General features: G+C 41.6%; 1 protein-coding gene across 7 annotated transcripts; it reads right to left on the bottom strand.

Annotated features, from left to right (window-relative positions):
* Positions 1-6,306: 6,306 nt before the first annotated feature.
* SPATS2L (spermatogenesis associated serine rich 2 like) lies at positions 6,307-90,130 on the bottom strand. 7 transcript variants are annotated; one of them, XM_075429746.1, is made up of 13 exons: positions 90,029-90,130; positions 68,729-68,797; positions 49,639-49,700; positions 36,431-36,539; positions 32,780-32,829; positions 31,579-31,819; positions 26,233-26,433; positions 25,670-25,805; positions 16,471-16,529; positions 12,970-13,079; positions 12,319-12,421; positions 8,950-9,170; positions 6,307-7,745 (listed from the first exon to the last, which is right to left on the bottom strand). In XM_075429746.1, exons 3-13 carry the CDS (start codon positions 49,675-49,677, stop codon positions 7,347-7,349), a joined length of 1,668 nt encoding a protein of 555 aa, XP_075285861.1. In that variant the 5' UTR covers positions 49,678-49,700; positions 68,729-68,797; positions 90,029-90,130; the 3' UTR covers positions 6,307-7,346. The 7 variants fall into 7 exon arrangements, with proteins under 7 accessions (XP_075285861.1, XP_075285864.1, XP_075285865.1 ...); XM_075429749.1 differs by lacking the exon at positions 90,029-90,130 and adding an exon at positions 89,815-89,864; XM_075429750.1 differs by lacking the exon at positions 90,029-90,130 and adding an exon at positions 88,703-88,722.
* Between the last annotated feature and the right edge of the window lie 23,494 nt (positions 90,131-113,624).

Below are 113,624 nucleotides of genomic sequence, written 5' to 3'. Positions count from 1 at the left end.
GCCACATCTACACATTTTTTTGAACACCTCCAGGGATGGGGACTGCACCACTTCCCTGGGCAGCCTGGTCCAAGGCTTCAGAACTCTTTCAGTAAAGAAATTTTTCCTAATATCTAATCTAAACCTCCCCTGGCACAACTTGAGGCGATTTCCTCTCTTGGGAGAGGAGACCAACACCCGCCTCACTACAACCTCCTTTCAGGTAGCTGCAGAGAGCAGTAAGTCTCCCGTCAGCCTCCTCCAGACTAAGCAACCCCAGCTCCCTCAGCCGCTCCTCGTAAGACCTGTTCTCCAGACCCCTCACCAGCCTCGTTGCCCTTCTCTGGACACGCTCCAGCACCTCAATGTCCTTCTTGTAGTGAGGGGCCCAAAACTGAACACAGTACTCCAGGTGCAGCCTCACCAGTGCCGAGTACAGGGGCACAATCACTGCCCTGCTCCTGCTGGCCACACCATTCCTGATACAAGCCAGGATGCCGTTGACCTTCTTGGCCACCTGGGCACACTGCTGGCTCATGTTCAGCTGGCTGTCAACCAACACCCCAAGGTCCTTTTCCTCCATGCAGCTTTCCAGCCACTCTTCCCCAAGCCTGTAGTGCAGCGTGGGGTTGTTGCGACCCAAGGGCAGGACCTGGCACTTGGCCCTGTTGTTGAACCTCACACAGTTCACCTTGTCCAATCGATCCAGCCTGTCCAGATGCCTCTGCAGAGCCTTCCTACCCTCGAGCAGATCGACACTCCTGCCCAGCTTGGTGCCATCTGCAAACTTACTGAGGGAGCACTCAATCCCCTCAGACAGATCACTGATAAAGATACTAAACAAGACTGGCCCCAAAACTTGAGCCCTTGGAAACACCACTCGCGACTGGCCACCGACTGGATTTAACTCCACTCTTCACCACTCTCTGGGCTCAGCCATCCAATTTGGCTCACTGATTTTGAAGAGCCCTTTTAGTTGTTCAACTCAGCGAACAAAACCTGGGTTTGTTTTGTGTCCTTGCTTGCTTACAGTTGGGTGCTGGGTTTTTTGTTGGTTTTGCTACTGCTTTGGCTTTTCCAGCACAGTAAATACAGGTGTCCCTAAATGTTGAGAAGTGACATGTTCTTAAAATTCCTGAGACTATTAGAATTACAGAAGGGTTCTTCAAATGTTTTATTTTCATTCAGAAGTGATCACAGTTTCAGGCTTTTTGTCTAACCACAAGGACTTGAAACCTCATTTTCAGAAGTAAAAGCCCCAAATTTTTATGTACTAACATATTATTAAGCGGTACATTGCCATGAAGAGTAGTTACTCTAAAGGTGTGCAGTACTGTAATTTTCTGCTATTGGTGTGTATATTGAAGACTAGCTTACCTTCAGAATCTTTAAGCTAGTGGTTTTTCTTAAAGAATAAACCCAAAGAACAACAATCCCAAGGTTCTTCCAACAAAAAAAATTCACTGAAGGACAAGGCAAAAATTATGGACAGATACTAACATAATGTAATCTCCTATTCTTTGAGCATGCAATTCATCATTGACACTAAGTTTGTGAAATTTGTTTTCCATAATAATGTGCTTGAAAAGCAGTTTTTAATACTTATCTTCTGTGTGACTTCTACTTCACTATAGCTGTTAACTGAGTGCTTTACCATGCACCTTTAAATCTTTTTACAATGCTTCCTAAAGCAGATTTCCTTCCTCTTCAACTTTTGATCAGTTTAGAAGCCTTCTATGAACACAGAATCATGGCATCATTTAGGTTGGAAAAGACCCTTAAGGTCATCGAGTCCAGCCTGCACTAAAGCTCAGAAAGATCATCGAGTCCAACATCACACTAAAGCTCACAAAAAGTAAGGAATTTTGCACGTGTACAAGAAAAAAGCTTTGAGAATAATCCTATGGGACTTTCTGAGGTTGCACTAGTTCAGTGTTTATTTATTCTGGTAGCACAGTATTTTTCAAGTAACATTCCTGTCAGTTGCATTGCAGTGGCTTTAATGAGTCTTGTCTTTGTCCTAGACATCCTGGCTTGTGGTTAAAAGGAAAAAAACCCAAAAAAACAAAACAATAAAGAACTCCCTTGAATTTCAGTGGATGAAACGGGAAAGTGGCTGTGGCGGGGAGGCAGAGCAAGATTATTTTCTGAGGGATTTTTGACTTGATTTTACTTATTTATTTTTAGTTGGATCAGGTGTAAACATGGCCTTTTAACTTACCCGAGTTGCCACTTTTGGTGTGTTTTTTTTTATACCTGTGAATCTTGCTAAGTTTCTCATAACTGATGGACTGATATTAAACAGTTTCATGATAGCTGAATAACCATTAACCTTCATGGCGACTTTCACTATGAAAATAGCTTTGCCCTTACCTACCCAAAGCCTTTTAAAATGTGGAAGTAAAATAGAGTTTCATCTTCTCTCTGGGAGGCCAATAGCTGAAAACAAATGAAACTTGCCAGTCTGAGGAGGAATCATTCTTTAACCTGGCTAACAAGACTGTGTTTTTTGAAGCCTGGAACAAGGAGCAGAAATTCTCTGAGTTTCCTGCAGGCTGAACTTCCTCAAAACTGTATGTTCCCATGTTTCTCGAAAGTCTACAGTTTTCTTAACATTTATCTTGTCTAACTCAGCTAACGAAGTACCAGCTGGTACTGCATTTGCACTGATGAACTGTGATACACCATACGTATACGTACATACTGAATAATTTGACTGGGGAAACTACTGAAGGTGAGCTACAGTTTTATAGCTGAGATTAGATGCCTTGTCAGGTGCTATGACAATGGTTTGCTTTGAGCCTCTGTAAAATTATCATTCATTGTAAAAGAGATCGTGTTCAGAAAGTACCTCCAATTTAGTAATCTAATGATTACTAATATCTAATAGCTGCACTCTAAAGGCTGACACATGTATCACCAGTGTAGTTTGATGCATTACATTTTTTCTCACAAATGCTGTCAATTTTCCAGTTGTTTAGTTCTCACTTTCACACTACTGTCTCCCAAACCATCAACGATACGGCATCGTATGGGTTAGGGAGACAAGAAAAATACGCTTCCAAATTAAATTTCTAGAAGATTACTCCTCTCTGATTACACATGGGCTTGTGATGCAGAGGGCCTGTTATCACCAAGATGTGATTCCAATAGATGTAATTCCATCTGTATGCTTCAGAGTACGGATAACTCGTTTGTACTTGAATTAAGCACGCAGACATTATTTCATGTGATAGGCACATGTTACACTGATCCTCAGGGAGAGCTTTCATCAGCCTTGTTTTTAGCTGAAGAGCCGTGGAAATACCAAAGCTACCTCTTTTTTTCTTTCAAACTGTTCGTTATTTCCCTATCAGCTCTTCCAGAGCAGAAGAGAACTCTTTTAAACCAGCTTACATTAAATTGCTTAGGTCATAAACATTGTGTAGTTCAAATCTTACGATGGCTAGAAAAGAAATACTAACATTACCCAGCAGTAAGCAGATTTCATCTACTTAGTTCTTCCCAATCCATTCTCACCTGATGAAAACAGGAGGCCAGTTGTGCCATCAAAAACTTGGGAGTGAAGCTGTCTGTCCCTTAGCTGCAGTGACGGAGTCTAAGTGTGGATAGAATTAAAACTCTGTAAATACTCTGTGGTAGTACAGCCTCACAAAAATCTAGATTAATTTTGGGCAACGGCTTTTAATAAAATATGTTCAGCACCAGAAACAGGTAAGGTTGATGTTACAGACTTTTGCTGCTTTTTGAGTATCTCTTCTTATGGAATTTTCTTCTTGCTAAGAAAATCTGGCTGTATATACCAGAACTGATCACTCTTGGCTGAAAATTACTCTGCAAATTCATGGGGTCATGTGAGCAGCTGTGTAGCATGCCCAGCATTTGCACCAAGGGCTTAGCCCTTTGCAAAGTTGCCCCTTTCCTATGTATGTATCTTTTCACTCATTCTAGTCTCTGGTGCAACATACATTAACATTCTAGTACAGTTTGTTGTGGTAGTTTGCTATAATAAAATAGCTGTATTGTCTCAAATTTCTGGCAAATTTCTGTTACATCCTCACGTGGGTAACTGGCAGTGGTACTGGCACTCGAGACCTCTGGATCCCATGGTGCCTCTGCTGTTGTCACAAGTATATGACCAGGAAGGACACAGCGGATTTATAAAATCTTGATGCAGCCCAGTCACTACGTGGCAAACGGACTCACAATAACAACTGCCATCCATACAAGCTCAGACCAGGCGTTCCCCTACAACAAGGGCCCAGGGAAGTGCTACAGAAGCAATGCTTCCCTTCCAGAATTACCAGTTTCTCTTTCAGGGTGACATTTTCAAACACATTTACCGATACATTTTTTTTTAACCTTTTTTCCCAAACATGCCAAAATAATGTAGTCTTCCAAATACCTTGGCTGCGTTAAATTACCTTACTGTTTTAGTCTCCCAACTACATATTTGGTCCTTTATTTTGCCGAGTTCTGCCTTTACTCTGAGTTAATGTTACACAGAAGATAAACAAATCCAACCTGCTTTAAAATACTGCCCTTTAAGGTTTGTTTCCACTTTTGAAAGTGCATACAAAGTGTAGAGGGAATTCCATGTTTGTGTCTAACTGACACTAAACAGCTGTATTTGCTTTGCAAATTGAGGGCACTTTTTTTAAAGAGGTGGCTGGCCTGAAGGTCAAGCCCTGTCCTGCCCTTAATTCCCTCACTGACCCCTGTACAAATCCCTTACATTAAAAGGGGTATCATACATCACTAGCTCTGTAATTAGAAGATAAAAAAAGAGTTCTGTTGAAGATGGGCCCAAGAGCATCTGATTACTTACAAGTATTGTGAACAGTAGAACACTCCTACAAACCGGCAGATACATTCCCAAGCATACGAAGACACAAGATACAACAGGGGAAGAGATACCGTCCTGACACGGTGACACTTCCGAGTGCAGCCACATAATGTAGTTAAAACGTGTCTGGCAATACTAAACCATGGGTGATGTGCCAAGGCCACAGCGTTCCCAGAACCAGCCCAGCCCCTCCAAATCCACGCTTGCATCGCTCGTCAAAGCAAATTTGTTTACATCACAGTCTGAAGAGAAATGCTGTCTCTCACCTGTTAGTCCCGGTGCTGTCACGTACTGAGCCTCCAGCACATCAGAGGGCAGCAGGTACTGAAGAGCACAAGGTGGTCCTGTTGTGCCGAGTTATGACTTATGTTACAGATTTTATTTATTTGCAGAAGCCTGCTTGTGAGAAGCTGACATGGAATAAAATAACTTTCAGTAATCCTATCAAGTGGAGAAGCTACAAGGAAGGAGTAAAGGTCATTATAGTTGTTAGGTTTTCTTTTTTTTAGGAAGGCTTACGTGAAGAGACAGAAATAAATTTCACAAATTATGTAAGGACAATATAATAAGATTCCTGTGTAATATCTGCATGGAAATTATAGTTGCATCTCACAGTGAGGTTATAATTAGAATTAAAACTCTAACCTCACAGTGAGGTTACAGGTCAAACTGTAAGGCAGCAGATAAATTTTGAAAAGCTATCTGATGGGTGTGCACAACACAGATTCTGGAATTTCAGTTCCATTTGCTCAAAGCATTCAGCTTGAAAGTGTGATAGGTAATTAACTAGGATAGAAGCAGTGCTTGCAATGCTAAGAAAGTCGGTGTTTACCTATGCGTGTTTATTTTTCTGTCACCACTCTTCCAGATAGAGATGAGTTATTTGCCTTTTAGAATCAGGTTTTACCAATATTCACATGTGGAAAACTGTATACAGATATCAAGAGAAATAAATATAATCAAAATCACCCACAAGGAATGCACCGCACTCCACACTTTGAAATTATTTTTCAAGGGCCACAGAGGAAACCAGTCAGTACTAAGGAAGCGTGCAGTCAGCTAACAGAAATTAGGCAGAGGAAACTGGTAAAAAGCAACAGCAAACAATAACCTAGGAACAGACTTTTAAAGATATTTAGGTGTCCTGCTCATACTGACCTCAGTGGGAGGGCAGTTGTACTGACCTTTTACACCTTTCTGATTCTGACACTTAGGCCAGTAGTTCACTTGATGCCAGGTCTGGATTCTGACACCTTACGATGTTAAATAATAACTTACATTATAAGTATCTCCAGAATGGAAGCGGCTCTCATGGGAAGGTCCTGTTCCATCCACTTCTGGCATTAGGATCTAGCTAAAAGCAAAAGCCTAGTCCAGTCTAAACTCAGCTGAAAGGCTCCCACTTGTACCAGGTGAATTAAACACATACAATTTCAATAAGATCACAAAGGTTAGGCACTGCAAAGCAGAAAACAACAAAATATTTTAGAAAGAAGATTTTAATTTTTTGGAAGAAACAGGTTTTCCCAAATACAGAATCAGAACATTAAGACTAAGTAAGATTTTTATTTTAATAGAAAACTCTGAAGGATGTAGTATTTGCTCAAATATGTACCTCCACATTCTGCTGCATGTTGCTGTAACAAATTTATTAGTCACAGCTCTCGTTATGGACAGATGGTTCCTACAACAAAAATATAGAAAAATAATTTGGATTCAAGTCTAGCACACCTGCTACTTTTCATATGCAAAAAAATAAATCCAACTAGTCATAGAAAAGTGGCTGATAAGGATGGAGAATAGGACTGTGCATCTGAATAGCCATGACTATATACATTCCAAACTTAAGAAACTAACATTTTTCCTCAGCCTCATAAAAATAGTTTGTCAATGAAAAATACCAATATGTAACACATTTAATGCAATTTATACTTGAATTTAAAGATCTCAGATTATGAAATAATAAGCTAAAATAAAATGTACTGCTTTTTCAAATCTTCTATATAACAATACTCTCCCTGTATACAGTGCGCATGCATGTACATGTATACATGCACAGAAAGACAGAGGTGTATAGAGAAATGCTGAAAACTTCTACAAGATTATCTGATTTCACTGCAGACCACAGCATACAGACTTCCTGGGATCCTTCTAACACAGGCTGCTCTAAAAAACCAATAATGTTGATGGGTATGACCACACATCTACAACAGGTTTTTTCTATTATGGATTTAATTATCAGTTTCTTTTTCCAATCTAGATTTCATTTTTCTAAGAAGTAAATGCTGCTTTGGTAAGATTCTGTACTGTCATGACAAAATAACTGTGAACATATTGGGCCAAGCCTTGAAAGTATGAATTAATTTTAATAATTAGTAAGTAATAAAGATACCAACAAGTTTTAAGTTGCAACAGATTTAAAATGACTATGTTCTGACTTATTTTCTTCACCAACAAGCATCTCGAGCAAGAAACTAAAATGAAGAGATTAAATTTCTGTGCCTGCCATCACTGTGACATTTTAAGCCACCAAAGTCACAGCTGGCACTGAAAGAACAGTGGCATCAGCAGAGACCTCCATCCTTGCAGGACATAAATTGCATTGCACCACCCTGCCAGCGCTGCCATGGAAGGGCCTGTGATCTGCAGTGTCTGGCGTGGGATGCTTTCGTCGGGTCTTTTCTGAATGTGTCGGATTCTCTGTGGTCCTTGTAGTTGTAGACTGCTCTTGGTTTTTCATAGCTCCTTTATTTTTAGATCTGAAGCTGTTATGCTGCTGTCTTCTGTGTTCAGACCTGGAACCGCTCTTTATATTATTTTGATCTATCTCATTACTGGCACCTTGTGACTTAAGAGACCCATTGAGCCGGATGTTTTGGTGCTGTGGGTTGAATCGTCGTCTCTGGCTAGGAGGCCCATTCTACCCAGAAAGAAATTGGGTAATTGTTAGATTATCTGAATCCTTCACAACTGATGAGAAATGTAGCAATAAGAACTATTGAAAATTGCAGAATAAAATTTTCGCTGTAACTAGGAGACAGAAAACGCTATACAGTTTTGATTGTTGCCGGAGCTCTCTATTTGTAACACTTAAAGACTGAACAATGAGTAGTAACATGCTACATCCGAGTAGCCTGGAAATATAGACGGCAAGTTCACCACTGATGCCAAATTAAAGTCTGCCATGATTCAAGAGAATACAGAAAAGGAGGTGAAGTATGGACATCTGAACAGCAGCAGTTAAGAAACATTGAAGAACTTGATACTATTTTCTCCCAAAATCACAAAAATACCTTTCCTAGTAATATTGTGTAAAAACTACAGTAAGACTGCAGGAGGAGCAGAAATTCACATGTAGATTAAAGTCAAGCTAAGAATCCACATGGCGGGAGAGATGTCCACTGTGGTATCTTGCTCGGAGGAAGCTTTGATCCTCAAAGCTTGGGCAGCCTTCCTTTCAGCGTGGGAAGTGGCTGAATTGCTTTGTTTGCATGACTGCCAGGGCAGTGATTCCATACATGCACTGACATTATGTAATGCTCCTACATTTCCCTTCAGGCACCTAGTTGAGCCTAAAATCCCTGCTGGGACAAAATTCAGACTGACTTCAATGGCAGCTTTACCTAAGCACAACAGTGCAAGGACATTCTAAGGTGCTTTTATAATGAAATAGCTACCAATATAGCACAATGCTATAAGCTGTGTTGTACGTCTTCTGAAATAATATGCTTTTAAACCTAGCAGATTCCACTTCCAATGTCTGTCTAATAATCATGCTTCAACAGCACATCAACCGACCATTTGTCAAGGATCAGGAATAAATGTTTCACCATCGTAGGGCAATTAGCTATTATGAAGGGTTTTTCTCTTTTAGTCTATTAACTGCCACTAGTCACTTCTGAACATCAGACAGCAGTCTTTGCTGGTATGGCATTTCTGGTATTTCCACCTTGTATGTTCCCACTGCCTTGAAAATGAAGCTGGAAAACATACACTTGCATAGTTTCAAAAAATATTAATTAAACGTATGGACAGCAAACCACTATTTGATTTACAACTGTCAACGCTGCATATTTTTCTGAAATTTCTGAAATAATTTGGTTAGTTCATAACTGGTTTCTTACCTGCTTGTTTGTCAGTATTCCTTGGGAAGAAGATTCTGAAGGATTGGAAGAAAGATGACTTTGTACTTTAGTGCTGGCTGGTTTATTATCAGAGTTCTTGGCATTGCTGGAGGACTTTCGGGCGTGCATATTTTGCTTGCCAGTTGTTGCATGCGAGGTCATTGAAGACAGCACTGAACTACATGGTGTTCTCAAGGAATAGCTGTTCTTTGGATGAGAAACTATAAAAAAAGTATTCTGTGTTATCAGTTAAATGATCAACATCTAAACATAAGGCTATAATCTTACTCTGCTTACAGTTAATTTTGGTAGCATCATTCCAGGCTTACTTTAAATAATGAAGTAAGCTAGATAACTAGGGTCGGAATTAGGCCATAGTGTTTTACTTCTGCTAAACTGCCTCATCGTGAAGCATTTCTGGAGACAGAAGAGCCAATATGGTGGAACTGTGCTAAAACTGGAAGGAGCCTGGCAGAAGGCTAGGCTTTGGTCATCCAAAAGAACTTTTCAAAATTCATGGCACCTATTGGTTTGCTTGTTGAGCTGAATGCACATGCTGTCAGGACTGCCCCATGCACTGCTGTCCTAGTAACGCTCCGAACAAGAGTCTTCAGGCAGCAAAGGAAGAAACTCGGGAAGGGAGTGGTATGCCAGTGACAATCTCAGCTGCTTGAGGTTAAAGGAAGTTGTGCCTGCGGACACCACAGACTAAATCCGATTCCAAATTATTCTTTGATCGTGGAAGGCTGAAGAGGCTGATGCTTGCTGTCTGTACATGTACTAGCTACAACACAGGTAACAGCCATGAAAGCTTCCTTAGTATAGATAAATATTTCTTAAGAAAAAAAAAGTCTAGTGCCTGTTGCTTGTTCCTTTCTAAGGAGATGGTTAACGAGGGTTCTTCTGTACCACGGATATCTATAAAAACTGGAACTGAATGAAAGCACTAATCCACTTCATGTAGATCATGGCAGTCAGCACTATCGGGAACCACTATTGCTCACCTCAGTGTATTCCTACTCCCTACTTCTTTGTATTTTGAAGCTGCCTGATTTCTTAACCACTTCCATCTCTGGATGTGAAGTGCACCAAACAAATGCTTGACTCCTACCTCTCTGCATTTCCACAAGCTCTTCAAGCTGCCTGCTTCTGTGCAATGCCCCCTAAGCAGTCTCAAAGAGGACTCTGAGGCTATTGAAGTTCTTGATCTTAATTTGCTGTTCTGATTTTTGCGATTATGGAATTTTCCTGTTTCCTTCTGGTACAGATTGCAAACCAGAGGCTCACTTCAGTGAGACATCTGTTGTTTTATCTATGAGGTACTTCTATTTTTCCACTTTCAGTATAGAGAAAGAAGATGCGGAATAATTTCAGCAACTGAGCATCATCTGTTAGTTTTTTTGAGGCTCTTATTCACTTACGCTAACATCAGCTATTTTTCCCACTACGTGTCCTCTTCAGAAAAACAATGCAACGATCTGCACAATGAATTGAATTTTCTGTCCTACGCTCAGCGAGGCTGGCTGTCACTGAGTTCTATGGCTCTCTCTTGTATTAAACAGACTGCTGCACATGGAAGCCTGTATAAAAATCCAGGTGCTTTGTCATAAAAACATATTTTTGACAATTATGATTACAAGGAAGGTACAAGATGTACAACGCACCATCGGGCATTCTGGATATCTATCAGTCCAATAATTTTTATTTCTTCCTGTCCATTGCGAGTGTATGTTGCCTACCCTCTTCTCATGCTAGAACATGCCTCCCTTCATACAAGCTCTGTGGTTTTGGTTGTTGCTTTCACTAAAGCCCTCAACAGTGTCTGTTCTTAGCTATAGGCCTGCTATAATCTCCATCTGAGGGGTGTCTGCAGCTCCTAGCAGGGTGTGGGCCTCACTGTAAGATGCTCCAAACAGAAACATCTTTTGCACTGAAGAGCTCTCACCAGAGACATGCCAACAGCATGAATTGCTCATCTGAGGTCACCGAGGGCAGACGAGTGCCAAGTTCTTCAGACGGCCAGTGCACTATCAGCCATTTGTAAGATGGCACTGCTTCCCTGCTAATAGCAGGGATGTGCTTGGGACTTCAGTGACCTGACTGCAACAAGTCAGCATCAAACTACGCTTAAGTAATGTTTTACTGAAATGAGGTATAAATAATTAACTTGCAGAATTAACTGCAGCTGGAAGTTATTTAGGAAAGCAGTTCAATGAGTTCAAAAAAATAGGCTATGGTTGTATCAGTAGCAGCTGTGGTTATATATAGTCAGGATAATCTTCACAGGATTTTCAATCTAACTTCAGGGTATGACATAGAGTCTATGAGGTGACTGTGAACAATTAGATGCGTTACTGGAAGCTTATGCCTTCCCTTGAAACATCCTGGGTTGGCTTCAGTGAGAGACAGGATATGGGGTTAGATGGATCTTCAAAGTATTCTGCAAAAGCCATTCTTATGGTCTAATGAATTAAACTGGTTATGCCTCGGAGGAGTCAGTTCTTTAGCTGTGCAGTCAGAAGATCGTATTGGCAGACTGTGTGGTATTTTTTCTTTTTTCTATTTCTAGTAACTCCCTGAAAACATTCATTATTTTTCTTCTCAAAATTGTTTTCCTTCTGCCAAAATGCACTAGTTCAGCATTGCGTTAACAGTTTTTCTCCTGAGTGATGGTACTGATAAGGGTATCATGGGATAGGGTAACATCTGGGGCAAAGCATTATAGCATTTACTTTTTTTGGGGGAAAAAAAAAAGGCATGACAAAGATGAAAAACAGGCTGTCTCATATTTTGCAACGGGGACATGACACTTGGAGCAGAAAAGGAACCTGACTTGCCAAGAAGAAGGGCATATGATTTGGAAACAGAAACGTCCAGGACTACCTTTAGCTCCCGAAAAACCCAGTGAATACTGTTATAAAACTGGGGAGTTACTTCCTAGCAGGAGAGATCTGAACTGGTCTCATAAGATGCTCACACAGAGAAGCCTCCGATTTACTAGTTATTTATAAATTACTGAATTTGAGTGTTCCCCAGCGCTGATTTTTTACTTCCACTTGGAAATCCTGTTTAGATGGAAGACTCCAACTGATCTGAGTAACACCTGGAACTCTCTGACAAAGAGGGCACTGTGCACGTGCAGATGGACTGTGCCGCACATGCACAGTGAGTCTAACGTGTTGCAGACTGTGACGTTGACTTGTGTGCACAAAACAAGCCTGCTGCATCCAGATATACTGTTCATGTCAGGCTTGCTGCATGCGCACTCACTGGCAGTACGCATGCCATTATTTCTGCCGGCATTTCCTGAACAGTTACATGGAATACTATGCTCTCAGAACTTCGGTGTGAGAAATCACCAGCACCTACTTTCTCCACAGAGCTGAATTTGGGTCTTCAGCTGTTCTGTATCACAGGAAAATCGGGCAGACCTGCCCAGCTCTTCATCATATTTCCGTTCACTCACAAAGTGCTGCAAAAATATAGACAAGTTAACAGTAATTTGTGTTCTGAGCAAAAGACTATACGGATGGTACAGAAACTAATCAATACTCATCTTAAGTTCACTTTAAGGCTCAGCAAACTCTTGACTTTGCCCTGTACAACAGGATCTCTGTGCAGAACCCAGTTTTTTCCCATCCTTACCAAATGACATGTCTCGCAGCCCAGCAATAGGTGGATCACTCCCGCACTTGGGAAGTGGGTCATTTCATCAGAGCATACGCGTTTGATCACTGAACCTGAAGCTATCGGGTTTACCTGTTAACAGGGTCTGATAAATGATATACAGCAAAACTCCCCCTGGCTCCACTTAGGAGGGGATATCTTACACTGCTCTGATAGCGTCTGTACACTGCTCAGAGGTGCTATAATGCTTCAAGAAGGTATGCTTTCCCCACGGAAAGCTAGTTACACTTTGACCCATAGCAGAAACGAACAGCATGGGCGCATTAACATGACAACTTTTTCTTGGCGTTTATGCAAACAGCTAAAATACCCAAGCAGAAGTGAATGCCTGACCTTAATTTCAGCCCTGAGTTCAGACAGTTGTGCTTCGGCCATCTGACTGGCTAGGTCCGTCAGTCTCTTCAGCTCCTCAGCTTTCTTCTGCCGAGCAGTCAGGATTTCCACTGCCAAATACCAACAGTTAATGCTAGGAAGGTAAATTGCTCTGTAATTCATTACTCTTTGGGCACTAACACATCATGTGTGAGACAAACACACACATCTCAGACCCCTGACTTCAACTGGACTTCCAATAGGCTGCTTGCACAGATTAAGTCAATCAGCGTATTTAACTGAACTGCCTGATGTTGAAAAAGATCTGGAAATGGGATAGCTGTCAGAAAATCAAAGTTAAACCAGTCCTTCAATATTTAGGTAAAAGGGGGCAGAGACACGTTGTTTTGAGTATGCCAGTGCTTTATTTTTACGCACAAAACCAGGCAGCCTTCCATGGAGACATGGAAAGAAGCATTACATTGAGTCAACAGCCTTTTTCTGAAGACAGACATTTTTTTTTTTTCTTCACATAGAGACATTTCAGTTCCTCAGAAAAAAATCTGTTCATATATCATTTACGTTAAAATCACTGGCATTGCAATTTTTCTTTCAAGTACAGAGTATACACAGTTGCCATTTCTACAGCAAAGCAGTATCACAAAGGCCAACAGTCTTTATGAAAGAAATACTAAGTATTCACTACTGCCCATCTTGTATATTGTATGTAAGGATGGGGTTAATAGTTAGGTTCTTATAGGAGAAGATTCACCATGAACCACAAAGCAATGGTCCACTTACATGCAGGATAATATGACATTACAATTCTGGTGGAAAATTAAATATATGCAAACTATTACCTGTATGGTGACTCAGTGTAAAAGCAACAACTGATTAATTGGCTGGTGAGATCAGCACTTACAGCAGAGAGGAAAGATAGTATCTAAACATAAACTAATAACAATCATAATCTTTTGTCTAGAGCTTATGTCTACAGGCAGGGTGAGTGGTAGTTGTTGTAAACTATCCTGAGGCCACAGACTCCATGACAGCTGTGCAGACTCTGGCTTCTTTGCCCTCTTTTGCCACAAATTTCCACAGCAGACTTGGTGAGTCACCTAACCAGCTCATACTTTCTAATGCCATTTTTTAGGTGAGAATTAATGATATTTCACAGAGAGTTTGTTTCTCAACCCATTATCATTTATTTAATCAGATAGTCTCAAAAGAAGGTGCTATCATAGAATCATGGAACACTCTGGGTTGGAAGGGTCCTTTAAAGGCCATCCAGTCCAACCCTGTGCCATGAGCAGGGACATCTTCAGCTAGATCAGGTTGCCGAGAGCCCTGTCCAACCTGGCCTTGAATGCTTCCAGGGATGGGGCATCTCCCAACTCTCTGAGCGACATGTTCCAATGCCTCACCAGGCAGAGCATGGGCCGGCAGGCGCGGGGAGGCAGAGCTGCGGCTGCACGGCTGCGTGGGAGCAGCCAAACCATGCGATGGAGGAGGGCATCACACCGGGCAGGGGAGGCAGAGGGTGGCTGCACTTCCTTTGGCCCTGCTGGTAATCTGCACGGACGTTGTTACTCTATCTATCTCTCTAGCTGATCTTTTAATTTCATTTTTGTGGAATACCATCTACAAGTCTGAGAAACTTCAGTTCTGCTTGATTGCTTATTCTAGGTAATGCCAATATTGTTTCTCCCCAAGGTGAGCATCCCCTTTGCTGAAGTGACTGCCCAAAACATATGATCTCATCTCATACTGGCACTTGTCTCTGCCATGAGATGCTAGCCAAATACCCATTTAAAAAAAAAACCCGAAATTATCATATCTGGAAATTTCCCCAGGATTGACAGTAAGAGTAAAATTACCCACTGTAAAATAGTCCTCCAGTGCAGCAGAGAGATGTGAAAATAAATCATAATGTAAATCTTGGTTAGCATGTTACAGTCCTATCACAACTTCCTGCCTAAAGCTCTGAAGGCACTTTACAAACCTACAACAGCCTTGAGAGATAGCAGAAACAATGCTGTTCAGGACAGACATAGGGGCCATCCAGTGTCACACGTGGAGTCGGCACAAAAGCAGGGCAACAGAACCTGCCACATGCATACACAGCACATTGCATGCCTGCAGGTAAGAACTGGGTTTACGTTCCACAAAAATTACTACTGTACCCAGCCAAGATCAGTGAAGGGGCTCCATGATACCATCAGCCCTGGATGGTAGATTTGCAAAATACGTTTTTGTTTATGCAGTTAGGGCTTAGATACACGTCTGCTGATACCAATGGGAATTTTACCATCGGGTTTCCTGGGAGTGAGTTCATACACTGTAGCTAACTTTGGCTACCTGGTCTCCACAGGTAACCAAAAAGCTGCTGATAAGTTTCCATCCACAACTCTTCCCCAGAGTAACACAGAACTCCAAATCCACATCTATTTTATATTAGTACTAGGAAAGTTAGCATACAAAATTCTAAACACAAACTAATGCCAATCTTTGCTGTAACAACTCATGTGTTTCAGTTTCCACACATATACAACTGCAAGAGACTTAGCTAGCAACAAAGGATTTAGATTATTTTTTTAAATGAAAATTGAACTAGTATACATTTGTGAACTAAGTGACAATTCTAAAGGCAAATGAAGCATTCAAGAATGTTACATATATTTGTGAGCCTCCTTGGAAGGACCTTAAATTCACAAAAGGACTGTATGTATACATAGCAGTGATATTTTCATCTGCCAGGCAAAGTATCATTCTAACAATACTTTGGTTATTCTTTACTTTCTTGCTTAGTGCCCTCTATTGAAACACATCCCCTTGGTTACTGGGCAATGAACACCATATCTCAGATGGGGTATAAGACAGATATTGTGGTATCCTAATACATGGCTCATCTTGCCTATTTTTTTTGCCCTAAACCAGAATATATATAAGCCATGCAAAAAACAGAGATAACATGAAAGCCTGGAATCAGATCAACTCCCACAGTTTGTTCAGAAAATGGATTCCTGTAAACAGCTTGGTTTTGATTTTTTTGTTGTTCTAATTCATAAGCTTGATCACTATCCCTTAAAGCTATGCAAGGCCTCACAATAACCTATTCCCCTAGTAATTTCCAGTATTCTAACTCATATACATATAATATAAACAAGCAAACAGTGATGAAGAAATGGAAATGAAGTAATCAACAAAACATAGAAATAAGAAAAAACAAAAGAGTGGTCAAACAGCTCTGATAGGTAAGGAACAAATCATTTAAATCTAACTTCATATGAACTTTTAGTTTACCTTAATTTTGTAATATTGAAATTTTGACGCACAATCTTTACAGATAGAAAACATACAGAAACTATCCCGGGAAGTCAAAGACTTTTTCGATTGTATAAATATACAGTGAAAGATGCTGGAATGCTGCTAAACAAATTAATGTAGTGTGTAATTTTCTGCCAAATAAAACAAATGTTTCCATGACTATTCCAGCAGTTCCCTGTGTATGTTTTTACTTACTGGCTTCTTCTTTAACTTTATCAATTTCTGCCATTAATGACACTTCTTTGTCTACGATGCTAAAAAAGGAAAAAAAGAAAGAAAAAAATCACAATTCAACCCATGCTATAAAAACTATAATTACACAAAGACTTCAGACCTTAGTTATGGGCTGTTTTGAAATTAATAAGACTTGGAAAATGGAAGCTGAAGAAACAGCTAGGCAAATTGAGTACAACAAATTAGCGATAATCAGTGTATGCTGATTTACACAAATATCTCACTGGCCTGTGCACGTGTCTGCACAGATGTGCAAGTCACTCTGATTTACCTCTTCAGCACTGCCTGGGCGCAGCAATCCTCAAATGACTACATAGTCTTTTTCCTAATTAAGCCAAATACACCACTGCTGCTACCCAGGAGGTCTCAGGGCAATATTAAGAATACAGCTTAGCTCTCAGTGCAATATTAAGAATAAAAACAGAGTTAAAGCCATGTGGAAAGAGGTCCTCCTCTTCCTTAAATAGAGATATTCTTGCAAAATATGTCAGGGTAAACAAGAAAATTGTTTCTGATGTAAATAAGCATTAATGTATCTCCATAACAGAGGTTAGCTTCCTTGCCCCCTGCTCTCTCCAGGACTGGAAAGATGTGGTTCCACTTTTACCTGGCCTTCCTAAAGGCTCGTGTGCCTCTCCTTTCACAGGTCTCTGGTGCGCAATCCCTGACAGGACTTCTAAGCTGTCAAAGTGCTAACTGAACAGGTGGGTCTACTGAGAGCAGACAGTGGGTCTGGCAAAGTGTTCACATCACCAACCCAGTGATGTTTTTCAGTGAAATAACACCACTGCAGAATGCTCTCCAGTGGATAGTGCTCTGGCGTGCCACTCCATTTTCCCCCTCACTAGATTACTTTTAGTCATGTCCATGTTTAATAAACACCACCAATGTAAATGTTTGCATAGGTGAGTAAATGCAAGCCACTGGGGGGAAATTGCAAAAAGTAGGTCAAACACCAGGAATAAATCCAGGCACACACTCAAAAGAAGAGTGGAGTTCTCAATCCTTTCAGTAAAATCATCCTTAAATGTAAGCTTTTGCACTCAGTGAAGACACTGAGTTATATCTGAACTAGCTTCCATCAGAAGGAAGACAGTATAGAACACTCGAGAACAAAACATTTGTCTACAATGCCCTTAGCAAGGAAGGAAAGATCCTAGGGAGTGCAGTGGGCAGCAAAGACGGCAGACTTACAAAGAAGAGAAGGACCGATGGGTCATTAACTAAACCAGGGAAAGATGAGGGAGCAGGCAGGGCGGGGAATGCACAGCAGATACACAACTGACTCACCCAGAAATATACCAGCTAGAATGTGTTCAAGGGACATGCAGCCTTCCTTGAAATCTTTCCATAAATTAACCAAGCTCATACAGGAGGCTTGCAACAGAGGTTCTGCAGAGTCCTACCCTCGGGTTTTACCAGTCAACCATGCCACCTTTAGAGGAGGAGATGCTCCTACCTTCACACTGCTTCCCAACAGCCAATGAGAGGGACAGAGTCAAGCATGCAGCAAGGCAATAAAATTGCAGCCTAACACATTTTTCTGCTTCGTACATATAAACAAGGCTAATAATATTGTTCTGGCCTGCCAGATCAATTTAGTGTGACCTACACACCAGAGGAAATAAAACAGCAGGTTTTTTTACGGTAGAGCAGATCAGTTAAGAGGCACAACCTTACAGTGAAAGGACACACTTGTTCCATTTGGCCCTCAGTATTCTCCAGGCATAAGCATTAAGCTTGGACTCCAGATAGGCAGGTGATGATTCCAGCTTGCTGATCGAAATAGCGATAGCTTTTCAGAATTAATCCTTTTTCAATCAGCTTTTGTAACTACAGAATACAATAAGCTTTCTTGGCTTTCACAGCAGGTGGCTGAAAAGAGTCTTGTAAGTTCTCACCTGTTTCTACTCTCCACAAAAAAAGAGATTTTCATCCTCTTTAGTATTTTGCCCTAAATTTAAAAAGTCTGCCTGTTTTCACTTTTGCTGTCTCTGTTACAGAAGTGCCTCCCTAGTGTTCTACATAGGTTATATAAACATAAACTTCTGGCTGGAAAAAAATATTTGAGCAACAAGCTCACAACTCCAGAGCTCATCAGAACTGCTTTTTGGCCCAGTTCATTCCACAACTGTCCTCTCCCCACTCCAACAACAGATCCTTGATAAACTGCTTAGCTCCTAACATTTTATTTTGATGCCAAATAAAAACACTTTTATTACCATAATGAGCCAAGGCCATAACAGTCCTCTATTTATCATATTCTATCATCAGATCTCATCTGTTACTAGACAGTTTTCCACTCCCAATGTTTTAGTGTGGTCCCTGATGCACGTTTCAGGAAAGCATTTGGATCTTTTCGTAGTACCAGCCAGGACTCTGATGAATTTGAAGCAGAACAAGCACCTGAGTACTTCCCTTGTAGCTACAAACTAGCATTGATAAAACTAAAGAATAAAACAAGAGGAAAAGTGCTTGGTGTCTTTGTCAATAAGAGACTAGTTAATGTGATAAGCTAAGTTTCTCTAATGGACAGACCTTCATGGGGTTGCCTTTCCCTGAAGATAATGCAGCTGTGCTAAATTACACCAGCTGTGGACATGGACTCTCTCATGTGCAACAAAAGGAAAGGAACATGCTGATTCTCATCTGGAAGCATACAGACAGATTTCTCAGCTCGGAAATCATGAAATACCGTATGTCATGGAATAACGGGGTAAGTTAATGTTTCTTTAGGAATGTCATAGGCCAGCCAGTGCTAGGAAATGCTACATTTCTTCTTAGTTCACATAAGAGTCAATTATTAAGGAAAGAGAGTAGGAATCAATTTGATTACTTTCTAGTCACACAGAGCACTTCAGTGCAAAACTGACAAACTCCCCCTCAATCGAGAACTTGGCAAAGTTATAAACAAACAAAAATGACAGAGAGAAAGCTGGAAATCTGGATTGGAAAAAAAAAAAGACAAAACAAATACAAAAAGAAAACTAAATGCTAACAGATACAGAAAGAGAAAGGACAAGAACACCATGGAAAAATCGATGGATGAAATCTTGTCTCTCGTTCCTGCTAAGATCCCACTGTTCTCACATGAAGCTCAGAGAGCCACTTTAGCTGAACAGTTTCTTAACTCATGAGAAATTTAACTGGTTTTAATGTATTTTCTGGAATAAAGCCCTGCTTAGCCTCAATAGGATGATCATGATCAGACCACAGTGCTAGCATTATTGAGAACTGCTCAAAGCTCAGCTCAACAATGTCTCCTGGGAATGTATTTTCTTTCAATGCTTCTTAGTGTGTACTTGATACCAAAGTGTTGTCTCAAGCTGGTGCACTCCAGTGCACAGCCTGCAGCCATCAGTGTGCTGCAGAAAACTGGAGACTGGGTGCTAGAGGAACTTTCTGCACACTCACGTATCACCAGATTTGGGCTCTAGCAGGGCAAGGAACAGAATGCATTTCAGATCTAAAGACACCTCAGGAAAAATGTTATGCTAATTCCTTCTGCTCTAGTTACGCTGTTTCTCTTGGGTCTTCTATAGATGTTAGGAACCAGGGTTAAAATCATAAACATGCTTCTTTAGCTGAGGTTCCGGAGAGGTCAAACCCTTATCAAGTTTTTTCTGACTACTCCCAGCATTAACATTTTATCAGGCTCCCGCCATCCCTTCTCCCTCTCTCCAACACCAGCATTTAAGTATATTCCATATACCATTTGAGACTCCTGTGACAAACATACAACTTGGCACCGTCACTTCCCTCTCTGAATGTACCTGAATCTAAGCCCTAATTATCAGTCTGTAGGATCGCCTGCTGTAGTAGTATTTGCCAGTTCTACTGTTTCTTGTGATACATTTATAATACTCACTGGAGCAAATACTGGGACTCAGACCCCCTCTCCCATCGACCAGGCTCAAGGACAGATCTGAATCAAGAGAGTCTTCTACTCCATGAATGATGCTGGAGCCAAAACACAGTAACACTACTACATCTTTCTTTTCTGTCTCCCTTTGCAACACCTCTCTTCCAAAAGGACCGATTCTGTTCTACTCTTACCCCTCACTTGGTTCAAGATCAGGGTCCAGGAACCAAACTCCAGCTATCAGCACGGTATTATTGTTCACCGCAGGTGAATACCTGTAGTTTGGAGCACAGGATTCACCACTGTTTGATTTTAATATCCAGATGAAATTTTGAGGTGGGGTTCAGAAACGAGGCAATTTTCTTGAAGGAACACAGCAAGGCAGAGGCTTAACATAGAGGACATGCAAATACAGCCAGGACACAGCCAGTGCTTGTGCTGTAGAGATAGGAGATGCAGCAGAAGAGATAGCAGCTCTCTAGGATTCATTTTGCTGAAGCAATTCTGAAAGCAAGAGCGTAAGTGTTCTGTTCCCCATCAAATGGACAGTACTTGTGCCTTGGACTTATGCAGGCTGGCAGAATTCACACTAGTATATAATGAGAATAGAGCTGCAAAGGCCAAACTGCAATGAGTTGTCGGTACAGCAATGATAGGGATAAATGATGGTGCCAGCTGCCTCATTTCACAGTTTCATACCCAGAACAGATTCAGAATTTGTTCTGACATTAGTGGAAACAAATTAATCTTCCTCTAGTTTACTGCACAAAATTTAATGCTTGCACAGTGAAAAAGAAAAGATATTTTCAATCAGCTGCAATATCTCAAAATCCCACTAAAATTATTAAAGTTATTAGTGTCTCTTTAGCAAAGCTGCTTCAGATTGCCAGGCTGGTTGATTTATAGCTTTACTGACGAGAATCAGAAGGGTTCCAGATGACCAGCATCTTCCCTTTCCTTCTGCCTCTTCTAGACATTATGATAAACCTATTGTGCCTGAAGAGACGGGGAAATAAAAAGACCCAGCTGGCATGGAGGCAAACATGCTGACACAACTCACAAAGTTAAGCCACAGCTGCATGGCACAGAGGTTACTGTTAAGAATGTAATTCAAACAAGTCCTTTCAAAACCCTGTTAAACCCCCCAAAACGCCAGTTTTCTCCTAGAGGTGTTTAATAAGCTGCGCTCTCTCCTGAATTAGCTCCATGCACAGCTCGAGAATGAATATTGTTTTGGAGACTGAGGAAGCACAGTCAGCTGTGGCATTCTGAATGCCTGCAGCAGGACTCTTCACCTGGAAATGGGAAAGAGCTAGTTTTTCAGGGGCACCCTCAGAGGTCTGGTTCAGTGGATGAGACACTGGAACACTAAGGCAGCATTCGAGTCCTTTTTTCATGAGGACAGGAGTTAGTTGTGGGACACTGCTGGAGTTTGGCAGCTTAAGCTTCAAAAAAATAAAACGCACCATTCTCCAGTGACTTTGCTCTGTCAGTGGGCTTTGGAACAGACCCCAGCAGCTCCTTAAAGATGCACTGGTTAACAGTCTGCCGATAACCTCAAGCCAGTTGGAGGGACACTAGTACTGTCATTATGTCTGCTGTATCTGAGCTGAGATTACATGCAAATTCATGGGATAGTCCTGACAAGCTCACCATTGGTCTTTAAGTATTATGCCTTATTTCACGTACACATTTCCCTTCTAGCATGAACATACTCGACTCAGAGGTGGGGTGAAAAAACAACTGATAAGAACCTCTAAAGTCAATTGTGTATTTCACAAAAGAATCCCCATCTCCATGCAAAAACCAGAACTGTCCCAGTCAAACTTTCAGCATAAGGAATTAGAATGATGTGATGAGAATGTAAATATAAAGCCCAATCACCTGTAATGGAGGTGATTTGCAATACAAACTTTATAGGATTACCGAATAGCCATGCTATTTTGTAAATGGAGACATTACTTTATATTTCTTTATAATTATTTAATTTATAATTACTTTATATTAATAAACCTGCAGGGAAAGCTGTTGTTACATTACATTTTTTGCAATGTCTCTGTAAACAATACTTTTCCAGTGTTAGCTCAATAGTATTTAAATGTTCATGAAGCTTGAACGCTGTTACTTGATCACTGTATTAGCATATGCACAAGGTTTACACAGCAAACCAGATTACATGAATTTTCATTCTGACCACTAATACAGTCTGACAATAAGAAGATAAACAAAAGAGAATAAATCAATTTCACTGACATCCTTCCCTCTGCAGTATACTGTCTTGTAAAAGTAAAAAGGCCTGAAGGCTTGTAGTTATTCAAGTTTATTTTGCATTATTCTTTATCTACCTTCACTAATATTGTTCTCTCTGGCTAGCACAGTGAGGCCTGGTAAAGCCATCATAATTAAGGTCTATTTGCATTTTGCTTTTAAGATCTCTTTACAAGCAATTAGAAATTTATTGCCTGATCAGAAAAACTTGTTTAAGCCAAAAACTAACATGGAAAACCTTTACCTGAAAGAACGCTTCCAAATTTTATTTATTTAGAAATGAATGCATTACCTCAGGATTTGGCAGTTTTAACATTTGTGAGTATGAGTTGTACCATGGCTTGTTAGCATCCTGCACATTTTTACATAAATTTGTAAATTATTTCTTTCCTATCTGAGTCTCATTTCTCATCTGACTGCTAAGGTATCTGAGTATCTCACTGGTTTCAGATATTTTAGCCTAAACACACTCTGGCAAGGCAGAAGACTCTGGTCCCTGTTGCCAGGCTCCTGCTACAGAGAAGAGGTAACTTTCCGAAAAGTGTCCTGGAAAGTGGCCATAAAGAAAGGAGAAGAGTCTGGCTCTTTGGTCTAGCACCGGCTTACTCCCTATATGTGTTTAAGAAGTTAGATTTCTCCTTAGTCTAACAACAATGGGATCAGAAAGGATATATTCACTTTTTATCAGCAATGACATGCCCAAAAGCAACAATCTACCTGCGCGGTCCCAAAAAGCACACGTGCTTGTGTGTTACTGAAGCTGACAAATGCATCCGTGAATGACCAGGAGGGAAGATGGGAGACGCAAGGCCATGCAGTGTGAACAACATGCTGAGAGACAGCGTAATCCACCTTTGGATATCACCTCTGTAATCTGTCTTCATGAGCTTAGTAAAAACCACGGGGATGAAGCACGTACGCACGGAAGACAAAGGAGCCGGAAGGGGGACGTTGTGTATCTCCCCAAAACCTAACCCCCCCAGTTCCATGGGCTCTGTCTGTTCTCCCCACTGACCCACAGCAAGGGCAACCCCCAGCTGCTGGAGGGCACGGGAGGAGAGCGAGTGCTGCTGGGGTCCTGCAGGCAAGCGGCCAGCCCCAAGCCGAAGCCGTGGGGTCAGACTGTCCCAGACTCCGGGCAGCAGGGGCAGGGCCCTGAGGCCCTGGTCAAAGCACCGGCCTTTGAAGGCATCCGAAAAACCCGGCTGGGCGCGAGGAAACCCAAATGCCAGGGAGAATTTTCCCCTTCTCTGCACTGCCAAGGCTACGGACTGGATCACGTCGCTGATGGGCAAACAAACACCAGAACAAACCGCAAGAGGGTTTGACAACCTGCACTTTAGAGGCCTAGGGAGGAGCAGAGGTCAGCTGGCAGACAGAGAGAAGGCCAGTGAGGACTGCCTGGAAATGCAGGGAGAAACAGCGCAGGAACTCTGCTCAGTGTAAAGCAGTACCAGTCCTGGCCCTTCCAGTCACCTGCCCATGCTCTAAAATACCACGGAGCTAACACAGACCGGCAGCTCTTCATCTGGTGCCACTGGTTCTGGACTATGGGAAACAGAAAACCATCATCTTTGCAGTCTGCCAAGTCGGGGTCCCAGAAAGGGGACGACTGCGTTCACTCACTGCTCTTCAACTGTGAGCATTGGCAGCATTGCTCATCACCTGGCACTGAGTTAGTACAGACACAAGTATGTTCTTTTAAATGGCTGCTTCTCCCATTCAACCACCTCTCTACTTTGACTTTAACTTAGAAAACAATAGAAAAACTGCTTTATCTTCCCCAAATATACAGTACATGCTTCCTGGTTGTTCCGTGAATGTATTTTAACATATTTTAAAATTGTTAGTATTGCCAAACTCGATTTTTCCAGCATTATGTCAGACTTATTTTTTTATCCAGTGTATGGTGGAGCTTCCAGGTGCTTTTTGTTCACTCAGAAAAGAAAAAAATCATCAGTTGTGGTGGTTTTCATGCTCTTTTTCAAGCACTGGACATACCAATGTGTCTGAGATGCAAAGAAGAGAGGAGACTTCTCTTTCTTTGGTCCTGTTCTGCATTCAGTGTTATTAAACCTGGCCCTTATTATTTTCTACAGACTAGTTTCCATTTGTGGTTGGAAGCAGACCTTACGGACAAGTAGCAGATGTTTCCTTTTAGTTCTCCATATGACTGTGCGGATGCCCAATATGTGAAAATGATTTTCTGGCAAGAGGTGCTATGAGGAACTGTGGCTCCTTTTGCGCTTTACACATTTCACTCAGATTTCCTGGGGCTCTCTTTTTATTCCCAAGATATTTGATGTTCTTCTCCTTGCCCTACGCTACTGTGAGACATGGCTATATTCCGACATGTTTTACATCCAAGCAGAAAGTGGAGCAGCTTATGTTCTCACTCACACAAAGGTATTCCTGAAAACCATACACCAAAGCTGGATGCACTGAGGAGAAATACGGGCTCAGGGAGTACTGTTAGAAGGATCTTCATCTTAGCTTTCAGGTGCACCTAGGAGTCTGAGAAACACTGCCCTTCAGCTTGCTCTGCCCAGCACTGTCATAGCCTTGGGGAAAGCAATGGCACAGAAAGCCCTGCAAGAACAGGGCAACGAGCGTGCTAGGTCACAGCAGCAGCACAAGCTCCAGGAGACTAAAAAAGACTTCTTACAGAGCCAGGCAGAGTGCCCTGGCTGGTCCGGTCCATGGCCTGTAAAACGCTCTGGTGTCTTCTGGCACAAAAAATACTGTATACAAGCAAGTCATTATCACTTGTTCTGAGCATGCAGAGAATTACTCCCATTGGTAGGAACTTATGTGAGGCTCTTTAAGAAAATGAGCCCAATGCAGTGTTTTTAAATAAACATCTTTCTGGGATTGTTTTTTGGCCCCATTTCAATAAAAAGTCAAATCCAGAAGAAAGCACTGCTGCAGACACCCAGGGTGTAAGTGATCCCTCCCCACCAATGCCAGTGGCCTGATGAGCCCCTCTTTTCTCAGGTGGTGCTGATGAACCTCTCAAGCTGATTTACCTACCAGCTGTGTAATTCTGCAAAAGCAGCTTTGATCTTCTTCACTGAATTATCCACTTCCTCTTTGATCATCATACGATACCTGGTTAGAGAAACAGTGCAACGCTGCAAGTCCTTTACTGATTTTTCAATGTTCGGCCCTAAAACAGAAAACAAGAATTGCACAGAAGTCAGAAGCTGGTTTTGGCTTTTCTGAATAAGGGAGCAGGAATTGTTCAACATGTTATTTGCCCAGATAGATTACGATGAAATGGTTATCCCACTGAAGTACACAAATCCAACCTTTCCACAGTCCTTCCATGGTGCTCTTCAGTTTCAAAACACGTTTGCTCAAATTCATTCCCAAAATCAAGTAAGTGCTAAACCAGCACTATTAAAATGATTTTAAATTTCATTTAATATAATGTTAAATAGACCATAAATTGTTCTGCTCATTTTTGTTATGCTGAACATGGTTCTGCTCTCACTTTCCAATACATCTCTTCTTCACGTATGTTCTTTTTTTTTTTCCTAGAGGCCTCAGCTGTCTGACCACCTCAGCACACAGCAACCAGGGATCTAGTTTACCTCTTTTTTTGACCGAATCATCTGTCTTTGTTTCAAGTTGTGTGGCAGCATTGGATGATTTAACTGAGGAAGATTTTGACTTTGGCCTGCCTAGGTTACACTGGAGTTGAACTGATGACTGAAGAGACTTATGCTGTTCTATTCCATCCGTAGTCTTTGAGTTTAATTCCACAGATACGCTCTGGTGCTCTCGTTCTTTGTCTGCAAGAAAACAGAGTTATAAGATGAAGGAAGACATGAGCCTTACTGTTAAGTCTGAATGACTTTATGTTTATACACTGGAAAAACCAACGTTTTTTTCCACTGGCATACATTCTACAGAACCTTGGAAAGCAATGACAAAACAGAAACAAAATGGTTTTTGTTATTAAACACTAATATGAATACCTCCATGTTTCAACACTCTAAAAAGAAAAACCCATTAAAAAAAAAAAAATCAACTCTTCTATGTTGACATGAAAAAAATACCTCATAACACAGAAAGCATACTACCGATTGTAATCTTTTCCCAAATTCTAGAGAACAGAATTAGAGATGAAGTCTGCTATGGAAAGCACGAGACTTTAATGTTGAAATATAGATAGAGATCTATATATACACACACACACGTATCACACACGCAAAGCATCATCTAATCAGCATTTTAAATGCCCTGATTAAACATTCCTACCTGAAATACTTACCTTGCCTGACTAAAAATTTCTATCAAAAGCAGCTGCTAGGAGGGACCAAGCAGGAAATCAAACAATGTCAAAGATCAGGCTCCTGGGTTCACCAGCTTCAGAGGGCTAAAATAACAATGCCTGAGCCTGTCTGGCTGCCACAAGACGACCTGGTTTACTCTTTTTACTTCCCCTTTTTACTCCAAAGGGATTCAAGATATCAGCATCATCATAGAGGGTCAAGCAGCCAAAGAAGGGCTATGAAAACTGACAGCTAAGGTCAGCTATTACTGTCACTCTGAATTTTAGTTAATAAAACATACACAGAAAATGCTTTGCTGTGTTAACTCGTTTTTCTAATCTTTATATTCGCTTTGATGAATGAATGAATGAATGAATGATAGTTTGTTCTGAAGATGCTCTTTATGCATCACTATTCAGCTGATGCTGTGTGGTGTCTGGAGAAAAGGGGCTTGTCAGATTAACCACTGGATTATAGCCCACAGAGCAGGATTAACACTGCTGGGACTGAGGATACTGCCTACAGAGCTTCAAGATACCAACTAATGACTTCTTTGTGCCCTGGCTGGGCACTAGGATGGGAGTAGTACATTTTGGGTTGTTTCCATGGCAATCACACAACACCAGAGGAACAAAGAGGAAAATTAGTGCCCACATTTCTAAAACAGCTTTTGTTTATGGGCTTTAAAAGGTGAGTCCGCAAACAGGAAAAAAGTATCTTACATAAAATAGTATGTGAGAAAATAGCTGAAGAAGCTAAAGAAATCTGTGTATCTGCGAGAGCAAGAAACAACATGTATGCAGCACTGAACATATCAAAGGTTCAGTGCAGATACCAGTCTCACACATAGCCAGGAACTCTGTCCTGAGTTCACTGCCATTAACCCCGTGCAACCCTGACTGCATCTCACACTAATGCAGATAGCTTTCACTTATAAAGACTGTTATTTCTACTGTCAGTTGAGGCTTGCCTTGTTAAAGAACTCCAGCAGACAGTTAGAAACAAGCAGTCTATCAGCTAAACTATAGAGAAAGGCCAGGGCTATTGGGGTCTGTCCCAAAGATTAGATCTTCTGAAATTTGTTGTTAAAGAACAAAATTGTTATTTACTACATATAATTAGCAGCTTTGGTATACTTTTCAAGACAAATGACAAACTGAAAGCTTTTTGCCTAAAGTCATCCAGAACATCTAACAACTTTTTAACAAACTTTTGTCTGCAATATGCTTTGACACTTTCTTCCAAAATCACACACAAGCTGCTTTGAAAACCCACAGCAAGATGACCAACATAGCCTAGCAAACAATACCTTGGTATGGTACAGCTGAAATTTCAAATTTGTTTGAGAACAATCAACATAATAAAAAATAGATTGAGAAGATCTGCATCAAATCTCTGAAGACTTGGGCCATCTAAGAAACATATGTAACAGAATCTAGGGTCAAAGTCTCTCTCAAATACTTGAAAGAGAAGCCAAAGGTATGGGTGATAGTGTCTACAAGTAAATCGTACAGGATTCGGTACATGGTGGCTTGGAACTTCAGCACTGGTCTAATGCGTGACGTCTGCTAGATTAACTGTCAAATATTACCAGATCTGCCAGTAATGACAGCAGCCCAAATAAACTTGCTCTGAAATCTGCTGAGCTGCCATCTTCAAAATGAGTGGTTTATCTTTTTATAACAGCTTACCATTCAAAATCTTTTAAATAAAGTGAACCTAAATGGATTCCTCGGCTGAAAGAAGAAAACAAACCTGCCTTGAGATATAAACAGGAAGTTTGAAGGATTCACTAGAAATCATCCACATGAACAACGATTTTAAGAAGTGGGAAGGAGATCAGTATCTGATTTGTATATGGTTTTACCCAAGTCCCTGCAAAACAAATAGCATGGCAAGGCAGCATTAAATATCATTTCAGTGCATTCACGCCCCTTCTTTACAAATGCATGCACAGAAGGGGTAACTGCAAGTCCTTCAGATCCTGTGCTGGTAATGACTAAGAAGCAGAGTTAGAAGGTTTGTTCCGGTCATCATTTTGAAGTAATCTGGTTTATTTGGGGCCTTTTCCCCTTCAATACAATGACAGGGAGAATGTCCCTGAATGGACCCATAATTAAGTGAACCACTCCCTAAGGCCCTCCATGACGAGGCAATTCGGCTTTCCAGAGCCTTGAATTCTGTGCTTCATTTTCTCTAGCAGGTCTTGATTCCCTGTGGGAAACCATCACACAAAAAAAGCAAAAACTAAAGACTTCTCAGAAAAAGAAAAATGGAATAATGGCAAGAAATAAGCAGACCTAAACTAAAGGCAATAGCCACATGTTCTCCCCTATCATTTTCTAGCATGGGATGCATTATGGAGAAACACCAGTTACACTGCATCCTCCATTCTGGTCCCTGAAGTCCCTTCCAGGCAGCCAGGACTTGATGGCTCTGAAAGACCTAACCTCGAAGGCTGTGAGTTGGTATAAGCCAAGCTTCAACTTCATGTTCCTTATGGGGAGGAAAGCATAAGGGATTGTCAGCAGACACCTGACTGATCCTTCTGAGCTGTGACCTCTCTGAAGGTGGTGGTGAAATGTCTACAGTAGCATTAATTTGACAGGGAAGGAACCAAAGCAAACAAGCCAGACAAGGAAAAACAAAGGCGATTACAACACAAGAGGGAGCAATGTGAAATGGGTGCACTTTGGACCCACTTCAGCATTTCAAACTGCTTTAGAGCAGTGTGTGTGACTTGCTCAGAAACCTCAAGGGCACAGCTGCTGGTCCCCGAGGGATCCGGATTGCCTTACTCTTCTGTTTAGTTCCACGTGCTTAGCACAAATTTAACAATGTGTACCTAGGTGGCTTTTGACCTTAAGAACGTAGCTATGATACTGGCTGCAAAGACAAGGATTCTAGTGCACCTAAAAGTGAAAAAGCAGCTCTTCCCTTCTCTGTATTAAACAAATTGCCAGAAACTTATTTTACTATGCAAGAGAAACTTGAATATTAAAGTCTCAGGTTTTCCTTTCTCTCCATTTCCTTTCCTTTCCTTTCTTTTCTGCCTTTTTTCTTTTATTTTCCTCCCCTTCCCCCCTTGTTTTTTAAACAGGGGATATATGTAAAATTTTATTAAAAATGTAAAGCTATGGTAATGTCTTATTTGTCACTTGTAAAAGCAAAGAACAATTCTGACATACTTTTTGCCCTTGGTATGTACAACTCTACACTGTATCATGTCAAAGTGAAAAAAGGACTCAATCCCAATGCCACAGAAAAAGATCACTAAGAGCATGGGTCCTCTTCTTGCATTCATGTCTGCTACCCCCTAGAAAATGCTCCCCATGCATAGTAAATTCAGTCTATGTATCTTTATTCATGCATCTATCGCTTCAAAAAAAGCAACTCTTCAGAAGTTTGATGTCAGAGCTTGACATATATTTATATCATGGATGTTTACAACTTGCAGAATAAGTGGCAAGCATGCTTTTAGTATTATGAAAATGCAGAATTCTCTGGCATATGGCGTATTCTATCCAAAGTAAGTGGGAGTCTTTAGCAAGAATGGGAAGGAAGGATCTCTGATCCTTTGCGAGGCACCAAATTCTTAGGACAAAATTTCTTGATAAGTAGTTTGTCTGGCTGCTATAGGTTGCAGAGTTTTCATTTCATTGACCAGAGGTTGGCACCAAAGTCATCTGGAAGCAGCACAGAATTCATTTCAGGACAATTATCCATTTGGCTCATTCCTTTAAAATGAGGTTTGAGAGCAGTATTTGCAACCATGGAAAAAGGGGTTTCAAGGAAAGTTCTTTTAATGCAGTATTACACACTGCTTAAGACACAGGAAGAAAATACTAACAGCAGCAATAATCTAGGGCTGTCAGAAGTTTGAAACGCAAAGAGCTGAAAAACCATTACCAGTACTGACAGCAATTAAATATGAGCTTTACGAAAGGATACTCGAAGGCAAAAGCTTTCACGGAGCTTCTCCCCCCAAAGAGAAGGTTTGTTTACATTGATGGTGTTGTAATCATAACTCCATACCTCCTACAACACATTGGGGAAGAACTTCCTGTGCTACCGTGCCCCAGAGTTTCAGAACCAGTGTCCAAACCCCAGCAGGAACACACATATACTAAGAGGCTACCAGGCTGCCTTCCCTCCACACAAAGGGCCTCGCTTCCCTATTAGAAGCAGCCAGTGGAGATCTGCTGTGACTGGCCTATTCAGGGAATAAGAGAAAAAGGAAAAATGGGCTAGTCTGGACTAGGCAATAAAGAAATCCTGTAATATGCCACAAGCTCATACTGCTCAGATAACTTTACTCCAGATAAGGGACTTTATCACTTCTGTCACCACTTTACACTCAAGCCATTTTCTAACCCTGCATTCTGAATATTCTGTATCATCTGGGCCTCTAATTATAGTTTGATCCTTTTGTCTCTAGAAAAAAAATACCTTTTGCAAGGAAACATATTACAAGGCAAACTGTGCTCAGACATAGATCTACTTGCGTGACTAATGGCTACGTGCTTTATTTTGCACAAAACCCTCTCTCCAACTCCTTTTTATTATATTCTACTTCATGGCAATAAAAATACCATGATCTTTATGTAAATTAGGGTTTGGCTATTGCCACTTAAAAAGATGTTTTGTGCCAGATGAACTGACCTGTGATTTCTGGACAGACCAGCGCTGACTCTACAAATCCTGGGCTTTTGTTGTCAAGAGAAGCAGCTTCCAGTTTCTGACTGGCAGAACCAGTGCAAGTGTTGTCCTTAGAGCATCCATGCAGATGGCAGTTATATATTCCCTGGGGCTCTTGAGATGCCTTCTCAGGTCCACCATTCTTGTTTTTAGGATCTTTATTGCCTTGGTGCTGTTTAGATTTGCTTCTTTTTCTCCTATTGTTCTAAAAAGAGAAATATTGCAAGAACAGAGACATCACTCAATGCAACTCAAACTCAAAATGTAATCAGTAAATTGTCCATGATCTTAAGACGCCATACAAGTGACATAAGCATAACACAACTTGCAGGCCATGCTGTGCTATACAACACAATGCATCTGTTCAGCTGAATATATAAACCATTTCAAATAAAAACTGAAGCCCCAAACTAGTTTTCCTCTTCCTTCCACACAAAATACTTGCATTGCAAAACAGTAACAGAGCCTTTACTAAGATACTGCTCAAAACGTTTGCAGTCACTTAGGACAAGCAGTTCCTAACCACCCGGGGGACATCCACGCGGTAACCTGGACAAACCCTTATGGCATCGCTCTGATCAGGCAGAAAGTGATCAAGAGATCAGAGAGGACGCACGCTGGCCACTGCTGCTGTAGCTCTCCCAGCCATAAAGAGGGGCCTTCATGACAGTGACTCCCAGAGCAGCTTTCCGCTATAGCTCCGGCTTGGAGATACATATGCACGAAGATCATATCCCAAATACACACTTGAAGTATCTGACTTGATAGTGTCATTAACGTGTGACTTCTAAGGGATGCATAGGTTATTTTTACACCTAGCAGCAAAAACTCTAGCACTGTAAGCAGCTGTGACTATCCCGGATACCATTGCTTATTAAAAGTGTTTCTGCACATTGACTGTTTTTGGGATTAGTTCTGTACTCATTCAGGGTCCGGCTCCCACACACACGCTGTCCCAGAAATTCCCTCAGAACACTGGGCTAGAGAGACAGCAACAGATCAACCGGATTAAAAATAATGCACAAATTTGCTTTTAAGTATTCTGACTACAGTTGTGAATGAAGTCACCTGTGTTAGCAAAGGCAGACAAATAAAAGTACTACATTCAATTACAGACAGCTGATAAATGATCTGAACACTTCGATTCTCAAGAGCAAGTTCTTACCTTCTTTTTCCCTGTCATATTCCATTCCTTTAGAACCTGAGTTGCGCTGCCTAGAGAAAAGAAAGATAAAACATTTCAACAAAAGTTCAGCTATAAAAAAGAACAAGTGCATTCCAGAACAGCTTCTAGTCTCCTAGCTGGGTGGCATTTCCATTTGTTGTTGCGAATTCTCTTATGCGGGGAGAACAAAGTGAGAACCACTGTCTTTCTCCTTTCTGGTTGCCCATTTTATTTGATTACTCTATGTACAGTGGATGGGCTACTTGGCGCTACTGCTTTACATGGCCTTCATTCCACAAAGTGATTAAGAGGGCGCCTAACTTAAAGCACTAGCATAAGCCCCAGAAAAATCAACACTCAAATCTCTTGCCTGAAAAGGAAAGCATCTCAGCACCCTAGTACAAGCACTGGGTAAACTAGATAGACTACCCCGGCTCTAGAGGTTCTGAAAGTTTTTAAAATCCTCTGGCATTTTTATCATATACTTCCTATGTGTTATCTGTCAATATTCAGAAGACATAAGAATATAAAAATGAAGACTTTATTAGCCTCCAAAAGAGTAATTTTGTGGTCTCCCGTAGAAATTCTGCATCATACAAACACAGTAAACTTAGGCCTGGCAGAAAAAAAAATGGTTAAAATTTATACTGAAAAATGATTACAGTTTTGTATACTTGAAATTTTGTCTGCCGGCCCTAATGAGCTGGTTAGATAAATTTATGGAAAAAAGCAAGCAGAGCCTTGGCCAGACCAGTGGCAGCTGCCATCTTAGAAGAAAACTCTTCTGCATCTAGTTAACATCAGTATTTTGTTCTCCTGGACCCTAAAGCTGAAAATAGACGCTCATGGTAAGCATGCAATCTGAATCGCCATCCAAACTACTACAGCAGTATCTGCCACAATAATTCTTTGAATCGTAACCAGGTTAAAGGTCTTCTGCTTGATTTTAAGAATCACTTTACCATCGCTGCTTAATTCTAATAAATATTCATTTATTATGCTTTCCAAATGGGTTTCGTACTCGGCCATTCTTCTCACTCATTTCAATGCACTCTTGATGATAGTAGTAGTGAGAAGGAATGCTGTTTTCAGACCACCATGAGTCACCAACTTGTACTGAGCCAAAGATGTGTGAGGTTTTCAAGTGTAACAAAATTCTTTTTCTATCACAATAACCGAGACCCGAGATTATCTGGTGACTCTATCACACACATTAGAAGAGATTACACGCTTTACTCGCCGTGCTAAACCTAATTTGTTAAATTGTGAAAAAAATCTGTATGCGATCCATCAAAGCCATATTTTGCGTCCTAGATGACATGACAATGCAGACACAAGGCTAAGAAAACTTCTGTGTATAACCATACACTTATCTATATTAATCTTACACATACATACTTATGTACATATATAATCCCCTCTCTTAAAGGTGTGCTATTTTTTGACAGACACCATGTTTCAGTATGAAGAAATAAACCCACGCATTTGCTGCCCATTTTACTCCGTGCTGCTGAAAATGTATGATTTCACTTGACAGCTTTGTCAACTGTTTTCACAGCATCGTCCAGCTCTCTTTTTGCGTTGGCTGGTGTTGCCTTAGCTTTGCTTCCCTCAGCTTCCCTGTGAATACTACGTACAGTGAGAGTTATTTTAGGGATTCACCTAACTAACTCCAGTTCCCTCCTGCTGGAAATGCACCAACTGTGCAAGTCCCAAAACCCTCATTTGACCCCACCAATACATTTTGTTGTACACGTCTACAGAGCAGCTGAACAGACCTTCCCATTATGCTGAATTAGGTAAACACACAGCAAATAAAACATCTGAACCACTACTTTATTTAACTCAAATTTAACGTATAGAAGTAAATTTGTGATAGACACATCACCTATACGCCACTCCAGATACAAGCTGATCCCAGAAAACTAACTGTGAACATTTGCCGATTCAGCATGCAGCACCTCTCAGAAGCGTTAAACATGAGTGCTCAGCCTTTTCACTCAGCATGGCCATCCCCATGTTTTTCACTGCATGCGGCAATGCGTTCTCTGCGATTGTGCAAGTTCAATCTCAGCAATTTTTGTCATTCACATGAAAAGATACTCAAAGTGGTAGATTCATTCCGTCCACAGTAGCAGCTGAATGGACACATGCCTTTTCTCATGCTGTTTCCAGACAGTAACAAATATTGGCTGTTTTCAAATGCTCACTTGCAAAGACGTCTGAACTCAAGGCACAATGAGCATAAGCTGGTGAAGATCAAATGAAGACCATTTGAACTCAGGTTACAACAGCCTGCTTTTCTTCAAAACTTTGTAGCACTCTTGTAACAGGGCTTGCTTTTGCCCTGTTTCTTCCTCATAGCAGATGATGGCATACGGCTATGAAAGCACCTCCCCTTTTGACGAGCCATTTGACACAACTCATAGACCAGAACTGAGCAATGGTAACTTAAGACAAAATAAATTGCATAAAAGGATTTTACTGAATAATCATGGAGCAACCCTCCACTACTTTTCCCAGGAAATATTAAAGGGAAACAAAATTATTGTTAACTAAGTGCATCACATTTTCCTTTCTCTGTGTGCGTGTGCACAAACAAACTCCAATTTCCACACATCTATCAGAATATGACCGTCTATGCAGATGCCTGAATTAAGAGGCACCATATAGATCTGATAGAAGAATTCTGCTGCATTTATAAACAGTCCAGTTTGCTTCCATCTGCTTTTTGCATACTGGTAAGTAATTCCTAGTACATCATGACACTTTTTGGTTGACGCATTTTAGCAAATTAATCCAAACCAAACCCCAAACTATTCTGAAGTAAAATAGATATGAAATAAGCAACTTGGTGAGATGGCAAATCAACACTATGAGGCACTTTTAAGATATACAGGGCTTTTGAGACTATTGAACTTCCAGTATATTTTAAGCAGCCCCAAGCTACAAAAGATTTTGAGAGGATTTACTCACGATATGCTATTATTCCTGCAAAGAGTTTCTTACAGACTTTGATAAAAGTTCAAAATACTTGCCATTATATATTTATCAGAAAAGTGTTATTTAAATGAAAGTGACCTTTCATTAGAGGTGGTCTCATGATGCAAAATACAACCTCAGATCCAGATTTAGAGCGGCTCAAACTTTCAATGGAGTTTTGGTTCAGCCATTATAAATGTCAAGGCTATTTGCAAAATTCAGACTGAAGTTTGAATGTCAGTGTACACATCCAGTTCAGGGGTTTAGGGGCCTGGGTTATGTGCTTCAGAACTATCCCAAATTCATATTAGTTACTGTAGGTTCAATAGTGAATCATATTCTGACACGTTTACTTTAAATAGGATTAACTTTCATGCAGAATAAAGGCCTGCAACAGGAATGGCACCAAAAAAATGGCAAAGGCAGGTAGAACAGATAAACAGCCATGTCAAACTCGTACTGTGAAGAAGCAACGGCGCAGATAGGAAGATCAATTATTAAAAAAAAACAAAAAACAAAAACAAACAAAAAACCCTAACTTTCTAAGTGTCACAATCATCTGAATTTCAGCAGAACAACAGAATATATTTTGAGCCACCAGAGCCAATGAACACTTTAGCATGCAACTGAATCTCTCATGCCTTAATGAGAAAGGTACACTGTACTTACCATCCATGAAAGCTTGAACAGCCTTGTCTACATTGTTATCAAACTGCTGCAACACCAGGACTATCTCATTATTGCTTTTGTTCGGAACAATTGTTCGGATTGCATTGATCTGGAAGGAAAAAAAAGGAAGCAGACAATAACATACGGGTTTACCATACCCCTTTAGACAACAAGGAACCTCTGTGCCAATGCATGTTTATATAAATGCATGTTATACATGATGTGCTTACAAGTATACAACAATGCATCTGTATGAAGCAATACCCATCGTCTTCTTACCTGGCCCATGCAAATAATGAAAACAATAGCTTCAAGAGAACCAAATCACAGAACTGGTAGCCAGTAAGCCTGGAAGCAAATCCTACCCTCAGTCACAGCAGGAGAACTAGTGAATTAACTGACAGTATTTGGCCTTATACCTCTTTCCTAAATGTTCTATTTGCTGCCATGCAACTTGACAAGACACATTACCTATGCAAACTTACAGAGCACACAATCAATTCAACAAGGATGTTGCACGGCCTTGCTACATCAAAGTTATGATCGATTGTTTTTTGACATCTGGAAAACAATCACATGCATGGAAATAGTCACAGGCTAAAAGAAAACAGTGCCATTTTTAAAAGCTCTAGTGACTGCTCAGCTTAATTTCAGTTTGCTGTCCCACGCTTATGTGACCAGGAAGCTCGCGTAACAAAAACCTGAAAAAAGGACATGGGAAGCCAAATTCTTCTCTCAGGAAACTCTGCCGATGGCTGAGGTGTTACAGCCACAGACGGTTCTGGAATGCCATGCATCAATTTCACAGCATTTGCTATTGCTGTATTGTCTTCAGTACCCATTTACACCAAATGCTAATTCAACCCACTATGTTTTAAATACAATATTCCTATTGGAACCATGCTGATGATTTACTTTCTCATGCCCATGTAATATAGTTGAAAGTAAATAGTTACCTGAAACTTAATTACTATATTGTTTTAGTGTTAGACAAGCTTTACTAGGCAGTGCCAAAATAAAAATACTTGGTTAAACATAAGTAGCAAAACTATCAAAAGCCTATGGTAGTACTCTGAAAAAAACCAAGAGAATTGGTGCCAAAACCAGTCTAGCTGTTCAAAATCAGCTTTTTGAGCTTCTGTGTCAAGCTATCCAGCATGTATTTACTATTAGAAACTTGTTATTGCACTGCAAGTGTTAATCCAGCACCCTCCTTTGTCATCTTTCTGTGGGAATACATCCTTGATTAGGCTGTACTTTATTTACTGCATGACAATGTTGTCATGCTAATTTCTGATTGTGAAGCACTGGTGGTCTTTTTATTGTACTGTGAAATACAATTGTGAAAAAATAATCCGTGAGGATAGAGCTGGTTAAAGGAACTAGGCTGGCTTACATGGTGAGGGTATTCACGCAACATTGTCTTAGCTGTCCATTTAGATGCTGAAGAACAATCTTTCCAGATTCCCTTTAAGGCGTCTCCATCAGTGGAGACACCAAAAGGTGATTCACAACACTTAAGTGCTCAGATTTATGACCAAAAATCTGATTTTGCTGTAGTATGTTCACCCTGCTCCTCAACCACCGTATTTGACTGTCCTGTACACTAACATAAGCCACAGCTCATGTCAGGTTCTCTTAATGCACAGTGACCGTGGGCTCAGATTCACGATGCCTGCTGGACTTTGCTTCAGCACCACAGAAGGTTGTTATTTGCTTCAGCTAAATCCACACAGGATCAAACCTTCTGGAGGATGCTTTCAACACAAGCTCATCTCTTTCACTGTGTAAGGAAGGCCACTTTCTGACTTCAGCACGCAACTTTAGTACATCTACTTTGTACGATTTATTCTGCTCCTGTCCATCATCCTATCACACATCTCTCTGCAGCTTCACATTTGCCCACAACACATTTCAAGTAGCAAGTCTAGCCTTGGACAACTCGGGCCAAAACCATAATTTAGAGGGCAGTGGACTTAAAGTGCTTGTCTACTTCCCCAGGACCTTTTCCAAATCCCTATCTAATAATTTGCCTAACGTTACCACCCTATGACTGGGCAGGGCTTGCCCACAAGCTAGGTCCCAGCCCAAGAGCTGGCTGCTTTGGAGTCTCTAGTAAGCACATGTAACTTTATGTTGGAAGTTGAGACAGGCTAGGCTGTCTACTGGTCCGCTTGAACCAGAGGCTGCTGTTGGCAGAAACTATACAGAAAATCTGTCTGCTCAAGCTTATCTCTTCAGCTGACGTGTATGCATGGGGAGGGAAGCAGCAAGTATAGCTCGCCATACACTGCAGGCATTCAAGTGAAAACCAACCCAAGTCAACAGGATGTACAGAGAAAGCCCTGGGGAAAAAAGAGTTTTACTGTTCTGATTGTGGGCACAAGCATGCTATTTACTGATAAAGCTGCAACAAGCATGAACTGAACTGGGTCCATAACAATAAAAGTTGGCAAAGACACTAGAGTAAGGCAGGCCACAAGCTGCAGTCCATTTTATGTTCAAGCTGGTAGCTGCCAAATGTTTCCACCACGTGGATTACATCTTCACATTCTCACAAAATCCTCCTCTCTTCTTTCACAATCATGTGATCATCTCTCTGCCTACTCAAAATTGCATAATGTCCTTGTGGCAACTGCTTACAGGAAAAATAGTAAAAGGAAATATCTAGTGTATTCTAACCATCTTTAAACATAAGCATGGGAATTTTTCATATGGCTTCTAGGTCCTTCTTTGCTATGAAAGGTCTGGAAGCCTCAGGAAGCATCTGGAAATAACAAAGTGAGGCCAAGAACACAGGACGGATCAGGCAACTTGCCACACACTGCAGTTTAGGAACTTCTTAAAGACATTAAGAATAATATCTGTAGGGTAGAGAACACTGACACACGAGAACTCAACCAAGCAAACTATGTTTTGGACTACAGAATCTACTGAAGACTTTCTGTTTGCATTGTATGGTCTTGTTAAGAAATTTTTGATTAATAGAAAAACCAGAATTAAAAGCTAAACTGTGCTTTATCTGACTAGTACTATGATTAAATACAAAAAGGTTATGGAAACATTCTAGTTTTGGAGATAACCCAAAACCAGCAATATTATGATCTTAGAAAGAATACTCACCAATACAGAGAACAGAAATTAAGTATACAACCAACACTGTGGACACAGTCCCTTTCTAGTTGGACTATATAAAAATTTGATTTAGAGAATATTAATGTACTGCAGAGCTCAGCAGTTCTACTGCCAAAACCCAAAAATATTCTTTGTTGACTGGTGTACAAAATATGCATTTGTTTATCTTTCCACTTAGAAAACAAAAAAGTTAAGCAGTTTCATGAAAAAATTCCTCAGGAAAAGATCAACAGACTGTGAAGTAAAGCATCCAGGACTTAGGAAATTCCATATCATAAATTGCTTACACTTTCTTAATCTGCTTCCCTTGTGAATGTATGCTACGATACCCAGACTACCTACAAGTTGTTAGTGTTTCTGCTTTCCAGATTCCTACAGTGACTTACGTGGGATAAGACAGATGAAAAGTAAAATTTGCAACCAGTACTATACGTCAATATTAAGAAAAAATACATATATACTGCTCTGTTCAGAGACAATGAAAGCAGATATAAACCCAGAATTCCAACAAAGGAGAAATCCCAAAGGTTTTGTTCCAAAATAAAATATTTTGTCTTAAAAATTTTTAGGAACAAAAGAGAAGTTACCATATTTTTCCTGGAATTTCAAAGACAGACAGATCTGTGTGGCAGTCATCAGGTCTCCAACATACGGACTGTTTGACTGATGTTTTCATCCAGAATACACTGGAACTGTTGTACACAGGCAATGAAAAAGTCAGCGATTTCTGGACATCCAGAAATTATTGACAAATTGTGACCTGACACTGTATCTGGGAGGCGGACAAAGCATGTTGAGGGAGACTAGGCTATGTGACAGCCTTAGCCTAGAAATGCAAATTTCAAGGTTTGAGATACTCCCCCTCTTAGTCCTTTCACCCTGGTTTCAAAAATACTTGTAGGTTTCTGTGTTTGAAGTTCAGGTCTTCCCCACATGCAAAACATGTCCCATATGCTTCTGGAAAGAGTCATACCAATACAAAATAAAAAGGCAAAGGCAGGAGCAGACAACCTTCCCAATAGCGTAAGCCTAACACAAGCACACTTCTACAGCTGCAGGTCATCAGAGACTGTGATGAATGGAGGCACGGTAAAGCTCCAGCAATGCTTGACAAATACAGATGACAAGCGGGAGAGGGCTTAAATAGCTGGATGTGAGCTGGATCTAGGCAGTCCAGCTATGCTGGCTCCTTGTCTGGTTCGCCTGCTGAGTTCAGGTGATAAACCAGCTCTTTTGCTCATATGGCTATACACCTCAACTGCTTACAAGTCTCCAGCTGTTTGAGAGAAGTCAGTCACTTCCCAATCCAGAAAACTATACAGAGCTCATTTTTATTAAAAGTCTGATAGGGTGATTCCAGGGCAGGAGATAATCCCCACCTTTATCTCTCTAAACTTACAGTCCTCAAACTTACCAAGAACATCCATCTTCTCAATATGTAAGCAACAGATTATGGAACTAGAATAATCCAATATTGTATGACTTCTCATCAACAAATTCCTTTTAAATAAATATTTAAAATTCTAGAGTATGAAAAAAGTACAAGAGCCAAAGAATCTCCTAAAAAGCATGATACTGCATTAATACCTAACAGTCTGCAAGAACAAGCTCACAGCAGTCTACTTTGTTAGATTTATTTCTGTGTATGTAGGAAAAAAAATTTTTTTCCTACTCACTGAAACCTGATCGTAGGAACAACATTACCAGACAGACTACAGGGAAGTCAACTATTTTAATGATTTTTGTGAATCATCCTGTTCTTATAGAACGTAGACTCCCAGTGAATTTCTGTCATCATCTGGATGGTAGACAAGCATTCCGAGACACGAAAAGAATTCAGTAACATACCTTCTAAACCTGATAACTGCGCTGTTAATGTCAGCATTAGTTGAGAAGCTGTCACTGAAAGTAGTTAAATTCCTGGGCTTTTCCTCCTGTAACCAGACTGGAAAGCACATTTCTTTGTTTACTACTAAGACGACTTACTCAGAATTTCAGCTTATAAAAAGTTACCTTAAAGCAATCACAAATCTAAAATATAAAGCTGTGATCTTGAAAACAACTGTGTATGCTCAAGAACATCGAAGGCAGAACCCACATCAGCCTCCGTTTAAACCCATGATCCAGAGACCCACCTTGCAAGCATGCCTTTAATTCCTATGGACCTAGCTACTCTTCTGGACAAGGCTAAAGCTAGTTCAAAGTTTAGACTTTTAATCACTTTTCTGAGCTTAAGTCTTAAGCACACTTAGCTTGAAATGCTTGCTCAGGCTCTGTTAAAGCTGCTGCAATTTGAGCCAGGTTACATCTCATCAGGACCAGAATTCCACAGTCATGAGGTTGTTTTTATCAGTCTCTTACACAAATTGATGAGGACTGCCCAGAAGTGATACCAAAATTGAAAAAGGTTCCAAGTCCCCTCAGATAACCTGTTTCTACTCCAAAATAAAATCCCCAAGGTCTGATCAGATACACCTGACTATTTTTCTGAGGATTACTGTTAAGCTATAGGCAATTTCCCTTGGGGCAAATCTGTGGCTTGCCAAAACAAAAAACAAAAACAAAAAAAAAAATCAGTAATGGGTTACTTCTGAGGAATACAGCACACAGGAGAGGAGGACATTGAAATTGTAACCTCTCATGGTATCTTAGTTGAAGTCCTCATAAACACCCATCTAATAAGACTTTCCTGATAAGTCAAGCTAAAAAAAAAAAAATACAGCCTGCCTCAATGCTGTGACAGCAAATTACCTACTCTGCGTCCAGAACGAAGCTGACATTGCTGTGTATTCCTCTGCGTCCTTTAGGTTCTCTGTCAAGTTTCAAATGGTTCCCAGGCAACTGTAACAACATGGAATCAATCGCTGCCTGTTTGCTGCTCTATTCCATCTGCTCCACCTTGGCATCGTCTCAAAGAGGATGTTTCTAGTGAATAAGTAACATATCCGGGGCTCAGAGAATTTGTTTATATATTTCTGACATAGTGACAAATTAAACTTCTTTGCTGAAAGCTCATGGCTGTTCTGAAACTCCTGAACACAGCTGCTCTAATCCCCTTGAAGTAAGTTACTATTAAGGTCACTTCTTCAGCTAGAAATATTCTTTCTTATGTGTGGGTAGGAACACTAACGCAGATCTACCTTCACTTTGTACTAAAGATTAGAATCAACAGCTTTTTCTCTAGGTTAGGAGCTAAACTCAGAAGTATGGTTATCAACAAATACACAGACATTTTCCTACTTTATTTTTACCACATGTCAATAGCAAATCTTTATGTACACATATACACCGTATATACCCACTGCAGCTGAGAACAGATAGCAGTGTAAGTCATGTTCAACTAGATTATACCTCCAGTTGGGGTTGGCCCAAGTCCTGCAAGAGGAGCAGGCAAGGAGTTTTGTCTGTAGAACTCTGCTGGTTTCTATAACCTAGGAATTCAGCATTAGCAGATGTCCTGGCTACATTAAGCAGGAAAATGCATTTTAAAAACACTTCATGGCAGAATTTTTTAAGGTTTTGAAAACTCCTGCACAAATATATTTCATAAATACAATTTGACTTTCCTGCATTAAGAGCCTATTTCTTGCATTAGAGACATTTTTCCAGAAGCTCTACTCGCTGAGCTCATGACGACACACTGAATAAGTGTTGTTAAAAGCCCCTTTGAGCAAAATAACAGGTCTGCACCTCTCTTTCCACTACATGGCCTGTTTATCACACTGATACCTTCAGAACATTTATCCCCAATAAGCACAAAACAAATTCTACTTGCTGCAGTGAACTACTTTAGGCAATCATCATGGATTTATGATGTCACCCTGTCCCCCAATTTTGTAAACTAATTAAATGGAAGAAACAGACATTTCAGGAGTCCTGAAAGAATATGTTAAAGTTTGCCTCAGTAAGAACTGTTCTGCTTGAATAGTGACAGCACTATTTAGAGACCTGAATCTATAATACCCTTAACCCAAGTTAAATGGCTCATCAAGTGACACAAATGCATTTTGATCAACTTTGCTGGTCTTTGGACTAAGTTCATCTACTTCGACACATGGGAAGGAACAGCTGCAAAGGCCAACTTTAAGGAAACCTAGTAAAATTATAGACTGGAAACTATCTGCTATTGTAATGTATGATTTTCAATTTATATACTTCTTCCATTCCTTCCACTATCAATCCTACTCTTTCCTTGCATGCTGAGTATCCCTTACGAAAACCACAGTTATGATGTAATGTAAACAAAACTGTGAAACCCCCCAAAATGCATCTGAATAAAATTTCCTTCTTGCAGCTTATGTAACAAACCTGCCCATCTGCTCCTACAGCTCTGACATTTGAAATGACAAAAGAAAAAGAAAGCCTTTCAGGAGAACTTCACCAAAACTTCGCTTCTAACATAATCCCAAAAGAAAGATTTTAATCTGAATGAGTATTTTGCTAATTCAAGCTGACACCAGATCCCATTTGTTCAAACATGTTTAGACACACAATTTAAAAAAAAAAAAAAATAACAACAACAAAAAAAGGCAGCCCAACAGCAAGTCCTGAAGTTTGAACAATTCCCAATATTTCTTTGCAGGAGACAATACATCGCTTGGATTCCTCACTCCTATTGCTTCTTCTTTGGAAGACTTGTCATTCAGAATCTCAGAACTTCTTCTGGTGAGGTACTAGGTTAAATGCTTGAATAACTCCATTAATTTTATGGAATTATTCTGGATTTAAGCCAACTACTTTGGCCTGTTTTATCCTTTAATCCAGTGAACTTGCGTGCATATTATCTGAACTATGTATAACTCTCAGTCTCTGAAAATCCAGATACTAGAAAACAAGTCCTTTGTTATACTGTATTTTCAGGCACAGAGATGAGTATAATCAGAGGCAAGAGGGAGAGCGGCATAGTGAAGGAAGACCATAGCAAGGGTCAAGGCAGAGGGAGTTACTCTGAGAGGTGTCCTGACGGTAAACTTCTCCTTGTACTAGCTATGCAGGCATGTAACGACCCTTGCAGCTACTGAAATGCAGAACTTGTGTTTTTCCAGAAAATCTGTGGGTTATATGCATGAAAATATGGTAATCAGAACAGTCCTGGCTCCCCACAAGAGTATCACAGCTGCAGGAGCCTCTGCCAACTATGGAAACTTCCATTAGCCTTCCTGACATTGCAGGCCAACACTTACATAAATCTCTTTGGGGGGAAGGAAGAAGAATGTTTAACCTATTGACTTTATAAACTATTTCAGCTGAAATGCCAAGAATGAATTATGCAAGTATCACTATTACAGTAGCATTCTCTTGTGACTCAAATTAAGGGTATGGTCTTAGAGCCCGTGTGTGAGCATAATGCCCAAAATGTCTGCCTCAGGCTCACAGCACCTTTAAACCAGTGGCAGAGGTCTTATTTCCTTGAATAACTAGAAGCTGATCATGGAGAGAACATAGGGAAAAGGCCACCATTTAAAAAAACAAAACAAACCAACAAACATGCTAGAACTGGGCTCTGTAATATATTTTTGTCACAGAGAAACAATATTCAATTTAAGGAGAAACTTGTGTTCTACTTTCGCAGAAACTTCCAAGAATAAGTACTGGTGCACAGACATACAGCTCCTTTGGCTTCATTCAAGTCCTAGCAGGATCAAAGTCTTAAATACACTATGATCTGCAAGTACTGAGGTAGAAGAAAGGGAGAACTGGGAAAGAACTGTATTCTGCTCTTTTTAACAAGGCCTGCTTATATTTGTATTGATGGCAATGGATTTGTGGAGCTCAGCAAGAATAATTAAATTTATAAATCTTGGTTTTATTTCCCAGAAATACCGTCTTCCCCTCCCCCCGCCACCCCCCACCCCAAAAAAGGTGGATAAAAGTAAACATTAAACTCACTGCTTCAAATATGTGTGGTGTAACCATGTCTTGCTCTGCAAGTTTTCCAAGTGAGAAGTGGATTTGATTTTGATTCTCTTCCCAGGAAGCTGTAAATATGTCTGCTTTTCAAATGTGCAAATAAAGGCCTTACGTTTTAGCAGTCTACGTGCAAATATAATTAAAGCCAACTCAGCAGAACACATCTGTTCAACCCTTTCCTTGTGTTTCCAGTGCATTACTCGGAGGGTTCTAAAGCTACAGTTGCTTTAGAGTTACTCAGTTCGTTGCTGGCAGAGAGAGCCACCATACTGCAAACCAAAGATGAAATGTCAAACGGAGGTTCTGTGCCATGACAACTTCATTTAGACAGACTTGTCCAGCTGAAGATGGCAAACCGAGTATGCTAGCTTCTCAGCTGATACATGGAGAGTTCATGAGGTTTAGGCTGTTCAGTCACTAAGCCTTTACTTAGCAGGTTATTAGTCTATATTTTCCAGAATAAAACCCAGCAATTGTGCAATAAAATGTTAATTGTTGTTAAACTAAGTTTTCACTTTGGCATAGGGGTTTAGTGGTACTAAACACTGATAGAATATACAGGAATAAAGAGAGGAACTGTTTGTAACAGAGTGTATCAATCCAATTATTTTTCTGCCTTAAAATGTTTATGTTCATGTTATGGGTTTGGGTGGCAAGGTTTTGGTAGCGAGGGGGCTACAGCAGTGGCTTCTGTGAGAAGCTGCCAGAAGCTTCCCCCATGTCTGATAAAGCCAGTGCCAGCCGGCTCTAAGACGGACCTGCTGCTGGCCAAGGCCAAGCCAATCAGCGACAGTGGTAGCAGCTCTGTGATAAAATATTTAAGAAAGGGAAGAAAAAAAAAACTGCAGTGAAACAGCAGTGAGGAGAGAGGAGTGAGACGACATGAAAGAAACAACTCTGCAGACACCAAGGTCAGTGAATAAGGAGGGTGGAAGAGGTGCTCGAGATGCCGGAGCAGAGAGTCTTCCTTTGCAACTCGTGCTGAAGACCATGGTGAGGCAGGTTGTCCCCCTGCAGTCCATGGAGGTCCACGGTAGAGCAGATCTCCACCTGTAGCCCCTGGAAGGGACCCCACGGGGAGCCTGCGCTGGAGCAGGCTCCTGCCAGGACCTGCGGACCCATAGAGAGAGAAGTCCACGTCAGAGCAGGTTTGCTGGTAGGGCTTGTGACCCTGTGGGGGACACATGCTGGAGCAGCCTGTTCCTGAAGGACTGCACCCCACGGGAAGGACACATGCTGGGGCAGTTCGTGAAGAGCTGCAGCCCATGGGAAGGACTCATGCTGGAGAAGTTTGTAGAGAACTGTCTCCCATGAGAGGGACCTCACACTGGAGCAGGGGAAGAGTGTGAGGAGTCCTCCCCGAGGAGGAAGGTGCGGCAGAGACAACGTGTGATGAACTGACTGTAACCCCATTCCCTGTCCCTCTGTGTTGCTCGGGGGGAGGAGATAGAGAAACAGGATTGAAGTTCAGCCCGGGAAGAAGGGAGGGGTGGGGGGAAGGTGTTTTAAGATCTAGTTTTATTTCTCATTATCCTACTCTGATTTGATTGGTGATAAATTAAACTTTCTTTTCTCCCCAAGTTCAATCTGTTTTATCTGTGACAGTAACTGGTGAGTGATCTCTCCCTGTCCTTATCTTGATCCACGAGCCTTTCATCATATTTCCTCTCCCCTGTCCAGTTGAGGAGGGGGAGTGATAGAGTAGTTTTGGTGGGCACCTGGCATTTATCCAGGCCAAACCAAAACAGTTCATAAACATTTGATTTTAGATACTCCTAGCAGATATCAGACTTGGAATAGCAAATATCTAGTGGGAATAAAAGCCCTGTTGCAGTTCTCCATTCTTAAACTAGCAAAAGAGAAACAGATGATGTGTAAAATCACGCACTTCTAAAACTGGCTAAATTAATTTAAAAAAAAAATCAAGCTATCCAGTAAAGAGGCAGAACTTCAAATGATTTACTGAGTTGCATTTTGAGAGTTACTGTAATTCACCTTCCAGCACTCTGGCACTAGGGGACAGGATTTGATGACATTACTTTCCATTGCAAAATTCATCATGCTACTCAATATTTAAACCTTGTGCTGTTATTAAGGACTAAGGAAGATACTCATCACTGAAATACAGATTCATGCTGACATGCAAATCCGCAAGCACAATGAGTGACTGAGGAGTTAACAACAAATATGAGGAAAAACTACTCAAAAAGCAGGCACCTGGTCAGCGCAACAGGTAAGGAATTTTTTCCCCATCAGGGGTTATAAAGCAAAAAAACTCTACATCCTGTTGAAAGCAAAGAAAGTGAGTAAGCAGCAAAAGATGGATGCAACAGTCTGAACAGGAACTCATTCCCACTGGAACTACTTAGTATAAATCATCACTTGTTATGCTGTTTCCTCAGCAGCTTTATTCATGTGTTGGTGGGCAGGTAACAGTTTGCAACTGTTCTTTCAGGAAACATCATTACAAACTGAAACTTCAGGAAACCTAGTTTCAGGCTCAGTAGTTGTCACGGTTCATCAAGTCTTTATAAACCAAATGCAAAGTCTAAGCCACTAACCACTGGCCACGATCAGTTCTGAGAAACACATTACCTGACTGAGAAGTTCATTATTTGTGAATTTGGAAGCAAAACAGCAAGTTAACTAAAAATCTGACTACTGACCTCTAGTTCAAGGCTATTTCTTTTCTCTGTCATGCTGTGGTATGTTATGTTACCTCTTAATTCTCTATCACTTCTTGGGACTTTTCTGGACTGGAAAGCCACATTTACAGTATCTTGCACGCATTCCTCAGGCCAAATGATTTTTTCCTTTTTATCAGTCCACCTAATTGCAAAACTGAAGTTTTGAATTGCAAAACTGAAGTTAGGCAAGTATTTTTCTGCTGAATATTTTTTTCTGTCAGCAGAGGAAAAGAGTTAATATAAGGAATCATACACAAATTTCTAAGCCTGTCTATGGAAAGGAAAGGAATAGAGGGAAGAGAATATTTCACGTGCCTGATGCCCTGCAGGATGTGTAATGTGCCACAGACAGGTGTTAGGATACAGCGGAGGATGACTACATTTCTCAGTTTCACACAGCCCTCGCTGTTCTGTATTCCTTTGACATTCAGTCAGTCTTGATCCTTTCTCCTTGTGCATTTTTCATGAAGTGAATGGTCCTAATCAACTTTTCACTGATACCCAGACAGACTTGGGCTCACTGACAGAGTTGGATTCTGACCTTTAGCATTTATCACACTGCCTTAAAATCTGTATCAGAGATATACATTAGGCTCAATAAAGCTGTAAATCAAGGAACTCAATAGCCTCCTCTGAACTTCCTAAATGCAAAGCTCCATCTCTCTTCCTAAACGTGAAATAGAACAAAATCTGGTTTTATAAAAGATGATGATTCAGATGAATTCTCAAAAATCTTGGCTTCTTTTAAAATACAACCCTATCATTTTACACTCCTACAGTCTTCCCACTTCTCTCTCTCTCTCTCTCTCCTTTTTTCATATTCTTTGACAGATGTCCTGGTTTCCTATTTATGTTGGTGGGGAATATCTATGGGTTAGATTGTCTCTTCACAATCTGCCTGCTGGGAATCACAAAAGATCTCCTGACCTACCTCATATCTGTATACTAATTAGCTCTGGGTCCTTCACTGCTCCTGAAAGGGTAGTGAGTCTCTAGCAGCAGCCAGGATACGGAGAGGACACACTCAAGCACATAGAACACAGTTAAGAGCAGAGCTACTTACACTGGAACAAAAATCTACTCTTTTCCGGCCCTGTAATTTTAGGAATTGCCTTTGAGTAGTGCAGATGTCACATTTTTGGTCAGAAAAATTATTTTCTAAAGGGTGTATTTCTTCAAAGCTTGTATTTTGTACAGCAGCAATCATCACAAAGTGCTATTCTCCACAGCATCAGGAATCACAAAGGAATAAGAGAAGTCTATCTGACAAATTATTGTCTCTGCAGAAAACCAAAAATGTTTCTCATCCATCAAAATGATTATACAAATCCCATAGGTACCTGTCTGTGTACTTAACTTCATGCACAGAATCAATGTATATTCAAGTTAAGTATGTGAACGGTGTTTGAAGGAACAGGGATGAAATATGCATGCAAATATCATTTTGGTTTGCACTGTGCTGTTACTTGAACCTACCTTTTCCTTTATATTTACAGGAGAATTGATTTCTGCCATCTCTCTTCAGGTGAGAATATTGTCTGTGAAAGGAGGAAAAAACCAGAGAGATTAATTTGGAGGTGTTAATCGCAACCCATTGAAGCTACACCTATAAAGACTAATTGTATGTGCTTACCTATAAGCATTAGAGAAACATGAGAACACTTAATGTCCTGCGCAGCAGTGCTCAATCTTGCCAGAAAGCAAAGCTAGTCCAGATTAGTTCTACAAACACATTCTAAAAATGCTTGATAATTATGAATCTGGATAGAAGGGATATCATGCTTCCCCCAGACATGTCTCTTGGACCCTATTCATTATTACTTGATACCTTTGAGGCTTTAAAAGGGAGGAATACCTTAGACAAACTCAACAGCTCCTGTTTTCTCATTCACCAGCAGCCTCAATTTTTGCCAGAAAATTTGCTTGAAGATCGCGTCTTAAAAAGCAGCAAAATGTTCCAGGTGGTTAGGCTGCATGACTCCTTTTTTTTTTTTTTCTTTCCAAAACTAATTCAGAGGATTTAGCCACACAGCTCCTATTGAGACTAACAGGGTGTGTACAGTTAAATCTCCAAGTCTGCTCTGAAAACCTGGGCACGTGAATGGAATTTGCATGTGATTAAGAAACCCTGCAATATGCTTTCTACCTCCAGTTATGTGGTTGGGTAAGCGAGAGACACTGTACCGCATGACGAAGAGTTAGCACAGGGAGGGGAATCCAGTTGCCTAATTCTGCTTCCATCAAAACCAACTGCCTTAGACTTCAGTAAGGAACAGGCTTGAATCTTCACATTTTAAAATTAAGTCACACACAAAGAATTACAGCAAATAGTAAGTCAAATGGAATAAAAGCTTGGTTTGGTCATCTATTGTACACTGCTAAGAAGGTATAGATGCATATAAAGAATGAAATCTTAGAAAACACTTCCTCCTTTTCCCCATTTGAGCCCTTTGCCATGCAGACTGATGTAAGAGTTTCCATAATTCTTCTGAATCTCTTTTAATGCACTTAGACAATCCTCCCTTAACTCCTGCTTTGAAACATAGCACTTCAGTGCGGATCAAACTCCAGAAACGAAGTGCTTCTATTACAGTATCCACTGATAGCATTTAAATCTTATTACTAATTTTTGTATGCATTTTCTAATTAAAGAGATGAGATTTAAGGAAGTGCATTCTCAAAAATAACGTGACTTGGTTTGTAGTAAATGGGGAAGAGAGAGGAAGAAGAAAATGGAATGAATTTTAGAGTTTTAGTCTGATGAAGGGTAGATGATGAATTATGGAAACCCTCAAAAATCAGGTGCCAGAAGAAAGAAGTAATCCGTTCCAGTGCCAGTTATTAAAAAAAAATGCTTCAAACAAGTAAGGTTCCTCCTGCCATCTCTATTTCACTATACCATGAACAGACACTCTCCATTAAAACTCACATACCTTATATCTGGCTTTAGTGAGTGGCTCAACCACTTTACCAAGACACTGAGCTGGAGTCTCACTATGTCTTCCTGGCAACTGGGCCACTCACTCTCTCTGAATGCCTTACTGTCTGCTGGTATCTCAGATCAGAAGGTTCCCCTCCCCGCCCCTCCTTAAATCAAGGATGAAAGAGCTCAAATTAGTTTTTGTCACAAATCCACCCAATGGCTAAAAGCAGAGTTATAAAATGTCTGGACAGATCAGGCAGACAACTCGCACAGAATGTGACATCCAGGCAACTCCATTTCCAATATTTAGTGTGCTACAACAACTAAAGGAAAGTGTTGAGAAATGATCATAGTCTGTAGTCCCTATATAACATTTTTTAACGTACTTGTTGCCTTTCACTGTCAGCTATTTCTCATGCCAAACTAGACATAGGTCATCAATTTTCCAGTGCAGACTAGAAAACTTAGCTCTAAGATTACTCTGTAAGACTTCATCTCCCTTACTGCTTTGCAGAAAAGCACACCTTCTACCTAGTGACACCAAAACCATGCTGGACTGATGTTATTCTGTTTAATAGATAATTGTATGTTAAGGAATAGTTAAGGCATTTGACTAATTTGCCCTTGTATCTACTATTTAGCAGCTTTTGCAATGTAACAGACAACTGATGGAAGCCTGCCCTCTTGCATACCAATTTAAATACACTTAATCTGATCCAATACCTTATAACAACATTAACAAAAAAACAGAAAAAACCCTGTTCTTCAGAAATCAACACACAGCTCAGACAAGTACAATAAGGATTACAACTAACCCTTCTAGCCTTAACAGATTATTAAACTATAAAAAAATATAAATAATGGGAAAAGATCTTTGTCGCCTGAAATCTTCAGGTTCTGCATTTTTGGCATATATTTTACTAATGTTGTACCAAAACTGTACATTTTAAAACTCCATCTTGTATAAAGCAAATTAATCCCAATAATCATACTTTGTGAAAGCCCCACATCTCTCAATTTATGTTGCTATAAAGATATTAGCTAAATAATTCCTGACATTTAAATTCAGTTTGCTGATTAAACCCTACTACAGGACTTAGGCAAATTTACTCTTTGTAGCAATGCTCTGACTCAGTTTAAAACCAGATATAAAAACTTCATACAACACCTTGCCAGATTTGACTTGTCTCTTCTTCACTATATGCTCCAAGTATTACTATGATTATAGTCTTCCACTGATGAATGTGCTGCTGATTGAGCTATCTTGCAACTGCAAGCTGTTTCAAGAAGACTTGGCAAGCCACAGAACACAAGCTTGGTTTCTCTCTTTCTTCCTCTTTTTATTTTCCTTCTAAAATTAAGGACTAAGAGGACATCAGCTTTTATAAACGGACTCATTCCTCTACACTTCAGATTCTTCATTAATATGCATATTACAACTGTCAAAATGAAGATGCTAAGACTAAGTTGGAGCTATTTTTCATTCACCTTCTCCAAGGACAGATAATTGAAATAACCCACATAAAACACTTGCTCATTTATATAACTGAGTCCAGCACTGCTTGTTATATAAAATACAAAACACAGAATCATAGAATCATTAAGGTTGGAAGAGACCTCTAAGATCATCAAGTCCAACCATCAACCCAACAACACCATGCCTGCTAAACCATTCCCTGAAGTGCCACATCTACATGTTTTTTGAACACCTCCAGGGATGGGGACTCCACCACTTCCCTGGGCAGCCTGTTCCAAGGCTTCAGAACTCTTTCAGTAAAGAAATTTTACCTAATCTCCAATCTAAACCTCCCCTGGCCCAGCTTAGTGTCATCTGCAAACTTACTGAGGGAGCACTCAATCCCCTCAGACAGATCATTGATAAAGATACTAAACAAGACTGGCCCCAGAACTGAGCCCTTGGAAACACCACTCGCGACTGGCCACCAACTAGGTTTCACTCCACTCATCACCACTCTCTGGGCTCGACCATTCAGCCAGTTTTTTAGCCAGCGAAACGTACACCCATCCAAACCATGAGCAGCTAGTTTCTCCAGGAGGATGCTGTGGGGAACAGGGTCAAAGGCCTTACTGAAGTCCACGTAGATAACATCCACAGCCTTTCCCTCGTCCACTAGGCCGAGGTCAAATGATACATTAAAATGAAAATGTCAGTGTAGCACTGATTTTTTTAAAATATCCTTTATGGCTATACTTAATAGCTAATCAATTTAATTTTCTTATTGTAGCACAAACTGATTTATTGCATTAATTGGTATTTTTCCTCTGATATTTTAATCTCTGTATTGAACAGCTACTGCATTTCTAATCCTGTGACAAAATACTATAGCACATGAATAATTTTATTAACAGAATAGTCCCACTGAAGATTACAAGCTTTAGCTCCAGGTTTGGATCCAAATTTGAGCTCCTACACTCTCATCGCGAACTCTTCAGAGAAGCTTCTTTCTGCTTGAGCTGTGGAACATCAAAATATGGCCCTCAGCTGAGCCAGGGGAGAACAGTGCTTTGCACGTCACTAAGAGCACGCACACACAAAAACACGTGTGGAGAAAGATCTTTTACAGAAGATTTTCTGCAGTAGCTAAGTTAGCACAGGCACTATATAATGCACAAAACATACTGTATATGAGAGGTTCTCAGCTTGAATGTCAGCTTACATGCTTCGTCTTTCTCCACATCTCTTGCTTGTATTTGTGCTCTTGATATGTCACTGTGTGTCATACCAACAGGACTTCCATGAAAAAGGAATGAAAGAAAAAAAAATACTAGAGAATCCCTTATGGAAATGGGTCATTGATTTCTGATACCAATTTCTAAATGCATCAGCTGGAAGAGGAGATTATTTAGTTGCTTGTTACACCCTGAGCTCAAATACTGATGGAAGAGTGTTACTTCTATACCTATTACATGCGTCCAAATGAAACATTTCACTTGCCTTGTAAAATCAAGCCTTTCAACACAATAAAAAGAGAAAATATAGTAGAAGCACTTCAAGGGAATGCTGCAGAGTAGATTAGATTAAGTTTGGCAGAGCTTTCCTTCTCTCCCCTACGAAATGAAGCAATTCGTATTACTCCACACAGGTTTAAGCTAACATGAAGCTGAACCAGGGCACCTAAGGTGCTGACGCACGCCCTGTCCTGCTGACCTTACTGCAAGCAGCAATGCCCAGCAGGGCAGACAGTCAGGAACAGTCTTCAACCACTGCTGCAAATTATGCCAGGGCTCACCTGCTGCAGCCCTAAGCATGTGGCTGCTCGCCCAGCCTTCACAGAAATTCCCATTCTGTCTTCAAGCAGTGCTGAAGTCCCACTGCTCTGTGCTCAGCCTCCCCAGGCTCACCTGCCACCGCTCCACCGGCACTGCCTGTGGAGGCATTCGGCTCACAGACACCTTCCAGCTGGACAGGCCTTGAGGGAAAGCTGACAGACACTCCATTTCCTACAACACTCTGCATAAGTGGGACTGCCTGCATCTCAAGCATGAGAGAATCACGACACCAAATCTGTGCCCTGCCCCGACTATAAAACCTGGCAATGACCACCTGGCACATTTAGATTTCAGACTGAGAAACAGTATCATAAAAAGAAGAAACGTGCTCCCCTCCAACAAAATGAAAAAGAATCTCCTTGCAAATACACAGAGTGGGAAAGGAATTTATGAAAGCATAAATGTTGCCAGAAAGATACAATCTGTGAAAATACTCTGGCAGTAAGCTCTATCAGAGTGGAGAAGATTGCGCGTGACATCTCTTCCACCATTTCTGGCATCTGAAGGTACAACTTGTCTTTAGCAATGAGGAATAGAAAATTCCTGACAGAACAGGATAGGGTAATCCAGTGCTGGAAGAGTTTCCCATCTCTAGGTTTATGGATGAATAGTCTCCTACACCCCAAAAATGACATATTTCCTCATCTGCACACTGCAACGATTTCCTTCTACAATGCTTCCCACCACCCCAGCACAACAGGAATCCCAGGTCTGACTGACTTGACCTTTGCCAATGCTTCTCTAATCCCTATCTGCTTCTGCAGTCATCTGCTGCACCTTGTGCTAACCCAGTCCTTCCTTTCACTGTGCTAATTTCTTTCAAATGTCCCATGACAAACCTCTTCAAAGTTCCGCATGCAGATGCTTTGGGTGACAGTACAGCAACACAAGGCAGGAGATAAACTGATGCATGGCCCTACCAATCACGAGTTTATCAGCCCTACTAAGCAAGACTATACACACTCAGTCACTGAGTAAGATTTCCCTGTTAACAGAGCAACTGGAGTTTAAAATTCTGTCACTCAAATATGTTCATAGAGTAGATCAATGCTAGAATGGGGATTTTTTTATTTTTTAATTTTTATTAAAGGAACATTTATTCGTCTCCAAATCATTCAAAATCACCCTGCTCTAAAAAGCTAACATGCAAGGTACAGGCAGAACAATGCAAACACAATTTTAGAGCCAGCTTCAAAAAATGAGATGTAAATGCTAAGTATCTAATGAGATTGGTAGCAACCTGCACTATGCTTTCATCTTGTGCGCTTCTACTTCCTCTACAGAATCACAACTCATTTTTAAATGGGATTCGTGTCTATACATGTGTTTAATACCACACCGTCTTGACTGCAGACTTCCACATGCCTCAGATAAAGAAAAAATCAGCAGAATCAGAGACACATGGCCCCCATTCCACATTTGACTTTGACTTTTATTATAAAGCAATGCTACCAGAGAATTGCAGATGAAGGCAGGCATGAACACACGTTATCTAACACAGTTTTAAGTTAACGTTTTTGTATGAGAAAGATTGACAAAAACTGCAAGAGTGCAATTTCAAAATTCAGGTCTTTCAGAAAGGAATTCTTCTGGTTTCAGATTTTATTTCAGAAAAAAATTACCTTATTGGGCCAAAGGCCAAACATTAGCGTGCATATGATTGTTAGTTACAAAAATTAGGGTCCTTAGCTGTGCACAAAGCCCTGCCACTGTGGCTGCAAAACTACAAGAGATAGCATGAGATTTAGACACTTGTCTTCACTATCTTGAGATTAGCAATGGGTATGATTTTCTATTTGCTGTAGTCTGTTGTACAAAGATAAATATAATAATTAAAAAATAAATGCATAAACATAACCAGCATCAAGAGCATCTAGGACATATTCACAAGTGTCCTCCTAGCTGTTCTTTTAGCCTTCTGTGTCATTGTAAATGAACACGTTTAGTAAAAACAACCTCAAGTGTAATTAATATAGAACTGCTATCTTTCCAGTGCTGTTTTATGACTTTCTAAAGATTGTAACCAGGCATGGTACACACCATCTTTTTGTATTTCCTGTTTTTCAGAAGTCTGAGATTAGACACTTCAGGCTGGTTAAGTGCCTCCAGGCAGCCTTGATGATATCCGAGGCCTTTAGTATCCTCTTCTTTAAATGAATGCATAAACATATGTGCGTGGGTGCATACACATTCCAGAACATTCTCCATTTCCAGAGCCCAGTTCCACTACCGTCTCCTGGGTCATGCTTGTCTCACCACCAAATACAGCAGTTGCCCCTGCTTTCTCCCTTCTGCACAGTTAACACAGCCCGATCCCCTGATGGTCACCACGCTGCCTGAAACCTGCTGGCGGCAGAGAAGGGAACAGGATGCAGGAAATAAATCATCTCACTGATTCCACATATAGGTCTGGATTCCTACAGGAAAGAGGCTTATGCTCCCCCATGGTTTATCACCTCCTCCCTGAGGATTTCTGAAATGACTGACACTGCTATCTGAGAAAGAAGCAGATGTCCCAGAGTTACTACAGCGTTGCAGACTGCTTGCTTGAAAACAGGTAGTAAGGCATAAAAGTTTGGAGATGATGCAATGGTGCAGCAGCAACTCAGTCATGTTATTTAACACTATAAAATTCATACCTGAGAGGCTGTGAACCTATCTTCTGCAAAGAGAAAATGGACAGAGGTGAGGGTGGGATATGAGAGGAAGGACAGTCCTGAGCACCTGCATCAGCATCTTCTGAAGCCTGTCTCCTATCCTTCTCAGATTTCTGCCAAAGGCAGGAATAGTTCCAAGCAGGTAGCACAGTAACACCATGATGTGCAGCCAGTGTCACAACAAAATGGTTAGGCACCAGTAAGTCCTGCACCTCATTCTGATATACTACAGCAAAGGCTGCTTTCAAACCTCTTGCTGTACACTCTTTAAATGCAGGTCTGTCCTATCCAAGCTAAGCTCTTCTTTAACACAAGTTTCAGCGTGACATCCTCACAAGATCAGTGAATGTCACTGTACTAACTGATGTTCATTTATGGCAGGTGACTGACACCACGTGACAGTGACCACCAGAGTCACCATCCCAGAGACATGTAAGTATAAGCACCTGCTAATTTTGTAGAATATACATTGGGCTGAGAAGGATCCAAAACAGTTGCTTATGTTTAGGTCATTAACACCATCCTGCATCTGAGCAATGGAAATCAATTTCTAAAAAAACCCTAAAAAAGTATAGATTTTGGTACCTTCAGAACCAGCTTTCGCACAGCAAATATTGCTCAAGCTTAAATACAGTGTAAGTAGCATTACACTGCAGTGAAATAAATCAGTGATTGTCATAGCATCAGGCTCACAAGGGCAGAAAATTCAGGAGAACAGCTGAACTCAGAGGGCTGCAAAATATATGCCCGCATTTGCAGTAATGATAAAAAAAGGTAGTAAGTGGTAACTTTTGGAGATTTTTTCTTGCACTTCTGAGCAATTCGTTCAGGAAGTTTAGCCTAATGTGCTCAAGAATACCAAACATTAGAAATTACTTTTCTTTTTCCTAATGCTTCAGGCTGAATTCTAAAGCCATCTATCACCTCCTTGCATTTTCCCATTGAAAAATGTGGTCCCTGCTTTTACCATATTTGTAATGACACAGGTAAGAACTCTGCCAAATGAGACACCTGAATTACGACATTGGCAGAATGCCAGCTCTGCATGAATTACCGCAAATTATTGGAATGAAGAATCGGGCCACAGAAGGGGACACATGTGAGTCCTGTGGAGAGCAACGTATCCAACAGACAGGTACCAGCACAAAGTAGATAATCTGTAACTGCTGAGCTAGCTGGCTAGATAGGTAGGTAGGTATATATACATAGACAGGCACATTACACATACCCAGAAACACCACTTCCACTAAGTTATTCTGTGATGACCCGCGAGTCAAGGTATTTAAGCTACATACATCCACTCATTTTTTACTATCTGCCAAAGAATCATCACAGCATCGTGAAGTTTCACTACAAAACATATTAACTTCCCCTGACCAGCAACCCTCTTATTGGTATAAAGTTGTTTTTCTTCTAATGATACATACATATATTCCATAGCAATACACATGCATTCTTACGCTAGCAGTCAGCGTCTGTACTTAACACAGTAAACAATTATTTGTTTCCATGTGATACGAACACTACTCATTCCTTTGATGGCTGTTTGGCTTCCATCCATAAAAAAGATCTTTGATTCATCATCTCACATTCTGCACCTGTGCATTAAAAATACACACAATACAAATAACCAAACAGATTAATTTTGTGTGGCCTATTATGATCTGTTTACAGAGTCCAGCGGATGGCAGTCAACTACTCTAGGGTGGCAAAGAGCTTAGGATGAGTAATCCCCACTCTCTTTGCATGGTGGGCAAGCGATTGCAAGTCCAGAACCTGCAAAGTTCTCATTATTGTTCACTTTCCCTTCCTGTTGTTTGACAAACTTGTATGAAATTGCATTTAAATTCAGTCAAGGTACTTCTAATGATATCATGAATCAAAACCAAAAGACTATGTCATACTGCTGGCGAAAAACAGACACAAAACTACAAGGCAGATCAATCTCCCACGCTCCATCTTTGTTCAGAAGAGATGGTAAGGACGAAAAGGTGCTCAAACTTCATGAAGTTGTGGAAAATCCTGCTATAGAAAAGCTAATCAAGTGTTTGCTAAATACTGGACACCAAAACTTTATTTAACTTGAGAGTGTTCTAGGAACACATTCTAGCCAGTTCAGCAGTAGTTCAGTGGGTGGAAACTATGAATATAATAAAATGCTTTATGAAATAATCATACTTTAAATAAAATAAATTTGAAAATAAAATAAGCATAATTATTTAGAAAAATACCATTCTAAATGCTGAAAAACATCATCAAAACACATGTAACAGTATGTTTCTTAAACAAAAACTAGGAATTCAGCTTCAGAAAATGTCAAAAATTTCTGGAAGGGAGCCTTGTTGCAGCACAATACCAGGCCTTTCCATGAAAGGGTATTTACATGGTATAAGAGCTGTTTCCTAGCAAACAGCCAAGTGACTTAGGCACAGCCTCTGAAAATTCCTCCCGTCCTCTTTACCATACTGATTAGTAGCCAAACATTTCTTTTCAAGCCAGACCCTCTCTAAAGCTGCTCGACCATTGCCATTTGAAGCAGAGTGCCAGGAATCTGAAGCCAAGTTTCCCACCTCAGTCGGCATGCATATCATCGTGTGTTTGAACCCCCTGCCCACTCGGGTTTGTGCCCCTGCTGAGGTACGTGATCTGATTCGACCTGACCAACTGGCAAGTATATCGATGAAAGGGTGTGAATGGTCGAATGCACATTTAGTTCAAAACTGAGGTGGCAGTGCTACCCATTGCTCTTGTTTTTGACCCATACAATTTATACCACCCTTTTACCTAAGAAGGAAACACTCACCAACGGCACTGAAACTCTACTCCACATTAAGAAACTACACTGAACTACAAAAAAAAAAAAAAAACTGAAACGCTGAAATAAGATAAACCAGGAAGTCTCCCAACAGTTTTTCATTTCAGAGTTGGAAATTATCAACTCATTAAAATCAGAACTTCTGAGAGAATGAGAAGGAGTCCTGTTCTATAAATCCATCTGATAAATGTTTACTTAAACGAAACAGCTCAAATAGAAGAAACTGAAAAAACCCATCCCAGCAAACCAGTGACAAGAGAATGTCTCCAGCCTACAGATCTAGTGCCTGTTCCAAACCAGCCTCCTGCTACACTAGAAGTGTGCTTTGACCCCTGGGCCATTCTGAAGAGGAGAAGAGGAATTTCTCTAAATATTTTTCATCTCCCCTTCAAACCCACCTATTAGTTTCCCAGAACCAGTTAAGAGCCAGTAAAGGCATTCCCCCACTCCAGAGGTCCAAAGCCCAGAATCCCAGTAACACTCCATCAATATCACAACCGCCAGCGGCCGCTCAGGATAAAGTAGCAACTTACTTGGCTCCCAATGCTCTCCACTTTAGGGACTGCTCCTAGGGGCTCTATAACCTCCCCATTCTGCAACAGAATTACTGGTGAGAGCCTGGAGCCTGCGTTCTGCTGGCTGGCATCCTAGAGGAGCATCTGAAGAGCATCACTCTGGTTCAGCATAAACTGAAGACATCCAGAACTCCTGGGTTTACTATATATACCTCACTAGTAGAGCTAAGCCCAATTTGGAATAGCTGGATTCAGCTAAATGGCTGGTAAAATGGTCCTCTCCAATATGCAGGAGCGAGGGATAGGGGATCTGGAAGGAAAATTTCAGACTGAAAAAAACCTCACTTTCCCAGCAATGCTTGCCAAAACAAATACTAGCGTCTTGCTCTTCCTCAAGCACCTGAAGGAATCTTGCCAAACATACTGATAAAAAGCAGTGAAATAATGAAATGCAATCTACTCGAATGCTGCATTTGCGTGAACCCCCGCAAAACAAAACGGTTAACTTTCAGTTTTTACAAACTAGGTAGTATCTTCCAATTCATTCTTGCCAGGGGCTTGAGTCATTATAAGTGATTTACATTGGCTCTTGTTTCAGCTCAGAAATGGCACGCCAAGAGACAGTGTCAGTTAATTTGCTTCTGCAGTTGCCCAAACGTGGACTGCTAGAAGAGTATGGCATGGGAATGCTCATAGCAAAGTACGTAACGTAGTAGTATATGTTGCCTCAATCACAGTGGTTTCTCTAAGCACTAAGAATAGAGGGACAAAAGTGAATGCCAGGAAGTGTTCAAATTCACAGTCATTTTAGACGTTAAGAAATAAAATTATCACAAGGAATCAAACTTCTACTAGCAGACTGGTAGTGTAATTATAATAGTAAATTCTCATAATCATGGAATAAATTTCAAGTTCAGGGAAAGTCCTGGAGCTATTCACATTTCAGCTTGCGTTCTATTAAGTGTCCTAAGTCCACACTGCCTTTCCTTCTCACTCAGACATCACTGAAGACCCAGTTTACCACTGCTAGATTCTACCACTGCAGGGCTGATTCTCAGCAAACACGGGTTGGAGCAACTCCTTTGAATACCAGGAGCTGCACAGACTTTAGCCAAGCACTCACTGGTCCTGGAGGTCCAGAGAAGAGCCTCTGAACATGGCCACCAGTGCTGCCCAGGCCAAGCACCACACGTACCATGGTGAGCTGGCAAGTTCATGGGCAGTTCGGGGAGGGGAGAACCGTACCAGAGCTCTGAAAGAGCTACCAGAAGTAAAGTGCGTCTGATGAAAACCGATAAAGCCAGATACTCAACTGGAGGCGAGACAGACCTAAAGAAACTTTAATGCAGCTAGGCCTCAGGTGACTAATGTATGTTCAAAGCATATGTAAGCATACTTTATGAGTCAGTGAAGTTATGCATATGCTGGAAGGTAAGTACCTGATTTAAATGTGCCAGAGCAGTCTGAACCTTCCAAAACTGAACACTGAAATTAAATGCAGCCTTTTATTTTCTAAGACCAAGTCACTCCATATAGGTCCTTTGAAGAAGATGCAAGTTGTTCCTTGAACAGTATTTTAATTTTTTATATATATACACACACACACGAAATGTACGTACATAAAAACTCCAAAAAATGCTTACAAGTTCATCTATGACCTAATGTATACCCACGATAAACAGACACAGGCCCAGCAATATTTCCATGTGAACAGTACCCATAGAATCACACACTACACTGGAAGCAATACCACTGACATTTTGCTATTCCCAGACTGAACACAAATGCTAGCCTTCCTCTCCTCCCCCACCTTCCTCCAAGCAAGGAAAACATTTATTTCCTATGTTAACAAAAAGTATTCTTGGAAACAAAACAACAAAAGCATATAAATAAGTTAACCTATAATCACTTACTGTTCATACAGTCCTTCAACCTAATTGCTATTACACATTAAAATAAGTGGCTATTACAGCATTTACTGGACTTTGAACTGCACTTTTTTAGAGAAAAAAACCACACCAATTATTCTCTTCAGCTGAAATCCACACTACCCAGGTACATCAAAATTCATTGTAAAAGTAGAGTCAATCAATGCAGACTGTGTACGGCCAAAAATATGCAACCCCCCCAATAGTCAGGAGACAATGCCAGAAAACTTTTCTGCTTCTGAAGGTCAATAGCATATGAAGTTTTGCCTGACATGCATGAATGGAAGCCCTTATTTAGTCAGGCATATAAGGGTTTTTTTTAAAAAAAAAACCAGATTTCTTAACTCGGTAAGGACAATCCTGATAAAGAAAGCTATTTGGCTTGCCATGGAAATGAACACAACTTGTGGACAGCAAATGGGACTAATTTTATCAACAGAATAAAAAGAAGGCATTTTGTTCATCTGTTGAGGAACATTTCAAAGAAAATAAATGTATGTTTTACTTTGAGGGTACTTTGCTCGAAGACAAGTAAGATCAGTTACACTGTACAGCACAAACACACACTCTAGGGCATTTCTCAGCTCATCTGTTTTTGCCCATCCACTGGAGGCGATCTTTGGCATGCCACAGTCCATGAATTGATAAAATCGGTGGCACATTAGACAGATCTTTACTTTGCATCTGTCCAGAATTTCTGCAAAGGAGTATTTAATGTAGCTTTCTATGATAAAGTCGCATACTATGTGCTCGACAGAATCTAGTGTTCAAAAGCATCAAATTAATCTCTCCTTTGCAGTTGCCAGCAATGCGCTCTCTGTTGAAACTATCAGTATGCTAAAGGACGCCATACCGACATTTCTTGGGCAAACATGTATACCAGCACGTTTCAGATGAGTGCACAGAAAAGCATGTTTTGTATATGAACTTCAAAATTGCCCTAACTGCTAAATTCCTCTTCCCACTGCTGTTAATTAGCAACATCGCAATAGCACTTACAAGGCTCCTACATACCACGTGTAGGCACTATCAAAGAAACAGTGCCAGTTAACAGAGCTACCACACTAAGCCAGTCAAATTCTCAGTACCTCAACTTGCTCTAACCATCCTGTAAACAGTAAGAACTGGCAGACAATAAATGGGGCTGGCTAGGAATTTTCCAATCAAACAGGGATTTTTCTGGGGCGGGTGGAGTTACTTCATCATAACTGAAAAATTTCTCAAACATCTGCTGAACAAGGCTTCTCCAAAAATCTAATCAAATTCCCTATGAGCCAGTCATCCTTCCCCAGAGAGCCCAAATCACAGCAAAACTTGGGATAAGCAAAGTTCAGCTTATCAAAGCAGGAAGTTATTGTGGCTTGTGCAGTCACAGAAGAGCTGACCACAGCATTTATTGTAAAGCACAGCCCTGTATAAGTCATGCCTCTCCTTCCCTCTTCTAGAGCCACCCCGAGTAAAGGCAAAGGTGCTTCCAGAACAGCAAGTCTATTTATAAGTGTCTGACTATATTTTCATGAAGCCATGCACAAAGTTATCATCTTCATTCATAAAGAGCAGTTCTGGCAGTCATTTGTACAGATTTCTTACTGTAGACAAAACCATGGAGTCAGAACTGTCACAAACCCACATCTCCAATTTAGCCCCATACCAAAACATGCAGGGCTGGCTCTGCAGGCAGCAGATGCGAGCCATGACTAGATTCTGTGGTTAACAGAGCTCTGTCACTGACATCCACAAAACCAACGATTTTGGCTGAAGAGCTGGCTCTATAGTTGCTCAATATTTGGGCTCTCCTCTGCAACAATTAGAAAAAAAAAAAACCAAACAAAAAAGACCCATGTATAAGAAGCAATTTACAAAGGAGATTCAGCACTACTGGCTGTCTTGTTTAAATGTGCAGATTTCCCAATAATATTGACACAGGTAGAGTTGTTCCAAGAGCTGAACTTTATCCATCATTATTTTTCCAGGGGCTCTACTCATTAACTGAGACCAGACAGTCTAGTCACCTTGCTCACAACCAGAGCACAGCAAACAGGGAATGCTTTGGCTCTTTTTAAACTGCCTGAACTGTGCAGTTGGAGGAAAAATACAAGAACTCTTTCACCGCTTTATCCCCACATACACCCTGCTTTTGGACAGGGCACAAATTACCGCCTGGGTCCTCCATTCCAGCAGAACACACACTCCATCCTACTGCCCTCAGAAAAGGTGTTTGCTCCTCTGCTGCTGAGGATGAAGATATCCACATTTCTTCCAACCTACACTGAGTGCACGCTCCATAGAGAGAACAAAAATGTAAGCTATCACTGGCGACTAAGAGCTACTTGCTCTGAACATGAACTTTCACAGCATGAACAATTTCAGAACATACTGGAGGGGGGCTATTCTGTCCTGCCTTCACTGTAGGCTGCTTTTTTACGAATATGTTCACTCTCTGCCATCATTCAAGGAAACCTTTATTCAAACCAGTGCTTAAGTACTGAAAAGCCACGAGAAATTGTGTAACACCTTTTATCAAGACATTGAAGTTTCAGTTTCACTGTGCTTACCGTGTGACCAACCAAATGCCATAATGTTGTATCTCTCCTGGAATCGGACAGCATCGACAAATCCAGCAAGAGATTTGATGACGGCCACCTGGAACTCTTACAGTCAGACCAGTCACATTCCTCCTATATGTTCACTAAAGCCTTTGTGATACTTTTCACCACCAGGAACAAATGCTTATCCATCTTAATATCAACAGAAGTGGAATAAAGAAGGGCCAGCAGTCCAAACAGCCTAAAAGTAAAGAATCTCTTCAAGAACTCAAGTTGATGATTTCCTCATGAAACTGTGTGAAATCTCAACCTGCTTTCAGTTTCAGACTTTGATGTTGATCAAAGTGACAAGTGAAATCCAGTCTAAATTATTTCTTGAGCTCTTTGCGTCACACAGCTGCCAGTTATTCTTCACTGACAGCAGCATACATGATCAAAAAATAAAGTGTTGTACGGAAGAACAGGGACGCGGACAGTAAAGTGATTCATTAAATTTTTTTCAGAAGTGAACTAAGATTTCATTCCTACTTCTGATCTTTTCTTTTTATTTATCAATTTCCTAGGACAATCACATAATTCTAAGTCTTAGTGTTTTAATTTTGAAAGCATTTTATCTGTCCAGTCTCATAATAAATGCAGACAATTCCACCTCAGAAAACTTGTAGAGTTGATTATTTTAAGGTATAAATTTACATATTTATACAGACAGTAACAAGACGAATCTACAGGCAATTACAGAACTACCCATTTCTGAGGTAATTTGTCCAGTGTGAACATGAGACTTTTCTTCAGAATTCCTCTTGCAGGACAGCAGAACGGAGTCAGCTTGAACACGCAACCCCTATTCAGAAGAGCACTTAAGTGCTACTGAATTCCATGAACCTTAAACAAATGTTTTGAGACATTTTTCGGTGAAAAATGAACTTCACCACATACTTAGCGTCTTTTTGAACTCTTTCAGAACTGCCCACAATAAGTAATGAAAATGTCACGTCTGCACATGCAAGAAAACATTTTTAACCAAGAAAACTCTGTTCTTAAGACCTTACAATAGGATTCTGTTCTTCTGATGATTCTTTTTTTAGCACTACATTAAAAGTAAGTAAGTGTACTGAGTCTGGCTGGGATGGAGTCGGCTTTCTTCCTAGCAGTCCCTGTGGTGCTGTGTTTTGGATCCGTGGCTCCGACGGCGCTGACCACCCACCAGTGCCTTGACCAGTGCTGGGCTGGGCTTGCACAGTGCCCGGGCCTTCTCTGCTTCCCCCTGCGCCCCACAGCCAGCGCTGGCAGGGGACACGCCTGGGACAGATACTCCTTGCTATGTACCCTCACGTTCAGCAATAACAGCTGGGGTAGAGGAAGAAAAAGATGGGGCTTTTGTTTCCCAGGTGGCTGTTGTCTGGAGACTGGCTGGGCATCGGTCTGCCCATGGGAGGTGGTGTGCCACCCCCTTCGCTTCGCTTTGATCCCCCCCCTGCATTTTCTTCACCTGTTAAACTGTTTTTATCTGGACTCAAGAATTGTCTTGATTTTGTTCTTCCTATTTTCTCTCCTTGTTCGACTGCGAGGAGCTGGTGAGGGGAGTGAGCGAGCAGCCGTGGGGTGCTTGGCTGCCAGCCAGGGAAAACCCATCCCAGCCAGTCATACAGAAAAGCCATTCCAGAGTGGTGTATTATACTCTTCTCGGATTCCAGTGTAGAATTTGCCACAATATTCAGTGACTATAATATTCTATTATTTCTGTAGTTCTTTGTATGGTGCCTTAAATCCAAGTATCTGAGCTGAGTATAATCCTCAGCGTAACTCTACAGTCTGGGGAAGCATTCATTATTATCATTTTACTGATGGGTAGAGAGGTGGAGAGAGACTATAGGAAAAGATTTTCAGAGTTGATTAAAAATTTTGGCCCTATTTCCAGAAAGAACATTTACACACTCCAGCCATCTTAATAGCAACCTGAAGGTTTCTCAGAGCTGGAAAGCCAGCCCTCCACAAGTCTGAGAGCTTTATTGACCTCCCTACCACTGCCCTTCCAAGTACATGATCTATTGCACAAATTTGGGCCTTCACGAACAGGCCAGCAACAATTTCCCTATTTTCAGGGCCACAGACATTATTCTGGTGTGGAAGACCAAGTACGGCTGAAAAACTATCATCTTTTCACTGAAATCACTGAACGCCAGCACTGCTCTTCTGAGAAATCCCTGTGCTGTGTAACACTGCTGACAAGGGTGGAGATGCTTCCAAGGTATCTTGCTCTCTAGGCAGGCCATCTGTTCCTGACAGATCAAGGTCTGGTCAGGAACTGACCTGATGATTCACTTAGTTGTAGTAAATAGAGCTTATAGCCAGACAAGTAATAGTTCATCATGTACTTGGCCACGCTTGGGATCAGCAGATGCGTAAGAACCACTTTGGACATCCGTATCATTTTTTTCTTCTTTCCTTTGAGGAAGTCACACAGCTCACCACTATTGAGTTTAGCACGCTAAGCTACTAACTAGTAGATCAATTCCATTCAGTCACTCCTGTAAACCTTCCACCACCAAAAGCTTTGGAATTTTGCCATGTAGCAACTCTGCGTAAAAAGAGTTTCAAGCAAAAAGCAAATCCTTAAGAAACAGCATAACTGCCCTCCACCACAGAAACAGGGCGCCTGCAGCAAGTGATATGCAAAGAAGTCCTCCTTCTGCCTATTTATTATAATTCCTGAGCATTGCACAGACCTCAATACATAATCTGTTTATCATCCTGACACCCATGCTCAAGCGCAGGAGTACTATCATCTCAGTTCACAGATATAAAACTGAGGCATTAAGTGATTCACTGAAAAATTCTCAGGATGCTATTCATAGGGAACACAATCCAGATGTCCTAAACTGCATGTAAACTGGAGAACCTTAAAGACATTTGAAAAAACGGTGACCCCCATTAGAACTACAGAGAATGATGAGGTCATTAGCCCACTTGTTACACTAAGGCTTGGAACAGACTGAGCTTATGCTTTCGTAAGGTGCTGGACAGAGAGAAACTGCCTGCTCTCAGACACAACAGAAAATGGAATTACTTGATTTGTTTAAACAAGTATTTTCCTCAGAACAAATGACAACAAACATTGGGTTCAGACCACCTCTGAACCGAGGCAATTGCTGAGACCTTGTTTCTCAGTTTTGTAGCCTATAGGTTTATCTAATTCATTTTTTATTATTACTATGAAGCTGCGCTTTCCCAACATCCTCTGAACATCACCTTGGACTATAATTCATGTGCGATGATTTCGTAATACCAGTTCAGCAGAACTTTCAGTTGCAACCACGATACATCTTCACAGCAGTTTGAACAATTAAAAAAAGGATGAGGAGAAGCAGTAGGACAACACAGCAAGAGGTGATCAACTTAATGACACAGAGAAAGAAGATAAAACGAAAGAAATTTATCTGGAGTGGTGAAAGATAGACACTGCAGAAAAAAACAGAAATCAAAGCAGCTTCCAAGAGCTTCAAATCGGCTGCACTGTCCTGGTGAAAGAAGCCCCCCCGCATGCACTGATAGACCTATAAATAAAGTACCTTCCTATCTGTTATCCGTCACACACGCATGCAATGTGAAAGCGGGCACACTTACCCACTAATGTGTGTCTTTGTAAGAAGTTAAAGCTACACAGCTAGGAATTTAGAAAGCACCATTTCATTAACTGTTGCATTTGCCTTTTTTTTTTTCCTGTGATCACCGTGGCACACGGCACTATGATCAGCTTTAGCAGGACAGCTTAAGAAACCTGATTAAGTCAGTTGTAAATTATACGTTGAAAGAGACTTACAAGTTTCTGAATTTATCCAGTCACATGTCAGTCACAATGATTAGCAGAGAGAGATATAAAAAGTATCTTACCACTGTGAGTTACTCCAGTTTCTGTTCTTGTTTTTCTACTTCAATAGACTATACCTCTTGAAAAAACAGCTGAAAGTTAAAAAGAAAGTAATTAGTTAATTCACTTCTGATTTACTTTACTGCTCCCTCCTTATAGTAGACTTCTGCGAAAAAATATCCCTCATGCCCTTATTGCTCTGGTCAACACGTGGGGGTGCTGATAGATGCCCTTAGTGGTTTTCACAGGGCTTATCTTCACTGCCACGCAAGCTTAGGCAATTACCTAAGCCTTGCTGTTAGCCCCATTCCTGACCACACATACAATTCTCCCAGCTAAAACAAACACGTTTTTAAAACTAACTCGTATTTTAAACTCAAAATAGCTGCACATTGGGATGTGCGGACAGATAAACCTTAAGTGATGCGAACTATTCTGCCCATTAATGCAAGAGGGCCATAGGTGCAAGTTACAGTAACTCACCAACGACTAATCAAATCCTGCTGAGCAGCACCAGTGCAATTTCAGTGTGGTCACTCTCCAATAAGCAACATTATTATCTCCAGAATACTGACTCAGCTGAAACAAAGGGAAGCCCAAAGAGTGACACCAGCACTTTGCCCACAGTACAAGGTCTTTGCTGATTTGCACACAAATTTCAGAGGAATTATCCCCAAAGTTAAAGACATACAACCACACAAACAGCTGAGTGCCTGTCTGTGTCCACACACAGATGAATGGAAACCGATTTCCCAATTTCATTAGCAGGAGAGGAAAAAAAAAAGTAATAGGTAAGTTTTCTGCTCTGCTCTGCAGCTGGAAGAAGGCAGTCATGAACTTGTCTATGAGTTAACCATGCATGCCAGACAGGAATTATTCCTTTCTAGTTGCTACTTAAGTGAATTGCACACTGGTCCTTGTTTGCTTTGGAATGAGATCAGTTCAGCAGTCCCTCAGCTAACCCTAGAAGTATAACGTGACATTTCTGAACACGTTGACTGCTGAAATCAGCCTCTTCTAAGCCACTACGACTGAATTGTCTTTGTAGACTTATTTTTCCTTCTGTATTATAAAATACTCTCTCTGTAATAGACTAAAATGTATGAATGCTGTCCTATTTAATCCATTTTATCCTTATTGAAACTACATATATGGCCAAAGCAAAGTTTTGAAGTGCAAAAGTCCTGTCAGAGTCACAGGTCTTATTTTAAAGCAACGTAGAAAGCTCTTAATTGCTTCTGCACCTGAAACAGCCAGGTGTTCCCTGAAGCACCTCACCTAGCAAATGCTCCCATTAAAGGCTCTCACAGCTTAGGTCCCAAAGTTCATCGCAATCTAAACACACATTTCTGCATGGCTTGTTGAGTCACAGTTATGTTCAGTATCAAAGGAATGAATGGAACAATTTAAAATGTGATGCTTCAGTGAAGAAATACAAGTACTCACACATGTCACAGCATTAGAGAGCACTTGTGGGTGTTGGAATCTACACAACAGGCACAGATTGACGAGACGAAGAGAGGGGCTGGAAACCCGGTGAGGGAAGCATGCCCAATGCCATGCCTTTGGGCAGAATACCCTACCCCAGAGCTCAGGAAGAGGCCTATGCTATAGCCCTGCCAGTACTTTGTTCTTCCAGTGCAAGCAAGGGCAAGGCTTGGCTATTTATTCCCTGCAAAGGGACACAAGGACGGGCTGAGAATGAGGGAGACCACTGCACATCCCTTTTAACTAGTGAGCACCTGAACTGAGACTGAGAAAGGCACCGTATTCCTAATAGCTACTGCATTATTTACACCAATATAGGGACATCTAACTCCTTCCAGCAATGTCTGTAGTCTGCAGGTGGTATTTTTAGGATTTAAACAGCACAAATCAGATCACACACATTATTGTACTGAGGCACCCTACCGATTCCGCTTTTTTCCTGCATAACACACCATATGCTAAACCACAGTTTTGATCATCTTCAACCCAAGCTGAGAGAGAGATTCCTCTCCAACTTCAGTGGAATATTAAAATCTGAAAAGTCAGATGGGAAGAGTTTTACCACTTTAAAAAGAAAAGTACTTTTTTTTCCCCCTGCTCAGTGAGTTCTTTTGACAATTTTTATCCTCTTGAACTTCATGAAATATTGAAGACCAAAGTGACAGGTAATCTCAGAATCCCATTTCTTGATGTGGTCTCATGTATGAAGTATGGTCACTGGTATGAAATTATTCAAGTTAGAACTGTAATTATTGTACTTTGAGGGCTGTTACTATTAAAGAATATTTTAAAAGACAAAGGAACACAAGCAAAAAATAGAGGTCAAAAGTTTTTGTTTTGCATCACTAAAGTAAAGAAGCAGATAACCAAGACAGCTATATACCATATGTAAAAGTAAAAAAAAAAAAAAAAAAAAAAAAAAAAGTTTTATCTGACATTGTAAAGGTTTATTCTTTTCAAGCAATACCACATCTATCAAGTTAGACCAAAAGAGATGTAATACCTTGAAAAAAATAAATGGATTCTTATGGAACATGTCTCCATTATTTGATTACCTTCCTAACTCACCATTTTGTCCTTACTCCATGTTCTATGGATTGTTATCAAAAACATTATGCAGGAAATAATGACTCAAGGGAGTAGAAAGGAAATCAAGAGTAAAGGTACAACACCGAAAAGGAAACTTATTTCACTTATGTATTATCAAAAAAAATACTGCTGCTTAACATCTGCAAATGTTTAACGTAATTTCCCATCATAACAAAAAGTCAACTTTTAAAGTCATTTTTATTTTCATACAAAAAAGACCCTGAAATAGGAAAGCATGCTGTGACGCCGCAGACAAGAACATAGATTTTAAAAACAGTGGCCCACATCCCTGTGTGGCTCATCTGTGGCCAATGCAGGCCGTGTGTGGAGGTAACATGGAACACCTTCTCAGAACCTTCAACCCACTGTCCCCCACTGCAGGGTATGAAAAGAAGTAGGGATTCAGATATCACATCCCCAAACCTCACCTCAAACAGAGCTCAGCAACAAAAAACTGCACCAAAATCAACATAAATCAAAACAAGCAGAAGGAATCAGTGCTCATCACAGCTCTGTAGCCCTGAAGAACATACAAATAAACCAAGCACTTAAATCCCTCCCCACCTTGAACTCTAACCTTTTTAACAGTTCCCTAGTCCTAGTATTAACGTGACGCACGACACACACAAGCACCAGAACCAGATACTAATATTAAATCCTGATCACAACAGTTACTCATAGAGATACGAGCCTTAACAAATCCGAAGAGCAGAACCAAAGCATACTATGAACTACATAACACTCTGGACAGGAGTCCTCATCCCGCATGAATCTTCTTTACTCTTGCAAGAGCAAAACAAGCTCTTTGGCCACTTCTCTTCTGATGGCTAGCCCCGACCCCAACCTTAACCTAAGGTTTCACAATACACTCGTTACACAGAAAAGATCAAAAAACTAAACGCTGCACTCTGATAATTCCACCGTAGATCTATAAGCCTTCTAGATCCTAAGAGCAAACATAACCTTCAGCCCCTCCATTCCTAAGTACATATTCTAAATACAGTCCAAAATACAGAGTTAAGTATTGCCCAGTGACAAAGATTAGCACTGAAATCAACCAGTTATTTGACTGGGTTCAAATCAGCCAACATAACTCCAAATTTAAGCAGAGGCCATGAGATCCTGTCTGCAGTAGCCTGCATATCAGCAGAGAGAGATTGCAGAGCTGAACATTAAACTGAACTCGACACTACATTTTCACAAGCTCAACAAAAGACTACCATAAGGAGGAGTGGAAGACTTCAGTTCTGCTACCTTGCAGGGTCCAATGCTCACATTTAATTCTAATGTCTCTAACTGTCACTTCCACATTTAAGGTTAAGAGTAGTTTGTTTGGGTTTTGGTGGGATTTTTTGGGGTTTTGTTTTGGTTTTTTTTCCAAAAAGTAAAAGCTAGGTTTATTGCTGGAATCTGAGGCATGCTGAGCTGGGATGAATGCTGGTAACACAAGAATACAATGGACTATGGCTGGTTTTCATTCCAGGATATTTCTCTGGTGCAGCTACTGATGGAACATCTAGCATGAGAAGCAATTTAACAGAAGGTAGAAGGCAGGGAATCTTCTATCAAATACTGACTTGATTGAGTTGAGAGGCTATTTGGAGTCTGCTGGTACACACACAAAAACCTGAGATTTTGTTGAGGGTTTTGGAGCTTGATGTTTTTGGACCTTTTTTGATTTTGGCCTAGCTAATGAGTCAGTCATGCTTCCCTAATTGCCAGTGCCGTTATCAGGCACATGGAAATCAAACCTCCATGTCTTCGACACTTAGTCCAACCTTAAGACATTTAGTCTCCACCTTTGCACCCAACACAGACTGTAAGCTCTGATGTAGCCAAAGTAAATACTGGGTGCTCCTTGTCTGTCACTGCTACACTCCAACACAGTTGCAAGGTTCCCGTTTTGTATCTCAGTATTCAGTCAATTAATAACAACATCCTCCAAAGCTGAACTCTGTCTGCCTTTACAACTAATCCACAACATTCCACTTTGTGCACTGCAGTTCCTAACTCCAGCCAGGGAACACAGCGTTAAGGATACTCAGCAGGATCAGAGGGCAATATGTATTGACATTCACAATATACATTTCTTATTAGAACAAGAGATGCATAGAACTATAAAGCAGCATAAGCTCCCTGACTAAAACCATCCTCATCTGATATTTGCCAAAGATTTTATAGCAAAAGAATCTGTTGACTTTAGGATTGGGAAACAACTAAATAAAAGTTTCAGGATCGGACCAGCTTTCACCTTATGTCAGATTTCTGTCCAGTGACACAAGAGCCACAGCAATACCACAGTAGGGCAAAGGAGAGGATCCATGTTCAACACTGGTCCAGGAGGGGATTACAGCAAATAAAGAACAGCTGCAATGAGGAGGAAAACCTGTAAATGCTGTGTGGTCTTGTCAAGCAGAAAAATTGTTCTTGAAAGCTCTCATAGCAGAGAGCCAGCAATGCAATCAGATATACAACTGGCACCACTTCAGATCAAGTGAGCATGAAGTACCACGGTTTAAAAAACAAACCGACTCTGGTGCTTACTATGATCTATACATCTTAAAGAACTTGAATATCCAGTCCTTCTAGCTTATGAAACTCTTCCTGGTTGTATGGGAGCTTTGATGTGAGCTAGAGCATTGAGATCTCTAATGCAGACTCTTTGTAGATATATATTTTAAAACAAGTCCACATGTAGTGTCTGTAAGCACCTTTATTCTCCTAACAGTGATCTGTCATTATTTCAGTCTGTTATTTCTCCTAAGTTAATGCCAGTCAACATTTTCCTCCCAAAGCATTACGGGCCTAACCCACTGACAGAACTGGAGCTGGCATGGACCCATAACAAACATACGTGAGCCATATGACACTGGAAATTCCACACCACACAGCTAAACACCTAGTACCTCACTGGATGAGAAATCTCTCTTAGAAGTCCACTGTCAGAAAAACTGGACCCAGTGGAAACCCCAAATGGTTAGAGTACTGAGTTGTGGGCCCCACTAAAGCACTAGCTCTCAGACAACGAACATCAGGCAACCCTTAGAAGTTCTACTTCCTCCAAGAACTACTGTCTGCTTCTGACACTTTCCATACTTCTGACAGATGGGGACAGTTTTTTCCACAGCTGGGAATGTTTTACTTGGATGTGCTTATTTTTCCTCAGCCTCTGGCTGACTCACAGATATCTCCATTTATTTTAGTTTTCTGCGCTCTCAGAAACAGCAAGAGGGTTTTTCTGTAACCAACTCCAGGTACACTGTTAATGACCCTACTCGATTTATGGAAAGCACTCTGCTCACCAAGAAACTCACCCACATGTTCCCAGCAAAGCCTTATTTTGGGAATTACTTTCATTAAAATAAACTTATTTGTAACATATCAATAGAATGGCTGTCTCCGAGTTGTCTCTTTCAGCCTGAAGGTGATAAAAAAATTATACTTTTCATTTTGCAGAATTCTTCTGTGGAACAGAGATGACAATAGAACAGTTACCCAGGCATCTACGCTATACTCAGTTCTCCGAGTGTCTGTATACTTTGTTAAGATCAGCTAACTGTATTTAAGATGAGAATTTTCCCTGAATCACAAGCCCACATGCCAAAATTATTCTCCTAAGGGCAGGAGAGGAATTCTGAAGCTACATTCAGAAATATTCACAAAATGACATAAGATCCTCAGGCAAATGGTTATGACGGTTCTTCATTATTATCGTTACTAAAGAAAATATTCCCTAACACATTCCACGGTAAGCTTTGCCCTTTTCCCTGCCCTAAACTGGCGATGCACATAAACTATATCTGAAAAGGCAGTATCCCAGCTGGACTTAGCAAGACTGCCTGACGACAGAAGCCATTATTTGTTACTCCTAGCTTCCAGTCAGAATTCCAGCTTCTGAACATAATGATTTTGTGCAGAATCCTAGAAGTAGTCCAATACACTGAAAATGCATATTTAAAATAGAAAGCCTTTGTGAGTAGCCAAGTGGAATATCTGAGGAAAAAAAAATTATCATTAAAGAAGGTGTACAGGATTTACAACCCTGTTTTGTTTGGATCTGTAGTCTGGCCCATAAATAGAAACCAGTTTTGGGTTTTTTTACATTTGCTTTGCTTTATTTGAGAGTTGTGGGAATGACAGTAACCAAGCAACAGCACAAAGCTGGAAAGCCCTGGCTAAGACAATTGCTGATGCCCTGATGAGCTAGGATATGTTCAGTGCCTAAAGGAGCTATAAAATCTCTATTTTTATACACTTCAGGGGCCACGAGATCCTAAGCAGAATGAGAAAAAGATTCCATTTGTGGACTCTCCATGCCTCTGGGTGAAACCCACCTCCTCCAAATTGAATTCGGCTGCCACTGAGTCCACTACGAGTTTTACTCACCATTTTTGCACACTTAAAGGCGAATCTGCCAGGCAAGCTTCCTCTTACTGAGACCAGGGAACTCAAAAACACTGTCTCAGACAGTGTAAGTGTTAAGAAGTTTAAAATAACCTCCACAGATTTAATAGAAAATTCAGTGTGGATCCAAGCAAGTTTGAGTATGTTAGTTTACACAGAACATAACCTTATAATCCATTGTACAAGACGATCGCAAAAAGTATAACTAAGCTCAAAAATAATATCCACAATTTCATTTTATGGGCAAAACCTATCCTCCCATTCATCTCTAGCAAATCAGAACAATTAGGTATTTTACAGCTTCTATGATTAATGACAGCTGAAATACCTCATTTTCAACTAAAGTGCAGTCATCACTATTTTCGAACTAGCACACCCTCCATGTATCTGTCTTCAGTCTCCCAACAGGAGGACAGAAGCTTCTGAAGCAAGCAGCACTTCGTATTTCGCACGCTTAAGCAAAATCAGTTGTGCCCTCACTGTCAAATGTTTTTTATTCAGCACTTTATAAAGCAAATTTTTCAACAGTTCCAAAACCAAAACAGACATTTTCTTAATAACAAAGTCAATGTATATATTCTTGTATATACATTTCAAGACATAATCATCTTCTGAGAAAGAAAAGTATCAAAATGGTGCTTTTTTCAAAATGGTGCTTTTTAAAAAGTTAAAGTTATTTGCTTATACAAATAAGCAGTAGCAGTAGGCAGAGAAAATAAGTGTGAGTGCATATGCTTTTATCTAAATGAGGGATTATTTTAGGAGACGAAGGGTATCTGCTGAACATAATCAATGTGTGGTGGATAATGCAAAGCTGCAGATGCTGAATTTATGCTGCAATTTAGTAGACAGCGTTACAGCAGCTTAATATCACAGGTAAGGCAGCGAGATCAGTACCAAACGCAACACAGAATAGCTACGGCAGACATGTCCTAAATGCATAGAATATGTAGATGTTGTGAACTCTACAGGGTGCATTAAAAAGCTCAATCCTGAGGAACAGGTTTACAGCTTTTCCTGATACTGATACGCAGTCGATACTGGGTTTTACTGTGTACTACTCATCAGAGACTATGATAAATAAGAATTAAAATCTCGAAAAAGCCCCAGCTAGACACCACATCTAAAGATGTCCCCTCCAAGTTACACTGGGACACAGAGATAAGGGGGCTTCAGCAGACTTGGTCTACTGCCAACCTCATTGTGCTTGTGAAAAAAACGTCACACCATGAATGTGAAAAGCAGGACTTTTCATCAACACGAAGCCTTTACGACAACTTCAGTGGACCGGAAGCCCAAAGAAGGAGACAGCATCTCCTGGGACTCCTTACTGGAAGGTAGCACAGCAGAGGGACGTATGCTCTCCCTCACCCGTTGCAGCAGGTACCGCATCCTGTTGGGAGAGCCCCCACCCCATCCCAGGCCCAGTGCTGCAGGGGCAACAGGATCCTCAGGTCGGATGTCACCTCAGTGGACACCTAGTGCCACCTAGCTGGCCTGATCTCTGGAAAGGTGGACAGCTGAGAACTCCCAGCCAGCTACCGTCTAAGCCTCTTCGCACTCTGCTCTTTCCTGGTGGTCCAACAAGAGCCAAACACAACTATGAAGCATGTTTTGTAGTATAGAGCTCCTGGGATTACATATATTGCTTCTCATATAAAACTCCAATCCTTATTTCTCTCCATTTAGAATGGGGAAATACCCTCTTGTGGCATACAAATTCTAAGAACTGGATCATAACAAGCAAAAATGAATAATGAAACCACTTTACAAATGTAAATATAACTCTAGCCTCTTCTGAAGTTTTAACAGAAAGGGGGAGCAAAATTACCCAGGGGATCTTGGTCAGACTCATTCATGGGTGTAAATGAGATCTCATTCCCATGTGGTATTTCACATCACAAAGGAAAGCACATAGAGCTCTCACAGCCCTCAGACAGAAGGTTCCACAAAACACTAATTTGTACGTCAAAGCAGCCTTTTCATGGGAACGACGAAAATAACGTACAAATAACAAAATAACCCCCAAAGTTTTGAAGCAAACTTCTCACGCTAGAACTTACTGTTTCTTTGATGATTTAAAATGTTTTGGGCTGGGCTTCAGCTGAAACGCTTGTGTCAGTCTTTTACTTATGAAGGAATTTGGCTAAAAGAAGGCAAAAACACAGCTTGGTTTTCTGCTAATGAGTTTGGATAAAAGTGAGTGTTGGTGCAAATCTGGAATTCCTTCAATGAACTCACATACACCCTGTGCTAAAGCAAATCAGAGTTTGCCTCAGTTTATTGGCATAGCACCTTCCGTATGGATCACTTGTTCTGAATTCCTGTCTCTATTTACTTTCCTAGGAACAAACACATATTTACTGCTGACACCAAGTCTCGGCAACTGACTGACAACTTGGCACCTCTGCTCCAAGTGCCTTTGAGATACCAAGAGCAAAGTTTGTTCCAGTAATATCCACTCACCCACAAGACACAGTCTGCGTATTTTATGGTACACTAAAAAAAGTAACATGCTACAGTGAATGACAGAAAGTTGCACAGAAAACATTACGTGCATGTAACGTGGCCAAGCCACCATCTCTCACCTAACCTTTTCTTTGCGAACTATGAGACTTCTGTGTGTTTTAGCTTCGCATACTCACAGTACAATGATGTTATTTATTTTCCCATTTTATTTCCTATGATTTTTGCTGCTTAAGTAGAAGGGGTAGGGACATTATAAAAACAAATATGGCTGCAACCTACCTTTCTTGCTTCCAAGGTCTCCTGACTCTCGCAGATAGACCTGCATGGTATGGACTCTGCTCATACCACCCATTAAATCAGCTCGGCATCATCCTTTTAACTCTAGTCCTCAGTATGAACGACTGAAGCTTTCACATATCAACAAACACCTTAACATCCATACCTGCAGATTTCAAACATACATGTTGTCTGACCAGCCCATATTCACCTTGATGACCAAGATGTTAAGAATTAAAATTTATCTCAGCCACCTCAGTACATAAGCACATCTCTTCTCCGAGTGAATTACTGCAGTCAATGAACTCAAGAAGCCATACAAGCAACTCCTGGTGTATATTCAGGATTACAGTGCATTTTAAAACCTGGCCATTAAAAGCAGAATTACCAAGTTACAAAAAAAGAGGGAAATTATTACATCTTTTCACATCTTGTACATAATGAAATGTCTCTTTTAACACAAATCATACTAACAGTGAACAATTAGTATTCATGCCAGTCCTGAAGCATGGCTGAAAATCCATGGCTGTCCCTCCTCACACTTGCTTCCTGCCAGCAGTACCCGATTAGGGTGCTGACACGCCTAAAGGGCCATGAGACCCCCTAGATCAGAAATGCACGCTACTATGCATGCCGAATTGACTGCAGGCATGACATGATTTCCAGGAATGAGCTTAGAAGGAAGAAAAAAGAAAAAAAGGAAGGAAAAAATGCAGACTTTTAAAATTTTAATTTAAATTCCTATTTAGAGTAGAAGACTTTCAAAATATGATATGCTTTAATTACATCTTCTCTAAAAAGAAAGTAAAGGGAGATGAGAAGAAATTATTTTTTTCTAAGAATTTTTTTAAGGCAATACAAATCCTTTTCATATAGGAAAGGCATTTTATACATGGGGGTGACAGGTGGAAAAGAATTATTTTGATCTCTCATATTAAAAAAAAAAGAGTAGCAGATAAAAACAAAACAGCCACACTTCATTGTATCAGAGGCCAATCTTTTACCCAGTTCCCTATGGTTGCTGTCAGAACTTCCAGCATAAGGGAAGGAATAAAGAAAAAACTCAGTGCACAAAAAAGAAACATGAACTATCACAGAACACAGTACATAACATTAGCCCACTAAGGAACAAACACTACAGTGCTGAATCCATCTTCCTTCAGCACTAGTGCCTTATGGTCAAGTAAAAAAAGTACAGAAATTTAAGGAAAACCTTCAAACTTTAGTTATGTCTAAATATATCAGTATACAGATATTTTATATTATTTATTATGCAAAATAAAAAATATTTAAAAATCATTCAAAAGCCTGAAGACAGAACTAGAATACAAAGTCTGGAACTAGAACATGAAGTCCAACAGTTTACCAGAAATACCATTAGCTGGTCACTCTCACATGCCTGGCATTGAAGTAAGAGAAGACTTCTTGAAACATAGCCTCTCCTTAGGATACTACTTTGACCCATATTTAACTACTATGATATCATGGGAGGTTAAGTGATAGAGCCATTAGGAAAAAAAAACAAACCAGAAACCCAACAATGAATCAGATAACTATTCAGACCCTGACCAAGGTAAAGCACCAGCAAGGAAGCTGCGATGAGGGAGGCCACGTAGCCAGGCCTGGGCAGGACCTGCGAACCAGGCTGCTTAATAAACATCACTTAAATCAATAGAACAGAGTGCTGTTCAGTCATGTATTTTTTCCATGTTTTCTGTAAGAGACAAACTTAGAAACTGGCGAATCAATTCTCCTACAACTAGAATGGGAATTCCAAAGAATTAATGCTGCAAGCGAAATTGTTACTAAGTAACTAACACTTATCAGCGACACAGACAAGTTTCCCAAGATGGAGGTGTTGCTCTGGTCCTACTCTTTACATGCACACTGCATGTGAAACAGAATTGCAGAGCCATTTTTGTAACAGTTCTGAAAAACGCACCGTGTGAGTGTTTTTCTGCTGATGGCCTGCCACTGTAGCGACGAGAGGTTCAGTACGCTTAAGCACTTTATGTTTCTCACAGAGGAATGCTCACATCTGTCAGTAATCACACGAATATTATCACACGGCTGTTAACACATAATGGTTAGGACCTTATTAGCAGTTCTCCTCTTGGCTTCTCCTTTCAACAAATTATGAGAACTCATTTACTTCGTGCAATTTGTGTAGAAGATTTGGCCTGAAGTTATCAGTCTAGATTCATTAGCCACTTCGAGGCAAAAATTAACAATATGTTGTATTTTCCTATTTTGTTTTAAGAACAAAACAAAAAAAATCCCAGATTCTAATCAAAAGCAAATACACTCCTGGATGGCTCCAGGTTTCAGCCTACATCCTTAACATGGAAAGAGTGCTCTAAACAAACTGGGGAGACAGCTAGAAACAGGCAAGGGTTGGGCCCCATTCCTCCTTCTAGGTTGATCCTGAGGCAGGATCAAGCTGTGGGAAGGCAAATCTGGGAGACTCTTTCAATGAAGAAGCTACAAGATGATTTAAAACTCTGACATATGAAAGCATACAGAGTTCGACCACAGTAAATCATACTGTCTTCATCTTCTTGGAGAGTGACTTTTTACAAGGGCATGGAGTGATAAGATAAGGGGTCATGGCTTTAAAGTGAAAGAGGGTAGATTAAGATTAGATACAAGGCAGAAATTCTTTACTGTGAGGGTGGTGAGGTCCTGGCACAGGTCACCCAGGGAAGCTGTGGCTGCCCCCTCCCTGCCAGTGCTGAAGGCCAGGTTGGCTGGGACTTGGAGCAACCTTGTCTGGTGAAAGGGGTCCCTGCCCATGGCAGAGCTGTTGGAACTGGATGGGGTCTGTAAGCTCCCTTCCAACCCAAACCATTCTATCACCTCTGTATGTATAACAAGACAGATCACACACTACTTAGACTTCTTTGTACTACATGACATGTGCTGGAAATCTTGCACAGCAGAGTTCAAATAGTGCTGAGTGTGAGTGGGTGATATATTCCACTTCCATCACCACCATCTGACTGCTCTTTAGATGTTTCCTTTAGTGACACACAGTTTTTTTGTATACTTTTGTGTGCGTGTGGTTTTCTGATGTTTTTTTGGTTTTTGGGGGGTTTTTTTGGGGGGTGGGGGCGGGTTGGTTGGTTGTGGGTTTGGGGTGGTGTTTCTCATTTATTTGTTTTTTAACTTTAATCCATGAACAGGTACCCTTCTACACTTGAATTAACATGGCAGGTTAAATAATTTATGGCCTGTCTCTTAAGGAGTCCACCTGCTGTTCAAGAGCCTATGTAGTGTATCCCTATATTTTCCATTTCAATTAACAGCAGATTCCTTCCCAAAGCTCTTATCTGTGGCCAGTACTGCAATCTGAAAATGTCCAGAAATGTAGTGTGTAACAGCCCGGGAGGTACCTCCCAGAAAAATCCTAAACTAGCAAAATGCAAAGGTTTTTATGGAGCCTGGTACCCAATCTGCTTAAGGACAAAATCCAGCAAACCCAGCCCACCCAGCAGCAGTCATCCAGAGCATTCCGGCTGCCCCGTGGCGCCCGTTGCAGCAGATCCCGTGCCTGGGGAATGCAGGAATGCAGCTTTGCAAGAGACCGCTCTCACACACGTGTGGCGAAGCACCCTCATCACACTCCTGCCTTACAGCTCAGAACAGCCCTTGCTACAACGTTGTTTGATCATCTTCTCTTAAACCGCTTCTGAAGAGCTGGGCTCCAGCTTCACACAGGCAGCTCAGTGAGGATGCAGAGCGTGGCAGGCCAAGTTCAGCCCAGAATGAACAACATGCCATGATACAAAATGTCTGGGTTTTGTCATAAGTAACAGCAATCTTGAGTATTTTTTATTTTACAGAAGAGGAATTTTTGCTATCAGGCTGAGCTACTCTCCAAAAGGAAGAATGAACCATAATTTAAAGGTGTACTATTCAGTTTAATTAATGATTGCATTTACATTTCTTCATTCCTTTAATATGATGCAACAGTGGTAATGCCTAACTTTTTTGCAGTTCAATAGAGTGTGCAACTGCAAGATGATCCCTCTTCCATTTAACAAGTCCCTTGTTATAGCTGAATATATCTGGTTTTGCTTTTTGGCAATTTTCACTCAAACGCTTTGTGGAGTACCACCATTCACCTACAGCCTGATTTTCAGAGGATCTGACTGTACACAGTTCGAATTAAAGCTTTCTGCACTCAACATCTCTGAAAATCCAACACCAGCCAGACAAAAGTTTCCAGCCTTTCCTCATCTACGGGGTATTATGCAAAATAATCAGGGTCAGACACAGTGTAACTTGAGGGAATCACGTGTTAAAATGCTGACACAGGAACCTCAGCTCACTCCGTTCGCACAGAGAAAGGCAGTCCATCATTCTTTGTCAAGGGATGGCAGTGCAATGGATGAATTTACGTACATAACCACTTGTTGCCAGATTAAGCAACAGCAGAGTGACTTTCCAGACTGTCAAATACCTGCCCTTGTTCAGAACTTCCTTGGGTTTGTAGGCTTACTCTCTTTGCTAGTAAATAAAATACAACACTTCTAGAGTACCCTTCAACCCAAAACACTCTGTGGACTGTGAACCATCTTACAGAAAGGCCAGAATTTTCAGGACTGAGCACTACACAAATACGGGACCAGTGGAGTGAAAGGCAGCACACTGCTGCAGCTGCTCCACAGCTGTGTCTCTCACGCCGTATTCTCGGCTAAGGACATAAAGCCAGACTCCTACTCACATCAAAAGGGCTGCAAAACTTTCAATACATACAGAGCTCTGACAGGACCATAGTTTGAAATATCCCATCCCCAGAAACTAAGCTGCACAGGACCTAGACTGCACCTATTTGAGACATGTGAAAGGCTTGTGTTTCTCGTGACATGAAAAAAATGTGACGTTACAGGCCATGTTGTGATGCAGACCCAACAGCACACCATTAGTACCATCTCGTATCAAAAAGCCCAGTCAGCTTCATGTAAAAAATAACTACACAACAAAAAAGATAATTTAATGTAAATATTAAAAAGATCATAAGGCAAGATACCGACTTTACCCCAGTATCACAAAAGTGTAACTCCATTGATGTTGAGGACTTCCTGTCTTCAGCACATGGCAGAAAAATTACACCATTTTCCATAGTCCTCTTTCACACAAAGATAAACAGTAGGGAGTCAGAGCCCTTCTGATGTAAAGCTGGTTGCTCAGGCTCAAGGTTTCCCCAAAACATCAGTTTTGATATTTATTTTACTTCCTTTAGGATTAAATAATAATTAACACACTAAAAAAAGTCAGTGCGGCTATCATTTTCAACTCTGTGCCAATCACTTTCTCTAGTCACCTGTAAAACCTTCCAATCCACCAGCAATTCAGTAAAGAATCAGCATACGTAGGATCAACAAGGCACAAGAGCACGGATATTAAAGACAGGTGTGTGGTTTTAGCAACTGATAACAAAAGGGAAAATTGTTTTTACTGAGTGACAAGGAGGCAATGATAATGGGCCAAACTCTGTGCTTGTGGATGTCAGTGAGCATAAGCCCCAAGACGATCTAGCTCTAAATCAGTAACATACGAACTGCTGCAAGCCCATCATTTCCATTAGATCCTTAACCAAATGGCCAAACTCCAGGAAACCCCCACCAGGTCCAGGGAACCACTCATCTTGTATTACCCCGACCCTCCTCCCTCTGCAGGGCTCCTGCCAACCACCATCTTCTGCTCTCTTCACTACTGTGAGCACCCAGGCACTCTCCTTGCACAGCCACAGTGGCTCCTCTAGCCCACCTCGTGCTGCAGACCTCTTTGGGGCGCCACCAGCAGACACACCTCTTGCCCTACCCATGCTACAGCTCTGTGCATCCGAGAGCATACCTGATCTGCCGACTCCTTTCTGCTGTCCCTTCCTGATGTTTCAGACCTGGCTGCCTCTCTGTTGGCCAGATGAATCATTCAATCCTTTCAGGCTCCCACAGGCTTTGTACACAACAAAATTTGGCTACTGTGGAGGAAGAAACCCTCAAGTTCTTTGAGGATTTTAATGAGAAGTAGGTTTTCTTCTTTGACTCTGGTAACGAAGCGGCTGCAGTCCACGCGAAACCTCAGGAGCTGCAGGAACAGATGGGGAAGCCTCCCTCCACCGGAGTGCTGTGCACTCAGTCTATCTCCGCACCATCCCTTCCCTCAACAACTCCAGAGCAAGGAGCATAAGCTCTGATCCTAACACCAAAGCACAGCTTCATGCCAGCAGCTTAACAAACCAGCCAACTCAAAACAATTTCTAGCCAGCACTAAGTTATTATTGGAAAACAGAATTACAAAAAAAGGCAACATTTCATTCAGAGTCCTAAAGATCAGTAAATCAAATTCTTCACAGGCTAGTATTCCTGCACGAGATAGTTATTCCCTCCCTCAACACAGAAAAAAGTCTCCCAGTGCTGACATTTTGGGACTTGTAGGTTTTTCCACTGCTAGCAGAAACCACAATCTGAATACATTCCCACTCAGAAGTACCACCACACCCAGACTGCACGTGCAAGGCTTTTACTGCATTTCATTTTACACAGAGAACCATACACAGCACTGTAATTTAAATACTAAAAGAGGGTAGTTTAAGCACAGTGCTCAAGTGGAATCCACAAACTAGATGTGCATAGGACAGTACATATTGAAAGCCGGTTTTATATATTACTAAGGAAGTAATTCAGTCTGAAACAACCATTTGAGTCCATGCTTGAGCTTAGAGTCATCTGAAGACCAAATACTCTTTCTTGGCAGTTGTACCTAAACCAGTAAGAAAGCCTCGAGTCCTGACTGCCACCTCATTAGCTGTCAGCATGCATCAGTCTTCGGCAGCGACAGAAGCCACGTGCCACAGAGAGCACTCGGGCAGACACCTCAGCGCTGAACAGATTTCTGACAAAACCAAGCAGGATCCTGAAGAGCTACCATCATTCAGAAATGTCTCATAGCACAAACACTGTATTTGGGTGCTGTTCCAGCTAAGATTCAGTCAAACACCGTAAATCCTTGCATGGAGTTTCCATAAGGTTGGGACAACAAACACCAGCCTACCTGCCCTGGATGTGGGGTGTTTATTTTGAAATGCTGCCAGGCAGGTTGGCCTTACCAGCACAGAAGGATAACAGCTCAGCGAGACTGCGCTGGCAACACAACAGTGGTAGCAGCTTCTTCAATCCTAACTCAAAACACACCCACAATTTTCAAGGATAGTCACCTCCGAAGAAATCACACTCACAGTCTGCTGGGCCATGCACAGCACAGATAACATTGCTCGACACCCCTCGGAAGATAAAATGGCATCAGCCCTCTTAGAAGCACAGTTCACAGAAGCTCCAGGTTTAAGTCACCACTTTTAAAAAACAGAAATAGAACAAACCTGCAGTCAATGAACACCAAATAAAACCGTACCGGTTTACACAGGCCAAGATCTGTCCCAAATTCTGGGCAGCAGCACACTGGTATTCACAAACAGGTGAGGCTTCTTTGCCATTTGAACTCCTACCTTTTCAACACTTGGGAGATTCAATTCATCAGTAATTTAAACACCGGACACAGTATGCAGCCATAAGCATTTTTTCAGCCGACAAACCACTAGAGAGAGTACTGAAAGGCCTATTATGAAGGCAAATCACTATCTTTTTCTTGAATAACCACATGAAAATCGGTGACTGTTCCACAATGGATTGAAAGGGCCTTTTGTCTGAAGGAAAAGGACAAGGAGCCACAAAGTATTGCAGATTCATTTGTAACTCATGGCTTTTGAAGAAACTGTATAGCTTCAGTTAAGAGCAAACCAAGAAAAGAACAGGCTTTAAAAATGTTATGCCACAACCCTTTCCTACTGTGTATACGCAGAGCATGTTTTTAGATTAGTCTCCTTCGTATTACAAACAGATCATCACGCATTCTATATTATTGTTGTTTTACGAGACAAGTTTAAACACATGCAGAGTTTCGACTTTATTCTAGAACCGTAATTAGGGTCTGTGGCACTATTTGCCTTGTCTAAACAGAAAATAATCAGAAACTTTTTTGGTGCAAGATCTAGTAAATCTATAATTGCACTGGGATAATAAATGAAGGCGTTGTCACTGCTGCTTAATAACCTCTTTAGTAATTGAGCAAATTCACCATCATCCACAAAATATATGGAGGCCTACTCAACAAAAAGATATTCTTTTATATTGAGAAACCAGCATTTGACTTTTTAATTTTGAATTCTGTTTCTGAAGTCTCTCACAAAAAAGGGCTGATCACATCTGCCGACGACTTCTCAGCAGTAAGAAATGTTTCACTTCTCCAGCAGCCCCAATCACATTTTCATTTCTCAGGTTTTACACGCAAATGCACACACACCCAAAATAGGATTTGCGCACATGATTTCATTACAGAGTTTCCAAACAAACTTCACGTGGACAAGCTTTCAGCAGGAAAGACAGTGGGGGCTAATTAGCAAAACCAGGTTACTTCTAATCCATATCCAGAACCAGGGAATTACTGCATTTCCACTCAGAAACAAAAGTCACAGCTGTCAGACTTGCCCTCTTTGCCCATCTGTTCCACCCACGTGCTGTGAAACTAAACAGTCAAAAAATGTCAGTTTTCACTCTCCAGCTTCTTGCCACATCCCAGAATTTATATTCCTTGTGCTCCCACAACCCCTCCTGAAATTAAGAAAGATATTCTGCACACACCATTGGTCAGGGTACCAGCTGGATGACAACGCCACCAGGCAAGTAGCTGGTCTTCGGCCTGTTGCGAGACAGCACTGCCAGGGCCAAAGTCTGCGCTGCGGGAATCACCCACGACGCCACTTTCAGATACGTACCAGAAGTAAGAGTCCTGCTGCGCCAAATACACCCCCCAGGGTAACTACACACCCCACCATCTCACACTGTAAAACACAAGCTTATCGTCCTTGCGACTGTAAAGAGAATCCTGCAGACGCAAAGCAGAGGCAAAACAAGGCTGGACCGTCTTCTTGAAGCTCGAGGTGCTCAGAAACTAACAGGGCAGAGATGTGAACTGCACAGCCCCCTGCTAATCTCAGTGAAGTTCAAGGCCAAATTCTTTGATACAACCACACTACAGAGCGTTACTTTCAAACAGCATTTAGCAGAGGAAGGTGCCTAGTCTAAAATAAAAGCACTTTGCTATCAAAGTTAACAATGACTACTGTTCCTTTTTTCACACGAAGGAGAAAACTGCAAGGGAAAGCTGGTGAAGCATGCGAGGGGGGACGAAAAGGCAGGAGGAAGAAGACAGAAACTGAAGGCTTAGGACAGTGCAGAAAAACACGGACGACAGAGGAGACAGTAGCACCAGCCATAGGTATGGAGTCTTATTTCCCCAGAATAACATGGACAATAAAATCCTTAATTGTAATTAACTTGTAGTTAATATTAACACTTAACTATAAGTTATTTTCCTTCCCTTGATCTTTGTGCAAAGCCTCACTGCTCCTGGGTCTTCTGCTCCAAATCGTTACGCAACTTTACTTTTATCCTCCAGTGCAGAGTGAAAAGTGGAGTTTGACCTTTCCTTTAGATGTGTAAAGCACCACACCAGATTGTTTTGAGGAAGTGACTGAGGATTTTTTTTGTATTCTGCACAACCAGCAATACTTGACAGTGTCCAAAGACCTGTAAGACGTGGGCCCTGAAAACATGCTAGGAAATATAGTCCCTAGAACAACAACAGAGGCAACACAAAGGAACACAAGTGTAACAGCCTAATACCAAACACGGGTCACCTACAACCACTGGCTTCAGCGGTCACAGCTTCAGTACTTCCACCATTGCCAGAAGCAAGCTCAAAGAAAATATAAAACACACTGCAGGTCGCTGGAACCTTGCTGTGCTTTCTCTTAAAAACAGGCCCAAACTGATTTCTATTCCAGACAGCTATTTCCTCAAAATTTGAGAAACGGCAGGAAGGTGTCCTGACATAGCCTCATTTCCGTTTCTCTGAGCAAGAAAGACTAGATAAGAAAAACCGACCTATATTTGGAACCAAACCTCCCTCAACACAGCAAGTACTTGCAGACGCTTGCGTTCAGTTTTCAGGCTCATTCTTATATGTCAGACAAAACAGTAACTCTCAAGCATATGTTCCTCCTCAGACATCAACCTGGGCATATGGACTGTGGAAAGAGACCCTTCATTTAAGGACAACCCTGAGAACGCTTTGAAGGGTACTTAATTCACTTCATCTTAATCCTAACACTGTCTTACACAGTAAATTTCCCAGAGTTGTGACCTTACCTCCTTAAAGATTTGTACAGCACCTGACACAGGACAAGCCTTATCTTGATTGGCGTCTCCTTGCATTTAACAGATCCTGCTGTTCTCATAAAGGGCGAACCCACTTCAGCTCCCATCACCCAGCTAGCAGGAGAACACTCCCAGCTCAGCAGCAGCGCTCAGCTCCCGCAGGCCACGATGGCGCCTCGCAAACTTCATCAACCTGTCCTGACCTGGAAATCGTTCTGCTTTTACACGGTTTGACTGCGTTCAGGGAAACAATCACGGCAAGGGCGCGGCGCCCTGCTCACAGCAGCTGCAAGACTCCAGTTAGTGGCATTCAACAGGTTAGCACCCAGGGTTTTTTTTCCTCGGCCAGTGCAAACACGTCGCTAGTTAACCTTGACGTTCTACGCACAGCAGCCTTTTCCACTTTCTGTTGGGGAAGTTTTTAGTTTGCCTCCCTCGAATCATCACATCTTGGAAAACACTTTATGACTGCATCAAGGAGCTCACGGAAACAGAAGAAAGATGCTCTATACAGACAGCGGTAACTCAAACTTAAAAGCAGGAAAGAATTCCGACGGAAGATCACTGGTTGCCTTGAAGCACCTTGTCAAGCTGAAACCAACCAAATCTGTCCGGGGGAACGTGACCCTGAATGAAACGGATGGATTTTCCGCGGTGCCTCTTAGCTCTGCTAAAGGAAACAAATCCGGTAGCGCAGGCGATTCACACCTCAGGGCGGCGAGGCTGAGGGCGGGGAAGGAGCTTACACTCTTCCTCTGCAGCCCAACAAAAGCAGCACTGTGCGCTCCCACCGAGAATAAAAGAAGGTTGCCAGCTGCCGCTGCTTATCAACGGATTCCACACCGGAAGATTAAATTTCTCACGCACGGTAAAAGACAGCAACAAACGTTAAAAACGCCCCCAAAACAGAACCTCGTCCCTGCCCCCCCGCAGCCCCCCACCCGGCGCGGACAAACGCCGGGACGCAGCGGGCCCGGCACCCCTGGCCCCCGCGGGGCCCCGGCCCCCCCCACCGCCAGCCGCCCGAGCCCGACGCCGTTACCGAGCAGCCCGCAGCGGCGCGGCACCGCCCGGGGGCTGGCGGAGCCGGTCCCGGCGCTCACCGGGCGCGGTGCCACCAGGAGGGGCCCGCAGCCAGCTCTCGGCGCCGGGACCGAAGCGTTGGAGCAGCGGGCGGGGTGGGGGGGGGGGGGGGGGGGTGGTGAGGCGCCGCGCGGCAGCGCAGCAACCGCCCGCCCGCCCCGGGACCCCGGCAGGCAGCGCCCGGGGCCCGGTGCCGCGGAGAGGAGGGCAGGGCGCGGCGGGGCCGCGCCTTACCTGGAGGCGGCCGGGCCGCCGCGGCGGAGAGTGGGGAGACGGCGGCGGGGCGCGGCGCGGCCGGTAGCGGGTGGCGTAGGTGCCTCGCGCGCGAGAACCCGCCCCGCCCCTGCAGGCGCGCGCACCGCCCCGGGCCCGCCCCAGTAACGTCCGCGGCGGGCCCCGCCCACAGCAACAGCGGCGCCGCGGTCACCCGTCCCGCGGCGGGGGGCGAGGCGGCACCGGCGGCCCCCGAGCGCCGCTCAGCAGCGCGGCCCGCCGCCGGCCCGGCAGCCTTCCTGCCTGCCCGCGGGTACGCTAACCGCCGCCTTTCCGGTCACCGGTGTTCCGAGGCGCGGCCTGGAGGCACCGAAGGAAAGACACGACCAGGGCGGTTCACGCAAAGCTGCAGGAGCAGTCAACAACCGTCCACTTACATAACGCTGGCAGGTGGAGGTGCCGCCGCATGCTTGGAACTGAACACAGAGCAGAGCAGATTTGCCGTAAACAACTGTAATCTGGATTTACCGTCAGCGTCGGTGCCTTGCGCGGTCATCAGCCTTTCCCTTAGCCCAAACACGCATCAGTCCATACCTTTGTTAGCAGGGTGAGCCACAAGCACTGGAAAATCATCGCATTTCCTCTCAAAGTCGTTGCATGCCTCTGCTCCCTCCAACGCCAAGGACGCTGTCTTGGTCATAACGCTCCTCGGCCCGAGCTCCCTACCCGCAGCCAGGAAAACAGCTTCTCCCCCCCCCCGAACACAGTCTGGAAGCAGCACTCGGCCCTTGTTATTTTCAACGAAGGATTCCCAAGCCGCAGTACAGAAAACAACTCAAGCCAGAGCCACATCGTGTACACACCCGACGCCCCGCGAAGCGTGGCGGAGCCGGCAGCATCCCCTCGCAGCAGGCGGGTAGGCTGGTGGAGACCCACCCCGGCATCACCGCACGCAGCGCTGCGTGACCGCGGGCAGCGTCTGCTCCGCGGAGCTGCCGTGGCTTCGCGGGGTCTGCCGACGGGACTTGTCCGCCTGCTGCAGAAAGCCAGGCACGAGCTAGGTGTTCAGTGCTGCGGTGAGGCCGCAGGTTCAGAATTCACATTTCATTTGGAATCATACCTTCAAAACCGTTCAGATCTTCAGTAAGTCCTGGCTGATCTTAAACAATGTAACCTTGAACGTCCAGGCTGGTACTGGTGCTCTGAAAGTGCTCTTGATAGTATCGCTGACATGCATGTGCATCCTGAGCTGTACAAATTTTGCCCGGGAATTCTGGAAACGATTCTGAAGTTCAAGAGAGTGGTGCATTATATTCATAAAACAAGGGTGCCGCTGACCTTTCAGCACAAGAGAACAGATGTGAATCGTGGACCTGAGACTCATCTGAAGGAGCACGGTGGAAACACATAGGGTGAAAGGCTCTAAAGGCTTTACAAATTATATTTGGATGGGGGAGAGCAGGGAGAAAGAGAATGTGGGAAAAAGAAGAATGAAAAAGGATCCTGCTGTTTAGCTCATGTATAAACTGTATGTGCTCAGTCAAAGGTCGCTCCTTTTATTTTCTCATTAATTTCAGTGATGGTAGATGGTATATGGAGAACAATCTAAAAATAAGAACAACCAGAAATAGCTTAGGTTTTTCTGTGACAGTGTAGTGGGAAGAAAAGCCTCAGCTTCAACTTCATTCCATATATTTACTTCTGATTTTTTAAAAATTAGTGATACAAAGAAAGTTAATTATTTAGGACGAACCGTAAATTTATTTACAAAAGTTAAATAAAAATTGTGGTCTACTTTTAATGTATTTTCCAATAAATTTTTTGTACCCTGTGTACACTGAAATTCATTAATTCCTGGGGGGTTTTTTCATCCACCACTGTTGGTGAGAAATGGTGTATTTGGACAGTTTTGAGGGTGAGTCATCCGGGTACTAAACACAAGTGAGGAAAACGCTAAATACTAGGCTGAGTTGTAAGCAAATAGAAAAGGAAAAACAGGTCTGGGAAGCCTACAGGTGCATGCAAAAGCTGACACAAGGAAACTGCCACGCACAGCAAATGACAGTAGAGGCTGGAAAGGGAACATAGAAGGGATTATGAATATTCTGCAGTGAGGATGGTGAATAGCTGCCTCGAATGAATCTTCAGGAAACAGGAGCCCTTCACACAAAGGCTGATGCAACATCTGCCAACTTTCTTCTGAGGAATAAAGGGCTAACATGTAGATGCTGATCTCCAGACGTGGTGCCACAGATTCCACTTCAGTGATGAAGGAGTTTTAGCATTACTCCACCAGCTTTTTCATTTTTGGAGCAAATGTGCAAATCTGCATTGATCTGCACTATATTTGGCTGTATGCTGAGCCTACATTTTCAAAAAGAGGACACCAGCTGCCCAGAGTTCAGTTCTCATTTTCTGTTTATGCCAAATAGCAGCATGAACCTTACCATCAACACATGTTGCAGTGTTCTGTTCCTCTGTATAAGTTATTCATGGATAAAGGTAAAATGGTAATCAATAGCAATCAAGCATCGCAGTTGGAACCTTTGGGCTATGTTAGAAGCAAGATGGCCTGGTCAGAGCCCTGACTTTGGCTTTTGCATTAAATCCTCAGGTCACAATATTTACTATACAACCATGGTCATATTTCTGATGTGACCACAGACAACTCAATTTCTCTTGGTCTCAGTTTCCCATCTGCAAAAGAAGAAAGGAATTTCCAAGCCTCAGTGTGCATGACAAAGATTATGAGATACACCAGGTGTAACTGTGCAATGTAGTGACCTTGGCAGTAAAGGTGCCTTAACTATTTCTTGCTGTCTTCAACCACCCTGTCTCCATTTTGGCACTGTAATCTATTATTCTTCTCAGTTTGTGAAACTTCCCTGCAGACAGACCACTGAAATGACCTGTGCTAAAAATATTGCCAACTCTTCTCTTTAAAGATTTTTTTTTAACTGAGATTTAGTTGATATTGAAGGTCCAGCAACTGGTGACCTGCCATGAGAAGGACCTTGAAAACTGGTGTGTCATTCTCTAACATCAGCTGTCGAGCTGCAGTATTCCAGAGGGATGTCACAACACGTTTGCAGATACATTGATCTGAAGGGGAAGAACGGGCTGCCACACATTGTGCCGCTTGATTACTAGTGCTTTCCTGAGGGCTACGGGTGGGACAGGAACCAACTGAATGCAAAGGTAATAGAATATATCCCTGTGAAATTGTTCTATCGCCTTGCTGCTTCGAACAGCTACTGCTCCCACAGGGCTGACAGACCTCAAAGCTTGGGTTAGATCAGTACCACCATGTCCTCTGGGGCTGCTTCTCGGCAAGCAGTTTCACAGTGCTACCTAAAGCAGGTCACGGCCGTTTTTCCTGGCTTACCAGTAAGCGACAGCAGCAGAGAAAGAGATGGCACAGAGAGCTTCCCAGAGAGCTTCCCAGCTGCAGAGACGAGATGCAGGTCTGCGCGCGTTGTCTGCCCAGCGCACGCGCTGCGAAGCCTCCCCTCCTGCTGCCGGGTGAGGCCGGCTGCCTCACCAGCAGGGCCGGGTGCCACGTGCGGTGACGGGACTGGAGACCACGCAGCCGGAGGGACAGGCGCTGGCGGAGAGCCGAGGTCTGTCTCGCTAAGCCTGTGTTCATTGGTTGGTTTCAACACCAGAATCAGCCATTAAAAGTTTGTTAATTGGCAACAAACTAAATCTTTTGAAATTCCCCTGGCACAAAACTGTTTCTGGCTCGCAACAGGTGGAAATTGATTCAACACAGAATTTCAGAAATAAACTGGCACAGTCACAGTATTCTGGCAAAAGATCTGAGGGTGAAGATACGGTAAACAGCAAATCACGTAGCTTGTGTTGTGCAGCAGCTGCTACTCAGGGGCATAAACGTAACATGGCTCTTTTCAGCCAGGAGCAGGGTGATAATAATCTTTTACCCTGGCTTTTGTTAGCTGCAGTTAAAAACTGCAATGTTAATGGAAAGAAGTTCAAAGAGAGGCACCAGAAGCGATTAACAGGGATATGTGTCTTCAGGAGATAGATGTTTACATGCTTGGCTTAGGAGAAAGTGGCCAAGAAAAGAAGAGACAGAAGGTCCTTTCAAGAGATCTATGTGGAGTCATAAGGAGTGTTATATAGAGTATCAACACGGAAAGAAGAAAAAGAATGTTCACAATAACTATAAAAAAAATTCTGTCAGTCAGTCACAGCGGACCAAAAACCTGGAGAGGCTGTTTTTCTACTTGTTATCAGCACAAAGTTGTATTCAACATTCAGAAAATTTTTAGAAATATATAAGCCCCTACATTCGCACGTGTGATTACAGGCAAAAAAAAAAAAAATCAAGACAGCTTTTTTGTATCTCAAAACTACAGGTTAAGTTCGGAAAGGATAATTCACAACCCACACACAATTTAATGGGCATTATGTTTGCTCAGACAAGGCCTGAATTTGATTAAATGGTTATGAGCATGCAGAATATATACTATATAAACAACAATCTTTTTGGCAATGAGATTATTTATAACAAAGATAATTTCAACTGCTGCTCTGAGATCCCACATTCATTTAAAATACAATGCCCTCAAGTGACTGTGACAGTCAAAGTACAATATTCTAAGAAATATTTTTATTTTTGCTTTTTGGTTTTCTTTAGGATTAGAAAACAGGCTGGTTAAAACCTTCCAGAAACATGCAGTTGAAAAAAGAACCTGAGTGTTTTCTGATTCCAGAAGCGATGCAGAAGTATCTTGCAGTGTCTAATGTTTCACAGTGAGTGGACTTGAGCAGGGTGGTAAACACTTAAGAATGACTGAAGTTCAAAAACAAACAAAAAGAAGCCTTGAGCTCACTCTTGTAAGTAAATGGGAAAGAAGTGAGGGAAAGCTTGGCAGAAATCAGCATGATAGTAGGCTTATTGTTGAATCTGAAAGCTGCTTTTTCCAACAGTGTCCCTTTTCTGGGAAGCTGCACAACCACTCTGAAAGCGCTTTCTATAGAGATGATAAATCTATGGTGGAGATTTATGCACATTCAGATTAAGTCAAGAAATCAGTAATGAAAAGGATAATTAAATAGAGGGACAAAAACCTAGAAGAAAAATTACCAAAAGCCACCAAAACAAACACAGCCAACAATACACTATGATACATCAGGTCCTGGGATCCTGACTCTGGCTTTGGCACCTATTCTTGCTCAAGCAGTGTATAGGCTGAGCAGCCTCATCGTCTTCCTCACTGCGGTTCCCAGGGCTCCGGAGAGGGGCACTCTGCAGAGCAGCAGATTCTGGGCTGTAGCAGCGTGTGTGAACAGATGAGGCTTGATATCTTAGAGTGTTTCTTTTTGCACAAGCTCTTAATTCATCAACAGGTGGAAAGGCATAGGAAGAAAAAAATATTCTATACCTGTATGCGGGATTGTTTAGGACTGCAGCCTTCCTGCGCCTGCAGCGGCATCCGAAAAGGAGTGGAAAGATTCAGAGACAGCTCTCAGTGACACCAGCCAACTCAAAAATAAAAGGCTGTGGTTGGCTGGAAGAGTTTCTGATAATGGCTAGCAGTCCCAGAATGTTGAAGCTGTGTTAATGCTCATCTTTTGATGACTTCCACCATGCTTTCAGGGTGCTGGTATGTGCTCATCACTAAAGAAACATCTGAAGAGGCATTTCCTTTAGTTAGCAGCAGTGGTACTTTTGCTCTGTGGCTGGACTAGACCCTGGGCTAAAGAAGCTAGTCTCACTGTTTAGCTTCACATGTCCAGCTCGGGTGCCTAAGCCAGCAGCCTTGGTGCCCAAGTTGTCAGGAAGGCATAGGTGTCCCACTGACTCTGCAGGAGCCTTCAGCCCTGTAATCACCAGAATTAGGTGCCTGAAGCCAGACTGTGAAACACCCCAGTGGAGGGATGACCTGACCAGTCACAGTGTTACTTGTGTTACTTCCCTGCAGCACTTGCCTGGAAGTAAAACTACCCTCAGCAACTCACAGGTGTGCTGCCACTACCTGACTCCAGCAGCTTACTGCTTTACTGTCAGAGAGGGCTTGGTTGTGGACCAAGCAAAAAAAAACCCAACCCACAAAACTCCAGGAACAAAACAACAGTGAACATCCGTTAGCTGGTAGCACCAGTAGATTGATGTCCTCTGCCTGGACTTGACACTGTGCGCAGAAAATCTGAGTGTTCAAAATGTAAATGAGAGCTTTTGAACATTACAGTCTCCGTTTTATAACCAGCAGCTCAGTCTATCCAGGCACAAGCAAGCGAGGTGCTAGGAGAGCTGGCTCTTTGGACACAGAGGTCACTTCTCCCCTTTCGGCTTTACAACATGTGCAGCCGACTCAGTGTTTATGGTAAAGCAAACACACTGACTGAACAAAATCTAGTGAAAAAGCCCTTCTCTTTCACCTCACTGCAACTCTAAAACATGCAAACTCAGTACTGTGTCATAGTCCAGCGAGCAAACTGTTCCATCTTTGAAGATATAGTATACAAATACTGCAGCTCTGCACGGGTCTTTAATTTGTGCACCATGACTTTTTAATTAATTAATTTATTTATTAAATCTTGTCCCATTTCTCTAAAGTGGATTCAGCCCTAGTGCCTGATTAATCTCATGTGGGAGCTAAGGACAGATGCAGATGAAAGAACTTGACATCTAAAAGATGTAGATCTGCTTCCAAGTCTTACAGTGCAAGATGATCTATAGTAGAAACTATTCACAGTCCTTCCTCCCACGCCTTTGGAAAAAGCAAAAAAAAAGTTCCACAAAAACTGTGGCAATTCCCATTTCTGCATAAGAGTTCTGTCCCAGGAAGTGTGCAAAATGGTACTTCGTCCCTTGCCCTCTTCTCCTGTCTGCCAACAAGAATAATTTACAACAGTTTGAAGTTTTTTTTCTGCCAGGGCTGGTTGAGTTAATAGATGGCAATTTACTTTCTGCTGCTAGTAAGCCAGGCTCAACACAAACAATAATCTTGAGGTAAAAAGCACCATGTATTTTACTAATCATACAAATCAAGACAATTTCTCTTAAACACTGAATCTGATAGCAAAGTATTCCACTGCCATCTTGGAGATGTATGGGAGTAACTGACATTTGCATTGATGTAATGATGAATGTGTGTAACAGTGAACAAGGCAAAGTAAGGACTCCACTCGAGTGCTGGCTTTGCATACACACATTTCCCTGGTCTCCTTCACATAAAAAAAAAAGTCATCTGTGCAAGATAATCCCAGCCGGAAGGAAAAAGAGAAGAGCAAAGATCTCGAGTGATTTGGAGTGCGGTTTCAAAATCTGGAATTCAACATGAAAATTATCAGGCAAGTAAAGTAAATAACAGAAGTGGCACATTTAAATTATGATCTAACTATTGGAGTCAGGAGTTTGGCAGCAGAGGTTATTGTTGATGCAGTGACATATCTGAGAGCATCTGAAAAAAAAGGGTTGGCCAACAAGCAGAAACATATAAACAAGTTGGAAAAAACAATAAATGCAAGGATTACGGTTGTAGTGTTGTTATATAGCAAGTAGGGAATCAATGAAAAGTAGTAAACTATAGATAATAATGACAGAAGAAACTAAAAGGTATCATAAAACCAAGGGGTGACAAGGCTTGATCGATCAGCAGCGTGCTTTAGAAGTACAATGATCATAACAGAAAATATGCCAGCAGTGTGATTTAGAAGTTACCAAGGCAACTTAAGGTTTAATTTGGAACTATGCGGAGCACAGACTTGGTTTGTCTCTGAAGTGACTCAAAGTAAGCTCGACATGGTAGAATCCAAATTCCTCAAAAGCAAAAGAAAAGTGCCCCCGTGCCTCTGTGCGCCAGGAAAGCAGCACCTCTGTTTAACAGGGAGAGACTCCCAGCCCAGAGCGTGCCTCACCCACAGCCGCACATGCAGGCTGTGTAAGAACCGGGGACCGAACGCAGCCCTCAGCAGGATCCTACCTTGTAGCAGCTGTTGAAAGTTGCCCTAAAATTAAATCTGCCTAAAGCACTGCTCTGTCTAACACAAGAACAAAATCTGTCCAGGTGCAATTCCTTGACTTAATGCACAAACACATCTTGCTACTTTCAAAGACCAGAAAGGACAGCTCATGGTCTAAGAGAAGACAGAGCTGACATAAAAGGAACAGAAGACAAGACTTAAAATGAACATATATGTGTATATATATATACACACACACAATACAAAAAGTATGACTTTGGAGTAATCCTTTGTAGAAGTGCCTTACTGCAAGCAACAGAGTTCAGACAATAGCTCTGTAGTTATGCTCCCCAAATATTCTAGAACATAATGAACATGTCCCATTTGTGACCCATTTTATTACACAAGAATATAATTATTTATTAATTAAAATCCTTAGGCTGGCTCAAAATTTTATGAGAAAGATATCATCATTATACACCAGAGCACTTCTCCCTGACAGATATGTAAGGAGTTAACACACACAGATACGTACTGTTACTGATCAGCACTTCACTGCCATTACCATGACAGCAAGGCAAAGACCATTTTGTTCTGCCCCATTCATCCCTCAGCCAGTTAACTTCCAAATTCAGAATCTTAATGTCCAAGGCCAGCTTATACATTGTGTCCCAAAAGCTCAATCTGATATGAAATTTAATGAAAAGGAAAGGTGGAACAAAAGGCTGTCCTTTCACAAGGCTAACTGAACATTAAGAGGCTGATTATGCTGTTTGCAGTACAACATGCATAAAAAGAATCAAACAAAACTCAGAACAAGCGTTTGCTGGGGGTAAAATATGCCAGAAAAAACTACCTGCATCTTCTTTTGTTGCTCACAGATGATTGCAGGGATCAGCGTGTTGCTGCTGCCTCCAGGACACGTATCCTGACAAGAAAGATCATGGTACAGTGAAATGACAGTAGGTGCCTCAGGAAAGAGTGCAAAACAGTAAGTGGTGTGCACCAAAGGAATAGTCAAGAACATGTAACATGCCAGCCACCATTATACTGCTGATCTGCATATCCAATCTATTATAAATATTAATGTAACAACTGGTGCAGGAGGCGGCCACTAAGGTACCAGAATTGCATTTTCTGATTTATTCTGATGCTTTGCACACTCTCCACACCTAAAGAATAAAGAGCAAAGGAAGAGAATGCTACAGACAAAGAATATAAGAGGCTTGACCACTTCCTAGCTGGTTCAGCCTCTTATCTGGCTCTACACAGGTCAAATAATTAAGAAGGCCCTCTGATATTAAAAAACATTACTTCACCAGTCCCACTCACCAAAGCTGCATGAGTAAAACTACTGATGCAAGTTCTCCCACTGTTCCTGGCAGAAACAACTAGGAGCAGGTAGAAAAGTCAGGAGAACAAGGCTCAGTGGAACGGAACTCTGGCACAAACAGGCTGGAAAACAACTGGAAGGGAAGGACGAGAAGACAGCGAGGATGCAGGGTAAACAGAACGCAGCAGGTCTTACTGTCCTGGAGAACAGGTTCAGTGCATGTGTGTGAACATCATGAAAGATCCAGATGGTCTTCTCCACCCACCAGTGTAGTTTGCTCACGCAAGGCTTGGAGGACACAGTTCCCTGAACAACCCACTCCCTCGTGTAAAACTTGACCCATCATCTGAGCTTACCCTGCCGAGTTGACCACACAAGAACAAAGTACTTAGCTGTTTCCCCCATTATGTCACAAACACTACGTAAGCTGTGTTTTGTCTACAGCAAAGTAAGAGTTAATTTCCCCATAGGAACAGAGGCAGACAGAGAAGGAAAGCAAAAAAGAGATAGAGTGAAGCTGCAGGCGGCAACAGTTATGCCATCTGATTCCCAGCTTTAAATAAACCCTGTGAAGTAGAACAGTTTTTTTGTTAATATAAGCTGCTTTTCAGTACGCATTATTGTTTATGGTTGGAAAAATGACTCTCCACTTGAACTCTTAACAGGATATTCAATGTTGAAACAAATAGTGGAAAAATCATGTGCAGACGCCCAACGTTCCCACAGCTCCCATGCTGCATCCAACACTTACTAGCTGCAGTAGTTAAGTGTCACAGTAACAGCGGACATTGCGTTGCAGGCACAGTTCAGGAACTTTACCTTAATCCTCACAAACCATGAGGTGAATGGTTTGAAACAGAAAGCAACTAAAAAGTCTGAATTACCTACAGAAAAAAAAAATGTTCATCTTTATGAACTTTGCTTGCCAAAAAGACCTTTAAGAGCCACAAAAGAGAACATACCACCTGAACAAATAAATGCTGTAGCTGCTGAGCTGGGTTTCAAAGCACTCTACTCTCTTCTGTCTCCTACACCTCATGAAATTAGACTACGAATATCAAGCAGAAGCGCAAATAACTTTCTAACCAGAGAGTGAGTTTGCATAAATTCCACACTTGAGACACCTGAAGGAGCTTGGCAACTTTGCTAATAAAATCCACATAATGTATCCTTTTGTTAAAAACAGAAAGTTGAAGAAGAGGAGGTGTCCCTAGCAGCGCTCTCAGAATGATAGGTAATGTCCACAATGGGGAAAATTCATTGTTACTTTCTACTGTATAGATCTTGCTTCAGTGTTTAAAGGGTTCACCCTTGCCACCTGTGAGATCTCCAGGGCTTTGTAGGTTTGATAGCACTTAACTCTGTGTCAGAATTCCCAAAGTTTTGTCTTCCCCATGAGAAATAAAAGGTCATTGTCTACTCTGTACATCAATGGATGATGAAGAGGATCCCAAATACCTGCTGTGCATTTGTGTTTCTGTAAGTAACAGCTGTAAATTAAGGATTGTAAACTTGACTACATGCAATATCAAACCTTAAGTCCCAGACGTATTGGGCTATAATGAAACAGGCTAGGAAACAGTTGTTAATTTTAAGTAAATTATGTAAAGGAACAGCTGCATTTTCAAGAGCAAAGTCCCAAAGAAGAAAAGGCGATGAAGAGGAGACAGGCCTATATGTATTTCTTCTAAAACGGCTCTCTGAAGGGAGAAAACACCAGATGTATAATAAAATCTAAGGTAGGTCTTAGAGGTACAGTAAAATGCGGTTCAGGTACTTGTTCCAGGGATACCAACAACTGGCTACAATTCCCTGATCAAAGTGTCGTCATTAACAAGATAGAAAGCTGCACAGTGGTCAAGCAAGACAAAATGCTGGCAGTTACCCAAATGTGGGTTCAGAAAGATATGCTTTGCCATGCTCAGCATTCATTGCTATTGCAAAGCTGCTCTGAGATCAAAATGCTGATTGTAATTCATCAAAGCAATAACCACGGCGAGTGGAACGGCTGGGCGATTGTGATGACACAGCTGGCTGCAGGGACAGTGCTCCGAATTAATATGTGAAGCTGCTATCAGTATGTGGAAAGCTTTGGACGAAGGGAAATGCAGCATGATAACTGCTAATAACCACAACACAGGAACGATATCAAAAGAGTTATTAAAACCAAACCCTGTCATGTCATGGTGATTTTTGAGGGAGAAATATTTAGGCCTGCTTCTCACAATTGAAACAAAGGTGTGTCTACACATCTTTTCACCTGGTATGGGCAGAAAAATTCATTTCTCTTCCCAGTCAACATCAGTCCAGGTCCATACTGAGCAATGCCATGTCCCGATCGCTGCCCTAAGCCTGTTGCCCTCAGAGGAACTTGCGTCCAGCAGCTGCCGTCATGGGCTGCGTTCCAGGCAGAACTGATGGTTCAGACTAACTGGAAACGGCCCTCGCGGGTGGGCGGTAAGAACACCACTGTCACACAGAAGTGACTTTGCTTGGGGCCACTGCTACCACCTCAGCTCTGACTGGCCTGCTAGACAGAGTGTGAGCGAGCTATGTGGACTGCCTGTGCAAAAGCGACCTGGCACCATTGCCTCCATGAAAGTGGGATCGATCTGACGTTTAGCAAGACTCTGACCAAACCCGGCTGGAGCTTGCTCTGGTGAGGTGCCTCAGAGAAACCTTCAATGGGATTGAAATCCAGCAACAGCAATCCACCCTTAGGTTTCTGCTTCCTATTGCCTTCATCACTTTCATCCTTCATCTCCCATCCATGAGATTCTTGGCTTTCACGTACGCTTTTTTTCACCTAAGTATAGCAGCCCTTCAGCCTTTTTGTCTCTCTACTATAACCTTGGCTGCCGTTAATGGAACCTGCACGAAATTAGGCCTAGTTTGCATTCTAATCAACTCTGGTGACTTATGCTTTTAATTAGTCCTTAATATTCCTCCAGTCTGCATGGATGGTGCATTATAAAGAACCCTTTCTACGTGTCATTGTGGTTTCAACTTGAGGGGAAAAAATATTTCAGAAATGGTATGAATACAAGAAATACATGCAATTTATCATAATCCATTATGATTTTATTCTCTCCAGCTGGAGCAGCAGACTTGTTAATATGTTTTTCCAATTGAAAAAGCACCCTGTGATTTATTATTCCATCAGGAGTAGGGGTCTGACAAGGCCCCTGCTTGGATACAACCTCTGTGGGATTCTCAACATATTGTAAATTGCTGGATCTGAGTAACCCCTCTCCAAAACCACAGTGGGCCTCTGACTGCCTTGCATGCAAAGATTTAACAGGTTAATTGATCAAATCATGCTTACTTCAATAGCCCCTTTGTGCTCAAGATTTGACCCATAGAAGAGCTCTGAAAGTTTAGAGCACAGCATAAATGGTGAGTATTACTGGGTCACATTTTGAGGTTCAGAATAAGTTGTTACTCCATGTTTATTTAGGCAAACTTCCATTAAAGTAGAGCACTGAATCAAAAAAGCAGTAAGGACCTTCAGATTTCACCCATTATTAATCATTTGATGTATCAATTAAATGCAGCTTTCTCTGTCATCTTTTACTCTTGCCTGATTAAATACCATTCCAAACAAAAGATATTCAACTGTCACTTAAAAAGGGTGATTTATTCCTAGCCAACCTACTCACATGTTTCTTGAATGAACCGAGAAGTTTCTGTGAGGGTTCCTGAAACAATCTTTCGTAACAGTTGTATTTATTCGCAGTTTCAGACTGTCTGTATTTAACAATAATTAGAATGATCACTCCAGAAATGAGGTCTGGAAAAACATATATCCTAAGAACAATAACTGTGCATAAACCAGCAACTTCTTTTAAGAAATCAAGATCTTTTCCCATTATATCAGGCATATGGTACTGACATTAAATATACTCGCAAGTGATTCAGAGCAGTGGGAGATTTTTTCAAGCTGATAAGAGTAGTTCTCTTAGTATTTCCCATTTCCTACAAAATATGTTTTGTTAAAGTATTTGTTTCCCACTTCTTACCTGAAACAGAGGAGTTAAGAGATAAGCAGGGCAGTAAAATTTTGAATCTATCATCTAAAACACTTAGTCCCATGAAAATAACAAAAAAACCCAAATGGGCTCTCTGCCATCAGGGCCACTAGGAATTCACCTTCTGTGCCCTGGAAACCTGGTAGCTTGCAACACCAGGGCTAAGGGCATATTTGTCAGTCTCATGGTTTTCAGAGGTTGCTTTCTTGGTAAAGCGTGCTCATTCCTAGAATTTAATCATGAAGAGACTCACGTCCTGTCAGTCGAGGAGGTGGCATTTCAGCCAGAAAAGAGCCCTTGAACTTCTCAACACCAGTGGTACAGGGTCAGATCACAGGTCTGACCTTGGTGTCTCACCTCCCACAGTCACAGTCAGTAACTGATGCTTGGGAAAGAGTGTGACAAGAGAGAAGGTGCCCAGCGTGGCTCCTACACTAAACTTTCCCAGTTTCCAGAAAAGTACAGCTTGGGCACCTTTCTTCTGGCATGGTGGAAATTACCAAGATCGAGATCCTAATCTTTCAGGGTTTGAACAAGCAAAATGCTGAACAGCACTCAAGTGTGTCACTTTATACGGGTTACAGCTCCCCCAGTACAAACAGCTGCCTGGCTCAAGGCCGGCTCCTACACCCCTCACAGAACCGAAACATTAATGTTTCGGAGACATGGGTGGGAGGAGGAGGAGGTTTTCTTAGTCTTGGCTGGTTTTGCTCCGACGCTGCCAGAGCTTGAAAGAAGGCAAGCCTAAACTGCATTATGTTCTCAGAGTCTACAAAAGCCATCTTCACTCAAAGGCGTATTCTGGACAAACACTGGGCCAGACTCTGGAGATCTTCTGCATTCTACTTTGCAAACTTCAAAAGAACTTTAACGAGGTTTTATGCAAGCATTGTAATATATCAGCCTAAGGTAAATGAAGCTCACAGGGAAAACTTACTTTGTGCTCAATCCTAGGAGAGGAAATTACCCAGTTTCTTAGATTGAATGTAATCCCTTTGAAGGCAACTGACTTCAGCAAGGGAGAATTTTATCCCCAATTCCTGAACACACTAAATATAGAATAATTACTGAATCATTATCTCTTGCATTGTTTCTTGGAATGCAGGACCAAAAGAAATACGGGATTCAGAGCTTCCTGCAAACAAGAAAATACATGTTTTAAAAGCTATCAGTAAAATTAATCAGAAAAATATTGTCCAGAGTGTGAGATAAAGGAAGGGGAGAAATACTTTTCTGTATTAACATAAAATACGTACACACAGAATTAAAGGAAAAGAGAAATTATGACTGTTACATACTCAAATTCCAGGGAAAGAGCAAAACATATCAGGTTTGGGTTCTCCTCACATGCAGGGCAGAAATATTTCATAATAATTTGCAACACATATAAAAATTACATTCTTGTCCCATTTTTCTCCCACCTAAAATGTAACCTCACTATAGCAGATGCAGTTCTAATCCAGTGCTGCTATTTATCCATGGATAAAGCTCTTTAGAGAGTCAGTACGCTGCAAATAAACAATACAACTTAAAAACCCAAATTATGTAAATGAAATACAGAGCTGCTCTCAGCAAGCTCACTGTTACCCAGAGATTTCAGTGAAAGCAACTTGTACCAGTATAAAGCTCTCTCCATTTGCAAAATCCTTCTCCTGACAATCTCTTCTTTTGCTTTAACAAAAGCTGGCACTTTTGCCATTTGCCTGAAGTAGAGACATTTCCTGTTTGCTGCACAGGAACTGAAGCAAGAAATCATGTAAGCTCCAGTCAGCTCTCCCATCTGAAACACTGGGACAGTGCATTAAAATAACTTCGCACAGTCTGGGCAGGCTCAGCACTGCCTACCTCAAAAAATGTGATCCAGGCATACCCAACAAGCACAGGATTGTCTTTGAACTGTAACATCTTTCAAAAATAATTTGTTTACCTATTAGGTTTTTTGAGTCTTTGCTGTGATTCAAATGCTTCCACAATGAATAAATTTTTTTACTAGTTTAGAAAAATCAGAAGCTATATTTCACCTGATCATAAGCTGCCAAGGAGCTGGAAATTGAAGAAGATATTGCAAAAATAAAAATAAAATTGTGAGAGTGAACAAGAACACTCATTTCAGGAAAAACTCAACAGAATGGGGATGGAGGGGTGGGGGGCGGGAGGGGAAGCATCCCTAAGCTAAGCATCCAAAAAATTAGAAAAAAGTTAGGAAGATTAGAAACCCAGAATTTTTATATAATTTTTATTACTCAAACTTTAACAATATTAAGAATCAGCTTTCCATCACAGCAAAAATAGGAATAATCTTGTTTATACTGTAGCATAAAAGTAATGTTAGTAGAAGAAAAGAGGTGGGAGGCAGAACGGGCTCCCGGAACAGATCTAGTCTATTTTGGCAGGTGTCTGTTCAACATTGCCGAGGGAAGTTCCGCAGTCTCTTTGAATGCTCCAGCATTTCAAAGCCTGTATAATCAGAAAATCTTTCCTCGTATCAAACTTCAGTTTTCCTTGCTGTAAATTAAACTTATTTCCCCATGTCTGGTGGAAGGACAACTTATCACTGTTCTTAGAACAATTTTTATATTTTTATTATTACCTTCACTTAGCTTTTTCTTTTTTTTTTTTTTTTTTTAGACTAAGAAGTCCCCTTCCCTCGCTTTATCTCCTAAGCTGTATGCTGTATTTTCTTAGCCTTCTTTATTATCCCAGCTTCCCCAGGCTCAGATTCTTTGTACAGTTCTCACAAAAACTGGTGACCTACTTTATATACGAATATCCAAAAATGTACACATATAAACAGCATCATAACATTAAACTAATAAAAAAAAGTTACAGTTTAACATATTTATATTAACTTGTCAGTCAACAGTCTCATCACTGCCAAAAGATTCACCATCCTTCCACAGCGATCTTTGTCTTGTCCTGCAGTATTTTTTCCAATTCTATTTGGCATAGGAACTTTATTGATATCTATTCCATAATGCACCTTCCTCATATAAGACAATATAGACTCATAGAAAGTTTTGGGTTGGAAGGGACCCCTAGAGATCATCTAGTCCAACCCCCCTGCAGCGAGCAGGGACACTGCTAACTAGATCAGGTTGCTCAGAGCCCTGTCCAACCTGGGCTTGAGTGTTTCCAGGGATGGGGCCTCCACCACCTCTCTGGGCAACCCGTTCCAGTGTTTCACAACCCTCATTGTAAAGAATTTGTTCCTTATATCTAGCCTAAACGTACCCTGTTTTAGTTTAAAACCATTACCCCTCGTCCTGTCACTGTTGTCTCTGCTAAAAAGATCGTCCCCATCTTTCCTATAGGTTCCCTTTAAGTACTGAAAGGCTGCAATCAGGTCTCCCCGCAGCCTTCTCTTCTCCAGGCTGAACAAGCCCAACTCTCTCAGCCTGTCCTCATAGGAGAGGTGCTCCAGCCCTCGGATCATTTTTGTAGCCCTCCTTTGGACCCGCTCCAACAGTTCCATGTCCTTCTTGTGCTGAGGGCTCCAATATACAAACCCCATGCATAATGTCACTAGCAGCTCTGAATTTTAAGCATTTTAAAGTTACTGTAAAGTTTCATTTTCTCATAAAGGTGATGAAATTTGGAACAAATCTAAATTCTTTCTCCTTGGAAAGAAGTCTAGGGAGTAGCTTGAAAGTCCTGAGCCACAGATGCCAAGGAGAAACAGAAAAGATCGAAAGATTCCTTTCTGCAGGTCCAAAAAGTATTTGTAATATATTTCAGCTAATGCAGGTGGAAGGGGGCAAATTGTGTGACTAAGTTCCCTTTATGTGAAAACAGAACACAATAAACATTTTTAACCTAAAGGTATGAAAAGAAAGGCAGAAAAGCTGTAGGGGAGACTGTAACTGACCTGAGAAGGAATCAGCCGTTTATTCCAGTGCCATGAAGAACATCTGAAGCTGGGCAAGGAGACCTTGGCAGAGTAACAGGTATGAGTGGGTCAGTGCAATGCTGGAGTTGCTCCTGCAGGCAAATAAGGGTTACAAAGGCTCCTCTGCACTGTGAATTAGGAACTGAAATTGGTATCCAGCTGCTCAAACCAGTAACCTGAAAAACTGCTCTGCAGGGGTGATGATGGATGTGGGCTGTTAATTTTAACAAAGATGTTGAGAAACTGAAGAAAATAAGTGGGCTCCAGTCATGGGGAAACAGGACAGTAAAGACAAACGTAAGAAAAATACAGAGGATATGCAAACATGCAGTGACACAAAGTCTAGAGCTAAGCATTATAAACAGCAATTTGATTAAAAAACAGACACGCCTTGACTGGCAGTAAAGGGTAATGGGGATGCAGCATTGCCCCAGAATCTCATAATAATTATTTTGACAACTGGCATAGAGTGAGCATGTTCTCTGTGCCTGCAAGCCCGTATCTGCCAAGGCAGGGGCAGATGTCTGTCTTAACAGAGATGATTTGGAGGTGCTGCATAGATAATCAGTCATAAAAGAGACAGATTTAAAAGACATTTGGGGACTGAATAAAACAAAGAGGACTACTTTTTCTACTGGCCATAAAATAATAGTTATGAAGAACCTGTGAAGAGCTACCACACGTACCAAGAAGAAAGCCAGGCTAAGCAAAACAAATTTTGCTGGTAACAAAAAAAAATATGGGCCACAGTGTGCTAGTGGAAAACAGTACAGAAATAATAACGTGACAAGTGAATAGGCCAAGGAGTTGCAGTAGCAATGAAATGTGGTAACCACCTGAGGAAAACTGAGTATTCGATGTCTCTACAGCAAGAAAATGATCTCAAAGGAAATAGGAAATTGGAGTTTGTAAACTAGGATACGCAAAGATAAACTAAAAAAAGTAGCGTGATTTGAGGTTGTGCTTGGTCTGGCTGGGACGGAGTCGGCTTTCTTCCTAGCAGCCCCTGTGGTGCTGTGTTTTGGATCCGTGGCTCCGACGGCGCTGACCACCCACCAGTGCCTTGACCAGTGCTGGGCTGGGCTTGCACAGTGCCCGGGCCTTCTCTGCTTCCCCCTGCGCCCCACAGCCAGCGCTGGCAGGGGACATGCCTGGGACAGATACTCCTTGCTATGTACCCTCACGCTCAGCAATAACAGCTGGGGTAGAGGAAGAAAAAGATGGGGCTTTTGTTTCCCAGGTGGCTGTTGTCTGGAGACTGGCTGGGCATCGGTCTGCCTATGGGAGGTGGTGTGCCATCCCCTTCGCTTCGCTTTGATCCACCCCCTGCATTTTCTTCACCTGTTAAACTGTTTTTATCTGGACTCAAGAATTGTCTTGATTTTGTTCTTCCTATTTTCTCTCCCTGTTTGACTGCGAGGAGCTGGTGAGGGGAGTGAGCGAGCAGCCGTGGGGGTGCCTGGCTGCTGGCTGGGGTCAGATGCTGGTTAGAAGATGAGACACATTATTTAGTGCTGTGCTTTAACAGAGCTTTAAAAAAAGCATTAAAAAAGAAAAAAAAAAGTCTAATGTCAGTGTTTGCATTTACTCCAATTACCGAGACTTGCAACCATTAGTACAGGCAGAACAGAACCCGCCTGGATTTTCTTCACCCAGTTCAAGAATCCTTAACATCCAATACTGCACAGTTTTAGGAGCACTTTACCTACCTACATACATGCCTATTATAAAAACCCTGAGACATAAACGAACAAAACAAATTATTCTCCAGTTGTTATTCTCCAGAAAAGCAATAAACATATCACTCATGTAGAAGGAAATTAAAAATACAGAAAGACTAATAAAATATCTCATTGACTAAGCTCGTGTCCTCGAGTTGCAAGCAATGAAGATCTTTACCATGAACCAGTTGGAGGAATAATATTTACAGCATGACATGGTCCGGAGCCATCAGGGATGCTATATTCAGCACTGAGAAAGAAGAAATAGTGTTTATTCTTTAAACAGATAAATATTAGGCAACAAAAAGGGGAAGAAAGCAAGCTAGAGTGGAGGATTCTGTGGTTTAAAGAAGAATGGGGGGGGAGGTATCACAAACGACTAAACCCTTTAAATGGTAGGAGGCTGAGAAGTAATGACTCTGTTTCACCATCTTTCTGTACATAACACTTCCAAAGAAATCCAAGTGAAAAGATGTGACATCTTAGATTTCATTTCAGCAAGTGCCTTCAGGCCACTCACGTCGGTCCCACACATTTGGCACCCCGGCCATTCTCGCGCTGCTTGCTGGACGCAGCAAGGGGAGGCCGGTGGTCAGTGCCGCAGTGCCTGAGGGAGCCCGGTTCACATGCAGAGCGTACATCCCCGGCTCTCTAGCGACGAGCCCCATTCTACCGTTTCCAGTCTGGTTAGCTGAGTGGTTGGTTTCACCGGAGACCTGATGAAAGTGGGATTTCTTCCCATATCCTCCAGCTGGAGGGTTGAGGAGTATATAGCCTAATCTTAAAAAGTTTATGTAACAGTTGATATCACCATCTACATTTTAATGATTTTTAGATTTTAAATTAGAGCATAATTACTTGCGTTATACCACTTGTGACAGTATGAGCCGATTAGCTTGTAAAACGCTGATTAGTTTGGGGCTATCTTAGTAGAAACCTATGAATTATAATGGTATATGAAGACAAGCTTGGGGAGGTACTTATGATGTGAACCAAATGAATTTTATATATAAAAATATGTATCTAACACAAAATGAGATGATTTCATAATTGCAATCTATTATATATGGAAATTATGACACTATAAGAATGATTATGCTAATCTCATATCCAACCAACTTGCATCGTTTCACAACCAGTAGATCTTTCTATTTTCTGGTACAGCAACTTCGTGTCACAAAGGGCCCCTCCCTCCTCCCGCACGCTCCAGCTCCCAGCGAAGGACTCGCCGCACACCTGGCTGAAGGGCCAACGCCACAACGCTTGTAAGCATTTGGCAGAACTGCTTATCACTGGGTTGCTTGACGGCATGCACATCCTGCATGTCAACAGATCAAACTGCAATCAGAAAATTTTGCACTTCACAGCTGACTGCTCTGCTCACTGAACCCCTGGTGCTGTCAGGGCAGGGCACAATGGATGGTCTAACCATGGCTCAGCACGATATTTTCCGCAACTCCTATTGGGTAATGAGATTTTGGAACAGAAAGCAGAGTGGTAGCAAATGTTTTCAGTGCCTTTTTAGCAAGGTTTTTACTGTACTGCAGTACTCCAATTTGCATTTATGGGATGTTGGTTTTTCCTCTGCTGCAGCACGGCATGTAACGTGTAGGTGGAAAAAGAGCACCAACTTACCTTCAGCCCAATACCATGAAGTCCCTTCTAGATTACTTTCAAGAGATTAAGCAAAAATTAGTAGTTCAAAATATTCCTTGGGCAAGAAAGACTAAACCCTAGTGAAATTTCCCCATGAACAATTGCAAGGAAGGAATCAGCTTTGGAAGAAGTCGTAGGACTCTTCGCTTGGCTGAGGTCTACAGTTGGAAGGCCCAGTATTGCTGCCACCCACTTCAGGGGAACACAGAATCCCATTCAATAGGACTTAGGGATGTTTATACAGACAGATCTTCTTCCTTTGATGACCGAATCAAGAGTACTTTTCTTCGACTGCCAAACAAACTATCCATTGCTCACTGTTGCTCAGATTCCCACCTCACTCTTGCTTCACATATCAGACCCAGGTTCACAGGTTGCAGTTTGTAGTTGCAGAAGACACTTGGTATTTCTCATAGAATTACAAGTTATCTCATGTCAATGTGAAATGACTTTACACCGTGACTAATGCTGGTAGAACAAGAATACACAATACCTGAATGACTTGCGGCTCCACGATTCCCACAGCACAGACTGAAGCTATTCGCAGCGTAATGCCAGGGCACTAAAACTGCTGAGAGGGAGAGGGTGACGGAAGAACATACACACAAGGGAAAAACAGGGTCTCTTTGATTAGCAAAAAGTATTTTCTTATTATTCTTGAAATGAGTAAAAGTTTGTGTCACACCAGAGTCCAAATGACTACATACAACATCACCAGAGTGTAGTTCTGATGCACTGGCCAGATCCTATGTTGTACGGATGGATTTCATTAGTATGGAAAAAGCACATAGGAAAGCACATGACCTCTCTATAGCATAAACACACGAGTAGTGCAGGATCCTTACCCAGCCAAGGCAGATGCTAGGAAACGTGCCACCCACCTGCAGCTTACAAACAGAGGCCAGTGCAGGGGTGGGCTGCTGATAAACGCCATCCATCACTCCCGGCATCACAGACTTTCTGGACAACCCACCTCAGTTTCCATGGACTGAACCCTACGCGGATTCTTCATTCCCGTCACCTCTTTTCTACAAGCCTCAGGTCTGAGGAAATGGAATTGTTAAGCAGTTGTCCTGCAATGCAAAGAGAGTGAACTAAACCGGGCTTAACGAGTTACACTGACTACATGGGCTCAGCTCTTGTTTTCTTGGAAGTTAAGCACTTGTTTTTCTGCATGGCCTGGCAGATTAGTATACTGAGCATGTAGAAATCCCACTGATATGAGCAGGAGAACTCAATTCTCAGCATCTTCCTTTGCAGAGTTGCCCAAAAAAGAATATCATGATCTATTGCTAATTATCAATTTTAGAAAATAATGATCTATTTTTTCCCAGTTAAGCTGAAGTTAATTTTACAGAATGTGAGCCAACAGTTTTTTCATGAGTCTACTCCCCTTAATAAATTGATTTACTTGCTTTTGCTATGAGTATTAGGATAAGAGAATACAATATCCTCTGAGAGAGCACGTCAGCTTGTGCAAAAGAATGCAGATGCACTGACAGTTTTAGCATGTGGTAGATTCACAGCAGCTGAACATTTGACTGTCCTCCAGCAAAACTGTTGCAAAGGTCACAGAAACACACATCCAAAACAGTATCAAACAATGCTCACGCTTCTATTTTAAGCTAGATTCCTCGTAGTTGCTAAACTCACAGAAATCCACGCTGTATTATGTAGCACAGACTACTATGAAGCTAGTGACTATGTACACACACGTGGTGTAGCCTTGGTTACATTACTACTAAATCAGTCTGTTAACCGGGCCAAAGATTAGATTACAAACTGCAGTTGAAAAATGTGTCATGAGATGACTGGTTTACATTTACAGAAATCAGGTTTGTTTTAACAGCCTTTTCTAACTATAGCTCATGATGTGGGATAGGAATGTTAACATTTCCGAAGTGTTCTTCATCCACTATTACTTCTTTTTCACTAACAACAGTTGTGGATTTCTTGTTTAAATTTGACAGCAGATCAATTGTCTTTAAAATTGCCTTACTTTCTAAGCATGTGAATGTGTGAATGGCACTTTTCCTATGGAAAATGTTCAGTAGTTTCAAACTACTATGTAGCATTATGCATACAGGATCAATGTGTAACCTGAGGTTCTTCCTTCCCCCTCGTGAGTAAAACAATGAAGTCAGTTTTCAGCTTTATTGGAAAAATCTACTACTCCATTCAAAAGCCCGTAAGAAAATTAACATATTGATCATCTATAAATTTAAGTTAGTTACTCTTGGCCTGATGCAAATCATAGTATTGAATTCAGTGGACTTTCGATGACACTGTAAGCTTTGTTTAGTTTTCTAGTGACTTCAAATTACTCTCTATTTCACAGAAAATCTTTTGCATTTTTAATGTCATTGAATACATTGCATACGGAAATGAAAAGATTGATTTTGCAGCATCATATTGCATACAGTTGTGAAGAAGATTTTATAGAATGATGCAAGCACATGATAACTAGTTGAGTATAATAAGTCAGTCTCCCTCTGTCAGCACAATTGCTGCTATTTCAAAGCAGAAATTCCTTCTATATTCTTGTAAGCTCAAATAGATTCCTGCTAAATACCTTTCTTTTTTGCTTCCTTAAATGGGCACATATTTCTTTGCTACACTCACTGTGGTAGTATTCACAGCAGAGTGAGGAAAGTGTTTTACATGTGTGTTACTTTTTGTTTTTTTAATAAGAAAAGTATTTGGTTTGAAATCCTCCTTGAAATCCCTTTAAAAGAAAACAGCAAAAGAACACTTCTTCCAAGCACAGCATCCAGAGGAGAAGTGCTTGGAAGAAGTCTTGGGGTCAGAGAAAGAACGGTTCAGGCTTGATGGGCCTAATTTTTCAATGAATTCTTTTATGGCCAGGGAGATAGTCAAGAGCTCTGAAGCAGCCTCAACCTATTTTACTTAGTCACAAGGAATTCTGCGAGATGGACAACTTAAAATATACACACCAGAGGAAAGCACAGTGCACAGATAAGAAGGAGAAGGACAAAATAACCAAATATCTTACAGAATCCTACAGCACAACCCTGCGGAGCAGCAATGCTAGAGCCCATTC

This window comes from Opisthocomus hoazin, chromosome 9 (genome assembly GCF_030867145.1).
Source record: "Opisthocomus hoazin isolate bOpiHoa1 chromosome 9, bOpiHoa1.hap1, whole genome shotgun sequence".
In the NCBI taxonomy this organism is placed as follows: Eukaryota; Metazoa; Chordata; class Aves; order Opisthocomiformes; family Opisthocomidae; genus Opisthocomus; species Opisthocomus hoazin.
The sequence above is the reverse complement of the archived record's forward strand: the minus strand, read 5'-3'. Positions and strand labels throughout refer to the sequence as shown.

What these genes read in the sequence shown, in the direction of transcription:
- SPATS2L (XM_075429746.1), bottom strand. Translation starts at nt 49,677, where the DNA reads ATGGCAGAAATCAATTCTCCTGTAAATATAAAGGAAAAG. An exon ending in TAAAGTTAAAGAAGAAGCCA is followed by an intron (nt 13,080 to 16,470) that starts GTAAGTAAAAAC and finishes GGTATTTGGCAG; the next exon opens with TGGAAATCCTGACTGCTCGG. An exon ending in AACTCAGGGCTGAAATTAAG is followed by an intron (nt 12,422 to 12,969) that starts GTCAGGCATTCA and finishes ATATTTTTGCAG; the next exon opens with CACTTTGTGAGTGAACGGAA.